At 45.8% G+C, this 110207-nt stretch overlaps 1 protein-coding gene across 2 annotated transcripts; it reads left to right on the top strand.

Annotated features, from left to right (window-relative positions):
- The first annotated feature begins 9073 nt into the window (after window positions 1-9073).
- RAMP3 (receptor activity modifying protein 3) lies at window positions 9074-85094 on the top strand. Of its 2 annotated transcripts, none has more exons than XM_077928133.1 (5): window positions 9074-9612; window positions 13709-13798; window positions 25669-25698; window positions 50847-51000; window positions 84461-84593. In XM_077928133.1, exons 1-4 carry the CDS (start codon window positions 9594-9596, stop codon window positions 50978-50980), a joined length of 273 nt encoding a protein of 90 aa, XP_077784259.1. In that variant the 5' UTR covers window positions 9074-9593; the 3' UTR covers window positions 50981-51000; window positions 84461-84593. The 2 variants fall into 2 exon arrangements, with proteins under 2 accessions (XP_077784259.1, XP_077784258.1); XM_077928132.1 differs by having other exon boundaries at window positions 9138-9612; window positions 50847-50976; window positions 84461-85094.
- The last annotated feature ends 25113 nt before the right edge of the window (window positions 85095-110207 follow it).

Genomic DNA, 110207 nt, shown 5'->3' with positions numbered 1-110207 from the left:
GTGTCTCTCTGCCAACTTAGCAGTTTGAAAGCATGCCAATGCAAGTAGATAAATAGGTACCGCTTCGGCAGGAAGGTAAACGGCATTTCTGTGCGCTAGCCATCTGTTGACAAACGCCAGCTCCCTCGGCCTGAAAGCAAGATGAGCGCCACACCCTCAGAGTCGTCTGCGACTGGACTTAACTGTTCAGGGGTCCTTTACCTTTACCTATTGGGGAATAAGTTCAGTGGGACCTAGTGGCTGTGTTCACATTTAATGCTAAGCCAGAAAATATGAATTCCTACTTTGCTTCTGCCTTCTGCAAGTGGGGAAACCAAACCACAAAGTGGTTGGCTTAGTATGTCATCCAAACCAGGAATCATAGTTGTTTCCCACAAACAAACCATGGTTGCCATGACTTCAAGTTGGCTAGTGGTCATGATTTGTTTGAGTTCAAATGTCACAGGAAACCAGACCCTCCATGGTTTATTTTCCTGAAGCAGGAATGCCTGTATCAGTGCCTAGCTTGAAGTTTAATCCATAGTGGTTTAATAAACTTTATTTTCTGGCTTCACATTACATGCAAACACAGCCTGTGGAACCTGATTCCAAGTAAACATGCAGAGAAGTGAGAAGTTGACAGGTTTGTAAAGACCATTGGAAATCATTAAGGAATTGAAACATACCTTCAGTTCACACAAATAGGCAAATATTCTAAGCAAAGTATTAGTACAAAGTTTTTGCATCCCTCAGGTGCATGCATGTACTTTTTTATGGGGTGAGGTGAAGGGGTTGGTGCTACACGCTTGCTTAATGTGGCATTTGGTGGCTTACAAAAAGAACTTGCACAAGTTATACCAACTGTCAAACAAAATTGGAAGCTGAAAATTTGCATCTCTTACTGACATTACACATTGGTGAATGCAATGTTAATGTGACTTACCAGCTTTTATCTTGATCACCAGGACTCAAATGGCATTCCTATGTCCTTATGTCATAGAATTGCTTTAATAGCTGAAAATTCTAATTTTTTATTTTCACTACTGTAAGGCACTCCAGTTTCCCTGTAGTGTGAGATACTGAGTGAGCAAGGTTAGATCATTTTGTAATTTTACACATTTTTTCTGTTTGGGAAACACAGGTAGGAAAGAGGCACAATTTTTCAATCTAGTCAATAGGCTATCAAAGGGATGTAGAGGTTTTTTGGAAGTGATCTTGGTCCATGCTATTTTCCATATGGCAAGTGTTCTATCACCAGTTGGGAGTTTAAAAAAATATTTTATTAAAGTTTGTAAAAGAATACAAAGATTAATATCAGATATCTTTTTATCAGGGTAAAAAACTAATCTAAATAAAAACAGACCAAAAAAAAAAAAAGGGGGGGGGGAAGAACTCCTAACTTCTCAGGAGTTAGGTACCAATTTTACATCATTTTGTTATCACCAGTTGGGAGTTTAAAAAAATATTTTATTAAAGTTTGTAAAAGAATACAAAGATTAATATCAGATATCTTTTTATCAGGGTAAAAAACTAATCTAAATAAAAACAGACCAAAAAAAAGGGGGGGGGGGAGAACTCCTAACTTCTCAGGAGTTAGGTACCAATTTTACATCATTTTGTAATAACTCTCTTTTAAATCACAACACAATGTGTATTTTAACCATTTAGTCCACATTTGTTCCTGTTTCATCTGTATATTAGAACCATTTATTTTGCCCATTTAATCATGCATTATTTAACTTGTTTTTCTTGCATTTCAAATTTCAACTAAGTTTATATATTTCTGCAGTAACATGTTTGTCATCTGTACGCAATTGTATTTCAATATCTGTCTTTTTTTGTTCTATACCAAAAGTCTTATTATCCAACTTAAATATTTCTGTTAATTGTAAATGAGAAAACAGTTGGAGGTCATAACCTTTCACAGTTTACTGTCCCCTTGTTTTAATTGTACAGTCTCCTTGATTCCACATTTTTCTCTCTACTGTCCTGTATTGGGGAGACCACGTCATTCCAGTCTCCCATAAGGCACAAATTTTCATATGAAAAATCCATCAACCTGTCCACAAGTTCTTTATAAAATACAGATTTCTCTTCATTTGGGGCATAAATGCCTACAACCAAAGTTTCAGTCTCTTAGATATTAATTTTCGCCCCAACATATCTACCTTGTTCATCGGAAAATACCAGTTTGAGGCAAAATCAGGAATGTATATATAGAACTCCATTTTTTCTTCAGTCCTGCAGGGATAGACTCCTCACTTATTTTCTTTTAATCAAATATTTTATATCCCTTTTCTTGATATGTGTCTCTTTTGAACAAATTAGATTCAGTTTCACTTGTTTTGAAACCAATAACTTTTTTCTCTTTTGAGGAGCATTTGCTCCATTTATATTTCACATTAAATATTTGAAATCCACATCTGGGCAGATTATTTTGTCAAGTCTGTACTTACAGCTCCCAGTTCTGTTCCTTCAGTCTCATCTATTTGCATAACTGCCACACCTAGTTTAAATTTCTCTTGCTTTCTGTACTGAATCCAGTCAATATCTGTGTTGTTTAAAGGTGAAAGTCACTCCCTCTGGTGTGTTCCATCTAAATTGGATTCTTTTCTGCGTACGTTTACTTGACTTTCTTTTATGCGGTGTCTTCTGTGGGATTTCTTTCAGTACAATCACATCTATATTGTCAATTTTCAACCTAGTCTCAAAATGCTGCTGCAGGACTTTGTCTCTAATTTTCTTTCTAACAGATTGGACCAGAATATCTCTTGGCACCTTTCTTAGCTTTGCAAAACGTGAATTACTTCTGTAGATTTTGTCTGTTTCTGCCTCCAAATCATCCATAGTCTTTTCCAAAAAGCATGCCAGGGAATTAATGACTTTAACCCTAATATCTTCACCCTTCTCTTCAGGAATTGTTCTAAATCATAGGTAGAACTCTTTGTCTCTCAATTCTAATAATGCCAAATTATCCAAATATCTTTCTTTCTATCTCTCTGTCTGACTTCCCAGAATTTCCACTTTATCATTTAATTGCTTCGTTTCTCCAGACAGTTGCATATAAAAGGCTTCTATTTTATTAACAGCCCCTTCGTAATCATGTCAAATGTTCACCTATTTTTTAATTCAAAATGTCCGTGTCCTTTTAAATTGCCTTTATGATTTCATTTTTAATTTCATCTCTGCTTTAAGAGATTTTGCCTGTTTCAGCACCATCTGCTGTATGTAGAAGAGTCTGTTCCATGTCTTATCAGATGATAGTGAAATAGTGATAAATAGTGTGTATGTTGAAAATGTCAAAGAAGCAGCAACATTATTTGTTTTCAGTAGAGGAGACTCCTCACTCACATGGAGGTTGCATTCCGGGCCCCGCACACATAAGTAAGATGCTTGTTTTCTGTCTCCCCCACTTTTGCTTGGAAGGGTAAGAGGGGAGCAAGGGGCAGCGGAGACCCTCTTCCTCCCTTCTCGCCCTCAATCTCACTAGGAAGGGCAGGAAAGCTGTGCAACTCAGCCGGCTGCAAGAAACAACTTCCCTCCCATCAGCTGTTGAGCGGACGAGCAGAGCGCGGCAGCAGAGAGCGCTCCCGCCTGCCATTGTGGAACCAAGGACGGCGCGTGGTTGGCTCACATGGAAATCAATGGCAGAAGGACAACACATTAAGGGGGAAAGCTGCCATGAAATGAATCTGAAAAATCCTAGAATGAAATGACAGAAATTGTGGCATCAAGGAAGCCATTTTATTTGTATACCACTTTCCAGAGTTAAAACCATGCTCAAGGTGGCTTACAACATACAGTACACCCACAACTTATGTGCATTTGTGCACATTCAGCTTTACATGTGGGGCAAAAAAATAAAAAAGGGGATGGGATTTGGGGGGAAATGACTTTGACATTGCAGCCCACCATTGAACCCAATGTGTTTTTGGTATACACTATTTTGGCTTTAGGCGCAAGACCCTGGAATGTAACTCCCACATAAGTTGTGGGTTTATTGTATTAAAAAAACACCTAACTACAGACATACCAAAAGTAGTCATAAACAATAAACAAAACATCAAAAATTACACAACCAAATTGAACAATTTCCACATAAATGATAAGATCCAAAATAAAGATACAAAAAATTAACAGAAACAAGAGCAGCATCCCACCCCTAGCACCACACAGCCCACTAAGCAACACCCCAGGCTAAAAGTCTGTTCAAGGCCAGGCCAGGTGGGAAAAGACCTGCAAGGCAGGAAGCAGGTCTTCCAGGACTCTCAGCTAAGTTCCATAACTACAGGTTGGGTGAATGCACTGCATGATTCATGAGTCAGCAAGAAGCAGGGCTGGAAAATGACGCTAATGTTGATGCTAACCTTTCTGCCTAGCAGGGCTTTTTTGGAGTCAGAACTCTCTGGAACGCTGTTCCGGCATAAACTTGCCCGCTGCACCTCTGGTTCACAAGAAGACCCTCCCTGGAGTGCAAAGGGGACATCCTCTGGACTCCAGAGAGGGTGTTCTTGTGAGCCAGAGGTGCAGTGGAGCTTTGATGAGGCTCTTCAGCCTCCCTGCGCATCTGCCCTGCAAAACACCCTGTCCCTCCTGCTTGTGTGTGCAAGCCAGAGAGGCAGGGCTGCTCTGTGCACTGGCAGAGCTGATGCATGTATGGTAAATGGGCAGTCCCCTGGACTCCTAGTACAAAGGTCTGCTTGCGATGAGTTCCTGCACCTTTTTTCCCCTAGAAAAAAGCCCTGCTGTCTAGTATGTCTGTTTCATACTAGTAGGTAGGACTTTCTCCTTGAGGAAATAGGTGTTACCCTTAGAAAGATCAGGTCCAAGGGTCATGACATGTATGTGGAAAATGCCCAAAGATTCCTCTGCTGCTAAGAATGCACAAAATGAATTGGCTCCCATAATGAACTAAACAGATGCTATAATGTGTCACTCCACAAGGTGGAAGCATTTTTCTTTTTTCCTGCATTAGTAATAAATGTGCACTAAAAGAATGTCAGTTACCTTTCAGTTTAACACAGTTGGTCAAACTGCCAGAAAGGAACAAGCCCACTGATAGTATTACAAATAAAGAATAGTAGCATCTTGAATGTTGTGTTCCATGTTGGACTGAAAAATAGTTGGGGGACTATGTCTCCCACTTGTTTTGGCTTCTGGGAGCTACATCTAATGGAGGACTGCCTTTTCTGCAATACTTGTATGCACAAGATGGCTAGGAACCAGAATAGGCTCCCTTTTCCTTCCCATCCCTTAGATGTTAATCCAGGTCATGTAAACAATTGCCCTCCAATATTAGCAGGTCTAGGTAAAGTTGAGGGTTAGAATTGGATCAAACTCATAAATTCATGGGTTAAGCAAAGTTTGGTTAAAAGTATGCCAAGTGCAGTTGCATTAAAGTTTAGGATCACAAGCCCAGGCAGCTCGCCTAGTTTGGGGACTGGCCATTGACAGACAAAGGTGTTGATTGTTGGTCACCAACACATCAAATGTGTTATTGGGTGTCCACACAACAGGAGTTGCCAAGGTTACCATGGGAGGTTAAGGTGTAGAAGTCCAGTTTCCACAAGTAGGAAGACAGTCCCACTTTGCTGTAGTGGAGTGTAAGGAAACGCTGCCTGGGGCAGGGGCACAGGGAGGGGGGAATAGTGTAGCTCCTTTCATAAAGCTCCTGCTGTAGCTCCTTTCATAAAGCGAACCCAGGGCGCACCTGGGAGCAGAACTGCAGCCAGGCACGAGGAAGGGGCACAGCTTCCCTGCAGAGGCGGCCTCCGCCCCTGGGTTGGGAGCCTGCTGTAGGAGTCTTTGGTTGTGGCCCCTCAAAAATTGCACGCAGGGCCACGCCCCCCTCCTACTACAGCACTGCCACTTTGGAAAGAATATTGTTCATTTATACTGAGCTTGAAATTGTGGAATATAAGAAAACAACTTTCAGGGCGAGGGTGGGAAGGTGATCTTTTATAGTATAAGAAATATATCCCACACCTCTATAGGACAATGTGTGAAAGTGTTGGATTAAGGCTTCTATATTGACCTCTTTTGGGACAAAAGGGAGGGCCACAGCTAGTGGAAGAGGAGGAGAATCTCGTGCTACCAGTGTGAGCCAATATGTTACTAGGTCTGCTGAAATCCAGTGGATGGACACAGTCATAGGAGCCAATTCCTAGGGGCTGAGCCCCACCTCCCAAGTCGATGGTCACTGCCATTCAAATAGTATGTGTGTGTGTGTGTGTGTTGTGTCATGTGATTGATTATGCAGGCCAGGGCTTACCTGGACCCCCCAATATTTTATTCAAGTTAGCACTCCTGGATGCAGTCCTGGGTCACACACATCAGGCTTAGCAGGATCAGGGTGCTCGTTCAGGGAAGGTAAACAGTGTTTCTGTGCGCTCTGACTTTCATCACAGTGTTCCGTTGTGCCACAAGCAGTATAGTCATGCTGGCTGCATAACCTGGAAAAGCTGTCTGAGGACAAATGCCTGCTCCCTCGGCCTGAAAAGTGAGATGAGCACCGCACCCCATAGTCAAATTCAATGGGACTTAATCATCCAGAGGTCCTTTACCTTTATCTCTGGTATGTACAGTTTGGAACTGGGATACCAAAATGTTGTTTCACTTCATATATATTCAATTGATCACTGCACTTTACAGAGAAGGAATCGGGTCTTTAGTGTGGCACAGTCTCTGATTGCTTGCAAAAAGCCATGGAGAGGAGGGCACTTAGGTGGCTGTGAGGAGGCCAGGACTTTCAGTCTTGGCAACTGATCCATGGGGCAAAAGCTACCAGGAATGAGGTGCTGTAATCATTAGGCCTGGCACCCTGCCAAGTCTGTGCAGATTGTGTTCTAGCTCACAAAGAGTTAACTCCAGCTTGCACACTGTGATTTATTACCAGCTCACTCCTGACAGTAATACAAAGTGTATTAAAAAAATATATCAAAAAATCCAGTCAATACTCTGGCCTCCCCTTCCCTTAAACGTTATAGAGTTTCAACCAACTGTAAAGGTAACCCATAGACTTTAGGCCTTCTTATGGGCCGTTAGGAATCTTTCAAATACTTGTACCAATGCATATTTCCAAACACACATCAGTGTGTAAGAAATAATTGGAAGGACCACGCAAGACTGGATTGACAAAGACACTGACCTGGCTATTGCCAGCCTCTGTGTAAGAGATTTTCTGGCAGCTCTGCCCCCTCCCCCAAGGCCCCAGAGTGACAACTGCTGCGGCTTTTGACGAAACCTTTATGTCTTGTGAGCAGTGCAGGGGAAGCACTACCAAATGCATGAAAGAGAGTATAGCCATTACCAATGGCAAAAGCCTGGAGAAGCCTAAGGCAGCGTTGGAGCATTGATGACAGGCAACTGTCTTCGTGATGGTGATGTGATCCTCCTCCTGCTTATTTTCAGGAGAAGGGAAAACTGCAAATTGTGCTTTTCAGAGGTCAGATACACATCTTGGCCTGGGTGGGGGGCAGGGATGGATTGTCTTGAAAATAATTTTTATTCTGGAAGAGGGGAGGCGGGCTTAGTGTGGCTTTCCTATCGTGGAAGGGGGTGGCTGCTGGAGACGGAGGGAGGTGCGGGGAGGAGCCGTGTGGGAAGAAGGAGGGATCAGGATCAGCTGCGCGGCTCTCTTTGATGTGGGGGGGGGCAGGCACTATTGGGAGGTGAAGTTGAGGCGCACGGGCTATACAGGGGCTGCAGCGTGAGATAGACAATGATGCTTCCCCCCCTCCCTCAAGTTGCTGTGGAAAGAAAATGCCCTCTTCCTCCTAGTTCTTTCCCCACCTTTTGAGGTCCAGCCTAGCTGTGTTACTCGAAAGTAAGCCACTGTCCCCCTCCCCACGGAACTCTTCGTCTGGTAAAGGGGGGATTGGACATTTCGGGGTGTGTAGACTTCCCGCCTGCGCCAAGGGCCCTGGGAGGGGGCTAATGTGGGGGTAATGATTTATTATTATTTTTCTCATCATAATAATTTATTATTTATACCCCGCCCATCTGGCTGGGCATACCCAGCCAAATATGATATGTTTAAGTTGAAGAATGACAATGGGAGAGTGTGGTAGATCACTGCCAGTTTTTGATACTCGATAGTAGATTGAGGGACATGGGTGGCGCTGTGGGTTAAAGCCTCAGCGCCTAGGACTTGCCGATCGAAAGGTCGGCGGTTCGAATCCCCATGGCGGGGTGCGCTCCTGTCGTTCGGTCCCAGCGCCTGCCAACCTAGCAGTTCGAAAGCACCTTCGGGTGCAAGTAGATAAATAGGGACCGCTTACCAGCGGGAAGGTAAACGCCGTTCCGTGTGCTGCGCTGGCTCGCCAATTGCAGCTTGTCACGCTGGCCACGTGACCCGGAAGTGTCTGCGGACAGCGCTGGCTCCCGGCCTATAGAGTGAGATGAGCGCACAACCCTAGAGTCTGGCAAGACTGGCCCGTACGGGCAGGGGTACCTTTACCTTTACCTTTAGTAGATTGCAGGCTGCTGGCAGTTGGACATGCCTGCTTTAGAGCTTCTCTTGGAAGAGATTTTGACAGAGCTACAGATTATGGTGAAAAAGCATACCGTATTTTTCGCTCTATAGGACGCACTTATTCCCCTCCAAAAATGAAGGGGAAATGTGTGTGCGTCCTATGGAGCGAATGCAGGCTTTTGCTGAAGCCTGGAGAGCGAGAGGGGTCGGTATGCACCGACCCCTCTCGCTCTCCAGGCTTCAGGAAGCTATCCGCAAGACTTGGGAGCTTGGCGGGAGTGCCCGTAGGCTCCCCAGGCTTGCAGATAGCAGCCTGCATCCCGAAGCCTGGGGCACGTCGGGCAGATATCTGCCAGCCTCCAAACCCGACCTGGTTTGGAGGCTGGCAGTGGGGAAAGCAGCGCTTCTCCCCACCGCCAGCCCCACAAGCTGAGGGGACAGCGGGGAGGCGGAGCACCGCCTTCCCGCTGTTCCCCAACCTGGTCTTTGGGGCTGGCGGTGGGGGAAAGCAACGCTCCCCCCACCAGCCCCAAAGAGCAGGTGGAAGGGAACCCAAAGCCTCCAGAGCCCAGCGGGAACTCCTGCTGGGCTCCGGAGGCTTTGGGTGAGCGCACCTTGAACGCACAGAATGCACCTTGACTTAGAGGGGGAGAACAAGAAAAAAAAATTTTTCCCCCTGTTCTCCCCCTCCTATGGTCCGGTGCGTCCAATAGAGCAAAAAATACAGTAACTGGGTGTCAAAATATTGGGTAAGAACCGCATGGTTGCATCACATCTAAATATTTCTGTCTTAAATATTAGTTATTAACAGGGGTTTGTTACGGAAAAATCTAGGTGCGAGGCTGCTCAGTCACCCAGCTCATTGGGCAGAGCCCACAGGTCCCTGCGGAATAAAGGAAGGATTCCAGCCACCAACCGGAGCAAATGGCTGTAGACCAGAGTTTATTGTGCAATAGGTTCAAAGAGCAAATTTGAACCCCGAGGATGGGGTGACAAAGACTTTTAAAACTTTCCCACCATATCCCAGAATACAGTTCGTACAGCATCATTGCTACATCACTGACATGTCACAAAAGGGGAGGGCTTAACCTTGGCAAACATGTCCAGACAAGTCCTTGGTACCAGATTAGCATAAGCAGACATGGCAGGGCAAGACTCAGGTATAAGATGAGCATAGACAAATATGTCTTCAGTACCCACCACCCAAAAGTACAATAGAAGTTCCTTTGCCTGTCTGGAGCCTGAGGCGAGTCAGGTGATGAGATTTGGCTTCCTTTGGCTAACAATAAGCCCAGCAATTGTCACCTCTGGGAACTTCCTGGAGTCCTTTTTCAAGGGGAAAATAGCTTTGGAAAGAACGAAACTGGGAAAGGAGATATTTTATATTATTTTTAAAGCTAGGTAACTTCCCTGAGCTGTCAAGTTGAAAGGATACATTCAGGCATAATATTTGTAATATTTAACTTTAAAGATGTGCCCCCCCCACCCCCCGGTAATTTCTGTAACAGGTTCTAAGTTGAATAAAATATTGGGGGACAGGTAATCCCTGCCCTGCATAATCAATCACAAAACATGGTGTGCACACACTACTTGAAGGGCAATGCCCATCAACGGGGGGGGGGGGGGGGAGCCCCCTCAAATTTTTTATGTGGGGTCCGAAGGAGCCTTGGCCCCTAGGAGTTGGCTCCTATGGTTATTAAGCTTTCTTCCATTGATTTTTTGGGACTGAAGAAACAGTCCCTGTTCACATGTACACTGGGATTTTTTATATTTCATTTTAATTAGACAAAAGAGGGGAAGGAGCAAACACATTTTAATCCTTTAGCACTGGAAAGGATGATGCACCAAGATTAAGAAGAAGGATGTCCTGAACCCTGGTGTACCCTGAGGCAAGTCCTGATAGAGCACATGGTCCCAAGAGCAACACCAGAGAGTGGTCAGACAGTCCAGGCCCAATACAACAAGCAAGGTCTGAAGTCAAACTGTAAGGTCAGGATCGCACCTCTGCAGAAGGTCCAGGGTTGGAACACCTGTGGTCAGTCCCAAAGTCATCGTCCAGTGGAGTTCCCCAAAGCAGCCAAGTCATGGTCCATCAACGGAGAAAGCTGCGCAGACCCAGAGTCTCTGGCTTGCTTCTCATTTATCCTTCCAATCTGGATGGACGTTTCTGGGTTTGCTCCAGCTGAGCAGCTATGCCTCCCCACTTGCAAAGGCATGTGATCCTCACCTGCCCTTAGCCTTATCCAACTAAATGACCACAACCTCCTCCCAGACCCAAAAATCCCCATGATCTCCACCTGGTCACTAGTGAGCCGAGCTGCATTCTCTTGCCTGCCTCAGTTGCCTGGGGTGCAAGTCCCACTGTTCCCCCAACCTCAAAGTCCGCTGTCTCTGTGGGGACAGGGGGACCTCTGGTTCTAATATGTCACCACTCCTCCTAGACCCACTGAACGTCAGCTGTCCGTTCAATGTCATCTGATGTCCCATGAGTACCCCCTAAGTCCCTAACCTCCCGTTCCCCATCTTCAGCTTGTCCTGAAGTGTATACCAGTTATGGTTACAACAGTTGCCAGGATCCTCCTATTCTGCCAGAGGAGAAGTATATCTCTCAGTAGAACCACAGGGTTGGTGGCTATTTAAAATTAATAGGCAATTTGGTGTGGATGGTGGACAACTGATGTCACATCCAGCACCCTGTTCATTTTCTGGAGGCTCAGAATGGGAGCTGTATCACCCGCTTTCCTAATATAATTCTTTCATAACAATGGCAAAAGTCCCTTTCTGCAGTGCCCCAATAGGGATGCTCTCCCTCACTACCAGCCCATTGCCTGTTTCCTCTGCCAGGGAAGCCAGGTCAAAAACAACCACCTTAAACTCTGCACTCACCACCATGAACTTTCAGTCAGGGATGACCCTGCCAGTGAGGGCTTCCTTCTCAAGGAAATTCTCTCTCCAGCACTTCTACCTCTTACTTGGGATCTACAGTAGACTGCCCAGAAGCAAATAATTATCCTTTGTTCTTCTTTCAGGAGTAATGCAATAGTGTCATATATTTAAAAAATCTCCTAGGGCCAGCCCCCTTGGCAGCTGCTACTTGCCACAGGCACCTCAGAGAAGCTGGCCCAAATCCCATGAGGCTTTGCCAAAGTTTCACAAGATGTCACCAACCCTTTGGCAAAGTCCCACACGTCTCAGCAACAATCATGACACATGACTGGGTGAGACTTTGGGCAGGAGCAGGTAAGGTATCTCTCCACACGTTCAGCCTCAGCCTTAGGCAGGCCTTGCATGCTCTGATGCTCCCAACTGCTAGGTGCTGGCAGCCGGGGCTGGGTAGCTGCCGCCATTACTTTCTCTTTTGTTTGAAGTGTGGCAGCTGCTCCATTTCAAATAAAATAAAACAAAGGGAAAGTGGCATACCAGTGGTTCTCTGCAGCTGCAGCAGGGTGCTGGCCTGGCCACGGGGTGCTCAGCCAGGTGCAGCTGCTTGCGTTGCAGCTCACAGCTGGTGGGGACATGGGGCTCAGGCTGGTGGTAGGCTGGTGCTCATTCAACCACCTTTGAGACAAGTGTGGTTAGTGGTGTGGCCAGTCAGGGAGTCCAGTTATTAAAATCACAGTTGCGATCCCTTGCCTTTGTTCTCTCCAAATGTCCACTGCAAGGCAGATTCAATTAATGAGGACTCTGGCTGACCAACTTACTGTGTGGTTAATGCTGGGAAGTTTCCTGATGTGGGGCAATGGACATGAGTGTACCTTAGAGCAGTGTTTCCCAACCTTGGGCCTCCAGCTGTTTTTGGACTACAACTCCCATCATCCCTAGCTAGCAAGACCAGTGGTCAGGGATGATGGGAATTGTAGTTCAAAAACAGCTGGAGGCCCAAGGTTGGGAAACACTGCCTTAGAGCACTGCCACCTATGTGCAGCCTGTATATTTGTAAATAAGCTCAAACACTGCAAAACACCACACGCCTCCAGCAATTTATTTGCAGACGAAACTAAACCTGAGTAAGCACTGCCCCCTCTGAAGTTCTCATAGCACAACAATGGTGGAAAATGTAACAGTCTTAAAAGGCGCATCAATGAAAACATATACAAACCTCACCCAAACTGCAAACATGTACATTTTAAAAAAACAGATCAACAACAGCCCTTGTAATGGAAAACCACAGGGAGAGAACGGAAATTTGAAAGGCAGTTTTCTGGCAAGATCTCAGCTATTCAAAGAAATAAAAAAATTATACTGGGGTAGTGCAAGCCCCTTGCAGAAATCAAAGTCTCTGTATCATGTTCACCGCAGCTCTTAAATCCACAGGAAATTGCTTTCCTTGGCACCTCTGACCCCTGCCCAAATATTAGTCACTGGACTGAAACTATTTTTTAAAAGCACAGTCCTTTACTCAATATGTGTTGTTCATCAATGTGCTGACAAGCCCTTTTTAAAACAACAACAACCCCTCTACAGTATTTTAAATGCTCCTTGAAGTTGATTCTTTAATGCCCCTAACAGGTTTGTTGCAAACAGGTGTTAGCATACCAGCTCATCCCACAGTGATAAATCACGATGTCAGAAGACCTCCACCCTCGTCCTCTGGCAAGCTACATTGAGATAAGTTCATCTCACACCTGAGATGACAAAGTTGTCGGAGAGCTATCTTGTGACGACTGCAGCTGCCCTCCACTTTGCCCAAGAGAGAGAGAGAGAGAGCACAAACCCCTTCACAGGGAAGAGCCACCCAGCTCTCTTTTTCCTCCTGCTGTCCTTTTCTGGCTGCATGTGTAGATGATAGATAGATAGATAGATAGATAGATAGATAGATAGATCGATCGATCTCCGCATCCTGTGAGCGGACATCTCTCCTGGTTGTGCCTGGGAGGTCCGCTTCCAGCTGCACTTTCCTTTCCCCTGAGGATCCTAGAATAGCTGCGACATCCTCATCCTTCTCCCGCTAAAGCAGCCTGGGGGCTGGGGGAGGAGAAAGCAGCGAGGAAAAGCCATTGCGAGCAGACGGTGGGCAGTGGCTCCTGCTGCTGCTGCTGCCATCTCGGTGATGGGAGGAGCAGAAGGGTGGGATTTTATGCAAGGAAGATCCCCCTCTCCTCGCCCAGCTGCTGCCAACACCAAGTTGCTTCTCGGGACTTGATTGTTGTGGAAGGAAGAACAGACTCCCTGTGAGAAAAGGGGCTTGGTAAAAGGAATTGAGGGCTGCTCCAGAACCGCCTCTTTTCATCCCCAATGTGTGCTGCTTCTCCCCAGAATTGCGGGCTGCGCTTATTGCTCTTGAAATATTCAGGATGGAGATTCATGCTTTATGGCTGGTGCAACATCTTCTCTTTGCGCTGTGGGGTAAGTACATGCTGCTGCTATTCATTTCAGCCATCCTGTCAATGAAAGGTATGCTGGTTCTCTTTTGTAGCCGATTTCATGGTTAATATCCCTCCCCTTCTCCCCAGAATTGCACGGCTTCTCCAGGAGTCCTGCTAACGAAGAAAAACAAAGAGTTTGCTGAAGTCTTCTTGTGGGTACTTTAAAATTCCTCTCTGGGAATGTTCTGATCTTGTTTGAAGAAACAAGGCAATTCCATGGGCATAGGAGCCAACTCCTAGGGATCAAGGTCTCTTCGCTTCCCCCATAAAATATTTGAGGGGGCCAGCCCCCCCCGTTGTTGGGCATTGCCATTCAAAGGGTGTGTCTTGTGATCAGTTATGTGGGGCGAGGCTTACCTGCATCCCCTGTTTTATTTAAGCTGGCACCTCAGCATGGAGGTGAATAGGAAATGGTTTTCTTACATGCTAGAAGAACAAGAATAAAGTATTTCGAGAAATACAATGCACCCCCACTCTTCTCCAGCTTTTTCTCGAATTGCTTCTGTTGGCAATGTTTCTAGCAGCCTGCATTCTCCAAGAGTGGGATGTTTGTAGGCGGACTCACTGCAAAAGCAGAAAGCTGGTATTGGGAGAGGACTCAGGTCTCTAGAACTTTTGCATGCCCCGCCAGGGTTACGGTAGATCAAAGGGCCTTAACTTTAATTGCGTTCCAGTGGAAATTTGGTGCAATCAATCATATCAATATTCTCACAAAGAATTAACATTCAGGGAGGGTTGCCAAATCATTGAAGCTGCAACCATGTTGTATATATAAAGAAAAAGTGAAGGCCCACCCCCAGTCAAAACTCACATGCTCCAAAGAAAGTCCTTTCTCCAAATCAAATCATTATCACTCCGTGGCTGATTTATTTAGCAGTTTATCTTATCTCCTTGGTCCAGAACATGCCTGTAGATTAACTCCAAATCAGTGAAAATCTTAAACTACAGAAGAACTTCTGCTTGTAGTGGCTGAGTCGGAAGGTTACCGATAGGCAAAGCGCTTGAACTCAGCACCTCCTGCCTCCTGGATTGCGTTTGGAACTGAGAGCCAGGTATCAGGTGAACTGCGAGTGTAGCTCCCCCCCAACCCTGGGGAAGGCTTGCAAGCACAATTACCCTCAATCATCCTTGTTTATACTCAGTGAAGCGATCCCCGCAAATGCGGGTGTGCCTCCACTATGGCAGTTAGCACCAGAAGTCACACACTGCAGACATCTTAAGCCTTCCCCCCCCCCCCAAAGGGCTTTACAATGTTTATCTCATTTAATCTTGTGCCAGACTTGGGAATTGGTAAAGGGTGTGTGTGTGTGTGCAGGGCTGCCTATTTAGGGCCATTTTAAACATTGCAGAAAGACAAACTTAGGTTGGCCCGGGTGTGAACCCTAAGCAGGATGGTGGCACTTATTGCCGCTCCATGACATTTGTTTCTGTAATATTTACACATTACATTTAGCTGTGTGTTTTAATGTCTTGCTTTAAATGCCCCCCGCCCAACTGTAATGTGGAATGGCTCCTTTGGGTGGAAGCTGAGTACAAGTTCTGGTTGTTTTATCATCTGGGTTAGCTGAAACATACAGTGGTACCTCGGGTTAAGAACTTAATTTGTTCTGGAGGTCTGTTCTTAACCTGAAACTGTTCTTAACCTGAAGCACCACTTTAGCTGATGGAGCCTCCTGCTGCCACTGCGCCACCGCTGCACGATTTCTGTTCCCATCCTGAAGCAAAGTTCTTAACTCGAGGTAATATTTCTGGGTTAGCGGAGTCTGTAACCTGAAGCGTATGTAACCCGAGGTACCACTGTAATTATTCTTATGAATTCTAGCTACCTTTAAATTAGAAACTTGTCCAATTGCCTTCATAATTATTTCTGCATCTATTTTCGTAGGCAAGCTGGTCACTGGTGGCTGTTTTTGACTTGGCTTTTTTCATAGTAAATAAATCCTAATGAAAGCCAGAAGAAGTGCTTTATTTGTCTTCATGGCGGGTCATCTCTCTAAGGGCAGGGATTTGCTTCCAACTCTTTCCCCTTCCTCTCTCTCTCCCCCCCCCCCCCGGCTTCCTTTGAAAGCAAACATCTGCTCCACAAGTGAGATAAGTATCTCTTGGGAACCAAGACTGTCCAATCCTGTTTCTTTTAAAAAAAATAAAATCTTCTCTTCTCTTCTCTCTCCTCTATTATCAATTAGTGAGAGATCTTTGTTCCACCTAAACGCTTCCATTGGCTGCTCTCTTGCACAACTGATGACTAGAGATGCAGACCTAAATAAAATTAAAAATTAAAAACCAAATTTTCATTGGTGCAAACACATTTGTGCTGGTTTGGACATATATACAATAATGCTAATATTTCCTTGCCATTTCTTTTTAAAACACACACACAAAAATCATATGCAAATGTGTCCATCCATTGGGGGGGGGGGGATCCAACCTTGACTAGGAATAGTTTAAAAAGAATAATTGCAAAGCAGTTGTGCTTGGCCAATTTCTTCCTCACCCTGGGCCATTTCATACACGAAAAATAAATACAAATCTTAGTCACAAACCTACAAAATGCAACATGAATGAGACAAATGTGTCTGAAGTATGTGCATCATGCAGGTATACTCACCAGAAACACACAATTAGGTGCAGCTCACAGGAAAGTGAACACACAGGAAATCCAAGTTTGTTCCTCTGTATTGTGTAGAGTGACACCCCCCACCCCCAAAAATTAACCAAGCAACACAACAAACATGTAGGACTGTATTGTTGACAGCGTTTCATAGGGTTCTCAGTCTCCAGCCTCAAAGCAGCATCACACACCTCTCACCTCCATTCTGATCATCTGTCATTTTGCTTGGCAACGAGTTTAGTGAAAGTGCTGCCTTGAGCAATGAGTGTGCGTCTGTGGTTGGCCCCCATCACCTGTGCCAGCCTTTCCCTCCAAATTATTTGGTCATTCTGCCTTGGTCTTATGGAAATTGTAGTCTCTTACATCTGGAAGACACCAGATTGGGGAAGGTTGCCCTCCTAAAAATGGAAAGTGAGCAAGCCCCCGTGCCAAAGCCACAGCACCCTCCATCCACCACTTGACCTTAGGTTTGGCAGCTAGGGGCCAGTGGGTACTTCTTAGGAGCTGGATTTGGCCCTGGGGTTTCAGCTACTGACCCAAACCTATAAAGTCCGGATGGATCAAAGTGTGCTGTGAGTACAATTAACAGCACCCAAATACCTGCAGGGTAGAGTGAGCTCAAGCCTACAAGGCATTTCTCTCTCTAAAGGACACAGGAGCAGCATCTCGCTCCCAGAAGGCCATTGATAAATTTGAACAGGCCAAAGTCTGCTTGACCCAAGAGTGGTGTTCTATGAAAACCTGAACAGGAAACACACATTATAAGAATTCCTAAAAGTACATTATGAAGCACTGCTATTGATGCTGAATTAGCTCTCTTCAGTTTAGTGTTCTTACTGGAACAGTGAATTCAGTATCCATTTTGTCAGGGATTATATGTCTTGAATTATTATTATTATTGAATTGCTTTTAGTGTAGCTTAAACTATGCTGCAGCTCAGCAGGCTCAGTGCCAATGACTCATTTTAATAGACTAAAGTATCCCTGAGCAGATGCAGAGTGCATTTTTCTCACCACTATGCCTCCCAGTTTGGTGTCATCTGCAAATGTGACAAGCATCTCCTCAGTTCCTTCACCCAAGTCATTTATAAAGACATTGAACAACAACGGGCCCAGGGACCCCACTTGTCACTTTTTTCCAGGATGATAAGGAACCATTAATGAGTAGTCTTTGGGTTTGGCTAGCCAACCAGTTTCAAATCCACCTTACAGTTACCTCATTTAGCCCACATACCACATACCAGCTTCCTCACAAAAATATCATGGGAGAGTTTGTCAGAAGCCTTACTGAAATCAAGATACACTGAGTCCACAGTATTCTGCCGATCCACCAAGCTTGTAACTGCATTGAAAAGAAAAAAGAGATTCGCCTGGCTTGGCTTGTTTTCGAGAAACCCATGTAGTAATCACAGCATCCTTTTCTAAGTGCTCACAGACTTTATTTATCTGTTCTAGGAACTTTCCTGGAATTGATGTAGTTACCTAGGTCTTCTGTTTTTCCCTTTTGAAGATGGGGACATCATTTGCCCTGGAGATTTGAATTCATTTAAGCTAGCCTGGTGTTCTCAGGCCACCCCTTTTCCTATCTTGAGCTGCAGCTCTCTCCTTGCTTCATTTACAGTGGTGCCCCGCAAGACGAATGCCTCGCAAGACGAAAAACTTGCTAGATGAAAGGGTTTTCCGTTTTTTGAGTCGTTCCGCAAGATGAATTTCCCTATGGGCTTGCTTCGCAAGACGAAACGTCTTGCGAGTTCTTGTGAGTTTGTTTCCTTTTTCTTAAAGCCGCTAAGCCGTTAATAGCCGCTAAGCTGCTAATAGCCGCTAAGCCGCTAATAGCCGCTAAGCCGTTAATAGCCGCTAAGCCGCCAATAGCCGTGCTTCGCAAGACGAAAAAACCGCAAGACGAAGAGACTCGCGGAACGGATTAATTTCGTCTTGCGAGGCACCACTGTATGTTGTTTTTACCAGGTTGAGCACTGCTTTGCTTTTGGGTGAAGACAGGGGGAAAAGTAGGTGGTGAGCAGCTCTGCCTTCTCTCCATCACCCAATAGCATTTCTCCATCTTCTCCATTCAAAGGAATCTCCTACAGTTTTACCTTGGTTTTCAAACGGAATCCATTCCGGAAGTCCGTTTGACTTCCGAAAACATTAGAAAACGAAGGCGCATCTTCTGATTGGCTGCAGGAGCTTCCTGAACTCAGTCGGAAGCTGCGGAAGCCACACCAGATATTCGGCTTCCAAAAAACATTCACAAATAGGAACACTCACTTCTGGGTTTGCGGCATTCGGGAGCCAAAACGTCTGAGTACCAAGGCGTTCGACAACCAAGGTATGACTGTACTTGCTTTTTCTTTCTCTTGCTTCAAACATAGCTGAAGAAACATTTTTTATCAGTTTTAACCTCTTTTGCAAGCCTGAGCTCATTCTGCGCTTTAGCCTGCTTGACCTTTACCCTGCAACTGTTGGCTACTTGTGTATATTCCTCCTTTGTGATTTCCCCTTTCTTCCATTTCTTATATATGCCTTTCTTAAATTTCAGTTCATCTGTAAGCTGCTTATGTAATTTTCAAGGGTGCCCCTCACTTTTCTTTTTTGTTGGAATTGTCTGCATTTATGCTTTCAATATTATACATTTAAGAAACTCCTATCTATCCTGGACTACATTCTCTTTGAGTATTTCTGACCATGGGATATCACCCAGTAGCTCTTTAAGATTTTTGAAATCAGCCTCTTTAAAGACGAGAGTGCATGCTCCCCCCCCCCCCCAGGTCAGCTTGGAAAGCTTGATGCCCAATGGGAATGCTGTTGGCATCTTCACTTAGGAAAAATAGATCCAGATATTGGAAGCTATCCAGGCAAACCAATGTGGGCAAGCGGCAATGCCTTTTTACAGTCAGGCAGGGCTCTGTTTCTGAGAGAATGGACAAGGAAGTACATCCTAGGCTTGCTTCCCAGCCCCAATTTGTCCTGTTAATCCATCTTTTTGTTTCCCCACATTAGCTACTCTTATTGGTGCCAGTCATTTTTTTCACTCCCGTAGATTTGTGAGGGCTTCCGTTTACAACATGCATCCTTGCTTTGTGCAGTGCTTTTGTTTCCCCTGTTAACTTCACTTACCTCATTTCCTCTGTTCTTTTCACATCATGTTATGATTGTTCTCCCTATTTTCCCACTGCAGGCTGCTTTGCTCCTAAAGTGGGCAATGAGTAATGGAACAAAAAAGAACCTTCCAAACTAGACAGAAATGGGTATCTTTTTTATTGTGTTTGTTTTGTTGACATAATTATTTTAGTTTGTGTGCCTCTTAAAAAAATGAGGACTTTGATTTTAACTTTATTTTTAGTGCTTCCATTTCCAGGACTAACCAGGTCTGCAGCACGCATGTATACCCTCCAACCTTTTGTGACAAAAATTCAGGGCAACCCACCACCACCTATCTTCACTGACCACTTCCTCGCCTGCCCTCCCTACCTCCCTCCTCTTACCTTTGCTGTCTTCATCCTCCTGAAGTGGCCTCCATGAGACGCTGCGCAACCTAGAGTGGCCTCCAGCAGATCACACCAGGCCATGTGGCTTCGGTAGAGGCTGCCTGGCCTAGAGCATCCTCCAGGAAGCTTGTGCCAGGCCGTGTTGCGTCAGGAGAAGTGGTGTGGCCTGGAGTGGCCTCTGGGAAAATTGGGGCATTCCGGATTGGTATCAGAAGCCAGGGCAGCTTCTGTAAATTCGGGGTGTCCCAATTAAATCAGGACACTTGAAGTTTCTGCACATGTGGCAAATATTACCTGAAGTATTGTAGTATATGTGACTTTGTTTATATGACTTTTCAAAGATAAGGCATGCGTGTCTGTACAAGTCATTTGTGACACACCCATTTGTTAATACACAAATCCCTGGCACTTGGTGATGTGGCTCACTAGTTGCCATTCTTTTTAAATTTCCTTCATGTTCCTCAAAGACCTATGCCAGGTCATACAGTGGCTGAAATTGTGAATGGAAAAGTTGACCCACTCCTACTGAGATCTCCTTAGGTAGGGTTGCCATATTTCAAATGGTAAAATTCCTGACAAAGTTGAGTTTTGTTGTTGTTGTCGTTGTTTTTGAAACCGCCAAAATTGTTTCCACTGCTTTTTTTGTCGGGGCTTCCCTGACATTTTGGCAATTCAACAAAAATCCCTCAGCACCATTTTTACACCAGAAAACCAGGACATGTCAGGAATTTTCCTGACGTATGGCCAACTTTAGGGGGCCTTAGGCAAGCCATTGTTCTCTCTGCCCCATCCCTCACCTGCTCTGCACACAGTGAGGAGAATACTGAACATCTAGCTCACTGGGTTCTTGTAAAAATTACCAAGGTAATGGATGAAGTGCATTGAATAAAATGCTATATTATGCTGGAACTACCTGCTATCAAGACAAATCACACATGGACAGACAATCCACCATTTTTTCTTCCCCCTGACTTTGAATAGGATAAATTGTGTATTTGGTTTCAGTCTGCAACGTTTCTGAGTAACAAGTTGTTCTGGCCTTCTTTTTCACCTCCCTGATGTTGGGAAGGGGGCAGTAGGGGAAGAAGGGCTATGGAGATCTCATGAGCACATCAGATGCATAAAGGAGAAGGGCCATCAGCTCTGCCTCCAACAAGATGTGTCCTGTCCCCAAACCTTTATTTACTTGATTTCTCTGTTGGTTTACACATACATGCTCCCAGGTTCCGCCCCTGAGAATATCTTCTCATTGTTTCCGCCCTCATCTTGCTTTCTCATTTCCACCTCCCATTCCCTGGCCCTGCTCCATTCACCAGCCTCTCTCTGGCTGTCCAATCCCCACATCTTATTATTCCCTTGCAGGGGATAAGAAGTGTAAGGGGACGCGGGTGGCGCTGTGGTCTAAACCACTGAGCCTCTTGGGCTGGCTGATCAGAAGGTTGGTGGTTTGAATCTGCTTGATGGGGTGAGCTCCCGTTGTTTCCCCCCAGCTCCTGCCAACCTAGCAGTTCAAAAGCACATCAGTGTAAGTAGATAAATAAGTACCATTGCAGTGGGAAGGTAAATGGTGTTTCCGTGCGCTCTGGCTTTTGTCGCGGTCCTCTGTGCTCCAGTGGTGGTTTAGACCTGCTGGCCACATGATCCAGAAAGCTGTTTGTGAACAAACGCCAGCTCCCTTGGTCTGAAAATTGAGATGAGCACCACACCCCATAATTGCCGTTGACTAGACATACCCGTACGGGGTCCTTTACCTTTTACTTTTTACCTCAGTTTAGTTTTCCACATCAAGCCAAGCTGTGTGCATAGGATCCCCTGCTCCTGACTGCCAAGATTTAGAGGTGGTGTGGTTAACCTGTGTGGCCCTCCTCATATTGTTGGTGTGCTGGTCCCGGGGGGAAGGTTACTGTTAACGTAGTCAAAGTTCAGTCCTGAGTCACTAGCCTGGTAATAGTCCACAAGGTGCGAGGCAAGGTCCGAAACAGGGAGCCGGGCGGGGACAGGAACACTCGAAGATCAGAAGCAGGGAGCCGGGCGGGGAACAGGAACACTGGAGGAACAGGACTGGATGCTGGCCGAAACAGCTCTTCAATGACGACGTTGCTCCCGCAACCTGGGACCGGGCTGACTGGCCTTTATCTTCTCTAAGGCCAGGGGTGGTCCCGGCCCCCAGAAGCCCCGCCTCTCCTGGCCTTAAGGCGAGCACTCCTCCTGGGAGAAACCAGTTCCCTTCGCCTCTCTGCCCTAAGCCTCTGCAGTTCAGGAGAGGCCGAAGGGTTACTGGGTCCCGGGGGAAGCTCACCTGTAGACACTGAGTCCTCAAGCACCTCCGGGGCCAGAATGGATTCACCTGGTGCCTGCTCCTGAGGATCTGGCACAGGTGCAGGCTCCTCAGAATCTAGGCCTTGCCCCAGTTCAGCCGGCCCTGGAGGCGGGGACTCCTGTGCCGGCTGGGATTCCTCCGGTTCGCTCTCAGAATCGGAATCCCAGGCCATCACAGTTGGACTACAACTCCTATCATCCCTGAGTCATGTCTAGGGCTCTGACTCCTTGTTCTCAGGTCATGGATTCAGAAGATTTGTCGGACTTGGAGCAGAATGTGCCCTTTGAGCCAGTTTGACATGCCTGCCTCCTCAGGAATCCCAGCAGCAGAGGAGCCCATGATGGCAGCCCTTGTGCAGTCAGATGAAGTTCATGGACTTCCACTTCCTCTGCTCCACTGGGCCAGTGGCTCTGAAACAGGCTGGATCGCCTTAAGAATTGGACTCATCAGAATTGGGGTTGCTGCTCAAAGGAAGCTGTCAACCTATTTAAGAGGCTCATCCACACCTCGGATGTGTCTCCTTAAGTGTGCTGCCTGTCAGCTGTGGGCTTCCCCTACTTGCTTAAAATTGTGCTACTCCTTTGACTTCAGCTTTCTGTAAGGAGCATCTGCTTCAGTTTCATTACCTATTTAGGGGGGATGTTAAATGCTCTCGTGCAGCAGTGTCAATTAAAGAGACATCTGGCACGTTAATTCAGATTGCTATTGTTAAAATTAGCACTTTAATTAAGAAGCTTGAACTTTATTATGATCATTTAGCAAGTAGATTGCTACTGAAATTTCCAGCACATGTTACTACATTTTAATCTTTAGCGATACTTAATTCAGTTGAATTTAATGGAATCAATTTACATTGGAATATTTGGACAATCATACCTGCTTTGGAAAATCATACCTAGGGCTGAGGAAATAACTTTGCTTTCCCTTTTTTAACATTCTGGTCAACTCCGGGACTCATTATGGTGTCACAAGCTCCAAGTGGAATATTTCTAACAGATCTGAAGGTCTTGATGCTGATTATTATCTGATTTTATTAAGCAGATCCAAAAAATGTTTCCCTTCAGGCTCTTTCTGTACTACTTTGCTACCACCAACCAGGGGAAAGTGTTTCTTAGAGACCTGAACGCACCATGCCAAATCAAATTACAAGTTCTATGGCTTTTGTTATACAGTTACAGCTAAATATTTCTGGCAGGCAGAAGTGCCCTTTCCTTATGGGAAGCGGGAGGGGCTGTAGCTCCTTGGAAGACCCTGTGCTTCGCATGCTGAGGAACCTTTGGATCCACCCTGGACATCTCCAAGCAGTGCTGGGGAAAATGGTCGCTTGCAGTGCTGGAGAGATGCCGCCCCTCAGTGCAGACCATACTGAGCTAGGCAGACAACAGCTTCCTAAATTTATATTTTTCATGTCTTATTTGAAGGCGGAGAGCGTGAGGGCAAGATGTTTTTTAAAAATAAAGTTTCAGATAACTTATTGGTCCCATTCACACACAACAGTAAATATTTGGCTTTATATTACATCAGAGCTGGGAACTCATAATTTATTTCACTCAAGCAAACTGCAGTTGGGAAGTCAAGAACAAACATTGGCTTTACCTTGTGGCTTTTTAGGAACAAAACAAATCACTGAAATGTTTTTGGATATAATGTTAGGCCAGGAATCATTGTTTATTGCTCCCACCTGCATTGCAGCAAGAGCATAGAGGGAGCCACGTGTGTGTTTGTGGTACACCATTAAGCATGGAAACAGCTGGGAATCCTCCAGGCAAGCAGATTCTGAGTCATGCTTGAGATTCCCAGAGGGACAGGGTGGATGGTGCAGAGTGTACGGGCACAAGCAGGTCCAGTTGTGTAGGAAAATGCTGACTAGATACAGGACTGTCAGGTCCCTGGAGGGAGAGTATTGCAAGAGTCTCAGCACCAGCTTAAATCTTAAATCCCTCCTCATCTGACTTCCCCTCTGTTATGTACTGAGCTTGAATCCTAGAAAAATAGGCTGGTAGGATCCTAGAATGCAACAACCTGATTGGCCAACAGGAGCACCCAAAAGTAGTATATTTCACCACCCACCTTGCTGCAGAGGGAAGTCTTAAAAGGAGCATACTCAGGCCTGGGTATAGCCAGGGCAGGGCGGGGGGAGAGCTCCCCCCTCAATCAAGTAAGTAAATAAAAATACTTAACTAAAAGTAGAAATTGTAGAAAGATTTTGACAGATTTTCCTGAGCACTTGGGTGTGGGGAGCTCCAAGCTGGCAGCATTCTTGGCTCTCCTTGGTGGGTGATGGCACCATTGGTGGGATTTGGCTGACCCTCTGCCCCACTGCCCCAAGGCTGCTGCGTATGTGGTACCCAATGTCTGAAGGGGGCCTAATGAGTTGGGGACCTTGTTCAGAGTCAGAATCAAGGAGATCTCTACACCAAGAAAGAGTTCCAGAGTAAACTGTCTTTAGACTTGTTAGCAAAAACAGTTGTACATTCAAATCAACACATTACTGTTAAACAACTAGGAATGCAGTTCAGCTTTTTTTAGGTTCTTGCTTGTTAATTCATGCAAGTCCTTCAATCTGCTTGCTCGCTATGTGAAAATTCACTAATCCAAAGATAAAGAATCATGCCCCGACCTCACTATACACTTTGCACAATTAGATATCCAAACAGCCAGTTTGCCCACTTCCTTCCTTCCTTGCTTGCTTGAGCTTTGCTGGTTCGCAGCAGCCATATTAGGGCAGAAACCATGTAGGGCTGGGAGAGAGATCCGACAAATCAGCTTTTCCTTTATCTCTCTTTTGCTGGTTGGCTGCAGCTATTTCAGGAAGAAACTGTGGAGGGCTGCAGGAGAGAGATTGGACAAATCATGGATTAGAAATGTTCCCATAGGAATCATAGAAATAGTTGACTCTTTGTGTGAATGCTCGACTAATGAACAATTTCCAAGGAACGCGTTGTGTTAGGGTAGTGGGACCACGTGCAGAGTCCAAGTACTATTCTCCCTCTGGTCCCAGAGAGCCATTTGGATAAGCAAGTTCATTAGGTAACATTTTGCAGCTTTAGCTGCACAAGTACCTTTTGCACTTGCTACAGTTCTCTGAAAAAAGCAGACACTCTGCAAATGCAAGCCACCACATAACATTTTATACACATTGAACATATATCCTTTACATAAGTTTGCACTGAAATCAAGGAGGCAAACTAATAATGAGTTTCTATTGAAATCAATAGTGTGTAATGTCACCAGCTTCATTTCTATCCAATTGTTTATGATAAATTTTGTTTATATATTATATTTATTAATATAAATATAATATAAATTCATATATTTATATATGTTTATATACTATATAATTTTGTTTATATACTAATTTAGTAATACTATAGTGTACTTCTGATAATTTTGGAATAATGGATCCTTAATAGCTACTCTTTTTCTTTCTAGTTAACGGTCTACTGACAATTGGATTAGCAGGTAAGAGGTCTAATCTGCATGTTTCTGTTTGCTCTTGTTCCTGATGTCTCTTTTATAAAGGAAACTTTCAAAGTATTGATTTCTGGTGCCTTCACTGGGCTTTTTTGATTATGTGCTGAATTAAAGAAAGATGGCAAACTGATTATATTTCAGGGTGGCAAGCTTGAAGCTTTTACATACAAACTCGAAATGTTTGCAAGAGCTGCTTTAGAAACACAATTTCCCCCCTACCTTGAGAGGTAGCATGTGTGAAGTCTGGTATGAAGTGCTCTTTATTTTTTCTATGAGTGCTGTGACTGGGACTTTGACATGTATCTCCGTATGCAAAGGAAAAAGGAAAAAGCCAACCATACTTCACAAATGAGGGTTTTCACATTTCCTCCTATACAGATTTAATATGAAGCGGCCACAATGATGGGATGGATTGGTGCCATTCCCATAAACAGGTCTTCTTGCATAGAGCTGGAATGGCAAGGTTGGCCTTTGCTTGTATGGCCTCTCTTGCACATAGACACATTCACAAAGAATGATCTGGATTGTTGCATATGCTGAAGCAAATGTCACTCAACAGTGACAAAAATCATACTATAAAATAAGGGGCCTGATCCTGTTGCTTTTAATGCCTGAATAGGGCAAAACAGTGACTTGAATCCCAGGCAGGGGTGCCGACTTGCCCCCAACATTGGGGGTGTGGTCATGTGATGCTGCCTGGTGTGCGCTGGGCGGGGGCTATCTTTGTTTCACTCGTCCCAGCTGCAGTTTGGCTCCTGGGCTCCCAGGCTGCGGCTGGGAGGAGCAAGTGCAGAGATTGCCCTCTGCACTTGTCCCAGTCACCTCCTGGCTCCTAGGCTGATGGCCGGAGGCTGGGGCGTGCAGAGGGCACCTGGCAGTGGCAGGAAGTAATAGCCCCCTCAATATTGGAGGGGGTGCTGCCCCCTGCCCAAAAATATTGGGGGAGCTGACTTGTTTCAGACTTATTTATAGTGGGTTTTTTTCCTGTGTGTAGATCCACCCCCAATATAAGATAAGAAATCCTACCCTACTATAGTCTCCATTAAGGCAAAAATAGACATCATTATGCATTACTTACAGATTTTGGTCAGAAACAGAGTTGTAAACCAGGAGCAGAGCAGAGCATTCTACTGCCTGAGCCTTAAGGAACCAAAATAACCACACTAGAACAATGAAATAGTAACTATGCAGTTCATGGTACATGGTACATCCTGAATGTCTGTATGCACAAGATGGTGGCATGTTCACACTCTGCGGCTTTGAGCCCCCGAGAAGGGTGTATGCTGTTTGGAATAATATGTGTATGGATGTGTTTGCACAATGTGGTGCGAGGAGCGGACTTCACCTACTCACGCATAGAACTGGTAAACATTGGGCTTGCAAGGAAATTAGAGATAACGAGAGGGTTTCAGCAGTCCCACAGGATACCAAATTGCATAGCGAGATCTCCAGGTTCTCCATGGATTGTCATCGGGAGGGGGAAGTGCCAACAGAAGTGAAAGAGAAAGGAGCGAAAACAAAGGTGAGGGTGCAGAGCTTGTTTGTTGACTTGGCTTTGAAAACAACCCACTAGACCAGCACTGCCAAGTGTCTTCCTGACTAACATCAGATCTCTCGTCCATAAATTTGGCAAACTAGAGTTGCAGATGGCAGTAAGTAAGCCTCTTTGTGAGAGCTGTTTTGCAATTATTACGGAAACCTATTATGGAAACTTTCAGCGATACCAGATGCGGCAGTGGAGCTGACAAACCAAGTAACTTATCGCTCTGATAGAAACAGTAATTTTGGTAAGACTAGGGGAGGAGGAATCTGAATTTATATACACAGTGGTTGGTGTATTAACAGCAGAGTAGCTTATACGTACTGCTCCCCAGATGTGGAATTGATGGTAGTTACATGTAGGCCCCCCTTCATGGATCACTGCCTTGCTGTGGCGAAGGGGCTTGAATAACTCAGAGAAGCTATGAACTATGTTGAGCAGGGCACCCAAAATGGACAGGTCATAGTGGAGAGTTTTGACCAAACGTGATCCACCTGGAGGAGGAACCGGCAAGCCACTCCAGTATCCCTGCCAAGAAAACTTCATGGACAAAGACAACAGACATATAAAAGTTATGACGCTGGAAGATGAGCCCCTCAGGTCGGAAGGCGTCCAACATGCTACTGGGGAAGAGCGGAGGACAAGTACAAGTAGATTCAGAGCTGATGAAGCAGCTGGGCCAAAGCCGAAAGGACGCTCAGTTGCGGATATGCCTGGAAGCGAAAGGAAAGTCCAATGCTGTAAAGAAAAATATTGCATAGGAACCTGGAATATAAGAACCATGAACCTTGGTAAGTTGGATGTGGTCAAAAATGAGATGGCAAGAATAAATATTGACATCCTGGGCATCAGTGAACTAAAATGGACAGGAATGGGCGAATTCAGTTCGGATGACCATCATATCTACTACTGTGGGCAAGAATCCCATAAAAGAAAAGGAGTGGCCCTCATAGTTAACAAAAGAGTGGCGAGAGCTGTACTGGGATGCAATCTCAAAAATGATAGAATGATCTCAATACGAATCCAAGGCAGACCTTTTAACATCACAGTAATCCAAATTTATACACCAACTACTGGAGCTGAAAACTGACCAATTCTATGAAGACTTGCAACACCTTATAGAAGTGACACCAATGAAGGATGTTCTTTTCATCATAGGGGATTGGAATGCTAAAGTAGGGAATCAAGAGATAAATGGAACAACTGGCAAGTTTGGCCTTGGAGATCAAAACGAAGCAGGGCAAAGGCTAATAGAGTTCTGTCAAGAGAACAAGCTGGTTATCACAAACAATCTTTTCCAACAACACAAGAGACGACTCTACACATGGACATCACCAGATGGGCAGCATCGAAATCAGATTGATTATATTCTCTGCAGCCAAAGATGGAGAAGCTCTATACAGTCAGCAAAAACAAGACCTGGAGCTGACTGTGGCTCAGATCATCAGCTTCTTATAGCAAAATTCAGGCTTAAACTGAAAAAAGTAGGAAAAACCACTGGGCCGTTAAGATACAATCTAAATCAAATCCCTTATGAATACACAGTGGAAGTGAGGAACAGGTTTAAGGATTTAGATTTGGTGGACAGAGTGCCTGAAGAAATATGGATGGAGGCTTGCAACATTATACAGGAGGAAGCAATGAAAACCATCCCAATGAAAAGGAAATGCAAGAAAGCAAAGTGGCTGTCCAACGAGGCCTTACAAATAGCGGGGGAGAGAAGGCAAGCAAAATGCGAGGGAGATAGTGAAAGATACAGGAAATTGAATGCAGATTTCCAAAAAATAGCAAGGAGAGACATGAAGGCCTTATTAAACGAGCAATGCAAAGAAATAGAGGAAAACAACAGAATGGGAAGAACCAGAGATCTGTTCAAGAAAATTGGAGATATGAAAGGAACATTTCATACAAAGATTACCATAATAAAGGACAAAAGTGGTAAGGACCTAACAGAAGCAGAAGACATCAAGAAGAGGTGGCAAGAATACACAGAGGAATTATACCAGAAATATATGGATGTCTCGTACACCCCAGGTAGTGTGGTTGCTGACCTTGAGCCAGACATCCTGGAGAGTGAAGTCAAATGGGCCTTAGAAAGCACTGCAAATAACAAGGCCAGTGGAAGTGATGGTATTCCAGCTGAACTATTTAAAATTTTAAAAGATGATGCTGTTAAGGTGCTACACTCAATATGCCAGCAAGTTTGGAAAACTCAGGAGTGGCCAGAGGATTGGAGAAGATCAGTCTACATCCCAATCCCAAAGAAGGGCAGTGCCAAAGAATGCTCCAACTACCACACAATTGCACTCATTTCATACCCTAGCAAGGTTAGGCTTAAAATTCTTTTTTTTTTTTTAATATAATATTTTATTAAATTTCTTTTCTTACGGTCAAAGGTATACAGAATAAAGAAAAAAGAAAAAGAACAAAGAGAAAAAGAAATATATAAAAATCCAACTTTCCATAATGTTTTTAACAATCCAACTGGACTTCCCCACATCCTCCAAACCCTGCGTTCTTTGTAATAAAAGCGTCAGCAATTTGTTACCTTGGAGGAGCCAAAGAAGATGGCGGCTGTAACAACTTCTCCTTCGTGAACCCTCCGGATTACAAACCTTTTATTGCCTTTTATAGCCTTTTACAGCCGTCTTTATAGCTGTTTTTATTAGTCTTTTAAATTATTTTACCTCTGTTGGAAGTTTTTAATCATTTTACTTCTATGGTTGGCCTGTCGGGGCCATATACGTATCAACAAGGATATTCATAGAATCATAGAATCATAGAATCATTCAAACCCCCTGCTGAGAAAGCCTGCTGCTGATTAGTAACGCCGCCTTGAAGACTGGGTTATGTTGAGCAATTTGTTACCTTGTTTCATAACTTACTGTATCTTTCAATTTATCATGTTTCTAAATTCACAGTGTTGTATCCCAATTCTTGTACATTTAAAATAAACATAATAAAGTTATTTCATGTTTCCACCTCTTCTTTCTTATAACTTAGTTTTCAATTCACCTAATCGAGTTGCTGAAGCTAAAGTTTCCTAATCGTGCACATTCTTAACATTCGTACAGCTTATAATGTTTTTGCAAATAGTCCTTAAATTTTTTCCAGTCCTCTTCCGTTGTTTCCTCTCCCAAGTCTCGGATTCTGCCAGTCATTTCAGCCAGTTCCATGTAGTCCATCAACTGCGTCTGCCATTCCTCCAGCGTGGGTAAATCTTGTGTCTTCCAGTACTTTGCGATGAGAATTCTTGCTGCTGTAGTAGCATACATAAACAAAGTTCTATCCTTCTTTAACACTTTCTGGTCTACCATGCCCAGAAGGAAGGCCTCTGGTTTCTTGGGAAAGGTATACCTAAATACCTTTTTTAACTCGTTGTAAATCACTTCCCAGAAGACCCTCACTTTTGGGCAGGTCCACCAGAGGTGAAAGAATGTCCCTTCAGCCTCCTTACATTTCCAACATTTGTTGTCAGACAGGTGATATATCTTAGCAAGCTTGACTGGGGTCATGTACCACCGGTATATCATTTTCATAATGTTTTCCTTCAAGGCATTACATGCCGTGAACTTCATTCCGGTGTTCCATAACCTTTCCCAGTCCTCAAACATGATGTTATGCCCAATGTCCTGTGCCCATTTTATCATGGCAGATTTAACTGTCTCATCCTGTGTGTTCCATTTAAGCAGCAAGTTATACATTCTCGAAAGTATCTTAGTTTTTGGTTCTAACAATTCCGTCTCTAGTTTCGATTTTTCCACCTGGAAACCAACTTTTTTGTCTATTTTAAAAACCTCTTGAATTTGAGCGTAATGTAGCCAATCTCGCACCTTATTTTTTAATTTCTCCAAGCTCTGCAACCTCCAATTGTCTCCAATTTTTTCATTTATTTCCCAATATTTCGGCCAGTAGGCCTCCATGTTGGGTCTTTTTCGAGCCTTGGCCTCCACCGGTGATAGCCACCTCGGGGTCTTACCCTCTAATAAGTCTTTGTATTTTATCCAGACCATAAATATTGCTCTTCTGACAATATGGTTTTTAAACAATTTATGAACTTTAACCTTCTCGTACCACAAATATGCATGCCAACCAAAAGCATTGTCAAACCCTTCCAGATCTAGGACATCAGTGTTCTCCAACAGAAACCAATCCTTCAACCAGCAGAAAGCTGCAGATTCATAATACAACCTCAAGTCCGGCAGGGCAAACCCCCCTCTTTCTTTCGAATCAGTTAATATTTTAAACTTTATTCGGGGCTTTTTGCCCTGCCAAACAAACTTAGAGATATCCTTCTGCCACTTTCCAAAACATTCCACTCTGTCCACAATCTGTAGGGCCTGAAACAAAAATAGGCTTAAAATTCTACAAGGTAGGCTCAAGCAGTATGTGGACCGAGAACTCCCAGAAGTGCAAGCTGGATTTAGAAGAGGTAGAGGAACCAGAGACCAAATTGCAAACATGCGCTGGATTATGGAGAAAGCTAGAGAGTTCCAGAAAGACATCTACTTCTGCTTCATTGACTATGCAAAAGCCTTTGACTGTGTCGACCACAGCAAACTATGGCAAGTTCTTAAAGAAATGGGAGTGCCTGATCACCTCATCTGTCTCCTGAGAAATCTCTATGTGGGACAAGAAGCTACAGTTAAAACTGGATATGGAACAACTGATTGGTTCAAAATTGGGAAAGGAGTACGACAAGGCTGTATATTGTCTCCCTGCTTATTTAACTTATATGCAGAATTCATCATGCAAAAGGCTGGGCTGGATGAATCCCAAACTGGAATTAAGATTGCCGGAAGAAATATCAACAACCTCAGATATGCAGATGACGCAACCTTGATGGCAGAAATTGAGGAGGAATTAAAGAACCTTTTAATGAGGGTGAAAGAGGAGAGTGCAAAATATGGTTTGAAGCTCAACATCAAAAAACCGAAGATTATGGCCACTGGTCCCATCACCTCCTGGCAAATAGAAGGGGAAGAAATGGAGGCAGTGAGAGGTTTTACTTTCTTGGGCTCCACGATCACCTCAGATGGTGACAGCAGTCACGAAATTAAAAGACACCTGCTTTTTGGGAGAAAAGCAATGACAAACCTAAACAGCATCTTAAAAATTAGAGACATCACCTTGTCAACAAAGTTCCGTACAGTTAAAGCTATGGTTTACCCAGTAGTGATGTATGGAAGTGAGAGCTGGACCATAAAGAAGGTTGATCGCCGAAGAATTGATGCTTTTGAATTATGGTGCTGGAGGAGACTCTTGAGAGTCCCATGGACTGCAAGAAGATCAAACCTATCCATTCTTAAGGAAATCAGCCCTGAGTGTTCACTGGAAGGACAGATCCTGAAGCTGAGACTCCAATACTTTGGCCACCTCATGAGGAGAGAAGACTCCCTGGAAAAGACCCTGTTGTTGGGAAAGTTGGAGGGCACAAGGAGAAGGGGACGACAGAGGACGAGATGGTTGGACAGTGTTCTCGAAGCTACCAGCATGAGTTTGACTAAACTGCGGGAGGCAGTGGAAGACAGGAGGGCCTGGCGTGCTCTGGTCCATGGGTCCACGAAGAGTCGGACATGACTAAACGACTAAACAACAACAACAACAACATGTAGGCCATTAAATCTGCCTAGAGAAGTAACTGTGATAATTATCATCGTCACTTACATTCCCCCTGATGCTAATGTCAGAGCAGCATTTTCTAAACTATATGACGTTATACCTTTGTTGTTGTTGTCATACCTAAGACGTCATACCTAGGCAGCAGCAAATCCATCCAGAGGGCGTCCTTGTTGTGGCAGGGGATTTCTTTTTTTTTTTTTATAATAATATTTTATTAGAGTTTTCCAAAAAAAAATTAACATCAACAAAAATCAACAGAAATCACAAAAAACAGAAAGAACAGATAGCAAACATCAAAAATCTAAACAGAAAAACAGAAAAAAGAAAAATACAAAAGAAAAAAATTAGCATAAAAAGAACACTCTTCCATGTTAATAACTTTCAAAACCTTATTCTCTTTGCTTCCACCCGCCTTCCCTTCTTGTATTCTACCTTAAAAATTAGTTCAGCAAGATCGTTCAAAATTCATTTTAAACCTTTATCCCTCCCTTTATAATCTTATTTATCTTAGTCGCTAGAACCCCTTCATTTCATTTTCAAAGCCTTCAGCATTCATAAATTTTACAGTGTTTTTGTAGATAAACTTTAAACTTCTTCCAGTCCTCTTCCACCTGCTCCTCTCCTTGATCTCGGATTCTGCCGGTCATTTCTGCCAGTTCCATATAGTCTATTAGTTGCATCTGCCATTCTTCCAAGGTGGGTAGATCTTGCGTCTTCCAATGCTTTGCAATAAGTATTCTTGCTGCTGCTGTAGCATACATGAAAAAAGTACTATCCTTCTTTGGCACCAATTGGCCGACTATGCCCAGGAGAAAGGCCTCTGGTTTCTTCAGAAAAGTATGCTTAAATACCTTTTTCAGTTCATTATAGATCATTTCCCAGAGCGCCTTAATCCTTGGGCACGTCCACCAGAGGTGAAAGAATGTTCCTTCAGTTTCCTTACATTTCCAACACTTGTTATCAGGCAAATGATAAATCTTTGCAAGCTGGCAGGGGATTTCAATCAGGCCTGCCTGAAGACAGTTTTTCCTAAGTTTGAACAGTATGTGAATTTTGCCACTAGAGGGAAGAATATTTTGGACTGTGTGTATTCCAATCTGAAGCAGGCATACAGGGCAATTTCCCTCCCCTACGTAGGTTCATCTGACCATTCTTCACTTTTTTATGTCTGAAGTATATCCCTCTTAGGAGAAGAATTCAGCCAGTTATAAAAAACAGAATCTGGCCAGAGGGCGCTTTCAATCAGCTCCAGGATTGTTTTGAAAGTACTGATTGGAGCGTGTTTGAACATCAAAATCTGCACAGATACACAGAACCTGTACTTTCTTACGTTAAAGTGAGCACTGATAATGTAACAATGGAGAGGTGCATTAGAGTCTATGGGAACTGCAAACCTGAAGTAAGGTTGGGATACTGAAAGCTCAGGATACTGCCTTCAAGGCAGGGAACATAGATATATACAGAGGGGCAAGAACAAAGCTCAGGAAAGGCAGTAAGGCGGCAAAACAACAATATAAGCTTAAGGTGGAGAATTGCCTAGCCGTTAACAACAGGAAACAAGTGTGGCAGGGACTGCAGCATCTAACCAACTACAGTGGTGCCCCGCAAGACGAATGCCTCGCAAGACGGAAAACCCGCTAGACGAAAGGGTTTTCCGTTTTGGAGGTGCTTCACAAAATGAATTTCCTATGGGCTTGCTTTGCAAGACGAAAATGTCTTGTGAGTTCCTGCAGGGTTCCCCCCCCCTTTTTCCCAAGCCGCTAAGCCGCTTATCAGCTGATCCACTAAGCCGCTAAGCCGCTTAACAGCTGATCCGCTAAGCCGCTAAGCTGCTTAACAGCTGATCTGCTAAGCGCTTATCAGCTGATCCGCTAAGCCCGCTAAGCCACCAATAGCGCTAATCCGCTAAGCCACTAATGGGCTTGCTTCGCAAGACGAGAAAACCGCAAGACGAAGAGACTCGTGGAACGGATTCTTTTCGTCTTGCGAGGCACCACTGTATAAGGGCAATACGAGGAACACAGTTAAGGCCGATGATTTGTTGGCAGAGGAGCTGAACATATTCTTCGCCCACTATGAGGTAAAAAGATCAGGTATCATAGCTCCTGCCGCCAGCCTACAAACTCTCAGCCACTTATTCTATATGACCATCAAGTGAAAGCTGCATTGAGTGCGGTGAATCCCAGTAAAGCTGCTGGTCCACATGGGGTGATGGAAATAGTGGTAAAAAAATGTGCCAATCAACTAGCAGGGGTCCTGACAAGGATTTTTAACATCTCTCTGCAAATGGCTTGTGTTTCATCATGTTTGAAAGCAGCCACCATTGTCCCAGTCCCAAAGAAAACAGCAATTAACTGCCTAAATGACTACAGTCCTATTGCATTAACATCTGTAGTGATGAAATGCTTTGAGAGATTGGTCCTTCAACACCTTAGGACATGCTTTCCACTGGATTTTGATAAACATCAGTTCGCCTATAGGAGAAATAGGTCAACAGATGAAGCCTTTCACCTTGCAGCGAGTCATCTGGAGAGACTGGGAAATTATGTTAGAATGTTGTTTATTGATTAAAGCTTGGCTTTTAATACCATCCTTCCAGACATTATTATCAAAAAGCTGATGGAACTAGACCTTTCTTCTACCATCTGTGACTGGATTAAAGACTTCTTGAGGGATCGGACACAAACAGTGAGGATTGGGCCTGTTACATCTACCTCCCTGAAGCTCAGCACTGGCGCCCCACAGGGATGTGTGCCAAGTCCCTACCTCTACTTGTTGTATACCTATGACTGTATTTCATCTGATCCACCCACTGTAATTATTAAGTTTGCAGATGATACTACCATAATGGGTCTAATTACAGGTGGAGATGAATCAGTGTACGGGGGGAGGTTCAAAAAGTATCTACATCCGGGTCAGCAACCTTTTTCAGCCGTGGTCTGGTTCACCGTCCCTCAGACCATGTGGTGGGCCGGACTGTATTTTGAAAAAAACAAACACAATTTCCTATGCCCCACAAATAATCCAGAGATGCATTTTAAATAAAGCACATTCTACTCATGTAAAAACACCAGGCAGGCCCCACAAACAACCCAGGGATGCATTTTAAATAAAAGGACCAATTCTACTCATGTAAAAACACGCTGATTCCCCAACCGTCCGCGGGCCGGATTGAGAAGGTGATTGGGCCGCATCCGGCCCTCGGGCCTTAGGTTGCTTACCCCTGATCTACCCTGTTAAGTTGTGGGTGAACATATCAGATGACACAGTGATTCTTCAAACAGCTCTTGTTTATTCAGAGGCCAGAACAGAACTGAGCTGAATGGTTCAGTCAGCCTGCTTATATAGAGCTCCAGTACACATAATTGTAACAACTTTCTAAAACTATCCAATCACTGAACGTCACTTATTTGCATAACTATCTACAGTATCTCCCTGCTGGCCCAGGGTGAGAACTTCAGTACATAACACCCCTCCCCACCGAGATAAGGCGTTAGCTACAATTGTAATGGTTTCCTTATATACAGCACTACACATAATGGTTCAATTAGGCACAAAAGCATATCGGTTACATTTCACATACTTCCATTAGACCAACAGTATTACATGTCCAACAACATAGTCCTTTAAATAAGTTGGGCGCTTGGAAACTCTGCCAGACTGCTGGGGAGCGGTATCCAGGTCTGGTGGGCTGCCCGATTCTTGCTGAGGCTGTGGCGTGACCCTAGGTGGCGTTGAAACCAAGTCCCCTGGATCCGCTACTGTGGGTGGAACCTCTGCAAGTGGAGTTGGCGGAATGTCAGGCACGGCAGTGGTCTGAGTCTGTGGGAAGTCCGGCAGACCCTCTGAAGTGGCTTGGTTCAGCTCCACGCCTGCAGTTTGTGAGAGAGGTGTAGGTGGAGCCTCACCATCTGTAAGCGCAGTTGGGGGCACTGCGGTAGTGTCCAAGTCCCCAACCATGTGCCTAAGCTGGTCTATGTGCCGGTGCCACAAACGTCCGTCTTCGAGTGCCACCTGGTATGAGCGAGGTCCAGTGACTCCCACTACTGTGGCTGGCACCCAAGGAACCCCCACAAAGTTTTGGGCAAAGACCTGGTTTCCTGGAACAAATGACCGTGGCACGTTGACACAGCCTGGGGGTTCGGCCATGGCAAAGTCCGGGTGCAGCCGGTAGAGTGGAGACCTGAGGCGGCAGCCCATAAGCTGTTCAGCAGGTCTCCGCACTGTGGCCGCTTGAGGGGTGATGTGTTGTACGAACAAGTATTCAGCGATCCGCTCGTGCCAGTCTCCCTGGTCCAGGTGCTCCAGTGCCTCTCTTGCCGAGCGCACCATTCTCTCCACTTGCCCATTGCTGGATGGATGAAATGGTGCCGTTAGGGCATGATGGATGCCCAGTCCCAAAAGGGATCGCTCAAAAGTGCCTGAGGTGAACTGCGGTCCGTTGTCGGAAACGAGGACATCAGGACACCCATGCGACGCAAAGAGGCCTTGCAGCACCCGAATGACTGCCTCGGTAGTGGTGGAGGGCATCAGGGCCACCTCCGGCCATTTGGAATAGGCGTCCACTACTACCATAAAGGTCCAGCTGTGAAAGGGGCCGGCCAGATCGATGTGCACCCTCAACCAGGGTGTCTTGGGTGTCTCCCAGGTGTGTCCCTTAGCTGCCGGTGGTGCAGGCCTCGATTCTTGGCACGCTTGACAGGCGGAAACCCAGCCAGTGATGGCATCGTCCATGTTAGGCCACCAGACGTAACACCGAGCCAATGCCTTCATTTTGATGATTGGGTGGCCAATGTGCAGAGTTTCAAGGATGCGTTGACGGAGTCTTTGGGGAATCATGACGTGGTCTCCACACAGCAGACAGCCGCGATGAGCCGAGAGTGTTTTGTCTGGTTGCAAAGGGCTGGAACTCCAATGCAAAAGGCCCTTGTGGCCACCCCCTGCACACCCAGTTGAGCACACGGCTGATGGTGCGATCCTGGGCAGATGCGGAGGCCACAGTGGCAGCCGATACAGGCACTGCCGGAAGATCCTCAATGAGGAGGAGCGATGAAGCAGGAGCCGGGTCTTCCACAAACGCTGGAAGAGGGCAACGGCTGAGGGCGTCGGCATGGCCCATCGATTTCCCTGGGCAATGGACAAGCCGGTAGTGGTAGGCAGCCAGGAAAACAGTCTATCACAGCATGCGCAGTGAGAGGACCAGTGGAGTTGGTCGATCACCGGCGAGGAGGCCCAGGAGCGGCTTGTGGTCAGTGATGAGGTCAAAAGTCCTGCCGTAGAGGTATTCATGGAACCTCTTCACTCCAGCCACAGGTGCCAGTGCCTCCTTGTCGAACTGGCTGTAATTCCGTTCAGTCGGAGACAGCGTCCTGGAAAAGTAGGCGAGCGGTGCTTCTCTTCCGTCTGGAAAATGGTGTTAGCGCCAATGCCAAAAGGTGAGGCGTCGCAGGCAAGGACCAGCAGCCTGGCTTCACTGTACTGTACCAGCACTCTGACCGATGAAGGGAGAGCCTTGACTGTGTTGAAGGCCGCCGTCTCCCGATGACCCCAGGGCCAAGGCGTCTTCGTGCTGAGGAGTCGATGAAGAGGTTCAGCCACCGTGGCTTTGTGGGGCAGGAACATGTTATAAATGTTCAGTAGTCCCAGGAACGCCTGCAACTCCGTCTTGTTCTTTGGGATGGGGGCCTGGCCTGCTGGATAGCGCGGATCTTGGATGTGGTCGGGTGAAGGCCAGAGGCGTCGATAAGATAGCCCAGGAAGTCCACCTGTGGAACAGCGATCCGGTACTTCTTCCTCTTTACCTTGAGCCTGGCCTCCTGGAACCTGGTCAGCACGACGCGGAGGTGCTTGAACAGCTGCTGGTGTGAGTCTGCGGATACCAAGACGTCATCAAAATATGGTACCACGCCCAGAAGCCCTTGCAGGAGACACTCCATAAGGCTTTGGAAGATGCCAGGAGCCACACTCACTCCGAACTGCAAACGGCGGCAACGGAATGCCCCTCGGTGAGTGACGATCATCTGGGATTCAGCGGTGGCATCATCGATGGGCAGTTATTGATAGGCTTGGGCAAGGTCCAGCTTAGCGAAGACCTTACCCTCACCCAGGGAATGCAGCAGGTGTTGAACAACAGGAACCGGGTAAGCATGCTGCTGAAGTGCACTTGTAGTCGGCACAGATTCTCACCGACCCGTCCGGCTTGACAGGCGTGACGATGGGGGTTTCCCACGTGGCGTGGTCAACCGGCTCCAAAACTCCTTGGGCGATCAGCTTGTCCAGTTGTTCGTCCACTTTAGCCTTGAGAGCAAAGGGAACCCGGTGTGGCTTTAGCTTGATGGGGGCAACTTGTGGATCAAGGCTAAAGGAGATGGGCGTAACTGTATATTGCCCCAAAGTGCTGTCAAAAACCTCAGCAAAGTCTTCGACCAGACCCTCAGTCTCTGCGTTAGAGATGCAGTTGATGCCGGTGACTTCCAGGCCGAGGGCATCAAACCAGTCTAGCCCTAGGAGGCTTGGCTGCTGACCTTCAACCACCACCAGTTGGAGCAGGCCCGAAGAATCCTTGAAGGCGATCCGGAACCGGCCAACGCCTACCATGGGAATGTTGTTTCCCTGGTAGTCTCTGAGGTGTACGCGGTGAGAGTCGAGTTGCCTTTTAGACACTCTGCGTACCAGTCTTTTGATGGTGCTCCAAGACACGATGGACAGGGCAGACCCGGTGTCGATCTCCATGTCACATGGAGCTCCTTCAATGAGCACCGTGATGTTTAGCTTGCGTCGTGTAGGCGAGTCGGTTTGGCCAATTGTGGTTCCAGACGGGCAGCGGCAGTTGGTGAGAGCGAAACAGCTTTCCTTGGCGGACTGGAGTGACGACTTGGACTTGCGAGTCGGTGAAGGGGGGTGCTGGACGGAGCCGACCGGCAGACCATAGAGATGTGGCCCCTTCTGGAACACTTCTGACAGATGGCGTCTCTGAATCAACACTTGGCATGGGAATGGTTGCCTCTGCAGCCGACACATTCCGATTGGACCTTGGACTTCTGTTGGAACTTCCTGCGCTCCCGCTTTGTCTGGTGCACATCATCGTCTTCACTGGAGGATGCCTCATCACTGCTGACCTCTTTGTGAGGCACTGGAACTGGCTTCCTAGCAAGACGTGGGCTGCTGGCCTCGCGGATCTCCTGGGCGGAGCGTTCGGCAGCTTCCGAGGCCACGGCCCCCTCAATGGCTTTCTGCAGCGTGAGGTCTGGCTTGGTGAGGAGACACCGTTGCAGACAGATGTCCTGGAGCCCGCAGACAATTTGATCCACCAGGGCATCGTCTAAGTCTCGGAACTCACAGTGCATTGCAGCCTGTCGGAGGACGGCAGTGTAGTTGTTAATTGACTCCCCCTCTGCCAGGTCCCGGTGGTAGAACGCATGGCGGGCAGCAATCTTGGATGGCTTTGGCGTGTAGTGGTTGCGGAGTTTCTCTTGAATTGTGTTCCACGGTGCTGCCTGGACTGCTTCAGGTGTAAGCAATGCTCGGGCCGTCTCAAACACCTCAGGCCCACAGAGGCTGAGGAATAGGCCCCGCTTCCGCTCCTGTGATACTTCTGTCAGCTCGTTGGCTTGGAGGTAGCAGTCGAACCGAGCGAGGTAGGAGTCCCATGATTCAGAGGCAGCGCAATCAGCGGTAGAGGCACAAGTGAAGCCATGATTCCGATGCTGGCGTAGAGGGCGATGGATGGAACACAGTGCTCTAGCCAGAACAGTCAGCTCTGAATTGGTTCTGTTCAGTGATTCCACTCAGTGATTCCGCTCAGTGATTCAGCTCAGTTCAGAGGGTGGCCGCATCTGGCTGTCCCGGGAAGGCAGGCGGGGGGGAGCAAAGACTTTCGCCCCCCGCCTGCCTTCAGAAGGGGGTCTGAAGGCGGGCGGGGGGCGAAAGTCTTTGCTCCCCCCGCCTGCCTTCAAAAGCCGTCGGGGACAGCGGAGAAACGCGCCGCCCGGGGCGATTTTAAACCCGCTGTCCCGGGTTTTTTTAAATGCTGCCGGGTGTCAGCGCTGTTGGGAGCCGGCAATGTGGGAGCGACGGTGGCAGCAGAGCCCCCAGTTCTGCTGCCTCCCCCAGAATGCCCCAATCCTCTTCTGCCTGCTCAGTTTTTCACTGCCCAGAAGCCCTGGTGCCAGGCAAGTGCCCAGGCTCTCAGGCAGGCAGGCAGATGGGCAGTCCTCTCTCCTCCCTCCCTCTCTTATCTTTCTCCTCCTCCTCATCCACCACCACAGCTGCTGCTTCTGCTGCCTTCCCTTCTCCCTCCCCTCGCCAGAAATGCCTGGGGAGAGTGAGTACCAGCACCTCCCCCCCCTAGAAAAAAAGCACTGGTAGAAGGTGACTCCTTACTGAGGGGGACAGAGGCAGCAGTGTGCAGAGGTAGCAGGATGTCCTGGGTGCAACGATTCAAGAAGTGACAGAGAAGCTGCCAAGGCCCACTGGCCACAACTCCTCCCTTCTGATCCATGTGCATTCAAATGATACTGCCATCCTGTTATGTACTGAAGTTCTCACCCTGGGCCAGCAGGGGGATACTGTAGATAGTTTTCACTCAGGTCCACGTCAGTTATTTTAGGCGGGAAACCCTGGGTTGTTGTTGCTACAATGTTGACAGCTGGCTGCCTATAAAAGCAGGCCGGCTGAGCTGTTTGCTGTTCAGTTTCTGTTCCAGCTTACAAAATAAAGAGCTGCTTTGGAGAAATCGCTGTGTCGTCTGCCATGTCTACCCACTATCCAACACTGGCGACGAGGATGGGATCGGTGGACATCAGAGCACAGCCAGATGCGGCCATCCTCTGAACTGAGCTGAATCACAGAGCGAAATCACAGAGCGAAATCACTGGACAGAACCAATTCAGATCTGACCATTCTGGCTAGAGCACTGTGTTCCATCCATCGCCCTTCTCTCCGGCATCGGAATCATGGCTTCACTTGTGCCTCTACTGCCATTTGCGCCAGCCTCTGAATCATGGGACTCCTACCTCGCTCGGTTCGACTGCTACCTCCAAGCCAACGAGCTGACAGCAGTATCAGAGGAACAGAAGCGGGGCCTATTCCTCAGCCTCTGTGGGCCTGAGGTGTTTGAGACGGCCCGAGCATTGGTTGCGCCTGAAGCAGTCCAGGCAACACCATGGGACACGATCCAAGAGAAGCTCCGCAACCACTACGCACCAAAGCCGTCCAAGATTGCTGCCCGCCATGCGTTTTACCACCGGAACCAGGCAGAGGGGGAGTCAATCAGCAACTACACCACTGCCCTCCGACAGGCTGCAATGCACTGTGAGTTCCGAGACTTAGACGATGCCCTGATGGATCGAATCGTCTGCGGGGTCCGGGCCATCCATCTGCAACGGCGTCTCCTCGCCAAGCCAGACCTCACGCTACAGAAAGCCATTGAGGAGGCTGTGGCCTTGGAAGCTGCTGAACGCCCAGGAGATCCGCAAGTCCAGCAGCCCGTGTCTTGCTAGGAAGCCAGTTCCAGTGCATCATGAAGAGGCCAGCAGTGATGAGGCATCCTCCAGTGAAGACGATGACGTGCACCAGACAAAGTGGGAGCGCAGGAAGTTTCAACAGAAGTCCAAGGGCCAACCGGAATGTGCCAGCTGTGGAGGCAACCATTCCAGTGCCAAATGTTGATTCAGAGACGCCATCTGTCGGAAGTGTTCCAGAAGGGGCCACATCGCTAAGGTCTGCCGATCGGCTCCGTCTGACACCCCCCCTTCACCGACTCGCAAGTCCAAGTCTTCACTCCAGTCTGCCAAGGAAAGCTGTTTCGCTCTCACCAACTGCCGCTGCCCGTCTGGAACCACAATTGGCCAAACCGACTCACCTATACGACGCAAGCTGAACGTCACGGTGCTCATTGAAGGAGCTCCATGTGACATGGAGATTGACACCGGGTCTGCCCTGTCCATCGTGTCTTGGAGCACCATCAAAAGACTGGTACCCAGAGTGTCCAAAAGGCAACTCGACTCTCACCGTGTACACCTGAGAGACTACCAGGGAAACGACATTTCCATGGTAGGCATTGGCCGGTTCCGGATTGCCTTCAAGGATTTTTCGGGCCTGCTCTGACTGGTGGTGGTCGAAGGTCAGCGGCCAAGCCTCCTAGGGCTAGACTGGTTTGATGCCCTCGGCCTGGAAGTCACCGGCATCAACTGCATCTCTAACGCAGAGACTGAGGGTCTGGTCAAAGACTTTGCCGAGGTTTTTGATGGCACTTTGGGGCAATATACAGGTATGCCCATCTCCTTTAGCCTTGATCCACAAGTCGCCCCCATCAAAAGCTAAAGCCACGCCGGGTTCCCTTTGCTCTCAAGGCTAAGGTGGATGAACAACTGGACAAGCTGATCGCCCAAGGAGTTTTGGAGCTGGTTGACCACGCCAAGTGGGAAACCCCCATCGTCACGCCTGTCAAGCCAGACGGGTCAGTGAGAATCTGCGCCGACTACAAGTGCACGATCAACAAGGCACTTCAGCAGCATGCTTACCCGGTTCCTGTTGTTCAACACCTACTGCATTCCCTGGGGGAGGGTAAGGTCTTTGCTAAGCTGGACCTTGCCCAAACCTATCAACAACTGCCCATCGATGATGCCACTGCTGAAGCCCAGACGATCGTCACCCACCGAGGGGCATTCCGTTGCCGCCGGTTGCAGTTCGGGGTGAGTGTGGCTCCTGGCATCTTCCAAAGCCTTATGGAGCGTCTCCTGCAAGGGCTTCTGGGCGTGGTACCATATTTTGATGACGTCTTGGTGTCCACAGACTCACACCAGCAGCTATTCGAGCGCCTCCGTGCCATGCTGACCAGGTTCCAAGAGGCCGGGCTCAAGGTAAAGAGGAAGAAGTGCCAGATCGCCGTTCCACAGGTAGAGTTCCTGTTCTGTCTTATCGACGCCTCCGGCCTTCACCCGACCACATCCAAGATCCGCGCTATCCAGCAGGCCCCCATCCCAAAGAACAAGACAGAGTTGCAGGCATTCCTGGGGCTGCTGAACTTTTATAACATGTTCCTGCCCCACAAAGCCACAGTGGCTGAGCCTCTTCACCGACTCCTCAGCACAAAGACGACTTGGTCCTGGGGTCATTGGGAGACGGCGGCCTTCAACACGGTCAAGGCTCTCCTTTCATCGGACAGTGTGCTGGTACAGTACAGTGAAGCCAGGCCGCTGGTCCTTGCCTGTGACGCCTCACCTTTTGGCATCGGCGCTGTCCTTAGTCACCATTTTCCAGACGGAAGAGAAGCACTGCTCGCCTACTTTTCCAGGACGCTATCTCCAACAGAACGGAATTACAGCCAGCTTGACAAGGAGGCACTGGCACTTGTGGCTGGAGTGAAGAGGTTCCATGAATACCTCTATGGCAGGACTTTTGACCTCATCACTGACCACAAGCCGCTCCTGGGCCTCCTCGCCGGTGATCAACCAACTCCACCGGTCCTCTCACCACACATGCTGCGATGGACTGTTTTCCTGGCTGCCTACCACTACCGGCTCGTCCATCGCCCGGGGAAATCAATGGGCCATGCCGACGCCCTCAGCCGTTGCCCTCTTCCAGCGTTTGTGGAAGACCCGGCTCCAGCTTCATCGCTCCTCCTAATTGAGGATCTTCTGGCAGCACCTGTATCGGCTGCCACTGTGGCCTCCGCATCTGCCCAGGATCGCACCATCAGCCGTGTGCTCAACTGGGTGTGGAGGGGGTGGCCACAAGGGCCTTTTGCATCGGAGTTCCAGCACTTTGCAACCAGACAACATGAACTCTCGGCTCATCGCGGCTATCTGCTGTGGGGAGACCACGTCGTGATTCCCCAAAGACTCCTTCAATGCGTCCTGGAGGCTGTGCACATTGGCCACCCGGGAATTGTCAAAATGAAGGCGTTGGCTCGGTGTTACGTCTGGTGGCCTAACATGGACGATGCCATCACTGCCTGGGTGTCCGCCTGTCAAGCGTGCCAAGAATCGAGGCCTGCACCACCGGCAGCTAAGGGACACACCTGGGAGACACCAAAGACACCCTGGTCGAGGGTGCACATCGATCTGGCTGGCCCCTTTCACGGCCTGACCTTTATGGCAGTGGTGGACGCCTATTCCAAATGGCTGGAGGTGGCCCTGATGCCCTCCACCACTACCGAGGCCATCATCCGGGTGCTGCGAGGCCTGTTTGCGACGCATGGGTGTCCTGATGTACTTGTCTCTGACAACGGACCGCAGTTCACCTCAGGCATTTTTGAGCGGTATTTTCTGGGACTGGGCATCCGCCATGCCCTGATGGCACCCTTTCATCCATCCAGCAACGGGCAAGTGGAGAGAATGGTGCGCTCGGCAAAAGAGGCACTGGCGCGCCTGGACCGGGGAGACTGGCACGAGCGGGTCGCCAAATACTTGTTCGTGCAACACATCACCCCTCATGCGGCCACAGGGCGGAGTCCTGCTGAACTGCTTATGGGCCGCCGCCTCAGGTCACCGCTTGACCGGCTGCACCCGGACTTTGCCGTGGCCGAACCCCCAGGCTGTGCCAACGCACCACAGTCATTTGTTCCAGGAAACCAGGTCTTTGCCCGGAACTATGTGGGGGACATTCCTTGGGTGCCAGCCACAGTAGTGGGAGTCACTGGACCTCGCTTGTACCAGGTGGCACTCGAAGACGGACGCTTGTGGCGCCAGCACATAGACCAGCTTAGGCGCAGGGTTGGGGACTTGGACACTACCATGGTGCCCCCAACTGCGCTTGTGGCTCCAGAAGAGACATTTACAGATGGCGAGGCTCCACCCACACCTCCCTCGCAAACTGCCAGCATGGAGCCGAACCAAGCCGCTTCAGAGGGTCTGCCAGACTTACCACAGACTCAGACCACTCCACTTGCGGAGGCTCCACCCACAGCAGCGGATCCAGGGGATTTGGTTTCAACGCCACCTAGGGTCGCACCACAGCCTCAGCAAGAATTGTGTGCCCCCCCCCCCGACTTGGCTACCAGTCCCCGGCGGTCTGGCAGAGTTTCCAAGCGCCCAACTTATTTAAAGGACTATGTTGTTGGACATGTATCACTGTTGGTCTAAGTATGGGAAATGTAACCGATATGCTTTTGTGCCTAATTGAACCATTACGTGTAGTGCTGTATATAAGGAAACCATTACGATTGTAACTAACGCCTTATCTCGGTGGGGAGAGGTGTTATGTACTGAAGTTCTCACCCTGGGCCAGCAGGGCGATACTGTAGATAGATAGATAGATAGATAGATAGATAGATAGATAGATAGATATAGATAGATAATACTTTATTTGGCTATAAGCCCACAAGGTAAAACCAATCAATAAATAAAATAGCATTTTACATTCAGGATACTGTAGATAGTTTTCATTCAGGTCCACGTCAGTTATTTTAGGCGGGAAACCCTGGGTTGTTGTTGCTACAATGTTGACAGCTGGCTGCCTATAAAAGCAGGCCGGCTGAGCTGTTTGCTGTTCAGTTTCTGTTCCAGCTTACAAAATAAAGAGCTGCTTTGGAGAAATCGCTGTGTCGTCTGCCATGTCTACCCACTATTCAACACATCCCTTGATGTGTAGCAAGGAACTATGAGACTCTGGGCTGGAAGCTCAAGGACCTTGGGGCACAGATTCTTTTCTTTTTAATTTTTTTTTATTACTTTCAATGTGAAATAACAACAAAAATTACAAACTTTGAATCCAAAATAATACTATTCAAACAAGAAAGAAAAAGAAAACACAAAAAAGAAAACAAAAGACAAAGCACACATCTACAAATAAAACCATATCTTCATTCTAATTTAGTCATTACATACAAATACACATATTGACTTCCTTCCTTTGTTCTAAGTGTTGGCTATTTGCAGATTAGTTGCGCTGCAGAAAGCTAGCTAGGGAGACCACACATTACAAGGAATGCAAAATAACTTTAGCAAGGTTTTAATAACAAAAACAAAAACTCCTTTTATACTAAATATGACCGACCCAACCACCAGGGTACTGAGAGAGCTTGGTGCTGACACAGCTTAATTAACACAACTTAACAGCACCTGCTATACTGCTTCACAGCTGTAAAACTGGGTCACGTTATTTGCTCTGGCCCTTAAAGACATACACATCTTGTGGAACAATAATGAACATTAAAATTTAAAGAGACCATTCAACACTAAGACCTCAAAATTTTTACTTTTTCTAAATTGTTGTGTCTAATGTAGATTACTTCTATCTTCTGTCTGCGTCTGCGCAGATGCGATTTCCGGCACCATGAAAGCAAGTCCCCGCGCTGTGCCGGTTTAATGCAGCGCACGGGGACTTGCTGAGCAGGTGGCTCAGTTCGGGGGCGGCTTGTGGGCTGGTTAAATGACCCCTGTGGCCTGCTTGTGGCCCATGGACCTTAGGTTGCCTACCCCTGATTTGGATTCCCATATAAATGATTTATGAGGGTGGTGTTTGTTTACGCTCCGTCAACAGAAAACCTGACAGTATCAGTTCTTTGTTTGGATGAAGTGGATCCCAAGAAAACAACATAAATAAAATACTTAGGAGAAGTTATCAAACATGACACCATTTGCAAGTTAAGAACTCATGTACTTCCTGAGACCTTCCTTTTTCCAGTAAAATTATACGGCTGCACAGATGTCATGCGAGTCAATATTATCCCACACTGTAAAGTACAAAAAAGTAAACAAATGATATGTGGGGTTTATATGATCCCACAGCCTTTCAAACATAAACCACACATTTATTTATATTTTTAGCATGCACAAGTTGCACAGTGCAGTAATTATGAGTTGTGAACAACAGCGAAACTCACAGACCTTTCATCCACATTACTGGAGCAGCCTTTGCAAAATCACCATGTTTTACAACTGCTGAGTTGGACATGCAAAATGGTTAATTGAAGCATAGCATTGCTGTGATTTGGGATCAATTTGCCAACTGCAGAGCTGACGCTCTTGCCTTTTCTTTGTGCCAGTGGCTGCTTCCTTTGAAGTTCCATGCAAACAACTATATGTCTAGATTCAACCCTGGGTTAGATCAGTTAGATGAGCTCTAGACCTAACTAGGAAGTAATGTCTTTTGAGATGTTCATGCAATTGTGCACTTGTTCCGTTTCCAGCCAACATGGCAGTACCGCCAGGCCTCCACATACACTTCCAAATGCCACATTCAGTTTTATTTTAGCAAAGAATGTGTGAGCTGGCTTGTAGTCTGGCAGTATTTCTAAATGTAAAACTGATCTGGATAACTAGAGGAATGGCTCCAAAGATTCGAAAGGTGGAAATCTGCCCAAAAACCTGCTCCGGCCACAATCCCGTGAAAATGGAAATGAAACCAACATTGACTGGTTCCTTCAGATGGAGGATGAATGACACCTTGTTTAGAGACCCAGAAATCATCAGGAAGGCCCAAAAAATCGTGAAAGACTATTTTGAAATAAATTTGAAGACTTCAGTGGAAAAAAGGGTAATCTGGGACGCAAGTAAAGCTGTAATGAGAGGATTTCTGATTCAGCAGAATGCAATAAAAAGAAGAACCCAAGATGAGAAAAAAGGGAAGATCCTGGAAAAAATAAGAGGAGAGAAAAAACTTAGAGTTAAACCAAAGTCGCAAGAGATTTTGAGAGAAATTAAGTTTTATCAAGTACAATACATGAAAATGACAAATCAGGAAATAGAATGGAAAATCAAACAGATGAGACAAAAGACTTTTGAATCTGCTAATAAATGTGGAAAGCTGCTAGCATGGCAGTTGAAGAAAAGACATAAGTTAAATACCGTGACTAATCTTGAAGTGGAGGGAAAGAATACACAGAACCCACAGGAGATCAGAAATTGCTTCCAGAGATACTTCAAACAACTTTATACACAAGGGCCACAGATAGAGACTAAAATTGATCAATTTCTGAAAACCAATGGATTACAAAAAAATTCTCAAGAAAATAAACTACTTTTGAACTATAAAATATCGGAACAAGAGATCGAAGGTGCCATACAGAGTATGCAATTGGGAAAATCTCCAGGGCCTGATGGACTAACCTCCAAATACTATAGAACTTTGAAAGACTACTTGATTCAACCACTAAAGGAGGTTTGTAATGAAATTATGGAGGGGGAAAAGGCGCCGGAGTCGTGGAAAGAAGCTTATATCACACTTATACCTAAAACTGAGTCTGAGAAGACACAACTTAAGAACTATCGCCCCATATCCCTGTTTAATGTGGATTACAAAATCTTTGCAGATATTCTGGCTAAAAGACTGAAAAAAGTATTAGCAGAGATGATACATAAAGACCAGGCTGGCTTTCTCCCCGGTAGACACTTATCTGATAACATGAGGAATGTAATTAATATTGTGGAAAAGTTACAAGTGAATATCAATACAAAAGCAGTTTTTATATTTGTAGACACAGAGAAAGCCTTTGACAATATTTCTTGGAGTTTTATGAAGAAAAATCTTCAGGGGATGGGGGTTGGACAAAACTTTGAAAATGGTATAGGTGCGATTTATTCTGAACAAAAAGCTAAACTGATAGTTAACAACATGGTGACAGAAGAATTTAAAATTGAGAAAGGGACACGACAAGGCTGCCCAATTTCCCCACTGCTCTTTATCTCGGTCCTGGAGGTTTTGTTAAATGTGATTAGAAGGGAACAGCTGATTCATGGTATTCAGGTCGGAGCTAAACAATATAAACTTAAAGCTTTTGCAGATGATCTTGTATTGACACTACAGGAGCCAGTATCTAGTACCAAGAGGGCTCTAGAATTAATCCAGGAGTTTGGTCAAGTGGCAGGTTTTAAATTGAATAAGTTAAAAACCAAGGTTTTGGAGAAAAATTTGACGCCGATTGAGAGAGAGAGGTTCCAGAAAGAGACAGACTTAATATTAGTAAAGAAGGTAAAATACCTGGGGGTGAATATGACTTCTAAGAATGCGAATTTATTTAAAGATAATTATGAGAAATGTTGGTCAGAAGTGAAGAAAGACTTAGAAATTTGGTCGAATCTGAAGCTTTCCTTGCTTGGTCGAATTGCTGTTATCAAGATGAATGTATTGCCGAGAATGTTGTTTTTGTTTCACTCATTACAAATTATTGACAAGATGGACTGTTTCAAGAGGTGGCAAAGAGATATCTCTAGATTTGTCTGGCAGGGCAAAAAGCCCAGAGTAAAATTTAAGATACTTACTGATGCTAAAGATAGAGGGGGGTTTGCCCTGCCGGACCTTAAACTTTATTATGAATCAGCAGCTTTTTGCTGGTTGAAGGAATGGCTGCTTCTTGAGAACACTGACATCTTAGATCTTGAAGGTTATGACAATGTATTCGGGTGGCATGCATATTTGTGGTATGGCAAGGTTAAAGCACATAAGGCATTTAAAAACCATATTGTCAGGAAAGCACTGTTCAATGTTTGGATAAGATATAAAGACTTTCTGGAGAGTAAAACCCCAAGGTGGCTTTCACCTATGGAAGCGAAAGCTATGAAAAAACTTAACATGGAGGCCAAATGACCAAAATATTGGGAAATCTTAGAACAGGAAGGTGACAAGTTGAAATTGCAGAGTTATGAGAAGCTTAAAGGGAAGGTGCGAGACTGGTTACATTACTTTCAAATAAGAGAGGTTTACAACCTAGATAAAAAAATTGGTTTCCAGGTGGAAAAATCAAAATTAGAAACAGAATTGTTAGAACCCAATGCCAATATATTATCAAGAATGTACAATTTGCTGTTGAAATGGAGTACTGAGGAAGAAACGGTAAAACCTGCTATGATTAAATGGGCACAAGATATAGGACACAATATCATGTTTGCTGATTGGGAGCACTTGTGGACCACTGGGATTAAATTTACGGCATGTAATGCCCTAAGAGAGAATATTATGAAAATGATGTACAGGTGGTACATGACCCCAGTCAAGCTTTCTTCTTTTCTTCTTTCCTTTCTTTTTGTTCTAGGTGCACAGCAAGGGGTTATCTGCAATGAATCCCTCATGTTACAAAACCTGCCTTTGTGTGGGAAATCTTTTCAAGAGATGATGCGCAAAGTGGACTCTTCAAAATGGTGCAATCTAACGGAATTTATCTTGTAAGCTTCATCTCTCTCTCATGGGTGGGTGTGTAGAGACTACGGATAACTGTTTTAGTCTCTTTTAAAGCATGCGTGGCCAACCAGTAGCATGGCCACCCCAACTGGAACAGGCAGCAAGAATATGTGGCACTTCTGGACAAAGACAGGAGGAGCCAAATGTCAGGACTGGTCGTTGTCCTCTTCAGATCACCACAGAAACGCTTCTTGTTCTTTTATAAAACTTTTTATTGCGTATTAACAAAACATTCTTATAAACAGTTCTTAACTCTTCTTCCTCAGAGTCCCTTCTTTCAGCTACCTTCTGAGCTCTGCTTCTCCCTGACCAGCCACTCTCCAAATGGCGAAGGCGCCTTTCCCTTCGCTTTCCCGCTCTTTTTCCTCCCCTCCTGGCTAGAGCTGGCTTGTCTCTCCCCTCCTCCGAATCTGAGCTAGAACTTAACCCTTGCCTTTCCTGTGAACAGCCGGTCCCTCCCTGTTGTTCCTCTTGCTCCCTTCTATTAGATTCACTGCTCTCCTCCCCCCCTTGGGGAATGCTTTCTCCCTCTGATAAACTGAAAACCTCTAACTCTTCCCTGACATCACCCCCTCCCCTAAGCCCCCCTTCCTCCTCCTCGCTCTCCTCTGTTTCTGAAGGACCGAACCCTATGAACTCTTCTTCCTCGCTATCTGTCTCTTCAAAAATTTCTTGAAGATGCCAGTTCTGGGGTTTTGGCTTGTGGGGATATCTTCTATGAAATTCTCTCTGCAATTCTGGAACGTTAATTTTTTCTGCTGGTTCCCATGAGTTCTCAGACTCATCTAACCCTTTCCATGCAACCAAATACTGTAATTTCCTCCTACTTATTCTCGAGTCTAATATTTCTTCCACTTCGGTCTCCGCTTCCCCCATCATGGTGGGAAAAGGAGGTGGTTCCCTTGAAATTTGATACTTATGTGCTGGTACAAACACTGACAATAAAGATCTATGAAATACAGGGTGTATTCTCATATTTTCAGGCAAATGAAGCTTGAAAGCGACTGGTTAATTTGAGCCTTTACTTGGAAAGGTCCCAATCTCCTTGGTTCTAGCTTTTTACACTTCCCTCGTATTGGTAGTCCCTTGGTAGACAGCCATACCCAGCTCCCTACTTGGATTTCTTCCCCAACTCGCCGGTGCCTATCTGCAGCTTTCTTGTAAGCCTCTTTAGCTTCTTCCAAATCCTCTTTCAATATCTCATGAATGCACCTCAACTCCTCTATCATTTGTTCTGCTGCTGGAACTGCTAACTGCTCCTCTTGACCTGGGAATGCCCTTGGGTGCAAGCCATAGTTTGCCACAAATGGGGCTCTGCCCGTAGGCACATGCATTGCATTATTATACGCAAACTCTGCTAGACTCAACTTCTCTAACCACCCGCTCTGCTGATAACCAGCATAACACCTCAGATATTGTTGTAGTGTTGCATTCGTTCTTTCAGCTTCCCCATTGGTTTGCGGGTGTCTCGCTGACGTGAGGCTTAGCTCCACATCTAGTAACTGCATTAACCTCTTCCAAAATTGTGATGTAAATTGGGCCCCTCTATCTGAAATGATTTGTGATGGCATACCATGCAACCTAAAAATATTATCTAAAAACATCTTTGCAGTTTCCTGTGCGGTCGGAATTTTGGTACATGGTATGAAATGTGCCATCTTGGTTAGCATGTCAACCACCACAAAGATCACTGTTTGCCTGTGCGATGACGGTAGATCCGTTATAAAATCCATAGACACCACATCCCAAGGCCTTCCCGGCATGGGCATAGGTTGCAACAACCCTGCGGGAGCTGCTCTGGGTGCCTTGGCTCGTTGACATACTTCACAACCTCTTACATATTGTGTTACTTCCTCCCTCAACTTTGGCCACCAGAACTGCCGTGTGATCTGATACAGGGTCTTTTCTCTACCAAAATGTCCTGCAGTCGGGTTATCATGATGTTGCTTCAACACTTTACCTCTTAATTCACCTGCAGGTACATACAGCACCCCTCTCCTGTACAGCAATCCATCTTTTTCTTTGAAACCTTCCTCTTCCCCTCTACCTTTTCTCAGTTCCTCCATTTTCTTTTGTGCAAACTCATCTGTTACTGTCAATTGCTGGAATTCCCTGCCGTCCACTACTACGGCTGCACACCCCCACTGATCCGATCTCAGCATTTCTCGCAACTTGGGAGGTGCTTCCCCTTCCATATACTCAGGTTTGCGCGATAGCGCATCTGCATGAATGTTTTGATGCCCAGGTATGTACTCAATCCTAAAATTAAACCCAGCAAAAAACTCTGCCCACCTAATTTGCCTTTGGTTTAGCTGTCTAGCAGTTCTCCAATACTCTAAATTCTTATGATCTGTTTGTACCACCACCTGATGTGATGCCCCTTCCAAAAAATGTCTCCACACTTTAAAGGCAGCGTGCACAGCTAAAAGTTCCTTATCAAATATGGTGTAGTTTTGTTCTGATTGATTTAATTTTCTAGAGTAGAATGCACAGGGTCTCCAGTCCCCTTCCTTGTCCTGTTGCAGCAGAATGGCCCCAATAGCCCTGTCAGAGGCATCAGTTTCTACCTTTATACGCTTACTTGGATCTAGGTGCATAAGATATTTTTCTGAAGCAAACACCACCTTTAATTTATCAAAGGCCTTCTGTGCTTCCTCAGTCCATCTGAATGGCCCCTTGCCTCTTAGACAATCAGTTAGTGGCGCTGTGATTTTGGAGTAATTACCTATGAATTTACGATAGAAATTAGCAAATCCTAAAAACCTCTGTAGATCTTTCTTAGTTTTAGGTGCCTCCCATTCCACCACTGCCTGAACTTTACTGAGGTCCATGTGCACCCCTTTGTGGGAAATGCAATATCCCAGGAACTCCACCTTTTGTGTGTGGAATTTACACTTCTCTAACTTCACATATAACCTGTTGGTCCTCAATCTCTCTAACACCTGTGTGACATGTTTTACGTGTTCCTCCATACTTTCACTATATATTAAGAGGTCATCTAAATAAGAGACACAGAACTGATCCAGTATACCTGCTAAGACGTGATTGATGAAGGTTTGAAATACCCCTGAGCCATTTTGCAAGCCAAAAGGCATTACCAAGAATTCAAATGCACCATACTTAGTACAAAAACTGGTTTTCCACTCATCCCCTTCTCTGACCCTTATCAGATTATATGCTCCTCGTAGATCAAGCTTGGTAAAGACTTTGGCTGACCTTACTCTCTCTAAGAGGTCATCTATACCAGTGTTTCCCAACCTTGGGCCTCCAGCTGTTTTTGGACTACAACTCCCATCATCCCTAGCTAGCAAGACCAGTGGTCAGGGATGATGGGAATTGTAGTTCAAAAACAGCTGGAGGCCCAAGGTTGGGAAACACTGATCTATACGTGGCAGTGGGCACACACGAGGCTTCATTTGACTGTTAAGGATTCTGAAGTCACATACTAATCTTGGTGCCCCTTCCTCACCTTTCTTTTTGACAAAAAAGACAGGAGCACCCCCAGAGGCCGTAGACTCTCTAATAAAACCTCTCTGCAAATTCTTTTGCAGGAACTCCCTCAATGCTGCAGATTCTACTTCCGACATGGCATATATCTTGCTTGGTGGCAACTGTGCCCCAGGGACTAGATCTATCTTGCAATCATAGGGCCTATGTGGTGGAAGTTTATCTGCTTCTTTTTCACAAAAAACATCCTGATAAGCCATATATTGTGATGGAATCTCACTTTCATTCCCCATCAACTTCCCTTCTACCTCTGTTCCCATTACTTCCACCGAGATTTTTCCCTTTCCCCCCAAACAATGTGTCATACAATATATCGAACCAAAAACCAAAGATCTTTGATGCCAGGCAATCACCGGATTATGACGATTGAGCCAACTCATGCCCAGCACCATTGGGTGCCCAGCTAGTTTGGTCACATGAAATGCCCTGGTCTCTGAGTGATGACCCATGTCCATTCTCATTGGTGGAGTCTCATAAGTCACTTCTCCTGAAAGTAGCGGTCTGCCGTCGATTGTTTTCACTCGCAGTGGGAAACTCAAAGGTAACAAAGCGATTTTGTGTTCCTGTACCAATTTCTGGTCTATGAAATCTGCTGACGCTCCTGAGTCTAACAACGCCTCTACCTGGACGCTGTGTCCATTGGGTAGTTGTAGTTGCACCTTCACCATTAGCCCTGGGATAGGTGATTCCGCGTGAGAGCCTTCTATTGCTTCTCCACCCAGCTGCAAGCTCCCATTTCCAGCCGGGAACATTCGTTTCCCTGATGCAGTTCCTCTGGGCAATTGTCGTCTCTCATGTCTGCTCCAGATAGAGACTCCCATCCTTTACGATTGTGACATTGTTCTGCTAGATGCCCTGGTTTTCCACAGACAAAGCAACGCCTTGCATCTCTTCCTTTCCCTGCATTTCCTCTTACCATGGAAGAGGTAGTAACTGGGAGGGGTCTGGCTGCTCCTAATTCCATGGGCTCTGGCCGCTCTCGTCCTGTCACGTTGCCCGCTCTGCTCTCTGTACTTTCGATAATATTATTTTCCCGCCACCGTGGTCTCCATTGTTCCTTCTTTTCACTAGCCCTCCGTTCCACGCGTAGGCTCAATTGCAGGCACGTTCGGACCAGAGAGTCCAAGGAACTAGGTTCTGGCATTTGGGCCAATTGGTCTAAAATCTCATTATTCAGTCCTTCCCTAAAAAGGGCTGCAACTGTTGGGGAATTCAGATCCCATTTTAATTTCTGCACCAGCAAACTAAAGTTGGACCAATAAACTCCCACAGTGTCTTTTCCTTGTCTCATTCTCAACAGCTGCCTAGCTGTGGTTGTTTCATGCGCAGGGTCTAAGAAAATCGTGTCTAGATACTGCAGAAAAATTTGTAGATTTCCTAGGGCGGCATCCCTCCGAGATATGAGGGGTATAACACAGTCCTTAGCCCTCCCTTCCAAGAAATTAATCACATAAGCAACCTTCTCTTGCTCAGATTGAAATTCTTTATCCTTTATCTCAATTATGAAAGAAATTTCTGTCTTGAAAGCCATGTATTCAGAGCTTTCTCCCTTGAAGCTACGTGGACGTACAGTAAATGTTTTACTCACTCTATCTCCACACGTCGATTGCAGCATGGTTCTATGTTCTCCCAGTGCTGCCGATAGGACGTCGACTTGACTTTTCAACTGTAAGTTCTGTTGCCATAAGTCCTGTAATGTTAGCTGGAGCGCTGGGGTTTCTCCTTGCCCAACTGGCGCCACAGCTCCATCCATTTTGGTTTCTCCTTCTTTACTTATAGTGAAGAGGCACAGAGCAGAAGGTATTCTGTCAGGACTGGTCGTTGTCCTCTTCAGATCACCACAGAAACGCTTCTTGTTCTTTTATAAAACTTTTTATTGCGTATTAACAAAACATTCTTATAAACAGTTCTTAACTATTATTCCTCAGAGTCACTTCTTTCAGATACCTTCTGAGCTCTGCTTCTCCATGACCAGCCACTCTCAAAATGGCGAAGGCGCCTTTCCCTTCGCTTTCCCGCTCTTTTTTCTCACCTCCTGGCTAGAGCTGGCTTGTATCTCCCCTCCTCCGAATCTGAGCTAGAACTTAACCCTTGCCTTTCCTGGGAATAGCCGGTCCCTCCCTGTTGTTCCTCTTGCTCCCTTCTATTAGATTCACTGCTCTCCTCCCCCCCCCCTTGGGGAATGCTTTCTCCCTCTGAGAAACTGAAAACCTCTAACTCTTCCCTGACACCAAAGGCATGACCACGGCATAATGAGACTGGCTCCTTTGTCCTGCTTTTCTGGTTTCCTCATCTGGAAGAATAAAGCAAAAGCACCCAAAGGCTTAGCAGATGGAATATGCATTCCAGTGTGCCTTAGAGTGGCTCTCTATAATATTTTGAACTTGTGGCAGAACTGCCAAAAAGGGGTTGCCAGTGCCACCAGTACTTTAAAGAATACTACTACTAAATGCTCAGATCCCCAAACTAAGCAGCGCCTATTTTCCTAAACAGTTTACATAAGCGAATGTTTCATTAGATAATTTATTCCTGTGTAAAGTGTCAGCCCTATGCTGAGAGCCCTTACCTGAGAGTAAGCCCCATTGAACTAGGTGGTATCTACTTCTGAGTAGACATGAATAGACTTGCACTCTTAGTCTTCTTATTAGAGCCTCAGTACAAGCAAAAGTTCAATAGCCATTAAGCCCTCTTTTAAGGTGTCACTGAACTGGGTTTTTTATACCTTCTCTTATGATCTGCCCTCTATGAGGCACAATATTAATCCATCGTAGCCCTTCCATGTCTTCAAGCAAATCTCTCAGAATGTAATGCCTACTCCCAACTATAATTCTTTGGCACATAAGAAATGGCTGATGTTTACTGAATTCAAGACAATGATCTGCCACTCAAACATAAGAATTTTCTATGTGTAAAGAAATAAGTACTCAAATTGTGTATGGTATTTTTCTCTTGAGCCATGCTTCTTTAAGTGAGAGCAACTGGTCCTTTTTGTTGCTCAGCTGTTAATATAGCGCCTCCAAGATTCTGAAAGATGGCCTCAGACTAAATCCATCACACCGAAACGATTTCAGCTTGTTTTATTATCTGCCAGATGATAGCTTTAAAAGCTTAGAACCACCTGTTTCTCCCCCAATCTTTCCACAAACAAGGGATTAGGAAGTTATGACAAGGCATCATTCTATTATCTATTATTCAGGCTGTCAGATTCTTATCTCTTTCACAAGAGACAGATGAAAAACATATTTAATGCTGTACTGAAAATTTTGGTCTATAGGAAACTGTGAGAGCTTGGTGAAACCAAGCTTGATTTAAAAATAAAAATCTATGTCTCTTTTATACCAGGCTGCCTAAAATACCAGTATTTATTCTGGCATTTGCAGTAGTTTAGTAACTATAGTGTTTATGCCCAAAGAAACCTGTTTTAAATGAGAAAGCCTTAAAAATTGGTTTAAATTTTCCATTCCATAATTTCCTTCTGATATTGTGGCAGATCTCTGCATCTTAGAGAGAATTGTTTTCTAGCTACCATGTCCTGTATGTCTAGTGTGAACTTATTTTACCCACATCACAACACAGTAAACTGGTTCATAAAGCACCCTGTGAGCAAGCCACCATAAACAGGTGCTTCCTGGCACCTGTAGCAACTGTGAATTCAGGCACTCAAAGAAATCCCACTCCCCTGCTCCTTCCATTCAGCACTGGCTGATGCACATTGTGCACCCTCATCTTTCTCTGTCAGCAGAGCGAGGAGCAAAGGCTCTGCAACTTCTCTTTGTTGCAACTTCCTCGGTTCTCCTGATGCCAGAAGAAGCAAGGTGCTCTGGAAAGATTAGCTGAGGGGGTTGGGAAGGGTCTCTTGGTCTCTCTTGTGTTGTTTATGAAAGCAATTTTTAAAATCTAGCAGGGCTCTTCTCATCTTTTAAAGTGGTCTGATCAAGGTCTCCCAAGTGAGCTTCATGCTGAGCCCTGTGATTCAGAGTCAAATTCAAGCACTCTTATCTACTACACCACGGCGGTTTTTGTTCAGCGAATTACAGGTGCTGTTTGTTTCTTCTGACGGTACTTCACTTGCATTTGCAGCATGACTTGCGCTGGCAGCCTCTGTTTTTCAAGGAGAGCTTGGCTGATTAATGTATAGATGTGGCCACAGGCATTGGTTATAAATGCTTCTGCAGAGAAGTTGGAATATTTTTGCTGCATTCAGATGATTGCCTCTCCACCTGACCTCAGTTAAACTTTGGTTGTGAGGAGAAAACAGAGCAACAATTGTTGCTTATCATGTACCTGCAGGCAGCACATTCTTCTGTCAGCAGGGAAAGGAATAGAGTTCTGCAACTCACCTCTCTGCTTTTAAAGACCTGACACACAGTGCATAGTGAACTGAGGAATTCACGACAAGATGGAGTGATGGCCACAGACTAGGACAGCTTTAGAAAAGGATTAGGCAAATTTGCAGAGGATGCAGCTGTCAGCGGCTACTAGTCCTGGTGGCTCGATTCTGTAGGAATAATGGATACGACGGGAGGTTGAATGCAGGTGAGCTGTGCAGAAGCACGCTGACAAGCATGCTCCAAGCAAGCTGCCGGCTAGTTCTGTAGAGGCTCCTTTTATTAGCAGAAGTCAACAATTGAAAACAGTAGCGAAACCACCCTGAACATGACGTATTTCCATCTAAGCACATTTCCAGCATTAGCAAATACATGTGTCAGCAGGTGTTTCCCTAGAATGTTTTTCCCGATACTTGATTATGTCTGCATTCCCGGTCATGCTCCAGCCAAGCGTTATGTCTAGTAAACAAATCTGTGAGAGGACAAACGGTCGGGGGAAAACCCTGTTTTCTAGCCGATAAGGCAAAAGGTCAGGGAAAGCCGGTGCAACGCTCCTTGACATACTGTTGCATGTCTAGTGCAAGGTCTGCCTTCGCAAGGTGGAGCGTTACCTCCACAATTTCTCCCAGTGTCAGAGGCCTCAACATTGGGGGTGGGGGTGGGGAGTTGCACAGCTGGTGACAGAAGGCATAAATCTCTTCCCCATAACCTGTGATCCTGCCAACAACACTCTCCCCCCCCCCCCCCCCCGCAAGAAAAACTCCTGTGGCTGTAATTAATTAAAGAAAATGCAAGAGCGATGTCAGTGTATTCTGGGCATTAACGACAACCTGCAGTTTGACCTGGAGATTTCAGGACATGTGCAGAATTGCCAGGATGACTTAATATGAGTTCTCTGTGGTTGTGGCTTGTGCATTTTGAACAGCAGTGAGAATATCCCCGGATTGGATTTTGTTATACAACCAGATCTTGCAAAAAATATCCCAGCAGTAAATCAATCTACTCCCTCGATATCTTATGTATAGCTTTTTTCTGACATGCTCCTATTATTGTTTCTAATGTGTGTGAAGTGGGAAATATGAGGGAATTTGAGAGAGAGAGAGAGAGAGAGAGAGAGAGAGAGAGAGAGATTATGGGAGGCACACAGTTATATGTGCTGGCAGCTTTTAATCATCTGTAGTATTCAAACTACAGCAGGTGGCGCTGTGGGTAAAACCTCAGTGCCTAGGACTTGCTGATCAGAAGGTCGGCGGTTCGAATCCCCGCGGCGGGGTGAGCTCCCTTCGTTCAGTCCCAGCTCCTGCCCACCTAGCAGTTCAAAAGCACCCTTAAGTGCAAGTAGATAAATAGGTACAGCTTTATAGCGGGAAGGTAAACGGCATTTCCGTGTGCGGCACTGGTGCTGGCTCGCCAGTTGCAGCTTCGTCACGCTGGCCACGTGACCCGGAAGTGTCTTCGGATGGCGACGGCTCCTGGCCTCTTGAGCGAGATGAGCGCGCAACCCTAGAGTTGGTCACGACTGGCCCGTATGGGCAGGTGTCAGGGGCTCAGGGACTGAGCCACAGGAGGAGATGGAGAGCGAAGGGGAACAATCGGAGGGGAGCGCAGGAGGGTGTGACAGTGACCAGAGAGATTCCCTGAGTCTCTCCAGCGAATCAGAAGATTCCCAGAAGGAGGCCCCCAGGGTCAGGGCAAGGGGGGCCAGTGGGGAGTCGCCAAGCGGCAGCTGGATATCAGGGCTAGCTTCCCCACCAGAGCGCAGCGGGGGGGAAGAATCCCACAGATTAGAACAAAAGCCTCCTCCTGCAGGAGGAGAGAGTGAGGCAGGACTGACCACGCCTCCGTCAGAGAGTGGAGGGGCGGAGGAGAGAGCAGGGCCGGCCAGCCTCCCTGAAGGAGAAAGCAGTGAAGGGAGCAGTGTAGCCGTTAGGAGGAAAGTGGGCGGCTGGGCGCGCGCGCCAAGTTCAAATGTAGAGGCGCGAGGGACAGCAGAAAATCCGGATTGGGAGCCAGGTCCCAAAGCCCGCCGGAGACAGGGGGAGGAGTCAGAAGAATCCGCCTCCGAAGAGTCCAGGAGGGTTGGAACCCCAGAGGGCAGGAGGACCCGGAGGCGAAAGGAGCAGAGGGAGGAAAGGAAGAGGTGGAGCAAAGCTCGGGTATTGAACTGGTGTAAAGGAGGGGCGGATTCAGACGGGACTTCGCCGGTCTAAGGGCTCAGACGTAGCGCTGCGCGCCACGGATGTCAAACCAACAATGAACCACAATAAAGACTTTTGTTTATAAAGAGCAACTGGCGTTGGTCCTTTGTGAGCTGGGACCTGAGGCAGCCGCTGACAGCAGGGGTACCTTTACCTTTTACCTAGTATTCAAACTAGGTAGAGAAATAAAAACCCCAACATTAACTTTGCTTGAGTAAGTTTGCTTGAGTAAGTGTTGTGGGTTTAAGAGGATGCCCCTTGAACAACTGGGTAGAATAAGTCAAACCATTTCACAGTAGGTGGGGGAAATAGCTATTATTTGTAAATGTTGAAGGATGGAATTCAGTGAGAGGCAGGATACACTTTAAAGCCTCCTAAGGAATAATGTTTAGGTCTGAATGATGCTTTTAGCTAGAAGATGTATTGGCAATTTGTTTTCAAGGTGCTATGCTTTTATTTTTACAGCACTGAAGGGGGCAGGGAATCACTTCAGCTGCAACAGTTTGTATGGTGTTGTGTAGATCTGCAGAAGGATAAAATCTCATTTCATGGGGAAAAGGAGAAAGCAGCCCAAAGTGATATAATAATTCAATTAATTTTCATTGGATAGACTCTTTAGATAATAGGGAAGCTATGCTACTTTGCAAAAATAACAGAGGACGAAACAGGAGTTGAATGCATGTGAGCTGTGCAGGAGCAAGCAAGCAAGCTGCCGGTAGCTTTGTAGAGCCTCTTTTTATTAGCAGAAATCAACAGTTGGAAACAGTAGCGAAACCACCCTGAACTTAACATATTTCCAGCAAGGGTACATTTCTAGCATGAGTGATACACGCGGCAAACCAGGTGCTTCCCTCAAATGTTCCCCTGATACTTGAAAGTCTGCTTCACTTGTCATGCTCCAGACAAGTGAAACATAAAGCAAAGCTTTCTGCGAGACAAAGGCCAAAGAGTGGGCATGGTGGCTAGACACGCTGTGGCGTGGGGGCGTGCCCCCATGCTGCATCCACCATCCCCACACTATTTGATCCTTTTGGGGGGGTTGGGAGGAAAGACTGATGTTATGCTCCAAGCCTGCACAGCATATGCCCCATGGGCCACTTGGTAATAATTCATAATTTGGTAATATGAAACTTAATAAAAATTATTTTTTTAAAAAAGAACGTCTCATTCTAACAATGGTGGTGCTTCCAATTAAGGCTACATGCCCCCCCCCCCGTCCCTCTCAGTTCACCCCTACATCTGGTAACCTGAGCTTGTAGTCTCTGTGCTTTCTGTTCTGCAACTTTCTCAGCTCTCCTAGAATGTGGAGGAGGGGGGAGATGCTATTCAACAAATGTGAATCTGTTAACCCTCTCTCTTCCAGTGTTTCTTCTCCTAGCTGCTCTTCATCCAGTATTTCCCAGCAAATACTGGGAAATACTGGATGAATTAAGGCCCTCTGCAAACCACTGTTCTAAATCTTTACTCTCCTCCTGCTCCTGGGGAGATGCCTCCTCATTGTAGCCCTCCTCAGCACAGTCCCTGACACCAACCATCATCAGTCCAAGAGGAGCAAGAGTCGTATCTTTTTACTGTGTGTTCAATTGTTGCTGCTGTTGAACCGGGACAAAGTGGGTGCAGCCAAGCACCAATGCAGCTGATGCCCACTATGTGATGAGTGGTCACAACGTGAGGGCTTCCTCCCCTCCCTTGCTCTGCTGCTGCCCTCCAAGTTACACAAGTGTCTGGTGCTCTCTCCAAGTTCAGACACTCAGTTCAGTATTCCTTTGTATGTGAGCAGTTGCTGTGGAGATTTTGGGTTCCAACATTAAAGTTTTTGGGGTAACTTTGTAAAATGGGTGATAAAAAGAAACGGAAGATCAATCAGAACATAGTGTTTAATACAGTCATCATCGTCATTTCGAATCAAAACATCCTGACTTAAGTAAATTGGACACCAGTGAAAACAAATTAAAGTGTCCAATTTGTTGAAATTTCTCAGTGGGAAACAATGTTTTTTCAAGAAAGTAAACTCAGAAAATGAAGCAGCTGCTAAGGTTCGTTTTCAGATTTCTAAAGAAATTGCTGTTGCTGGGAAGTCTTTTACTGAAGGTGACTTCATAAAGAAGTGCTTGCTGATTGCAGTTTCTTGATTATATCCCAATTAAAAAAGTGTTTTTGAGAATATCAGTTTGTACCATATGACCATGCAGCGAAGAGTAGCTGATATATCCAATAACCTTGACGATCAGTTAAATCAGAAGGCAAATGAATCCAGCTATTTGCAAAATAGTTTAATCATTTATTATACCTTTACTTGGAAAGTGAGTCACTAAAAACCTATCTGTGGCCTGAAGAAGTTTAGCCTATTTTAATTTTGGCCCCTGCCTACTGCTAAGTTCTGCAGGTCTGTTATATGCTAAGCTTATGGGGGGGTTGTGTTTCAATGTAATGCTCTTAAGAGGTGCAGTCTTGAAATATCCTTCTGAGCCTAATTCTGTTCCCTTCTATAATGTGATAAATTTATTTTAAGTACCACTATGATGCTGTCTCCACATCTACATGTGTAGCTAGCTCTTTGCCTCTTCTTCAGTGTAGTTTGCATATACTTTATCTAGTTCCAATATAAACTTGCCCCCTTCAGCTGCTGCCTTGATCCCTTGTCTGCTTTGAAATGCTGGAGGACTGATTTGGTGTCCTTGGTCTTCCTTAAGTTCCCTTTGTTTGAATCTCCTTACATTTCTGTGACATGTAAATATGGGTAGGTGGTTCTCAGATTCACCAAACTGGCATGCTTCCTGTGTGGTCTGGGCCACATGCCCTTCGAAAGAGCAGTTGTACAGGGTATTGGTTCTTGAGCCAGTGCCATTGCTTCAGGCTCAGATGGACACTGGGACAACAATACCTTTTACCAGCTGAGGCTGGTTAAGCAACCCTGGCCATCTGGGGTTAGGGCAAGCTTAGTGCTGGTGACCTCCTAGTTGAACGTACGGTAATGCATTATACATAGAGCTGCCTTTTATGATGATTTGGGATCTCAGGACTTTTTCCCTCTGGAACAGCGTTCTGGCACCTCTCAGCTGGCCCCAGAGGCTGCCTCTTTTCTCCCAGGTGGTCTCAGGAGGAGTGACCAATCTCTCCAGGGCTAGATCGTGATGGGGGCGGGGGTTCTTCTCCCGAATGCCTGATCACAACTCTCATGATCTCTTCATGGCATGGAGAGATCACACGTGGGCGGTGGAGATTGTGGGCAAAGGAGCAGCCACAGAGAGATCATGCAGGTTGGGGCAGGGCTGGATTTAGGTTTGATGAGGCCCTAAGCTATTGAAGGTAAAGGTACCCTTGACCATTAGGTCCAGTCGTGGACAACTGGAGTTTGGCGCTCATCTCGCTCTATATGCCGTGGGAGCTGGCATTTGTCCATAGACAGCATCTGGGTCATGTGGCCGGCATGTCTAAGCTGCTTCTAGCGAACCAGAGCAGCGCACAGAAATGCTGTTTATCTTCCCGCTGGAGTGGTACCTATTTATCTACTTGCACTTTGACGTGCTTTCGAACTGCTAGGTGGGCAGGAGCTCGAACAGAGCAACAGGAGCTCATCCCGTTGCAGGGATGTGACCTTCTGATCGGCAAGCCCTAGGCTCTGTGGTTTAGACCACAGCGCCACCCACATCCCTATTGAAGGTGTTGTTGTTGTTTAGTCGTTTAGTCGTGTCCGACTCTTCGTGACCCCATGGACCAGAGGACGCCAGGCACCTCTGTCCTCCACTACCTCCCGCAGTTTGGTCAAACTCATGCTGGTAACCTCGAAAACACTATCCAACCATCTCATCCTCTGTTGCCCCCTTCTCCTTGTGCCCTCCATCTTTCCCAGCAACAGTGTCTTCTCCAGGGAGTCTTCTCTTCTCATGAGGTGGCCAAAGTACTGGAGCCTCAGCTTCACAATCTGTCCTTCCAGTGAGCAGTCAGGGCTGATTTCCTTAAGAATGGATGCGTTTGATCTTCTTGCAGTCCATGGGACTCTCAAGAGTCTTCTCCAGCACCATAATTCAAAAGCATCAATTCTTCGGCGATCAGCCTTCTTTATGGTCCAGCTCTCACTTCCATACATCACTACTGGGAAAACCATGGCTTTAACTATACAGACCTTTGTTGGCAAGGTGACGTCTCTACTTCTCAAGATGCTGTCTAGGCCTGTCATTGCCCTTCTCCCAAGAAGCAGGCGTCTTTTAATTTCGTGGCTGCTGTCACCATCTGCAGTGATCATGGAGCCCAAGAAAGTAAAATCTCTCACTGCCTCCATTTCTTCCCCTTCTATTTGCCAGGAGGTGATGGGACCAGTGGCCATGATCTTCGTTTTTTTGATGTTGAGCTTCAGACCATATTTTGCGCTCTTCTCTTTCACCCTCATTAAAAGGTTCTTTAATTCCTCCTCACTTTCTGCCATCAAGGTTGTGTCATCTGCATATCTGAGGTTGTTGATATTTCTTCCGGCAATCTTAATTCCAGCTTGGGATTCATCTAGCCCAGCCTTTCGCATGATGTATTCTGCATATAAATTAAATAAGCAGGGAGACAAAATACAGCCTTGTCGTACTCCTTTCCCAATTTTGAACCAATCAGTTGTTCCATATCCAGTTCTAACTGTAGCTTCTTGTCCCACATAGAGGTTTCTCAGGAGACAGATGAGGTGATCAGGCACTTCCATTTCTTTAAGAACTTGCCATAGTTTGCTGTGGTCGACACAGTCAAAGGCTTTTGCATAGTCAATGAAGCAGAAGTAGATGTCTTTCTGGAACTCTCTAGCTTTTTCCATAATCCAGCGAATGTTTGCAATTTGGTCTCTGGTTCCGCTGCCTCTTCTAAATCCAGCTTGCACTTCTGGGAGTTCTCGATCCACATACTGCTTGAGCCTTCCTTGTAGAATTTTAAGCATAACCTTGCTAGCGTGTGAAATGAGTGCAATTGTGTGGTAGTTAGAGCATTCTTTGGCACTGCCCCTCTTTGGGATTGGGATGTAGACTGATCTTCTCCAATCCTCTGGCCACTGAGAGCCAGTATGGTGTAGTGGTTAAGAGCGGTAGTCTCGTTATCTGGGGAACCGGGTTCGCGTCTCCGCTCCTCCACATGCAGCTGCTGGGTGACCTTGGGCCAGTCACACTTCTTTGAAGTCTCTCAGCCCCACTCACCTCACAGAGTGTTTGTTGTGGGGGAGGAAGGGAAAGGAGAATGTTAGCCGCTTTGAGACTCCTTAAAGGGAGTGAAAGGCGGGATATCAAATCCAAACTCCAAATCCAAACTGCTGAGTTTTCCAAATTTGCTGGCATATTGAGTGTAGCACCTTAACAGCCTGCAATTTAGGAATCTCAGCTAAAGCATCCATGTCATATGGTCACCCAACCTCTGCTTAAAAATCTCCAAAGAAGGAGAGTCCACCACCTTCTGAGGGAGACCGTTCCACTGTGGAACAGCTCTTATTTTGGACACAATGCTTCTGTTGATGTAGCCCAGAATAGTATTAGCTTTTTTTTGGTGCTGCATCACAAGGTTGACTCATGAAGCTTGTAGCAGGGGCGAAGGAAGGCTCTTTAGCACCCGGTGTGATGTGTTGAGGGGCAGGACGAACCACCCACAGGGGAGGGGCAAACCGCCTGGCGGCGCATGCCCAATGCCACTACGTACCAGCAGTGGGGTTAGCTGCATGTGGGGAGATCCTCCTCGCATTGTGGCGTTGGCGGCAGGTGAGCTGCGCAGGGGGGCATGATCCACCACGTGCTGTGGCATCAGCATGTGCTGTGGATGGGCGATTCCCCACATGCTGTGGCGTCAGTGCGGGTTTGTCACCCCCCCTCAAGGATGGCACCCGGGGTGGACCGCCCCCACCCCCTTCTTCCGCCACTGGCTTGTGGTTGACCAAGACCCCAAGATCCTTTTCACATGTACTACTGGCAAGCCAGGTGTCCCCCATCTTATACTGGTGCAGCTGGTTATTCCTGCCTAAGTGCAGAACCTTTCATTTGTCCCTACTGAACTTCATTTTGTTAATTTGGGCCCAGTTCTCCAGTATGAATCCTGATTCTGTCTTCTGCGACATTAGCTACCCCTCCTAGTTTGGTGTCATCTGTAAATTTGATAAGCATCTCCTCAATTCCTTCATCTAAGTTGTTTATGAAGATGTTGAACAACAACGGGCCCAGGACAGAACCCTGCGGCACCCCACTTGTCACTTTTTTCCAGGATGAGGAGGATTAATGAGTACTCTTTGGGTTTGGTTAGTCAACCAGTTACAAATCCACCCCCCAGTTACCTTGTTTGCTCACATTTTACCAGCTTCCTCACAAAAATATCATGGGAGAGTTTGTCAAAAGCCTTACTGAAGTCAAGATACACTGTGTTCACAGCATTCCACTGATCCACCAAGCTTGTAATAGCATCGGAAAGAAAAATGAGATTTGCCTGGCTTGACTTGTTTTCAAGAAACCCATGCTGGGTCTTAGTAATCACAGCATCCTTTTCTAAATGCTTACAAACTGACTGTTTTATAAGATGGGGGACAGTAGTACATGTGAAAAGGATCTAGGGGTCTTGGTGGGCCACAAGCTTAACGTGTTAACTGTGTGATGCAGCAGCAAAAAAAAAAAAAGGGGGGGGGGAGCTAATGCTATTTTAGACTTAATCAACAGAAGTCTAGTGTCCAGATCAGGGAAGTAATAGTGCCGCTCTATTCTGCCTTAGTCAGACCACACCTGGAATACTGTGTCCAATTCTGGGCACCACAATTTAAGAAGAATGTTGACAAGCTGGAACATGTGCAGAGGAGGGCAACCAGGATGATCAAAGGTCTGGAAACCACGCCTTATGAGGAACAGTTGAAGGTGCTGGGTATGTTTAGTCTGAAAAAGAGGAGACTTGACAGGAGTTATGAGAGCCAGCTTCAAGAGATGTCACATGGAAGAGGGAATGAGCTTTGTTTTCTCCTGCTCTGGAGGGTAGGACTCAAACAAATGGCTTCAAGTTATAAGAAAGGAGATTCCAACTAAACCTCAGGAAAAGCATTCTGACAGTGAGAGCTGTTTGACAGTGGAATGGTCTCCCTCGAGAGTCCACAGTCTGTGATTCTATGATTCTGTGACAGATTCGAATGAACAGCTTACAGCCATTACGAAATGAAGGAGTTGAGCATTCAATGAACTCATTTTGTTGGCCTGCAAAAATTAAGTTTAACCATTGAGCATGGAGATTATTCCTGTTTGGAAATATCCCGTAAATTTCCTCTTTATTCCTGGTGCGTGGTCACTGCAAAAGTGAATTTTTCTACCTCTACAAGAGAGAGAGCACTAAGAATCTCCAGTGAGTGAGCAAGCAACATGGAGGACACGGGAGGAATGCAGGTAGCCTAAAACTCAATTTCATCTAACTGGCTCTGGCACCAGACCAAATGTTCAACATGAATTAACCTATCCAATCTGTTAGGGATTTTTCTACAGCTGGAGATCAGTTGGTTTCTCTCTTATTTCTGCTTATAGCTCTCTACAGCATCATTCCATAAACTGAGTTGTTGGCAGGCGTCATGCCTGATTAGTTCACAGCAAAATGAAACTTTAATGTGTCTCTTGAAAAATGGGCTCCAAATGTTCATTTGTGGTTGGCAGTCACAAATGTCAAGATTTGAGAGCTCTTCTTAGTTAATCATCGACTCTCATTTCCTTGGCTGTTCGTTCTGTGACTTTGGGTTGATGATTCATTCCAGGTGTCTTTCGTGTTGCTGCTTTGGTTTCCAGCTGTATTATTCCAGCCGGGATCTGAGCAAAACAGAATTTGCTTGACTGCAAAATCTCTGCATATTGTAAAGAATGAACACGTTTAGGGGTTTTGTGCTAACACAGAAAGCATCATAACACTGACTCCCAAGTGGCCATTAAGGGTGGGGTTCTAATTTCCTTTCCCGTTATAGTTTCCCACCATCTGTCCTGAAGCTCTGTTGAAGGCAGATGGACTTGAATTATTTTATTTTGTTGCTAAAGAGAAATACATGTCATATTGCTCTTCCCAAGGAGCACAGCATCACTGTGGAGGTTTGCATCTGAATTGCAGGTTTTAAGTGTCTTAATGCTGGCCTTGGCCCTGCATGTGTGAGTATGCTGGATAGGGGGAAACAATGGAGTGGATCTGGCCAAGCTTGCTCTGCATACTTCCCCCTGTTGTAAATAAAAAATATGCCCTTTTGCCAAGAGCCCATATAGAGTCCTTACATAGGTTCCCTATTGGTAGGAGAGAATAACAGAGGCCAACCAGAGAATATTGAGAAGCAAAGCAGCTAGTAAGCTTGATCTTTATTGATCTGTTGCAACAGGGTGCTCCCTCACTCACAGGAAAGGCGGAGGACCCCCAAAAATGCTGTGCAAGGGCTTATAAAGAGTTTTGAAATTCCCATCCTCTAGATCAGGGGTCTGCAACCCGCGGCTCCGGAGCCGCATGTGGCTCTTTTACACCTTTGCCACGGCTCCGGGGCGGATACTAGCAAGGGGAGGAGGCGCATTGTGCGCCCTGACACTCCCCACTGTGGCGGGCGCTGTACTGGCTGTGACGTCGCATGGGGGCGGTGCGTGCATTAGTCACGCACCGTCCCGACGTCACCTTCCCGCCCACTGTCAGATCGGACATTAAGGTAAGAAACAATATATGCAGTGTTATATTTGTTTTAAATGTTGCAATGGTTTTGCGGCTCCCAGTTTTTTTCCCTTCGGAAACGGGTCCAAGTAGCTCTAAGACCATAAAATTCCTATCACACCCCTTTTGCCACATATCTTAGGTGAATCAACCACCGCCCCATGCGGTATACTGTATCAGTATACTGATACTGAGGTCTCCTGCAATATACTACGTTAAAAGAATTACAAAAAAAGCTCCCTGGGCACAGAACCCAATAAGCGAGAAATTCCTGCAGGACAGGCCGACCCTTCCACAAAACAACTGTGGGTGGTGATGCCAGGCCCTAAGAGTAACTGACTACCAGAGATGTACTGTTGCCCTGCTGATCTTGCCCAGGGTGACCTTGAGGTGAAGAATGAAATCAAGGAGGCATCCAGAGAAGGAAGTGACTTTGGTTACATGTGACTTTGGTTACATGTCCATTCCAGCCATGAGAAAAGGTGGAATTTCTGAGACCCCAAAGGACTGTGCCCTAGATGAGGCGAGATGAGGTGAGGAACCTTTGACAGCCTGTAAGCTGCATACCTTTCTGAGCAAACTTTCAAGGGCCACATTCCAGTGGTAGGTGAGGCCAGGGGCAAAAGTGGGTGGAGCAATGAATATAAATTTTACCTTCATACATTCCTAGGGTGGGGGACACATGCAGTTCACATTTGAGGATGAAGTCAAACTGCTATGTTAGCAGCACTGAAGTAACCTCTCTGGGGCACAAGCCTGGGCAGTGTGGATGGAGATCCTGGGCTGCCCGAGTGACAAGACCCTCTTGACCTTGTTCCTGTGACCACAGAAAGCATAGGAAGATGTTTGGCACCAGCTTGGTTGCAGGAGTTGCTGGAAGGAGGTCTTAAGCATGGGTAGACAAACTAAGGCCCGGGGGTTGGATCTGGCCCAATCACCTTCTAAATCCGGCCCGCAGATGGTCCGGGAATCAGCATGTTTTTACATGAGTAGAATGTGTCCTTTTATTTAAAATGCATCTCTGGGTTATTTGTGGGGCATAGGAATTAGTTCACCCCCCTCCAGAAAAAATATAGCTCAGCCCCCCACAAGGTCTGAGGGACAGTGGACCGGCCCCCTGCTGAAAAAGTTTGCTGACCCCTGGTCTTAAGGATTGGACTCTGGATTTGTGTGGGGTTTACTCCTTAGCCACTTCTCTCTTCTCTCGAATATGTCCCACAAGGCAGTGGAGGTTTAGGATCAGAGTTTACTTTTCCCAGGTGGGCTCCCTTCCCATCTACTCCTCACTTCCCTCCACAGCTTGCACGGTGTTATGTACTGAATTGAATAGGATCCAAACTGCAGCAGTCTGATTGGTCCTAGAACAATAGGATCCAAAAGGCAGCAGTCTGATTGGTCCTAGAACAATAGGATTCAGAATGCAGCAGTCTGATTGGTCTTAGAACAATGCAGCAGTATGATTGGTTGGCAGGAACCACCCAATCATGCTCCAGATAGAAGTGAATCCACAACCTGATTGGCTTACAGTAGAATTCCAGAATTAGCCAATCATGTGCAGCCCATTGTGTAAATAATGTATATAAAGCAGACCCCTCAGACATTCATTCATTCCTCCTCACCACTATGAGCTGAATAAAGAGCATGAAATCACTTTGCGACTCTGAGTATATTTCACTGGCGACGAAGGTGGGATCCCGCTGAGCTGACTGCCACACACAGCACCGCAGCACCGCCACCTGCCGCACCGCTGCCTCGCACCGTGTATCCAGGCTTCAGCTCCGGGACACAAGGAACTCAGAATGGCAACCGACAGCAGCTTCTCGCCGTTCAACCCAGCATCTGGAGACTGGGAAGCGTACGCCTCCCGTTTCACCTTCCTCCTAGAAGCCAAAGGGGTCAAGGTGGTCAATTTTCCTTGCCAGCTACCAGTATGCACTGATTCACCGCCCTGGGAAGGCGATGGGCCATGCGGACGCCCTCAGCAGGCTACCACTACCGGAAACAGGCCCCGACCCAGCACCTGCACAAGAGGTTATGAGCCTGGAGCTGCTTCCCGACCGCCCCATTCAGGCACAAGAAGTCGCACACCATTCCAAGAAAGATAGGGTCATCTCCCGGGTCCTGGACTGGGTGTGGAGGGGATGGCCCAGCAGCAGCCCTGGGCCAGAATTCGCCGGCTACACAACCCGCAAACATGAACTGTCAGCCCACAAGGGGTGCCTGTTATGGGGAAGCAGGGTCGTTGTTCCCCAGCCCCTCCGCAAAAAGGGTCCTCACAGCCCTACACGAGACACACCCAGGGGTAGTAAGAATGAAAGCCCTTGCCAGGAGTTATGTGTGGTGGCTGGGGATCGATGGAGAGATAGAGGCCTGGGTCAAACACTGCCAGGCCTGCCAAGAATCCCGCCCAGATCCCCCAAGGGCCCCAGTCCAGTCCTGGGAGTCCGCCCGAGCACCATGGTCACGCCTGCATGTGGACTTCGCTGGCCCCTTTCAGGGGAAAACATTCTTCATAGTGGTGGACTCCTACACCAAATGGCTGGAAGTCGCACTGGTACCGTCCACTTCTACGTCCGCAGCCATCCGGGTACTACGCAGGCTGTTTGCAACCCACGGGCTCCCTGACACTCTCGTCTCAGACAACGGGACTGCATTTACGTCAGGAGAATTCCAAACCTTCACAGCGCAGAACGCCATCCGCCACATCCGTTCAGCGCCATTCCACCCGGCCACCAATGGCCAAGCAGAACGCATGGTGCGGACCACCAAGGACACCCTTCGCTGCATGACGCAAGGGGATTGGGAGTACCGCCTTGCCACATTCCTTCTAGCACAGCACAGCACCCCCAGCTCAACGACTGGCCGGAGCCCCGCTGAACTACTAATGGGTCGGCGCCTTGCAATCAGATTGGACCGCCTTCACCCCGATAGAGCTCAGGATGAGGTAGGGGTGGGGGAAGGCAGGAACCCCCGGACCTTTGAGGCCCAGGACCCAGTGTACGCAAAGAATTTTGGGGCAGGCCCTGCATGGGTACCCGCCACAGTCACCAGGGTCACTGGCCCCGTGTCGTACGAGGTGCTAACAGATGGGGGGCAATGCTGGCGCCGCCACTGCGACCAGATACGGCGACGATTCCCGGGAGAAAACCAGGAGGAGGAGGACAGGTCAAAGGAGTCCCAAGGGAACAGTGGGGCAGTGAGGCCCATAGAGCAGCAAGGGCAAGCAGGAGAGGCAGAATCAGTAAATACAGAGAGGACCCGTGAGGCCGAAAGGACACCGGAACCAGAACTACGACTGAGCGAGCAGGTTGCACCAGACCAAACAGCCCCCATCACAGCCAGCATCCTTGGAACGCGAGCCAGAACCTGAACCCCAGACCAGGGAACACCCCAGGCCGCCGGCATACCTTGAGGACTATGAATGCGACCTCCCGGGCAGGACTGGAACTTAGAGGGGAGAGGTGTTATGTACTGAATTGAATAGGATCCAAACTGCAGCAGTCTGATTGGTCCTAGAACAATAGGATCCAAAAGGCAGCAGTCTGATTGGTCTTAGAACAATGCAGCAGTATGATTGGTTGGCAGGAACCACCCAATCATGCTCCAGATAGAAGTGAATCCACAACCTGATTGGCTTACAGTAGAATTCCAGAATTAGCCAATCATGTGCAGCCCATTGTGTAAATAATGTATATAAAGCAGACCCCTCAGACATTCATTCATTCCTCCTCACCACTATGAGCTGAATAAAGAGCATAAAATCACTTTGCGACTCTGAGTATATTTCACACAATAACTGCCTTCTTGACCATTGGACCTACTCTTGGTCTCATCTACTCAATCCGCTGGAGCCTGTCTTCACACACAGGGTGAGTGAGAGTTTAAGACCCATCAGCTACCCTCACCTGGTTTAGTCAGCCTGTTGAAATAAAGCCTGGTTTTGCTCCTGGCTTAAAGCTGTTGAACCCAAGTGATATTGTCAGCTTTGAGCTGCTGTGAGTGTATATGCCCTTTTAATCTCCACAATTCCACAAGAGCCCTTGGTAAAATGTGACTAGTAAATTGTGTTTTAACTACAGGAAGAGTAGAATAAAGAATCAAAACCTAACCAAACAGATTTCCAACAGAATGTTTTTCTCTTAAGCAGAATATTTACAATCACTGCTGGTGTGGGCCAGGAAATAAAGCATATGTATTGTGACAATAAAATACCACCACTGGGTCTTCAAATACATTGTTCAGGATCCTTAAAACTGTGTTTACCCTAAACTCTGTTGACAGGATCTTCAGTAGACTATGTCAAATACCTCTTCCTTCTGCTATAAATTTTCTTCTGCTCACAGCTGTGTTTGTCTGCAAGGAGTAATGAATAGAACAGATGTGTTTGTGACAATGAAGACTAACAATAATTATCATTATGTTGAAAAAAAACCTTTTGACTTTCAATGACATTGCTCTAAATGTATTTGGGGTGAGGTGAGATCATTTATATTTGGAGTTCCAATATTCTCTCCAAAAAGGACATATGACTTCCCTCCTGCTGAGAAAGAATGGTTCTTAAAAAAAGAAAATAATCTTGGTAAATTTTGCTAAATTAAATTTTCTTGAGTAGTTGCAGTGCAGGATAAGGATGTGCAGATCAGTCCTGTTCTGTTTGTCTACTGAATTTCAACATGCTTCAGAAGATCATGTTTTTGCGACAGCTAAATTAGATCATTCTAAAGAATTGGAACATTCTAGAGAATTCTTGAAGTTCTGTGACATGCCTTTCTCTCTCTGCTAACATCTGTCTCTCACTCATTTTGTTGTTGCTCAGAAGCCTTCCCTGCCTTGCTGGCATTTTGGAGAACCTCTGCCATTTAGGGGTTGTGAGAGGAGCAGAGGAGGTGAGAAAGCTCCATTGTAAAGCAAAAGGCACTGTGCTAGCAGAACTTTTAGTTGGTTAAAGGTAAAGGTAAAGGTACCCCTGCCCGTACGGGCCAGTCTTGACAGACTCTGGGGTTGTGCGCCCATCTCACTCAAGAGCCCGGGGGCCAGCGCTGTCTGGAGACACTTCCGGGTCACGTGGCCAGCGTGACATTGCTGCTCTGGCAAGCCAGAGCAACACACGGAAACGCCGTTTACCTTCCCGCTAGTAAGCGGTCCCTATTTATCTACTTGCACCAGAGGGTGCTTTCGAACTGCTAGGTTGGCAGGCGCTGGGACCGAGCAACGGGAGCGCACCCCGCCGCGGGGATTCGAACCGCCGACCTTTTGATCGGCAAGCCCTAGGCGCTGAGGCTTTTACCCACAGCGCCACCTGCGTCCCTTTAGTTGGTTAGCACCTGTGAATAGCAAAGCTCTGTGTTAGAACTTAGTTTTTCTTCAGGACTTTTGTCAGGATTGCAGCAGGGGAAGAAAATGTTAAACCTCTCCTCCCCACAAACTATGGTTCTGATGAAAATTCATCCCCATGCCTGCTATTACTTAAGAAAAAAAGATGTGATTAATACATTTCAGTAAATCTCTTTTTGATACTGCCTTCTATGCATAGTAAGTTCATGTCCAGAGAAGATGAGCTGGTCTTTCTATATTGAATAGTTGTCTTGCAATTACTCTCTTGTTTAAGCCTCATGTGTGAAAACTTTTCCAATCTGGATACAGTTGCCTGCCATTTCCTTGGAAGTTGGGGTTGTGTTAGCTGCTGTATTATGATGTTCATCCACTTTTACTGAGATGAATGACGCTTGGCTAATGCAGGCTAGCGATAATGATTTAACTGCACTTAAACCCAAGATGTTTCCAGAAAGGCTTTTATTTCTCCTCTGGGAGTCTCTCTTAAAAATCCAGTACACATTACTTAGCACTGTGACTTTACTGCTGGTATTAGAAGCATAGCAGATGAATAGTGTCATTTTATGTGTTTGTCATGATCAAACTCTGTAATGGTCAGGCTATTAGCATAGATGTAACAATGATTTTAATAGAAAATTATGTTAACTTCAAATGTTAATTTATATTGATAAGCAAAAGGCGTAACTTGTTTTTAACAAGCCAGATACACCCCCCAGGTATTTAAAGTAAAATAAAAAATTAAACAAGATGGAAGTTACTAAATTGCTGGGGGAAATAGCATTTTATTTTATTTTTTAGGACCAGTTGCCGCCTTTCTGCCCTTTCAAAAGCTCATGGACATCTTAGATTAATAAATAGACTTTTGTGCTGTTTTCTGCCATCAGACATGTGTCATGATTCCCCCTCTAGAGCAAATCAAACAAAACAATTGAAACAGCTCAACACAATGGACGCTTCAAGTGGTTTCCCCAAATTCAGCTGAAAATGCAACTTATACTGGCTTCTTCAGGCTCACTCAACCCCCTAAATAGAAACCCTCACAACAACACAAATACAACAGGTGTTGTTTCAAGCACACCTGATGCAAGTAATCAAGGGCTTCATCAGTTGTACCAGGTGAGCTGGAACACCTGAAATACCTGAACTAGCTAGGTTGCAGAGTGTCAAATTTGGCTGCATGTTAGAACTATGGCTAAGTCAAGAGAATGGTCCAAGAAGGTAAGAAATCATTGCCCTTCACAAACAAGGAGCAGAATACAAAAAGATAACAAAGGCACTGCATGTTCCTAGAGACATTGTTGGAAGCATAGTTCGCAAGTTCAGAGTTAATTAACAGTAGTTACACTACTTGGACAGGACAGAAAAAGTAAGCTATTTGGGGCAGCAACAAGAATTCTGAGAAGGCAGGCTGGGGAAAATCCTTGGGTGACTGCAAAAGAGCTGCAGCAAGACTTTGTGGCAGCAGGCACTGAGGTTTCAGTGAGCACAGTAAGGTGTGTACTAAATGCAGAAGATTTCCATGCCAGAACTCCAAGATGTTCACCACTATTGACCCCAAAGCACAAGAAAACTCAGCTCTGAAATGCTCACCTGTGTCCTTGGTTTAAGAACAGTCCTGTTTAAGAACGATTTGGTTTATGAACTCTGCAAAACCAGAAATAGTGTACCGGTTTGTGAAATTTACCTCGGTCTAAGAATGGAATCCAAAACGGTGGACGGGCGCTGGCAGTGGGAGGCCTCATTAGGGAAAGCGCACCTCAGTTTAAGAATGGCTTTGGTTTAAGAACGGACTTCCAGAACGGATTAAGTTCGTAAACTGAGGTACCACTGTAAATAAGCCACAGACGTTCTGGGATTCTGTTTTGTGGAGCGATGAAACAAAATTGGAACTTTTTGGCCCCATGGAACAGCGCTATGTCGGAAATAAGAAGAATGAAGCATATGCCAGTGTGGTGTAGTGGTTAAGAGCGGTAGTCTCGTAATCTGGCGAACCGGGTTCGATTCCCCGCTCCTCCACATGCAGCTGCTGGGTGACCTTGGGCCAGTCACACTTCTCTGAAGTCTCTCAGCCCCACTCACCTCACAGAGTGTTTGTTGTGGGGGAGGAAGGGAAAGGAGAAGGGAGTGAAAGGCGGGATATCAAATCCAAACTCTTCTATGCTGAAAAGAAAACTTTGCCTACAGTGAAACATGGTGGGGGCTCAGTGATGCTCTGGGGCTGCTTTGCATCCTCTGGCACTGGAAACTTGAAGCGTGTGGAAGGCCGGATGAATTCCTAGGAGGAAATGTCATGCTGTCTGTGAGGAAGCTGAAGCTTGGGCGTCATTTGACCTTCCAACAGGACAATGATCCCAAGCATCCCTCAAATTCCACCAAGGCTTGGTTGCAGAAGAAGTCCTGGAAGGCTCTACAGGAAGGCCATCACAGTTACCTGACTTGAACCCCATAGAAAATCTATGGTGGGGTTTGAAGAAGGCGGTTGCAGCATGCAAACCCAAGATCTGGAGGCCATCACTCATGAGGAATGGGCTCAGATTCCTCAGGAACACTGCTGGAAGCTGGCTGTGCATCCCACTTGCAGCAAGTCATAGCAGCAAAAGGCAGCTCTAAAGGTAAAGGTAAAGGGACCCCTGACCGTTAGGTCCAGTCGTGGCCGACTCTGGGGTTGTGGCGCTCATCTCGCTTTATTGGCCAAGGGAGCCGGCGTACAGCTTCCGGGTCATGTGGCCAGCATGACTAAGGCGCTTCTGGCGAACCAGAGCAGCGCACAGAAACGCCATTTACCTTCCCGCCGGAGTGGTACCTATTTATCTATTTGCACTTTGATGTGCTTTCGAACTGCTAGGTTGGCAGGAGTGGGGACCGAGCAACAGGAGCTCACCCCGTCACGGGGATTCGAACCGCGACCTTCCGATCGGCAAGTCCTAGGCTCTGTGGTTTAACTCACAGCGCCACCTGCGTCCCTAAAGGCTGCTCTACTAAGTACTAAAGATGCTTGCCATGAAGGGGTTGAAGACTGTGAGACTGGAGAAACCAGTATAATTTGTTTTTTTTTGTTTTTTTTTATAAGATATTTATTAAAAGTTTTTTAAGAAATACATAAAAATACATAAAAAGTAAAACAGTACAAAACATAAAAAAAGAAAGAAGAAAAAAAAGAATAGAAATCTCTTTAAAGTTCTGTATTTCATAACCCAGTTTCTTGGCTTCCCCTCACCTCCCTTCCTTGTGTTCCTGTTTATCGTCAGCTTCAGCAAATTCCTACTCCAAATCTCATTTTCTATTAAAGTGTTTAAATAAATCTTGTTTCCAAACTTTCATCCCTCTTACATTCCTTATTGCCTCCTCATAACTTATTCACTAATGCCATATTATTTTGTATCTCACATCGTTTTAACATTCATGGATTTTGCAATGTGTCCGCAAGTAGTCTTTAAATTTCGTCCAGTCCTTTTCCACCAAGTCTTCTCCCTGGTCTCGGATTCTGCCAGTCATTTCCGCCATCTCCATGTAGTCAATTACTTGCATCTGCCATTCTTCCACGGTGGGTAGATCTTGCATCTTCCAATGCTTTGCGATGAGGATTCTTGCTGCTGTTGTTGCATACATAAAAAAAGTTCTATCCTTTTTTGGCACCAATTGGCCAACTATACCCAGGAGAAAGGCCTCTGGTTTCTTCAAAAACGTATATTTAAATACCTTCTTCATTTCATTATATATCATTTCCCAAAAGGCCTTAATCCTTGGGCAAGTCCACCAAAGGTGAAAGAAGGTACCTTCAGTCTCTTTACACTTCCAACATTTGTTATCGGGCAAGTGATAGATTTTTGCAAGCTTGACTGGAGTCATGTACCACCTGTATACCATTTTCATAATATTTTCTCTTAGGGCATTACATGCCGTGAATTTCATACCGGTGGTCCATAACTGCTCCCAGTCAGCCGCCATAATGTTATGTCCAATGTCTTGTGCCCATTTAATCATAGCTGACTTAACCATTTCATCCTGCGTGTTCCATTCTAGCAGCAAGTTATACATTCTTGACAGTATTTTATCTTTTGGATCTAGCAATTCCGTTTCCAGTTTTGATTTCTCCACCTGAAAGCCAATTTTTTTATCTGAATTATAAGTCTCTCTTATTTGAAAATAATGTAACCAATCTCGCACTTTATCTTTTAATTTCTCAAAACTCTGCAGTTTTAGTTTGTCTCCTTCTTGTTCTAGGATTTCCCAATATTTCGGCCAACTGGCCTCCATATTGAGTTTTTTCACAGCCATTGCCTCCATTGGTGATAGCCACCTTGGGGTCTTATTTTCCAATAGGTCTTTATATCTTATCCAGACATTAAACAAAGCTTTCCTGACAATATGGTTTTTGAATGCTTTATGAGCTTTTACCTCGTCATACCACAAGTATGCATGCCATCCAAATACATTATTAAACCCTTCCAAATCCAGTATGTCTGTGTTCTCAAGAAGTAGCCAGTCTTTTAACCAGCAGAATGCTGCTGATTCGTAGTAAAGTTTAAGGTCTGGCAGGGCAAACCCACCTCTTTCCTTTGCATCAGTTAATATTTTAAATTTTATTCTGGGCTTTTTGCCCTGCCAGACAAATCTAGATATATCTTTCTGCCACTTCTTGAAACAGTCCATCTTGTCCACAATTTGTAATGTTTGAAACAAAAATAACATTTTTGGCAATACATTCATTTTTATAACCGCAATTCTCCCCAACAAGGAAAGCTTCAGATTTGACCAAATTTCCAGATCTTTTTTAACCTCCAACCAACATTTCTCATAATTATCTTTAAATAAGTTCAAATTTTTAACAGTCAAATGAACTCCCAAATATTTTACTTTCTTAGCCAACGTTAGCCCTGTCTCTTTCTGAAACCTCTCCTTCTCAATTGGAGTTAAGTTCTTCTCAAGTACCTTAGTTTTTAACTTATTTAACTTAAATCCCGCCACATGACCAAATTCCTGAATCAATTCCAACACCCTTTTCGTACTAGATTCTGGCTCCTGTAATGACATTACAGGAAACCAGTATAATTTGCAATGTCAGTTGAATTTGGGGAAACCACTTGCAACATTTGTTGAGCTATTTCAATTGCTTTTGTTTGATTTTCTCATTGCAAACAGCTGAAAGTCTGTAAAGTTTGAAAATAATCCTGATTTTGGAATAATTTCAAATGCAGCTGTATAATACAAGAGGATCCTCACTTAAGATGTGGAGGAGCTGAGCCTTTCCAGATTGTGATACCTACAATTGCTATGCACAATGTGTTTGAGTGCTGTGATCATCAGCTCCCCAAAAGAGCTGGGGGTGGGGTTGATTAGAGGAGCACTCTCTCAATGGTAAAGCCCCTCCTAATGTACAAATTTGTTGTTTTAATAGTATTTATAAAAATGCATGGAACTGGGAATGTGTGACCTGAAAATGGAGCTAAAGATAAACTGTTTTGAAGAACTGTACTGTAGAAATTGAGTGGTTTGGGAAAATGAGAGACCGCTTTTTTGGCTCAGTGTAACATAATGAGATGCACAAGACATACTCATGAGGATCCCAGGGAAGCAACAGTCTTGTATTTGATTTGTGAGAAACTTTTTATTTACTTCTTTACTAATTTTCATTCTGCTCTTCAACCAAGAAGGCTAAAGAACAAATAATTAAATTGCATGTGATCTTCAAATAGCCCTTGTAAGAAAGTGACTATGATGATCATTTGTCTCACTGCCATTGCCTTTTCTTGCTCACAGGGCAGCTGCTACTCATGTCCCTCTGTGAAGAAGCAGGAAGCGGGGGTGGAGATGACCAGAGTTCTTTTTCTTCCCACAGTGATTTCTGTGTGTGGGATAACTGAAATACCACACCACCCCCAAACATGAATCATCTATCCTTTAAATTAATTTTGTATGTAATTAGGCTGAGCAATTATTTATCTAAATTTTGCATAAAATACAGGGTGCCTTTCATGATATTTGACCTGGAGAGAGGCAAAACAATTGTGCCTTCTACAGACTCACATATCTGGATTAATTATTTTTAAATTGATGTGTAATTCTTAAAACCTCTAAATCTGAACAATTTTATTTTCAGACCAATGCATCCAATAATAACTGAAAAGGTTTAAAGTATTTGGGGCCTTTAACCTTGTTCAACACAGTGGTACCTCGGTTTAAGAACAGTCCTGTTTAAGAACGATTTGGTTTATGAACTCCGCAAAACCGGAAGTAGTGTTTGTGAACTTTACCTTAGTCTAAGAACAGAATCCGAACGCTGGAAGGGCACCAGCACCGGGAGGCCTCATTAGGGAAAGCGCACCTCGGTTTAAGAACGGTTTCAGTTTAAGAACGGACTTCTGGGATGGATTAAGTTCATAAACCGAGGTACCACTGTATTGTTATTCCCATAGTATGGGTGGGGGTGGGGGTGCTACCCCCGCCTGCCCACCCTAGAGAGTCCACGGAGCAGGCAGGGCTCTGAGAGTCAGCAGTCTTGCCAACCAGCTGCTGGGCAGGAAACAGTTGCAAGGGGAGACTCTGATCTCTTCCAAATCTCTCTTCTGAGCCGCTGCTAGGCAGAAGTGTCCTCTTTTGTGAAAGGACAAAACCTGTGCAGCCTCAGATTTTGAATCTGGTTGGGAAGTTAGACAAGTTGCACCCATTTATGATTCACCATCCAGGTGGGGATAGAAACATAAGAAACCCTTTCCCATGTTTGTATCACCCCAGCTGGCATGGAAGCCACATGTTGAGGATACAAATCACAATACCAGTCCAAAATATTTCCCTATAACAACTCAGCCACTCAACCTTCTCATCCATTTCCTCCAGCTGCCTATGTTTAAATATGATTTGGATTAGATGTGGGTGGTAGATAGTTGGTTCCTACTCTGTTCCTCTTTCACTACATTCTCATATTTTGCCATCTCCTTTGGAAGATTCATGGCCTCCAGACTCAGCTTTCTTGTCAGCACCACTGACAAATATTTAATCCAAAATGCAGGTTCTCCAAGTCATTTGTCCAGAGCAATGCCTATTTGTGTGGCTACTGTCGTTCCCTATGGGAAAGAAGGAATTTCTTGAGGAAATATGCCTCCATCAGTGGTCATTCCTGCATCCACCTGGCTTTTCATTCCTCTGCCCATTGCTCCTTTCCTTGTCCACCCATCCCAGCTCTTGCCCAGCCTTGCATAGCCCTCTGGCTTCTTACTTCCTGCCACACTCCTTTTCTCCCAACAGATAAAAGTTCTCCTGCCCTTCAGACTTGCGTGAGCTTTTTCTACACACACCTTTTGTTTCTGTATTCCCAGCCCAGCTTTTCCTTTGACCTCTTCCTTTTCCCTCTATACTTCCTCAGTTTTCTGTTTCCTTTGTCCACTGCATTTTCTGCTGCATTTTCTCAACTTCTTTGAGTCTCTGCCTCACACAGACGTGGTCATTAATTAATATTCTCTTGATAATTTCCATTCCTTCCACAGTTAGGGTTTTGCAAGGAGTCCATGACTTCACAGCTGCTCAGCCTCTCACTGCCAAGAGCTTTATCACCACAAAAACTCTTCACACAGTTCAACATAGAATTCTACCATAGCTTGTGTTGAAAAGCATTCATTTTTTGTTTTCCTGAATTATTCTGGGTGTCTTTCAGCATTTTCTACTATATATACAGTTTGGAAGTTTCCAACATATATCTGCATATACTATTTATTTTCTCTTTATACTGTGGCAGGGTATCATAGGGCTACCGTTATTATATTTTCAGCAAGTCATGTCCTCATGCTGTAGTTGCATAGGTGTCTCTGCCAAATGATACAACACATGTGAATAATCCAAGGCTTGCTCACTATCAAAAATATTGAAAAGCATTAAAAATAATTAATTGAGGTTCTGCCCCCTCCCCGCAGCAGAAGCCTGCCCGCTGCCCCACAATGTCCTCTTTTTGTGGGAGCATTTCCTTTCAGTATTGTTGTTAGAATGTTTTCAGTTGCTGAGATAGTGTAGCACCCTGCTTGTGGTTAACGCTTAGCTGGAATGTAATATTCAACGCAGCAATAGAGAAATTAAAATAATAATTTATTTGTCAGACAAATAAATGATAGGCACAGTGGTATATGGTTACCAAAAGCTCTGCCCACTCCAGCCCTGATGGCCAGCACTTATATTTCCTCAGCCCAGCCCCCTTGCTCCTCCTTTGGCTGCCTCTGTCCAATCAGCCTGGTTGAAATTCTTATTGGCTGTTTGCTAGAACCAATCATAAAAGATATACCCACTTCCTATTACCTTTTATGGGAGACAAAGAGCTATATTTCCTTCTATCCATAAATGGCAGACAAGTAGCCATATATCTTACATTTGCCTCAACAAGGCACCTTAATTGCCAGATCACCTTTTGCCCTGTTGCCCCTGCACTCCAAAACAAATGGCTAAAACAGATGGCTCATGGTTTTAAATTTTATCTAAACAGAGATCTTGGGTTCACATTCTCACACACCATCAATGAAATAAGAATCTAACATAAGAATCTAACATTTCTTACTTTCTAAATCCTTTGCATAATTACATTAAGCCAACAAATTTCATACATAACATAGATAGCTTTTTAGAAGAAAAGGCCTTTTCAAAGTAAAAAGGAACTCAGTAAAAACAGCTTCAAAAAGAAGCCTCTTCAGTTTACAACCCCCTTTCCCAGCCAGCTGCTTTTCCCATTAGCTCTTGCCCTTTAACTTTAGGAAAATATGGCTTGAGTCTGATGGGAGGCACATGGTATTATTTTCTGTTAAACAATAAATCTTACTATTTACCAACTCTTAATTAGTGTTTTTGCAGCTTGATTGTATTCTGTAATATGTAGGGTCAATATAACCTTTGCTCCCAGCCTGTATTTCCCTTTTACAACTTTGAGAAACTTGTCTCCTGGTACTGCTATAAATCGGGGGGGGGGGGGGGGTGCCAAAGATTAACAACTGCCAAAGTACTTAGCCAGCTGCTTTATGCCTGGCATGAAACATACAAACATTTGCAGATATATCTTTAAGCTCATTTTAAAATACAGGCCTTGATCAGATGCCTCAATAGCTTCCATTTGATCATTGCAACGGATTGCTTCAAAGTCATTTCTGCACGAGGTAAATTTTTAGCCCCCCAGTTTTCTCCCACCTATCCCTTATTTGCCTGACCAAAGGTGGCAACCCAAAGGTGGCATATCCACGTGGAAGTGTAACAGAGATTAGCATAATTCAAGGACAGAGCTGGGTATGGAGTCTTCCCAGCATAGATAATATTTGTCCAGCTCCAAATTGTTGCTGCACTTCTGTGGCAAGAAAATTGCTGGAAAGAAACAGATCCCTTGTCAAGAATCTGTTAGACTGGAGTGAAAGAAGGGAAAGAGTTGTCAGAAGAGTTTTTTGTATGTATTCGTCAAACTTATTGTCATGTTCTTTTCTCTTCAGGTATTACAACAACTTTACCCTATGTACAGAAGACAAGGCTGCAACAGCAAAGTGCTTTTGGCCTAACCCCATTGCTGAGGGCTTCATCACTGGAATCCATAAAGAATTCTTTTCAAACTGTACTTCAAAAAAAGTGCATTGGGAAGATCCACCAGATAAAATTTTGATTACCCTGATTTTCATTCCAGTTCTCTTGACAATTGCCATGATTGGGCTAGTGGTATGGTGCAGTAAGAGAAATGATATTTTAGTGTAGCTAAACCTTCGTCACCATTCTTTATTATTTTTATTTTAGCTTTGTTTTTAGAATGACTGATGGCAAAATAATAATAATTTATACATATTTACAGAGTTCTAAGCTGTGTCAAGCAATAAAAGAAATATTTATGCAGCTAGACATGCCTACAATCTGCAGCCATTACTGGTACTTCTCCAGCAGTACAGAAATTGTTTTGACAATGAACAAAATGGCTGACAATCATATTTCTGTAATGGAAGCCATATGGAAAGAACTGAAAATATAATTTGAACCTGCTACTTATAATGAAACGTTGGGTATTTGTTCAGTATGTAAAAAAAAAAAAAAATTGTATTTACTACAGGGTTTGTTTTGGAATTAAAAGCAAATACTGTATTTAAGGCTTTGAAGCATAAATTTTTACAGCCCTCTGTGACCAAAGAACCATTAACATGAGTGTTGCTGAAGAACCTGATTTAATCACGCTTCTGTTTTCCAAAACACATAAACGTGAAAAGGAGCAGATAATAATAATAATAATAATAATAATAATAATAATAATAATAATAATATCCCGCCCATCTGGCTGGGTTTCCCCAGCCACTCTGGGCGGCTTCCAGCAAAATATTTAAAAATACAATAATTCATCAAGTATTAAAAGCTTTCCTAAACAGCGCTGCCTTCAGGTGTCTTCTAAAAGTCAGATAGTTGTTTATTTCCTTGACATCTGGTGGGAGGGCATTCCACAGGGTGGGTACCACCACCAAGAAGGCCCTCTGCCTGGTTCCCTGTAACTTCGCTTCTCACAGTGAGGGCACCACCAGAAGACCCTCAGTGTCCGGGTTGAACAAGGGGGGGTGGAGATGCTTTTTTGGGTATAGTGGGCCGAGGCCGTTTAGGGCTTTAAAGGTCAGCACTTGGCCACTCCCAGTCCACAGTCTAGCTACTGCATTCTGGATTAGTTGTAGTTTTCAGTTCACCTTCAAAGGGAACCCCATGTAGAGCGTATTCAAGTCCAAGCGAGAGATAACTAGAGCATGCACCATTCTGGCAAGACAGTCCACAGGTAGGGAGGGTCAGCCTGCTTACCAGATGGAGCTTGTAGACAGCCGCCCTGGACACAGATTTGACCTGCACCTCCATGGACAGCTGTGAGTCTAAAATGACTCCCAGGCTGTGCGCCTGCTCCTTCAGGGGCACAGTTACCCCATTCAGGATCAGGGAGTCCCCCACACCCACCTGCCCCGTCAGGGGCTTCTGTACAGTACTTCTGCCTTAAAGGATGGCATCGGGAGCTGGAGTGTACAGAATGAACTTTTGGAAAGATGCAGGTTTCTTTTTTACATAGCTGGAAGAAGAATGAGAGAGACTTGGCTGACTATGAATTTATTAAAAGTGGCTCCTCTCTTTTAATTACCATTTTTCTTGTTAATTTTAGGACTGTTTCTACCTTTGTAGAACTTTAGGTCTTTTGTGCTTGTAGTATGCTTTAAATAGACAATTCTAGGAAAAATAAATAAAATACAGCCACTATGTTAGTAGTATATGTGCCTTTCAGAATTTGTAAACTGGGATATCCTTTATGTGTCTTGCTTTTGGAAAGGAACTTTCCAGACAGATTTGCACATACAGGATGGGAAGCAAACTTCCATCAACAAACATACTATGTGGGAAACTGGATGTCAATATGAAATGACAAATATATATATAACAACTTTGAGTCTCAGATTTGCCACATTTTACATGCTCTGCAAGCTAAATATTCCATTTTGAGAGCTAACATTTTCCAGTCATAAACAGTTGTTTTCAATCCTCATACAAATAAAACTAGAACTGCTTACTATTTGTCTGTTGACTGTTATCTAGTTTCCATCTGTTGCTCATGATATATATGAGATGCATGTCTGTCATATGTTAGCATGAAAATGTTCTTTGTGTTACTGCTGTATTTGTATAAAATTCATTATGTGTTGCAGCTTGGCCTGTTCTGTTCAGAAAGGCTTGCTAATGTAAAATGTAACTCCAGCAATTTTTTGCACATCTTTTTGTATAAGGGCAAAGAAACCGAGGCAGAAAATCTGATCAAATCTATAAGATCATCTATAAGATGAGATTTATTTTAACAGTTTTGTATCCAACAACCAACTCAGAATCAAAGCTTCTGCTTTCACAAGACCAGCAAAAAATAGGAACATATATAATTTATTTCATGGAATGCTGTGAACAGTGGATTGGGTATTTCCTCTCACATGACCTCAGGCAGGCACAAAGACTTGTGGGAGACAGTCACTTCCTCAGTTTTTTCTCATGTCTGACGCAGCAGTATGTTTCTCCTGCCTCTCCTGCTTCTTCAGATGATATTTCAATTTTTGATCTCATTCTGTTGTTGCTTTATTTCCCCAGTCTTCCTTAGTTTTAGCAACTTAGATTCTTTGAATCTTGCTATCTATCTATCTATAGAAAATCGTCCCTCCCCGCCCCTGTTTGTTTCCCTTAGCAACCTTAGTTCATCTTGGTTTTAGTTTATTTACTTCTCTCCTACAGTGTCGCTGAATATGCTTGTTTTTCACATGCTGTGGCTCCGTTTTGCTGCACACCATTTTATTGATCGGATTTAAATATAAGCGGGGGGAAATCCTACCTGAGGCTTTTCGCAATCATGGTTCATTTTCAGTTGCTGCTGGCTCCATAGCACAGCCTCATTTCTTTGGTGATTTCTACAGTCTTCAGCCATTATTTTCTGTATCATTTAAGACTGCTGTCCATGATATGGCAGAAGGAGCTGCGGTTATTATTCCTCCCGGTTCATAATCGCAGCGACGGAGTGAGCAGGCACTGGTAGACTGCTTCTGAACCTCCTAGTTAAGGAGTGATTCATTTGTTTATTATTATTTAAGCTTATTATTCTGTGGCTTGCAGTCTATTTCTTCCTAGCCCGCTTGTGGTGGCATTGGAGAGACATTGGAGTTTGTGCCTTTTCCCCATAGTCCACTGTGGTGGCATTGGAAGTGAATGCTACTCAGTCTGCCCTGTGTGGCTGCATTCAGAACAATTTCATTAATTTCCATTTATTGATTTATTATATGGAGCCTATACAAGGAGCCCCTGAACCTCTTCCCAAAAAGGCTTAACCAAAAGCTTAAGCACGTTTTACCCTCTAAGGGAATAGGACGCAATAAAGCTGCTGCTTCTGTCACCCCACCCCCAAATATTTTGACTGCAGTTTTATTGCAATCTAATGAGCCTGCAGACTCCAGTTCATAGGAATCAGTCTCTCTGATTCTGCTCTTCCACCCTATGAGACTGGAAGGCAGGTTATAGAAGATATGTTCGATTCTGAACCAGAATTTTTAGGATTCATGGATTACCAAGAAATCCAGGGTGCACAATAGTCTTTAACATCAAACTCTCAGATCAGGCAGGCTTTCTCAGCTTTCCAGCCACTCCAGTTGACCAGGTGATTCATTAACAGGTGACATACAACCTAAAAAATCTACCTTTGTGGTTAAAAGGTGACCTCTCAACTTATGGCTAAATCTCCGGGGGGGGGGGGGGGCTCTTCTCCCAATCCATTTACTTATATGAGGAAGGATTTATCTGATGCTGAGTATGTAGCACCTTCTTCCGAAACATCTTTCTAGAGTAGATTGATAGTTCTGTCCAAGAGGAATCTATTTCCACTAGATTGTTCCAGGAAGCGAATGCTCCTATTTTAAATTGCAATGCATTGGGAATGGGCCCAAAATCTACCACAATTCCCGATCCTGCCTCTGAGAGTCCAGTTTCTTTGTTCATTGATAACCACACAAAATATAACTATATGCTACTTCCTTCAGTGCTAAAAACAGTAGTCAAATCAGAGTTGGGTTCCCCTATGCAGTCCAAAAGAATTTATCTCTAGCAGATAAACTATATGACCTGGATCCTGACTTCATATCATATATTAAGTAGACAGTAGACAGTCCTGTTTTCACTCTTGTTCCTAAAGAGGGAGACGCCCAATTGAAGGATGTAACTGATAGGAAGTTGGAATTTGCACTTCGTAAAATCCATGATGCAGCTGCCCTATCTATAAGGGCATCTTGTGCAGCAACTTTCTCTGCACACGCATGCATTGTGTGGCTCAAGGAGCTTTTGCACTCCCTTCCCCCAGATGCCATTCGTCAATGCCAAACTCTTTCTAAACTTTTACAAGCACAAATCTTTATGGCAGGTGCAACTATGGATGCTATGCAATTTACAATTAGAGCTAAGTCCTCTCAAATAGTGGCACACCGCACACTTTGGCTTAAGAACTGGCATGCAGAAGCTATGTCCAAAGTAAACCTCTCTACTGTGTCCTTTGCTGGGGGTCAGTTGTTTGGGGAAGCTGCTCTCAAAGATGTCTTGATAAACGCAAAATCTCAAAAGGATGATAGGCATATGTCAAGATGCTACTTTCCTTATTCACAAGCTCAATCCTTTCATTCCTTTAGAAACCAAAATAGGCAAGGGATTTTAGATTTAAGTCATTCAGGCAGAGGCCCCATGACCACCATGGCTTCCAGCGCCCTCCTTCCTCCTTCCTCCAATTCCAAATTCAACAAGTCGTCTATCCCACTTCCCACTTGGCAAAGTTCTATAAACGATCATTGGGTGTTAAAAGTTATAGACCTCATCTCAGTTCCTCCATCATATTTCAATCATATTTCATACCTTCTCTCTTACCAAATAACAGTTCCAGTTCCAGTCGACCAGTGCTTCCAAGGCCAAAAAAGGACACAAAAAATGAGTTATGGAACACCGGAATAAAATTCACGGCATGTACTGCCTTGAAAGAAAACATTATGAAAATGGTATACCGGTGGTACATGACCCCAGTCAAATTAGCTAAGATATATCACCTGTCTGATAATAAATGTTGGAAATGTAAGGAGGCAGAAGGTACATTTTATCATTTCTGGTGGACCTGCCCAAAAGTGAAGGCTTTCTGGGAAATGATTTATAATGAATTGAAAAAGGTATTCAGGTATACCTTCCCCAAGAAACCAGAGGCCTTCCTGCTGGGCATGGTGGACCAGAAAGTGCATAAGAAAGACAGAACGTTATTTATGTATGCCACTACAGCAGCAAGAATTCTCATCGCTAAGAACTGGAAGACACAAGATTTACCCACGTTGGAGGAATGGCAGACGCAGTTGATGGACTACATGGAATTAGCTGAAATGACCGGCAGAATCCGAGATTTGGATGAAGAATCAGTTGAGGTGGATTGGAAAAAAATTAAAGACTATTTGCAAAAACATTACAAGTTGTATGAATCCTAAGATTGTGCATGTTATTGGAAATGTTATGCTTTAGCAAATACGATTAAGCAAATGGCAAAGTAAGTGATAAAAGAGAAAAGAAGATATAGTGAACTAAACATATTATGTTTATTTTAAAGGTAACAAATTTGAGATATAATATATTGAATACGGATACATAATAATTGAAAGTTGTAACAAGGTTTGAAATAAGGTAACAAATTGCTGATATTGTTATTACAAAGAATGCAGAACTGGAAGATGTGGGGAAGTACAATATTTTTTTCTTTTGGAAAAAAAAAATCAAAAATTGTTTCTTGTATTTGATTTATTCTGTATCTATAAAACTATGAAAAGAAACGCAATAAAAAATATTATATATAAAAAAAAAGGACACAAAAAATGGCAGCCAGTTCTTGATCTGAAGTTCCTAAAGTGTTGCTTACAAAAAATTCAAAATGGAGTCCTTAACCTCCATCAGGGAGGCTCTTCACGTCAGCGACTCTCTCTCCATCAATCTTCAAGAAGCATACCTCCATGTTCAAATGCATCAGATCACCAAAAGTATCTATGGTTTGCCATAGGCAAGCATCATTTTCAGTTCCAAGCTCCCCTGTGTGGTCTAGCCTCTTCACCCTGAGTTTTCTTTAAGATAATGATCTACAAGGCATTCATATTTGGTCGTACCTAGTCAGCCTGCTCCTCCGGGCGACATCCCCTCAACAGGCTCATCGCCATTTGCAGATCACCCTCAAGACTTTACAATCTCACGGCTTCTTGATCAACTACAAAAAAGTTGCTTGGCCCCATCACAAAGGATCATTGACCTAGGCACCCTACTAGATACACTTCAAGGTCGTGTGGCTTTTTCACTAGAGTGGATCAGCAAATCTCCACAGTGGTAGCTTCAATCTTAAAGACAAAAAAGATGACGGCCAAATGACTGCCAACAATTCTGGGACTCTTCATGTCAGCTTCTCAGATTACACGTTGGGCGAAACACCATGCAAGAACCCTATGGTGGTTTTGACTTCCACATCACAATCGCCCCAGGTCTTTGCTCTTGTCTCCTCAACTCAAACTGTCCATGCTGTGGTGGTTGCAAACCTCCAATCTTCAGAAAGGCACTCCATTCAGAAATCCGGGCAGCACTCAAATAATCACAGACACCAGTTTTCAAGGATGGTCCAGCCCATTGTCAAGCTCTCTACACTCAAGGTCTGTGGTCGAGCTTGGAGGCCACTTACTCCATCAGTTGGCTAGAGTTGAGAGCAGCCAGACTGGCAATTGTTTGTTTCTCCTCTTGTCTCCAACTCCATCACATCCTTCTTCGAACAGACAACTCAACAACAAAAGCTCACATACCTCGTTAAGGAGACACCCGTTTGGAATCTCTCCAAAAAGAGACGGCTCTTCTCTTCAGTTGTGCCGAGTGTCACCTCCTCAGCCTCACGGCAGAACATTTCACCAGTGGTGGCAAGCAGTTTGGTTGAGCAGATCCCTCAAAGGGAATGGAAAGTCAACGAACAGGTGCTTCATCAAATTCAACACCGCTGGGGTCCTCTACAAGTCGATCTCTTTGTTCACAAGCTAAACCATCAGCTACCCCGTGGTTTCAGCAGGTTCCAAGACAACCAAGCAGAAGCCTGGAGTGCCCTAATAACGCCACGGCCAAAGGAATTCTTGTATGCCTTCCCTCCTCAAGCCATCATTCTGAGAGTCCTCCAAAAGAGGATCTGGCCCTGCAGTTCTTGGCTGTCAGAGATTCAGGCTCTTTCAGTGGCACCACCATTTCATCCTCCTGTATAATTCAGTTTACTTTGGCAGGAACCATTGACTCATCCAAACCCACGATGGTTGAAGCTGACTGCATGGCGTTTGAGCGCCATAGTCTGAAATCTCGTGGTCTGGATGAGAATGTTATCTCCACTATTATAGCTTTCAGATATCCATCCACAAGACGTATTTATCAATCCAGTAGACTGAAGAGGCACAGAGGGCGTTCGAGAGACTCAAGGCAATTTTTGCCTCAGAAGAGTACCTAGCACATCCAAATCCACACCGACCTATGGTAGTTGAGACCGATGCTTCCAACATGGCACTGGGGGCAGTTCTACTGCAAGAGGATGAGAACGGGGACCTGAGACTGCGTCTTCCAGTCTCGCAAGCTGAGTCCATCAGAGCAGAAATACATCATTTGGGAGAAGGAATTGCTTGTTATCTGGGCCTCTCTGGAAATGTGGTGGTGGAAGTGCGCACCGATCAACGGAATTTAGAACACTGGCGGACAACTCGGCGTCTTAACCAGAGGCAAATAATTCTTCGCCAGATTCAACTCAGAACCAAAGAGCAGATGCTCTTTCTCGTTAACCAGAATATCAGGAAGTGCCTGGCCTGCCTGCCTGTGGTCATGTGAGAGGAAATACCCAATCCACTGTCCCCAGCATCCCTGTTTCATAAATCTACACCTCAGGTAAGCCAATCATTCTTTCTAGTTGTTGCATGCCCTACGTACTTCCCTATGATTACTTGGTTAAAATGGTGGGAGCCTGGTGGGATTATGTACCACAAAGGTTTTCCTACACTATTGATAATGCAGTTCAGCATTAAAAAAACACACAAATGAAATAATTCTATGATTTGAATGTACTTCACTTAATGCATAGTTAAATGCACCAACTTTGATGACTTTAAAAGGGAATTAGAAAAATGCTTTGATAAGGCTCTCAATGGCTATGTGTGACAATGGCACCATGCTACCTCCAGGACCACAAGCAACATGCCTCTGAATGGCCATCAATGGGGAGCAACAGCAGGAATGGGCTGCACACTCATGTCCTGCTTGTGGGTTGGCCACTATGGGAAACAAGATGGGCACTGGGTTTATTCAGAAGAGCTCTTATTTTGTTGTTAATGCTTCTAAAAAGTGCTGAATTCCTTGATTATAATTTATCATCTTTTAGAATCTCTTTGCTTAGTGACCAAAATGGAAACCAGGCACAAATGGATGAGGCATATGAGAGAGATGTTTAAAGAGAAGTTGTTTAGGGTTCTGGAAGGGAAGAAGCTGTGTACATCTTTTCTTTCAGGATTTCACCATCCCATTATAATCTTGCCCATTGTTTGAGCCTTTGTCATTGTGGAGCTTCTCCACCCCTGGACACTGAGGTCCAGCTCTGAGGGCCTTCTGAAAATTCCCTCACTGCGAGAAGTGAGGTTACAGGGAACCTGGCAGAGGGCCTTCTTGGTGGTGGTGCCTGCCCTGTGGAACACCCTCCCATCAGATGTCAAGGCAACTGAAGACATCTGACATCTGAAGGCATGGGAGTTTTTAATGTTTAATGCTGTATTGTGTTTTAATATTCGGTTGGGAGCTGCCCAGAGTGGCTGGGGAAACCCAGCCAGATGGGTGGGGTATAAATAAATTATTAATTATTAATTATTAATAATTATTAATTATTAATTATTAATTATTAATATCCTGCTGGCCCACATTCTTAACACAGGCATTCCTTCTTCTGGATTCACCCACAACAGGGAAACTAGAGAGAAATGTCATGATTAAATCTGATATTTGCAATTCTAGTGTTTCACTTTTACCTGCAAGATAAAAAATAGTTAAATTGGCATCAACTGGCTGGCAAGGCCTTGGGGATGAGGCAGCTTTACAATCATCCATTATTTTAGCTCTCATGGACTTTCTGACATCTTTATCCTCAGGCAGCACTGCATTAATTTCAAAGCAATTTTTGGAAGGGTAGCTTCAGGAACATTAAAGCTGTGAAACCAACCATGTAGTAGAATCTGCCGTCATTTATCTGGTGACTCAGAGGAACTCATAACATGGGCAGTATACATAAATACAGAGCTAATAAATGGAAATAGTGTTGGGCGGGGCGGGGATAGTTTTCCAAGATTCCAGTTTTAAGAACTGGAAATACTTATTTTGCACCTTCTATAAATTGAACCCCAGCCTAAAGGGGAGGGCCTCGGTTTTAAAGCAAAAACATCCCTGCAACCTTCAATGGGTAAGTATGAACTAGCTAAGAGTTATCTCTCAGCAGCTCTCCTCAATCTTTCATCTCCCACTGAACCTCTGACTGATTTGCCTCCCACTGACTTACTCCTGGGGTTGCAAATGCAGCAGGTGTCTGTATATCCCCAGTGCATCCTTTGAAAGGTCTCAGTAATGCTTCCCCTCAAAAATTCACATTGCTCTTCCTGCTCTGTTCCTTTTTTGCACACCCCTTAAACATGCCTGGACTGGACTCCCAGCCACCCTTCTGAGCAGAGGAGAGGTTGAAAGAACTTGTCTGAAAGTGAGTGTGGCAGTGGCTGATTTGGGTGTCTTTTATCTCCATTGATGGGGAGGATCTTATGGGATCTTGGCCCTGCCAAGATTTTGAACCCTCCTCAGACCTCCAAATCCATGGTCTAGTCTTTGCCTTGCCCCCCACAATAACATCAGTACATTTCCCATTGCTGAGAGGCTTCTGTCCACCTTCTCTGCTTAGCTTGTCATAAAAAGCACATGCAGTGGATCCCTCCCCAAGCAACTCTGTTGCCTAGAAAGCTATAAGCAGCAAGGGCTGGGTGGTTCTAATCCTGTCAGAAAATTTAAGCTCTGAACTGGGTGGTGGTGGTCCTTGCATAGCCCCAAGACATCCTGTGGAAATTTGCTCTTTTGAGCCCTTCCCTCCCTCCCTCCCATATTGTGTGTGCATGCATCATAGGCACCAACTCCTTTTTTAAAATATATTTTTTATTCTTTTTCCATAACAAATTATACATCCAGAACATCTTTTTTACATCCAAATTCCTCCTTATTGACTTCCCTCCTCCCGCCTGAAAAACCTTCCTAGTACTGTACTTACTTTCTCCACATTTCTTAAATTTAAATTACACCACCATATTATTAATTATTTTTTTACAATCTAACCATATTCCTACCTTTTCTCTTCACAGAGCTTCCTTAAAACTTACAAACGTTATCTGATTATCTTAATTTTTGCATATATTCAATAAATTTCATCCAATCTTCTGTAAATCTTTGATCACGTCGGTTCCGGATCCTTCCTGTTAGTCTATCGAGTTCCGCATATTCCATCATTTTCATTCTTCATTCTTCAATCGTAGGTAACTCTTCTTGTTTCCACTTCTGGGCCATCAAAGTTCTTGCTGCTGACACTGCATATAAAAATATCTTCCTATCTTTCTTATCTATCTCATTACCTATTATTCCTAGTAAAAACGCTTCTGGTTTCTTTACAAATGTATATTTCAATACTTTCTTCAGTTCATTATAAATCATTTCCCATATGGAAACATAGGCACCAACTCCTAGGGGCTGAGGCACTTTGTGTTGGAAAAATGCCCTGGGGTGCCCCTGCAGCCCCCAAACTCCGAATGTCCTCCAGTGCGTGCAGCTCTGGAAAAGGCATTCCCCTTCTTCTCCAGTGAGCTTCAGTGACATATACCAACTAATATATGCACACTAATCTTCTGGCGTAACAGCAAGAAGAATGAGACATCATAGAGCTAATCTACGTATTTAAACACTACATACAGACAAAGGAATCATTGTGTCCTTTCTCTTCAGCTCCAAAAGAACAGACAGGACAAAAGTACAGTGTAACAGTACACACAGCGGAAGAGATAAGACTGTCTTCCTTTCCCACACTCTTCCCAGTGAATTAAACCAATCACATCTGCAGCAATCCCCCCCCCCCCATTTTTTTGAGGAGGCCAGCCCCGCTCCCATTGTTCAGAGGTCGGAGGAGGGCAATTGCAGAGCCAGCACAGCTGTTTAAAAGTTTAAAAAGCAGGGAGACAATATACAGCCTTGTACTCCTTTCCCAATTTTGAACCAATCAGTTGTTCCATATCCAGTTCTATCTGTAGCTTCTTGTCCCACATAGAGGTTTCTCAGGAGGCAGATGAGGTGATCATGCACTCCCATTTCTTTAAGAACTTGCCATAGTTTGCTGTGGTCGACACAGTCAAAGGCTTTTGCGTAGTCAACGAAGCAGAAGTAGATGTCTTTCAGGAATTTTCTAGCTTTCTCCATAATCCAGCGCATGTATGCAATTTGGTCTCTGGTTCCTCTGCCCCTTCGAAATCCAGCTTGCACTTCTGGGAGTTCTCGGTCCGCATACTGCTTAAGCCTGCCTTGTAGAATTTTAAGCATAACCTTGCTAGCGTGTGAAATGAGAGCAATTGTGTGGTAGTTGGAGCATTCTTTGGCACTGGCCTTCTTTGGGATTGGGATGTAGACTGATCGTCTCCAATCCTCTGGCCACTGCTGAGTTTTCCAAACTTGCTGGCATATTGAGTGTAGCATCTTAACAGCATCATCAGTTAAAATGTCATTACTTCCACTGGCCTTGTTATTAGCAGTGCTTTCTGAGGTCCATTTGACTTCACTCTCCAGGATGTCTGGCTCAAGGTCAGCAACCACACTACCTGGGGTGTACGAGACATCCATATCTTTCTGATATAATTCCTCTGTGTATTCTTGCCACCTCTTCTTGATGTCTTCTGCTTCTGTTAGGTCCTTACCACTTTTGTCCTTTATTATGGTAATCTTTGCACAAAATGTTCCTTTCATATCTACAATTTTCTTGAACAGATCTCTGGTTTTTCCCATTCTCTTGTTTTCCTCTATTTCTTTGCATTGCTTGTTTAAGAAGGCCCTCTTGTCTCTCCTTTGCAAGATTCTTTGGAAATCTGCATTCAATTTCCTGTATCTTTCACTTGCATTTTGCTTGTCTTCTCTCCCCTGCTATTTGTAAGGCCTCATTGGACAGCCACTTTGCTTTCTTGCATTTCCTTTTCACTGCTGCCTCCTGTTACAAGCCTCCATACTTCAGGCATTCTTCAGGCACTCTGTCCACCAAACCTAAATCCTTAAAACTGTTCTTCACTTCTGTGTATTCATAAGGGATTTGATTTAGATTGTATCTTACTAGCCCAGTGGTGCTAAGGGGCAAATCTGATTTTTTTTACGTTGATGGTATTTTTTTGTTGCTCTTGAGGGAAAGGGGGGTGGTTACCTGTTTTACTGCAAGCATAATACTTTTATATACACTGCATTTCACACAATTTGTAAAACTGCTCCACACTGAACTTTTTTTTTTCAATTTCCCAAAAATTTAATTTTCCCCCAGAAAAAAACCGGGAAAACATTTTTTCCCTCATGGCTTCAAAATTTCTGGAAATTTTACATCTCTAGCTATCACTAATGCCCTCTGATGTTAATGGGGAAGTGTTATGCCTATCAATGTGGTTGCTCGAGAGCGAACAGGCAAGATCCCTCACTGGTCTTTTCAAAGGCGTTATTATTGGTGCAAAAACATTTACAATGCAGAACGCCTCTATTCCATGTCTGGCTCAGTCGCTAGCAGAATCTGAGAGTGGGCGGTCCTTAAACTTTCCCCAGCAGAGTAGTCTCTTGACCCCCAGCCGACGCCTCCCCTCTCTGAACAAAAGCCTACTGCGCAGGGAAGGCTTGGGTAAAGGGGGACCTCCCTTCTCCCCGCATTGCTCAGGCACGGTGCCTTGGCTCTTTCTTGCATCCTCCGAGCCCTGCAGCTCTTCCCCACTTGCTTCCTTCGCTGAGGAAGTGCTGCTTCCCACGATTTTTGGAGGCTCTCTGTAATCCATCTGCCCTTCCACCTCTCGCCTCTCTGACAGGAGGCTTCAAGCTAACAATCTTCTGCAGAAAATGGAAGAACTGGAATTTGTGTTTATGCTGCATTTCACAAGGTCAGCAAAGTCATTATAGAAATAAGAAATAAGACCTGTTATTGAGTTCTTGTGCAAGTTTGTAGAGTTCACTTCTGGATTTTTAAAAGGAAAATTAGAGAAGATTTTACTGAGCCTCAGAAACAAGCAAAAGCCACCCTGCCAAATGTTAACTACAAAACAAGGAGACAAAGAGTGAGGGAACAGCAAATAAATGTCAGAAGTGCACATGATGCCTTAGATCATGGGTAGGCAAACTAAGGCCCAGGGGCCGGATGTGGCCCAATTGCCTTCTCAATCTGGCCCACGGACGGTCTGGGAATCAGCGTGTTTTTACATGAGTAGAATGCATCTCTGGGTTATTTGAGGGGCATAGGAATTCGTTCATTCCCCCTCACAAAAAATATAGTTTGGCCCCCCACAAAGTCTGAGGGACAGTGGACTGAAAATGTTTGCTGACCCATGCCTTAGATGCAGTTTCTTCAAGAGAAAAGTTTAGGATAAAATCAAGACTGGCCCGTACGGGCAGGGGTACCTTTACCTTTACCTTTAATTTATGAGAACCATTACTGCTAGTGGCATGAGAAAAACAAGTAAGCACATACGTTTGTGTCAGGGGCTCAGGAGCAGAGGCGCAGGGGAGAGAGGAAATGGAGAGCGAAGGGGAAGAATCTGAGGGCAGCAGAGGGCAGAATGACAGTGACCCGAGAGATTCCATGAGCCTCTCCAGTGAATCAGAAGATTCCCAGAAGGGGGTGCCGATGGCCAGGGCAAGGGGGGTCCCACGGGGGACACACCAGAAGCAGGGGGCCAGCGGAGACTCCCAAAGCAGTAGCTGGAAATCAGGGCCAGCTTCCCCACCAGAGCGTAGTGAGAGGGAAGAGCCCCATAGGTCAGAGTCAGCGTCTCCTCCGGCAAGCAGGGAGGCGGAGTCAAGCCCAGCTGGCATCCCCGAAGAGGGAAGCAGCGACAGGAGCAGTATAACGGTCAGAAGGAAGGTGGCAGGCTGGGCGCGCGCGCCAAGTTCAAATGTACAGGCGCGCGGGACAGCAGAAAGCACGGATTGGGAACCAGGTCCTAAAGCTCGCCGGAGGGAGGGGGAAGACTCAGGGGATTCAGCCTCAGAAGAGTCTAGGAAGGGCAAGACCTCGGCGGACAAGCGGACCCAGAGGAAAAGGGAGCAGAGGAAGAGGTGGAGCAAAGCCAGGGTCTTAAACTGGTGTCTGGGGGGAGGAGACTCAGACGGAGCTTCGACGGTCTAGGGTTTCAGACGTAGGGCTGCGCGCCACGGCTGTCAAACCAATAATGAACTTCAATAAAGACTTCTGTATATAAAGAGGAACTGGCGTTGGTCCTTTGTGAGCTGGGACCAGGGGCAGCTCTGACAGTAAGCTCCGTCTCACCAGTTTAACCCTCGCAGCGCGAGTTGGCGCAGCGAGGGGCAAGACTTGGTGTTTTGCGAGCTCACGAAGAGAGGGAAAAATGACTACAGAGGCGAAGGTGAAAGAGCTGGAACAAGCAGTTCAGACACTTTACGCAGAAGTGGTACGTTCCAGGAAGAGAGAGGAAGAAGCAGCAGCGCTCTGCGAGGATCTGCGGACCAGGTGGGAAAAATTGGGCAAGGAAGGGCTGCCAGGACCCAAACCGGAGGGAGTTGGCCTCGGGAAGAGGGGGGGCAGCATCGTAGCCCATTTTGACGGGAACCTGCAGCAGTATCCTAACTTCAGAGCAGACATAGTTTTCGCGCTCAAATTGCTTCGGAAGGACTTTAGAGACGAGGAGGAGAAAGTGGGCTTCATAATAACTCATCTGCATGGGGAAGCTAAATCGTGGCTGCGCACTTTATGGCGCGAAAATGACCCCGCCCTCAATGATTCAGACGCATTTCTCAAAGCTATGGACGCTTGTTTTAAATCGACGGTAGATGTGGATGTCGCCAGGAGGGAAATGCATGGGTTGAAACAGGGCAAAAACACTGTAAGATAATATCACTCCCACTTTTTTGGATTGGTAAATGTGCTTGGGTGGGAGAAGAATTCCGCTGCCGTGAGAGATCTGTTCTGGGAAGGACTCAATGGGGCTGTGAAAGACGAGCTGGCAAGGGGGGAGAGACCCACCACCACCACGGAGGTCATACAAAGAGCCCTAGCGGTGGGAGTGCGCCTGGAAGAACGCCCTTGGAACAGGAATGAGGGAGGTTTAGGGCGCACGCAAGCCAGGACAACTCCTTTCCTACCCAGAGAGACGGGACGCGCGGAAACCACGCCTCCATTGGGGAGGGGAGAAGAACCAATGGAGATAGGCGGTGCTAGGGCTCAGACAGCAGCCAGAGCCCAAACACCGGGAGCAGTCAAGGCGCAGAATCCTAGAGGGAACAGGAAGTGCTACATCTGCGACAGTGCACAGCACATGGCCAAAGAGTGTCCCCAGAGGATCCAGAAGCACACTGCAGCCTCAGCAACAGTAAAGGGAGCAGATTGACAGGGGGAACAGCTACAGGGAAACGACGAAGCCTGGTTGGAGGGAGAGGCGCTGGGGCCCAGCCAGGCAAGTCAGTGAAGCAGTCCCCAGAGATTTTACAGCCCACAGATCCCCTCCCACCCAAACCAGTGGTGCAACTCACCGCATCACTCCAACTGCCAAATGGACTCACCCTGGAAGTTCCTATTACCATTGACTCTGGCAGTAATGCAGATTTTATAGGAGTGGACTTTATCAGGCAACATCGCATAGCGCTCCTGCCAGCCACAATGCCCCTGAACGTAGTCACGGTCGATGGCAGGGAGCTGCTGGGAGGACAGGTGGCACAACAAACACCCCCTATGGTGATGCAACTTGGAAATCACCACGAAGTCATAAGCTTCAACGTCACCCACCTGTCGGACACACCCATAGTGTTGGGCATGAGTTGGCTGGATAGGCACAGCCCGGCATTGGCATGGTACCAGCGTCAATTAACCTTCGGCTCCTCCTACTGCGCGGAACATTGCATCCAGCCCAGCCAGGAAGGGGAGGGGCAGGAGGATGAACCACAGCTACACCTAGGCATGGTGCAAGCAATACCGAACAAGTACAAGGCGTTTTTGGAGGTCTTCTGCGAGAAGGAAGCGGACAAGCTGCCGCCCCACAGGCCCTACGACTGCAAGATTGACCTCCTGCCGGGGGCGACGCTGCCTACTGGGAAACTGTATTCCATGTCTGAAGACGAACTACAAGAACTCAGGGAGTTCATAGATCACAACCTGAAGCGGGGATTCATCCAAGAATCCAAAGCAGTGGGGGGCAGTCCTGTGTTTTTCGTCAAGAAAAAGGACACGCCCCAAAAGAGGCTGATAGTTGATTACAGGCTCATAAATTCCAAGACAAAGCCTACAGCTTTCCCCATGCCCAAGATAGACGACCTGCTCGCTACGGTGAGGAAGGGATGGATCTTCACCAAGTTGGATTTACGAGGAGCGTACAACCTTATACGTATGAGGGAAGGCGATGAGTGGAAGACGGCCATGTTTACACCTTTGGGCACCTATGAATATCGAGTTATGCCAATTGGTCTCCAAAACGGCTCTCACTGCTTCCAAGCTTTTATGCATCACGTGTTAGCGGGACTCCTCTACAAGAAGTGCGTCTGCTTCCTGGACGACATCCTGATCTTCTCGGAATCGGAGGAAGCTCACGAGGGCGACGTCAAGGAGGTCTTGCAGAGACTACGGGAGCACAGACTTTACGCCAAGCTGGAGAAGTGCCAGTTTGACATGACGGAGGTGGATTTCCTGGGCTACAAGCTATCCGACAAGGGACTCGCCATGGACAGCGCCAAGGTCCGTTCGGTGTTGGACTGGAAGAGCCCGCGCAATAGGAAGGAGGTCCAGAAGTTCGTCGGCTTCGCCAACTTCTATCGCAAGTTCATCAAAGGGTTCGCGATGGAAACGGCGGCCATCACGGACACCCTCAGCTCCAAGAAGAAGAAGTTCATCTGGACGGACCAGGCGGAGCAGTCCTTTCGGAAACTCAAGCAGCTCTTCGCGTCCGAAGAACAGTTGCTGCACGTAAACCCCAGCAAGCCAATGCGGGTTGAAACGGACGCCTCGGACAGAGCGGTGGGGGCGGTCCTGTTGCAGCAAGACCCGCAGGGGGATTGGAGGCCGTGCGCATTCTACTCCAGGAAACTCAGCAAGTCGGAACAGAACTACACCATCTGGGACAGGGAGTTGCTGGCCATTCATGCAGCCTTCAAAGCGTGGCGGCACTTCCTCATCGGAGCCAGACACACAGTGCAGGTCCGCACGGACCATAAGAACCTGGAGTACTGGCGCACGGCGCGGTTCCTGAACCAGAGACACATACGCTGGGCGGAGTTCTTTGCGGATTTCGACTTCCGGACAGAATACATCCCGGGAGACAGCAACGTCATGGCGGATGCACTATCCAGGAAGCCGCAGTATCTCGAGGAAGCGGCACCGGTGGCGGCCAAGCACATTTTCGCACGGAAAGCGTGGGCGTGTGCTTCAGCCACAGTGGACCTGGACGCGGTGCGTCGCACGCTGCAGACGGACGCGTTCGCACGATCCAAGATGGAGGAGGTGCAAAGAGGCACAGCGAAGGACGGAGAGTTCCAGATACGCTACGGACTACTTCTCCGCAGAGGGGCACTCTATGTGCCGGGGGACGACCTCCACGTGAAAGTCCTGCAGCAGTTACACGACGCGCCCAGCGCTGGGCACTTCGGCAAGGACAAGACAGCGGAATTAGTAGCCAGAGACTTTTGGTGGCCCAAGATGAGGGGTGAAGTTGAGGATTACGTTGCTCGGTGTGACACATGCCAAAGGGCCAAACCAGTACACAGGGCGCCGGCGGGACTGCTGGAACCGCTTCAGACGCCGTTTGAACCGTGGGAGAGAGTGGCCCTGGACTTTGTCACAGATCTGCCCAGCTCGAGAGGCAAAACAGCGGTGCTCGTGGTCGTAGACCTGTTCACCAAGATGGCGCATTTCATTCCTTGCGCGAAGGTGGCCACGGCGGAACAAACCGCCAAGCTGTTCATAGACCACGTGTTCAGAGTTCACGGCTTGCCGAGGTCCATCCTATCCGACCGGGGGCGCCAGTTCGTCTCGAGTTTCTGGCAGAAGCTGCTGGGCATCCTGAACGTCAAGATCAATTTAGCGTCGGCACGACACCCGCAGACCAACGGACAAGCGGAGAGGGTCAACGCCATCATGCAGCAGTACCTGTGATGCTACGCGAACCAACAACCCTCGACCTGGGTGGACTACCTACCGCTGGCCGAGTTTGCCTACAACAACACGAAGCACGCGTCTACAGGGGTGACGCCATTCTTCGCCAACAATGGGCGGCATCCCAGAACCTTCCCGGGGTTAGAGACGAAGGGGGAGGGGGAGCCACAGGGGGCAGAGCACTTGGCAGCAGAGTTGCAGGAGGTCCACGAGCAACTCCGAAGGAACTTAGAACTAGCAAAACAAGCCTACAAAGTGCAGGCAGACAGGCACAGGAGAGTCGGGGAAGACATCCAGGTGGGGGACTGGGTATGGTTAGCAGCCCAGGCAGTGCCAGCCAGAACGTTAGCTAAGAAGAAGCTTAGACACAAGCAGCTAGGGCCTTACCAAGTCGAGGCGCAAATCAACCCAGTAGCTTTTTGGTTGACGCTCCCGGAGGGTTCCAGAATGCACCCAGTCTTTCACAGGTCGGTGCTCACACCCTACAAGGAGCCCCACAGATTTCAGACCCCAAGGGCCGCACCAGACCCACTCAGCAAATCACCAGCAGGGGAGAGGTCACCGAGGGCAGACAAGCGGACCCAGAGGAAAAGGGAGCAGAGGAAGAGGTGGAGCAAAGCCAGGGTCTTAAACTGGTGTCTGGGGGGAGGAGACTCAGACGGAGCTTCGACGGTCTAGGGTTTCAAACGTAGGGCTGGGCGCCACGGCTGTCAAACCAATAATGAACTTCAATAAAGACTTCTGTATATAAAGAGGAACTGGCGTTGGTCCTTTGTGAGCTGGGACCAGGGGCAGCTCTGACAGTTTGTATAATCCTAATATAGTAAAATATTTCCAGGACAGGACCTGGGTGACTACTCAAAAGGCTTGATTTTACTCAGCCCTTGTAAGGATAGTACAGTGAGTAACTAACTAACTGTGCTATCTTCTGATACAGGAGGCGGAGCAAGGGGTGTGTGGTGAGGGCAGTCTGCCCCGGGTGTCATCGCTGGGGAGGTTGTGTGACAAAATCTCGGCTGGGCTGCAGCACCAGATCACGCCCCCCGGCTGGGCACAGTAACCCCCCCCCCCCGGCTGGGAGTCGTGGGATGGCTGGAAAAGGCAGGCAGGCAGAGGAGAGGACGGGAGTGAGGCAGGCAAGCAAACCACAGAGGGGGCAGGAATGGGTGCCACACACCCCATCCCGTCAGTCCCTATGGGTGGTTCACCATGCCCTCACCTCACCCCACCCCAGGTGCCCAAGAGACTTCTTCCGCCACTGACAGGATGACTAACCACCCAATTATGCACAGCCATTGACATCAGTGGCAGAATCAGCATCAGTAGAGAAATTCTGATTCAGCTACAGCATTGTGCTGATGAAAAAAAAGAAACCAATATGCTGTATTCTTGCACATGTTCATTAGATGCCATAAATATGAATGAAAGCAAAAGGCTTTTAAAGAGCCTTTCCACATGATGCCTGCCATCGTTTCCAATCGTCATCCAGATTCAATAGTTTTCCAAGGTGATAAAGGCTCAAATGTTAGCAATCATAGAATTGAAAGGGATCCCAAGGGTCATCTAGTCCAACCCTCTGCAATGCAGAAATCTTGCAGTAAGGGTTACATATGTTGTAGCACATTATGAACTTTGTTCATTACTTGCATTTTTTAAAAATAATAATGGAGGATGTCTTACCAAACCTACACTAACCTGCATGTAAATGTGTTGGTGTGGAGTTATGGTATTTCAAGATCCTGGGCCCATAGTTGCACCTGGCCTGGGGGTGTTGCACTGCTCTTTAGGGGAAAGGAGCAGAAGGTCACAGATACTGGTAGTGTACACTTGGCCAAAATAGACACAGGACTCAGCTAAAGGTAAAGGTAAAGGTACCCCTGCCCGTACGGGCCAGTCTTCAAAGACTCTAGGGTTGTGCGCCCATCTCACTTAAGAGGCCGGGGGCCAGTGCTGTCCGGAGACACTTCCGGGTCACGTGGCCAGCGTGACAAGCTGCATCTGGCGAGCCAGAGCCGCACACGGAAACGCCGTTTACCTTCCCACTAGTAAGCGGTCCCTATTTATCTACTTGCACCCAGGAGTGCTTTCGAACTGCTAGGTTGGCAGGCGCTGGGACCGAACAACGGGAGAGCACCCCGCCGTGGGGATTCGAACAGCCGACCTTTCGATCGGCAAGCCCTAGGCGCTGAGGCTTTTACCCACAGCGCCCCTCAGGACTCAGCTATACAGCTGCAAATAAAACATTTTGAATGTGTTGTAAAGTGCTACATATAAATGGTGACACTGAGAAATTGAATGTATTTTTCAAAATGTTTTTTTAAAAAACATTTTCACAGCGTTTTTTTTAGATATGTGTAGATTCCACCAAAGTATGCGCAAAGAATAAAATGACTGTACGGAGTTGCAGCCAGCAAAATTGTTACAGTGGACAAAATAGTTAATCGAAACAAAACTTGAGCATAGATTTCATTAACTCCTCCCCATCCAGACCATGGATAGCTGAAATGGGCCCACCAGGTGCTTTGGACTATAACTCCCATCAGTCCTAGCCAGCATGAAGGAATGAAGATTGTTGTAGTCCAAAGCCCCTGGTGGGCACCAGGTTGTCTACGCCTGAGCTAGGTTTAACAGATTATACTTGCTTGGTTCTATGATACAGAAGAAGGTGGGCAGTTCTGCTTTTGTTGTATGAGGGGAGGGTGCTAAGGATCTGATGGGACGCAATGAGACATGTCATTGTACTCTTTTTTGGTTGGAGAGCTTGGTTTCAAAATACATTACAAAGCAACACAAATTTCAAAGGATAGCTGTGCTTTGGTTCATGTATTGTTTTGGAAATTCAAACTAGGAAGCTTCACATTAAAATGTGAACTAAACTGAACCCCCCCCCCCACACACACATGACATGTATATAGCTGTGGCCAACCTCATGTGTGGGAAATTAGTTGTATTTACATACATTTATTTATTCATTTATTAAACCATTTACATAGTGCTATATAATAAAAATACATTACAGCAGTTTACAACGTAATGTAAAAGCATAAACCAGACCATAAAATCGTAAGTTAAATTTATCTAGTTTGCATTTTCCAAAACCAAACATGAACTGAAACACAGCTGTCCTTTAAACTTTGCACCTGCTGGATTTTCTAAGCAGTTCTGCAGCCAAGCACAAGGCACACACACAGCAGGGAAATTGTGTGGAAATTTTTTCTTGATGACAGTGACGTACAAAGATGCATTATACTAGGGAGCTTCTGCTTTGCAAAAATGGCTGTGTTAGGCAAACTTGTGTACAAACATGTTAGAAGAGGTTTGCACTAAAACACTGTTGAGAGTGTTTTTTAATTTAAAAATTGGAAACGTGGAAATGTGAAGAAATAGAGGGAACACAGGGGAACACAGGGAAATAGAGGGGGCTGGGTTGTCTCTTACAACCCAAATCTGCATCACCAGTGGGTCAAAGAAGAAAGAATAGAGGCAAAAACCAGTCAAAGCAAGGCAGATCTTTATTTTTCTGTTGCAGCAGAGACCCCCTTGCAAGGAGGTGAGAAGGATCCAGAACAAAGGTGTGTGAAAACTTTTAAAGACTTTAGAAATTACCAAATTACGAAAGACCACGTAATATATATGGGATTATTAAGAAAGTCAATGTGGCTTTGGGACTGCTCTGTGTCTTATAAAGTGCTCACCACTCCCCTGGAATATTTTCTAATTTTTGAAGGGTGAGGTGTGCAGTGAGCTGCAATTTGTGCACCTTAAAACTTGTATAACAGTACCCCGCCCCTCTACTCAATTATAAATCTGGCATGTTCAGCAAACATCTGAAGAGTACTTATCGGAATCACACATACCCTTCAGCATTTATTATTTAAATTACTGTTCATAGCTATAACTATCAGATATATTAACTTCATCTTACTCATTAGATTCCCATAGCAGGAGCATTTAGCAGAACATAACATTTAATTCCCAGGATCAGTGACTGCTCTTCAGGGAGAAATTCTGAAATAAAAAAGTAAAAAGTAAACATTTTCAGCTTCATTGGAGATGAAGCTCAGTGGCATTCACAGCTGGGTCAGTGTCCCTGGAAGCAGAGATTTTTTAAATCCCCATTCCTCACTTCTATGCTTCTGTTCTTTGACCTCCTAGATTGTTGAGTGGTTTATTGTAAGGAGGTTGGCACCATTTAGCTCTTCAGCAGAAAACATTTTTAGCACACACACATACGTGGACATACATTTCCTGCAAAGGAGTAGCTAAGGAGTAAGCGATGCTTTAGAAATAAACATGGGAAAGAATGAATAATGAGGGGGAAATGGTTCTCCTGCTTTTGCTGAGCTGTTCTGCAGGCTGAAATTGCTTTTCTTGGAATCTAAATTGCTCCAGGAGTTGTTGACACATAGAGGACAAAAGGATGGTGTTATGAGCAATGAAATTACCCCCCCCCAAACACACAGCAGGTCCAAAATGCCCCCAAATTCTACCCAGCAGCTGCATTTTAACTTCAGCGTGCACAGAGCTACTTTCATTTTTTCAGTGTCCATCTTTCTCCTCTCTTGAAAGCTGTGGTGACCCGATGCAAAGGAAGGCAGGGCTGTCTAGCCTCTTGGGTATTCTGAGACAAGCAATTCAGCATTTAACAGATTTGCTAAACTTGCTTTATTGTTAAGTGAGAAGTAAAAGTATTTGTATTTTTAAGAAGGATGTATGGAATCTGAGGATCTTGTAGCAGGAACCCCCCCACCCCAATCATTCTGTTTGCACAAACTTCACACACACTCACACTCACACACTACATACGCCACATTTCTGTTATAAATTCATAGAAAATCAACCATACATCGGATTTGCACTGTTCCATTTTTTACTCCATGTGACAAGGACTATCAGAGGGGGGGTTTGACCCTGGTCAGCCAAAATCCCTTCACTGTCTCAGCACATCTGCAGGAGCCCTGCCCAGATGATCCCAGACAGAAGACAATCAAGACCACAAAGAACTTGCATATGGGAGTGGATTAAACAAAGGACAATGATCAGATCTTCCCTCAGGGGGCAGGAAACTGCAAACTCCCCTTTGTCTCCTGGAAGTGACTCATGGGGAGGGGGGAGAGGAGGAACCAGCCAGGTGACAAGATACTCAGGTTACCACCAACTCCTCCCTCAACCCCTCCTTTCTGTAATATATGCATGATGTTTCTGGGGGTGGGCTTGACCTAGAGGAGGGGAATTTCAAAAGTTTTTATAAGACCTTGCACACTATTTTTCTGGGTCTTTCCTCTCTCCTGCGAGTGAGGGGAACACCCTGATGCATCAGTTCAATAAAGGCCAAGCCTACAGGCTGCTGTTTTGCTCCAAGTTATCCTGGTTGGTGTCTTTGTTTTGTCCAAGGGAGCCCTCGGATTTTCCTGTAACAGTTGGCGACCATTCTCAGGGACACTTGGTTCTCCTGCAAAGGTGAGGAGGGAGATAGAGGGGATCGGGCGCCACTGGGCAACCTTAGCCCAGGGATCCTTCTTCCTCTCCCTGCCTCCTCTTTGCGGGCGGTAATCAATCGTCACCAAAAGCCCAACCAGGGGAAGCAAAGGCAAGGTCAAAGCCGGCTAAGGGGAAAGGATCCCGGGATCCACGGGGGACATCTTCGAACGTGAGTATGGTTTTGAAGTAAAACACTTTGGGAGGGGGGTGGAAAGTAACGTCCCCACGACAGCCAGACTTTCCTTCTTTCGTTTCTGGCGCAGCCCCTCGGAGTTGGCCGGGTGCGCTTTAACTTTGCCCTTTTCTCACCCGATTCTCCCCTTCGGAGGGTGGCCAGGGAGATCGTGGAACTTTACTGTCTGGCGCTTACCTCTCGGAGTCGTCTGGGTACGCCAAAGCCTTTCTCTTCTCTCCCCTCAATTTCTTACGCGGAGTGCAGCCGGGGAAATTGTGGAACTTTACTGTTTTCCGGCGCTACCCCTCGGAGTCGTCCGGGTACGCCTTAATCTACCTATCCCTTTTCTCCCCCGTTTTCCGTCTTGGAATTGAGTCCGGGAAAGCGTGGCTCTTTTACTGTTTCTCTGATGTCTTCCCTCAGAGTCGTCCGGTGGCATCTTTTCAAAAGTATTTTAACACAAGGTCATTTGCTTCCTTTCAAACCTTGGTTGTTTTCTTGGACCCCGATCTGGCACTGCATTGCGCAGGCGTTCAGTAGGGGATTCCGAACTTAGTCTCAAAGGCTAGGCAGGAGGCTGTTGTGGGTGGTAGAGGGGGTTTAGTCTTGTAAACAGCGCTGAGGTAAAGGAATTCCGGGCAGAGAGACCCGTGGTTTAGGTTTCCGGGCAGAGACCCGTGGTTTAGGTTTCCGGGCAGAGACCCGTGGTTTAGGTTTCCGGGCAGAGACCCGTGGTTAAGGTTTCCGGGCAGAGACCCGTGGTTTAGGTTTCCGTTCAGGCTTGACGTTTTCAGCAAATAATTTGTGGTCAAGAAATAAGTAGGGATTGTGTTAAGTCAAGGATACTCCAAATACTGAAAGAATCTTTCTTCTACCCCCTTTCTTCCCATTGTCCTCCTCCCTTGTGTGTGTGTTTCCACTCTTTCTGTCTATAGTGTACTTCGTTAACGGGAAAAAAAGCCCAATAATAACATATGAGAGAATGGGAGCTCACTAAAACACCCTAGCTGGACTCCTCCTGGCAACAAGGCTTCCATGAAGCCTTTTTGCCCCAGAGAGGATTCTAATATGCCCCTCCAGCTTGTCATCTCCAATTGGGAAAAAATAAAATAAAGGGGCAAAATGGTCTTTCAAGTACAAAGTATGAGACCGTTGTAACTTTTAGTGGTTGGCTAAGCTCACCACCTGGAACCCAGGGCACAGCAGCCACCTCAGGGATCCTTCAACAAAATCAGGGTGTGAACCCATAGGGAGAGCTGAAAACATCAAATTTGTGTTGTTAAACTATGACCTAAAGCTAGAACTTAATGGTGCTCAGAAGGCAGTAGATATAATAACAGCCCAGCCTGAGAGCCCACGCATTAGAGATTTTTGTTATTAAAATAATAATAATAAATGAATAAGAGATGTACTTAAGGATTTAGAAATATTCTAAGGGTTTGTATTTACATATGAAGTGTGCAAATGTTTGTTATTTGAGAAAAGCTCTAAAAAAAGAGTTTTCCTCCCAAGTGGTAAAATCCTGTATACATGCTACCTGTGTTCTGAAAGGAGGATTACCTCCCCTCCTTCCACTAGTTTAAAAGAGGAGGGT

The sequence above is a fragment of the Podarcis muralis genome, chromosome 5, assembly GCF_964188315.1.
Source record: "Podarcis muralis chromosome 5, rPodMur119.hap1.1, whole genome shotgun sequence".
In the NCBI taxonomy this organism is placed as follows: domain Eukaryota; kingdom Metazoa; phylum Chordata; class Lepidosauria; order Squamata; family Lacertidae; genus Podarcis; species Podarcis muralis.
Note: the sequence above shows the minus strand (reverse complement) of the source record. Positions and strands in the feature narration are given on the sequence as shown.

Excerpts from the sequence above, each read along its gene's own strand:
- RAMP3 (XM_077928132.1), top strand. Across the intron at positions 25,699-50,846 it reads ACTGACAATTGGATTAGCAG|GTGCACAGCAAGGGGTTATC; the intron begins GTAAGAGGTCTA and ends TTTTTGTTCTAG. Across the intron at positions 50,977-84,460 it reads AATCTAACGGAATTTATCTT|GTATTACAACAACTTTACCC; the intron begins GTAAGCTTCATC and ends TTTTCTCTTCAG.